We start from the raw sequence: 144,179 nt of genomic DNA, 5'->3' as shown, positions 1-144,179 counted from the left end.
CCAGTAGTGAGTAGTGTCATTTCCTCAGCCAAACTATGGATCATTCTTGTAAATGTTATTGTTTCAAAAAATGTTATGCAATTTCCAGTGGAGGCGTGGGAAAAAATTTGAACAAAGATAACTTTGTGATGATAGAAGGGAGGGAGGATAATTTTAGTGGGTTTTAATCAGAGGGATTACCTATACCATATCTAAAGTCTTTTCAACTTAAAGCTTTTCTGCAGGAAGAGAGAAGAAAGGGTGAACACAGCTTTGTTTACTGTGGGTATCAGTCCAAGTCTATTACCAGAACTAACTATGGTTGAAATAAATAAAACCATTTGTTGCTCTAAATTAGAAGTATCAAAGAGAAAGAAAGCTATTGTTCTGAGACATTGATGAATTTGTCTCAAGGGGTCATTGCCATCAGCAGACAAAAGCTGACACATACTGCATTGTGCTGCACTGCACATTGTGCTCCAATAGGCATGCAAACACAATGTTGTTCACTTTGCATGATATGCCATTGGTAAAACACCATAGTCCTGGAACATTGACTAGGGAGAACTATCTGCCCTTTATGTGCTTGTAAATGGAATTTAAAATTGTGTCATATGTGCCATTAAATGGAACTTTCAATTATGCCACCCCCACAGAGTGGCTGATAAAAAATACCAAGGTGGGAATGGTACTGGATTTTTTTTTAAATAAATCTTAATTAAACGTGAAAAAACTACGAGTTTGGAAAAGGAGTCTCCCTTCCAGTAATGTGTCAGGGAGAAAAACACAAGGTAGGTCAGGAAACACAAGTTTTTCTAAAAAATCTGTGCTGTGCTGGAGAGGCAAGTGAGAGACAGCAGTACTGAATGTGCTAAGAATTATATGCATTGTGTAGATTAGGTCCACAACAGAAAATTAATGAGCCACTATACAATTGGGCCAAGAATATGTCATGAATTTTCTAAAACTAGTTCAGCACAAGAGATGAATACTCAGCTCTCCTAGACCCAGCAACAAGACATTACAGCTAGAAGAGAACTCTTAAGATTATCTAGTTCATTCCCAACCTCAAGAACTCTTCCAGAAATTTTCCTGGCAAAAGGATTTTTCCTAGAAGATTCTATATTCTTTCTTGCATAATACATTATCTCTGTTAACCATCCATACCATCATAGACATCTTATCGGTATGCAATTTGGGATTATTGCTCTTGTCCTACATCCAGGAGACATAGGGAAATACTTATTAATTCTCTTGCTGAAATGTAGTGTCTCGACTAAATAAATATCCCCATCATTCCTGAATCCCCCAAGACCCTGAAGTTTTATTACCAGTTGTCATTGTTCTCCTCTGAAAGCCTTCCCTTAATAGAATAGTTCCTAAACTGTGGTGTTTAGAGCAGAGTGTTAGCAAGATTTTTACTCGTGTTTGTCCTTAGTCAGTTTGACTGCTGATAGTCCTGCTAATAACTCAGATGATGCCATATTGGAAAAGTATGAGTTGTTAAAGCCTCTTTGATCTATGAGTCATTCTATGCCCAGCTCCTTTCCTGCAAAGCTGCTTCACAGATGTTCTTCCAGTTGAACTTGCACAGTTCATTATTCCCAAAGAAACATAGCATTGTGCACAGATTATCTCCTTGACTTGTCAAGATAATTTTACATTACTTCTTTCTGCCAAAGTGGGTGCAATCTTTTCCACTTCGCACACACACAAACATATTAAGTGCACAGTCTACTCAAGGGTTCAGAATCATTAATGTAAAAACCCATCTGATAATTTTTTACCATTTGATGGCGAAGCAATAAGGACTACTCTATTATTTTTTAATCAATTCTATATTTGGTTTATGGTAGCTGCCACCTGAACTGTATTTCTGCAGTAAAATTATGGAAAGGTCATGAGAGATGGACAAAACCCTCCCTGAAATAAGAGATACTGCCTCTACTCTCTTTTGCCTATCTACAAAGCTTTCAAAGACTTTTTTGCCCTTGAGGAGGTTGTCTTAGAGGGCAATGTGTTTTCCCTCTACTTGTAGCTTTTAGGTTAGAGAAACTGGTGTCAGGAATTCCAGAAGGGAATTGCCTAAGAGAATTGAGTATATGATATCTTGAGGTCTATTTCATCCCAATTTTCTGAGACAGAAAGACATTGCTGGCTAGATTGTTCTTTGGCACTCTTCTAGCTTTATATAAGCCTGATGAATATAGCCTCCAGAGGCTTATCACATAAAACTCAATTATATCTGCTCCAAGAAAGAGATGGAACAAAGATATACTGGATAGTTAGGGAAAAATGTATTTTGGGAAGTGGAGACACGTTATTCAGTTATACATCTCATCCTTAATTAAGGATTGAGCCCACATTAAAATCTTAATCTTGGAGTCTCTGCTTACATATCTTCTTGGTAGTTGTATATTTTGTGCTTCACCAACAAAAATAATTTTTCAGTCTGCACTGGACTCCTCTCTGCTCTGCTGTCATTTTCTACTTGCAAAGCAATCAAGTTTCAAGCCTTTTGACTCTGATGTTTTGAAAACAGTGCAGTTTAGAGCAGAGTCCATGGAGTTGCAGGAGTCACCGGCACATCCTAATCTCAGACTCAAGCTTGTGTCTCCACCTGTCTCTGCAGAGCAGTGTTGTGACATAACTTTGCACCACCGTTTCAGAAGGAACAAAGGGTGGAAAGGGAGAATTGTGAACCATACTTTAAAGAGAAATGCTTCAAAATGCTTTGAAAAGAGACATAGTAACTGCTTTTCTTTGTGACTCTCAGTGTAAGGAGTACAGAAGGGATAAAAGTGTTTTGTTTTCCATTTTAACTGCATATGATTACTTTTTGTTTATGTCAGAGTTGTTTCCAGGTCCAATAAAGGTTTGTAGCCACCTAGCCTCGTTGTCGTTACTATCCTGGCAGCGCAAGAGCTTAATACTATTTAATGCACACAGTTTAAAACCTGGACTTTTGTCTTTACTGAAATTTATTTTTTGATCAAGCAGTAGTTATATAACAATGCATTTTTTGTTTTAATCCAACTCTTGCATTGTAGAGACAGTGAAGTTTGACACCTTGTTTCCATGCTTTCCACTGCACAAACACATTAAACAAGTGCACATAGGAACTACATGGCAGTTATCTGAATACTCCCAGGAGGTTTAGAGATACTGGATTGTACAGAAGATAGGCAGAGGAAGAAACTGTAGCTCAGTGTATGCCACTTCTGAAAACTGAGGATTTTCTAAACCATGTACCTGTCAAGTCCGATTTATTTTTTCGATAAGAAATATAATTTGTTGGTTTCTTCTGGGGGTAAAATGGCAATTTTTCTATTATTTCCAATGTTTCTTTATGGTCCAAATGGTCTGATAATTTTAATAATACCTCAGTGATTGGTCTTATGAGAAAAGCTGTCTATTATACTAAAATAGTTGGAGATTTGATTTGTAAAACAATTTGTAAGCTCTCATCCCTTCTTCTGTACATGCGAACACACATACTGAAAATATTTGGGCTACAGGTGTGAGCATTTGAATACTTGGGGTGTCAGCACAAGTACTGTGCTGTGCTATACAAGTAAGCAAGTAAGTGAAGTCATTGTGGATAACCTTATACTGATTTTTTATAAAAAGGTGCACATTTCTGCCTTTTTCTTCTTTTTTTTCTTCTCAAACAAAAGAGTGAGCAAACTCACTCTTCCCAAATATAGAAATGTGTTAAATTCGTTTGTAACTAAATGAAAATGTTTGTTTATGATGTAAGGGATAGCATGATCTTATTATTAATTTTTCAATAAATGAAAATGAAGCTTTTCACCCCTCTTGTGCAGACAGTAATTTACTCAGGAGCCATATAGGCTTGTTTGACTGCTGGGAAGATATAAGATAGTTTACTCCGAAAATGAATGATGCCTTTCTTGCTACTATTGAGAGATGTAGGCGATTATGCTTCTAGTTTGACCTGTTACTACAAGGAATGTAACTTGCAAGAGCAGCATAATATGTTAAAAATAAAAAGGGTTATACCCAGGCCTATAAAAATATTCAGTGTTATACCCAGGCCCAAATCTATTCTCACTTATGGCTGTATAAAACTCTTGCTCACTGATGTATTTCCACTGTGTTCCAGACTTGAGCTAGAGACACAGACTTTATTCCAGTCTTTTGCTCAGGATATTAGAGAATGCCACACACCTTTTGTTCACCATGTCAAGTCATTGTGAAAGCTAGGATCTGCTGTGAGTTACCACCCCTGGAAAGACTGCATTATCTGCATAAAACTACACATTTTAACTATGGACAAAACGTCACAGGGATTCACTTGGTTCCTAAAACATTTGTCAGCTACTGCAAAATTCTTGAAACTGAATAAGCACATTCAGGGATCTTGTGTGAAATGAGAAAAATTTTCTGTTATTTAACTTGCATAGAGTAGACAATCTCATAGAATATGCAGAAACATTTGAGACTAAATACATCATAGTAGACGTTTAGCTTACAGTTTTATGAATTTGAAATCAATCCAGGACTACATCAGATCCATTCTAAAAAATAATGCAAGTCTGAGGGTATCAGAATAGTGTCAGCTGGAATTACCTTGTTAAAAAGGAGCAGGAGAGTAAGGGGAAGGGTTTGTGTTTGGAGGGGGGTGAGTTTGTGCGGGTATGGGTGAGTGTGTGTGTAGGGCGGTGTGTAGACATAAATATTCAGTCTGGATCAATATTAAATAAAAACTCCAATCCACTTCTGCAGTCATAAGGTGGGAGACGTGACTATTCCTCCAGAATCTTACAGTAACAAGTGTGTAGTAGGTTGTCCTGTCTGGATGAGGGTCTCCAGTGTGATGCACTATGACAAACTTGACATATAATAGCTCTGTTCTGGGGGGCTTCTTTGGTGTTTTAATTTTTTGTTTTTGTTTTTGTTTTTGTTTTTGTTTTTGTTTTTGTTTTTGTTTTTGTTTTCTTTCTTTCTTTCTTTCTTTAGAAAGAAAGAAAGAAAGAAAGAAAGAAAGAAAAAGAAAGAATGAAAGAAAGAAAGAAAGAAAGATATATTACCTATTATACTTTTTTAAGTGCACCTATTTGAAGAAATTCTCAAAATATCATTGAAGGGCAGTACATGTATAATGATTTGAATCCTTCTCCTAGGATGGCTACCACACAGTCATATTGTAAAGCTGTTGGTTATGTTCATAGTCCCATTCCAGGGTAAATATTTATTTATCAACAGATAATACAAAGATTTTATTAGTTTCTTTCATGTGTACTTCCATGCAATGCTTTATATATCTAAATAGAAGGCTAAAGACTGTAGAGTAATAAATAATGAAATCTGAGATCTATGTAATATAAATGCAGAAGCAAGAGACATCTGAGAAAACAGAATGCTATGGCCAAAGAAATGAAGTCCTTAATTGTAAAAAATGCACCCAGCAACTCAGGGATGGTACGAAAGCTTTGTATGAGTCTATCTGCTTGCAGGAGGGAGCTTGCTAAATAAGGAAGTTATTCACCAGAGGAAACTCTGATGAATGAAGGACACTTTTCTTCTGATCAGAAACAGTCTGATTATGTACGAATGACGGTGATTGAGCCCTGTGTTTATCTGTTTATACAAATATTTATTCTTTACACTATGTCATCAAATTAAATTCCAAACTGGTTTAGTTTACTTTCAGTTCAGAAGAATTAACTGAGGGGAAAAAATGTTTCACTTTTATCACATTGTAATGGTTTAGGGTAACGGCTGAACACAATTATAATTCATAGCTTTAAATATTTATCTATCTTGTGCTCTACAGCTTGGATGATACTTAGTTTAATCTGTTTATGTTTAACTTTATTTTTAGGAGTAAATATCTCGGATAAAATCCAGCTTTATTCGTGAAAGGTACTGAACTCTATCATTTAAATCAATGAATAGTAGAAACACTAATTTTAACAAGATGTAATGAGTCATACATTCAAGTATTCAGCCCATCTCAAGGTTTATCTCATAATATGGTTAATCACATAGGCATGACAGGCAAGATTTGAACCATAGCATCTTTGCTAACATAGCAAAATATGCACTAATGGCAATGCAAAAAAAAACAAACAAAAAATAAAAACAAACCAAAAAAAAACCCAAACAAAAAAACACAAATAAAACCATGATCTGTTCAGGCTGAAAAGTGTCTTCCTGACCTCCAACCAATTTGCTGTTCTAGAGATCTTGCTATAGATGAAGAAGAGGGAGTGGACTGTTCACATTCTGGTGTAGCCAGACTTTGTTTTCTCATGTGCAAAGATGGTATATTGCTCTAGGGACAAGCCGCCCTGGTCTTGAGACAAGAACAATGCAACTGCACTGCTTTTGCAGTTTACAGACTGTAAACAATAATGTTATAGAAAGGTGAGATAGGGCTGGCTCACAGGCAGAAAAATGTCTAACTGTGCTAATGCAGCTAAAGGAAAAATTGAAATTACCCTATCCTTGCAGATGATGTAGGAACACGTATATTTTCATGAATTGAGGGGCAACATGGCTGAGAAGAAACTTGTATTTCTGTGTGAAATATCATGTCACAATCAGTGGTTAGGGACACCAAGCACAAATCTTGTGTTCTGGCTGTGTGCTGAGGCAACTTTTTCTGAGACTTGTCACAGAGAGGAGTGCTGAAATATCATAGGATAAAGAAGCATAAATTCACCTCATCAGTGTCTGTCCCAAAGTCTACCAAATTTCTCTAGTTGAATCACTTCAATGTTGTGCAAGTCTCTGCTCTAACAGCCATTTCCATGTACACTGAAAGTGTCTACATTTCTAGCCTTTGTTATGCAGCTCTATTAACTAGTACTGCAACTGGTTTCTTCCAAAGCACCACACAAATAAATTATTTAGATGAATGATGCTCTAACTTTTTACATACATCTCTCTGTTCATAAAGTTTCATTAAGTAAACATTTTCTTTGGCTTCCACATATTTATAGTTATTCGTATCTGCCTGCAGCAGTGGCACACCTGTGACTAAACATCAGAAGACATGAAATATTTATAGAAAAGGAAACAGGAAACATGCTTTATCAATTTGGTGATGATAATAAGGTTCAATTATTTTGCCAAAATGAAAAAGTAATTTATTGAGCTGACAATATAGTGTATATATATATATAGTCAATTTCAATAATTGCTAATATTCAAGCTAGTACTATTTATTTACTGAAAATTTAAAAGACATTTGCTGTAATTGTCTATTAGAAAAAGAAAAAAAAAGGTCAACAACACTGCCCTTTCCCTCCCCAAATTCTCAACTTTTTGTGGGTCCAGTAAGTTTTGTTTTCTTTACAAATTGTGGCCTACTTATTATGACTGGAAGACAATGCTTGACTGAGACAGAAGTCTTGGAGAGCAGTGTGAGTTTGAGCATTTTAGCACTAGTGGGGTAAGACAGCCTTGTTTTTTTTCTGCCACTCACCTTGAGACCATAATACAAGAAAAAAGATCATGGGATATTCTTGAACTAACTGGATTAAAAATTTGTTTTTCCTAGGTCAAAGTAATGTGCTCTCAACAATTTCACTTATTCAGTTTGTATCTTTCACATTAACAGATACACAACTCTAGTTGTGAGTGAGAAAAGTGAGAAAAAAGAAAGGCTGAATACACTCAAATACATATAATAATGAAAAATCAACCCAGGGAATATTGCATGAACAAAGACACAATCATTTTTACTGTTAGTCATCTCGCCTGAGTCCAATAAGCACATTTTACAAAACCCTAAAGCTTTTCTTAATGAATTACAGATAAGAGACCTCAAATGAACCATGGATATTTTGTGTTTTCTTTATTATTAGGGACCAATCACAAGGGCAATGTAGGCAGACTCTGAACACTAGAACAACGTGGGCATGCCAAAGAATGGTAACACAAGGGAGCTTAAGATTGCAGCTGTGCTTTGCCGCTGTGTTCATACACAGGATATGTAGGCATACAAGATGAGGGAGATTCTTATATCCCCTCTTCTCCTTCTCCACCTAAAAGCAATAATGAAAATATGATAAATATTTACAAACATTCACTTTCATCTGGGAGGCCTTCTGGGATCTGTTCAATTCTAATCTACAGGTCCAAATCCACAATTACTTCAGCTGACCCCTCTAAAAGTTTCCTGCATCAGAAAGCGCTGTTGTACCTTCGTTGCATAGTTAACTCATAACATCACTTTGACACAGAGATTAGATGTTACCACATCAGCCTCTTTGAGGCAGTGATCTGGCAAGCTTTCATACAGCACACATTATACAAAATCTGAGGACTACAGTTTTCATGAAGTGTAATAACCACAGGCATTGCTGTCTTACAAGCACAACTGGAAGACATAATGGAGGTGATGCTCTGGACTGGTATAGGACAAATATCAGTCTTGGACAGCAGGAATCCCTGTCCTACTGAATACTGAATAGGCTGCATACCTTTTTCTTTCTCAAAGACTTTATTCAATGCTTTGGCAGGAGAGACAGTAAAATATTATTCTGGAAGGGTTTCCAAAACGTAGAAGATGAATTTCTAATTCCAAGACTATGATGCAGGAGGGAAGATGCTGTTTCTGTTTCTGACTGTCTTCTATACTGACATGTCCAGGAGAGGTTCTGGGTTCTCAACTGGAGAGAAATATTTGCCTCTGCTTAATAAGCTGGGGAACACGGCACATACATTGTATATTTTTACACTTGTGTTTACCTATTAGATAGCTCTTATAGTTCCTCTTTTGGGAAACAGTATCTGCACAGGAAGCCTAAGTGCTTAAGGCTAATTGCCCTGCCGCAAATCAAAGTTTTTGCAATGCTCGTAACTGTGACGCCAGAGTGGCTTCATGATATTTGCATGCTAAATGCAACAGAGAGATGGAGCAGCTAATATCACTCTACACAGAGGTTTGATTCAGCATCTGTTGAAATTACTATCATTTTACTTACTCTTATTGGCATTTGATCCTACTGAATATTTGATTTTCAGGTGAAGAATTTGTCTTACCTGCTAGAAAACAGAGAACTGAAAAGAAGGCTCAAACACAGTTCTGATAAGGATTTTACACAGGGACTGGTATTTCTCCTTGCATCAGCACCAGTTGCACAGAAGCGGTGAAAGTCTTTCACAAGCCTGCAATGACTTTGGAAGTACTGCTTTTAGTGATTTCAAATATTTTCAAGGTGTGATACTTGAGACTGGATTTTCAGCAGTTTCTGAAGACCAAGACACTGTTTAAAATGTCAATTATATCTGTCAAGATTTAATAGAACCAACTTTTAAACTCATTTGTGAAAGAAATGCATTAATTGTTTCAGGGGATATAGAAAAAGCAGATTCTTTAGCAAAGCACTGATGAATTAAGCAAAGAAACATAAGGTATGCACATAGATATGATGGGATAAACCACCCGCCCTCCCCACCATACTGTGTCATCCAGATCCCAATTTAATTTATGAAGAGACTTAGAAGAATTATTCAGTTCTTTGATGCCTTGGTATTTTTCAACCACTTTCTCCTAAGTTAAAATCAAATCATTTGTAACTCATTTGCAAAGTACAAATATTGTGGGAAGCATTTTGAAGTAAAAAGACACTTTTTTCACAATACTGTATGCTGCAAAAGCTGTAACTAAATCTAAAAGAGATTTTTTCTCTCGCTTTAGATTAGTCATGTGAGGAAGTACAAAAAAACAAAGCGAGTACAAAACAATGTCCTGTATATTCATAGATTGGCTATATATAGTCCAGGTGCAAATGTTCAAGTTCAGTTTCTACAGTTCTTCTTTACTTTTCTTACATTTTGAAGAGTATGAGATAAGCAACATTATTTTTATGTAGATTGCTAATGCTACTCCTGTTACATGAAAGACAGAATTCAAAGGAGAAATAAATATACAAAGAAGATTTGACTTATTCTATTAACTGAATATCTTCTCTACAGAGGTGCTTCTCTTTTTGTAAGATCAGCATTTCTCAACACTGTTCCTTTTCTTTCAATAATCCTTCTGTATCTTTACCCTTCATATAACTGAAATCAACATTGTCAGTTAAAACAGCTTCCTAAATTCCATTCAATGAGGAGGAATGATAGAGTGCAATAGAATAGTAATTAAATCCTAAAATTTGAATTTTTTTTTCTTCACATGACAAAATAATGTTAGGCATAAAATTCCTTTTGGAAAGGTGAAGAAAAATGTTGCATAAAAATAATTGACCAGCTGTCAGTTAAAAAGTGATTCAAGGGCCCTAGTCACTCCACCTTCATTGCCTTGAGTTTTTTAAAAATTAAATTAGTCTGCAATTGCATATAGTTAGGAATAAAACTCAAGCTTCTGTTATAGCTTGAGTAAAATTTTATAAAGAAGAGAAACTTTTATGTCTCACCTTTCATGAAACTATAATTTTTGATTAAAAGCTAAATATGTTTCACTTTAAAATATAATTGCTCCATTATCCAGCTAATTCAGTCATGTGAAAAGTCTTCCTCTAAAATCCAAGCACAAAAATATTTTTCAGTATTTATTTACCTGAATAGTTTGCGGGAGGACTCCCTCTATTTGTGCACTGACTAGTGAAATAGCCACATTATCAGGGGTATTCCTGCCACATGACTCACACCCTCAAAACAGTAAAAAGAAAAATATGCTGTATTTGATTGCAACTTTTTTCATATTAAGCTGCCATTTTTCTTTGTTGTATTTATTTACAGTAGGGTCTTGATGGAACAGCAGTAAGATTGTCAGGGGTGCTATGCATCCTCTTAGAATTACAGATAAAATCTGAAAGTGTATATACAGAGGAAAAAACCCAACTGTTGAAATTGTTGGGTTTAAGATGCTTTGCTGAAATGACTTGGTATTTTACTTCACTAAATTATTAAGTAAATTATAGTTTTGTGCTTTTGTCACATGACAGCCTATTTTAACATTTAAGAAAAATCTTATGATTGGGTAAAAATGGTAATGATTGTTTACTGAAAAGACAACTTTATTTCAGAATCCTCTTCATATTTTGAAACTCCAAATGTATTAAATGGTTGTTCCTTTTTAACACAATTGTGTTGACTTCATCAAGGAAATTCATTGAATTTTTAGACAGGACATCTGCTGCAGAGAAGAAAAAAAGATTTGAATCTTTCCTAAACTTGTATCAATCCAAATATGTATTACTACTACCTTTTAATATAGTTCTTACTAATTTTTGCAGTTCTAATATCACGTTTATTGTTCTGTAGTGTCACTTATATTGCCAGGAACCTTCACACTGTATTAGCCATTTGCCAGTTGTCTGGTGTTGATGTAGTCTTTAGAAAGAGGTTATATACCTGCATTTAGTAATTTAGCTGCTTCATCTTGAAATACATTTATAAACACTGGCTGATATTTACGCCTTTATTTGCTTTTACTATACCCTCTTTTACTGCAAAAACAATGTAGGATATGTATTCAAACTGTCCAACTTTTTCTTTATGGGATACTTGGTGAAAGATGTAAGATCAGGAGTCAGGGCTTTGAGGACTTTATCACATCTACTATTTGATTATACAGATGTTTTCCCTTCTAATAGCCTAGTGAGTGCCTAGGGCTAAAATCTTTCATGCAATGATCAGATAAGCATCCAGCTCTTGTCTGTATCTGACTAGAATTTATTTTAAGTACTTTTTCTACCTCTATCTCACCATCATGGCCAACTCCACTGGACATTTTTGCAACTTGCTGTATAAATTCTCTCCTTCCCTCCCTGCTCTCTTCAAAACAGAGGTGTTGCTATCTGTTTCCACAAATTCACTTATTTAATAATCTTAGGAGACAGAAGTGTCTCCTAGCACGTGAGAGACAATGGTATAGATCTCTTCTGTGTGATAAAATTTTAAATCTCACTGATCAAGATCACTAATTGCCAGAATATAGGGTAAAGTTTTTTCAATTACTCTTACTGTTGAGCAGAATAATTAAATAGCCACTGCAAAGCTCTTTAGACTAATGGCTGAGGAAGTCATTTGGGACTTGGAAACCTGGATTCCAATCCCTGTACTAATGAGTGTTTAAAGTTCATTCTATTAAGTGTTTTATTTCAGAAAACCCTTTAGGTTAGTGGCTAAAGCATAGAGCTAGGAGGTGCACATTAAAACTCATCAAGCAGAAGGAGATATTGACCCTATTTGTTGCAACTTGGGCATATGCTGAGCAGGTGAAACATTGCACAGGCACTCCTGCATCTTGTTTGTCTTTTTTTCATCCCCTCTCCATTTTTGCAGGGATGAATTCTGTGCCCAGGAAACAGTTTGAATGTGGAATTTATCAGTACTCTATGGCAGTATCTCACTTCCCTGAAGTGTCATCATCCCTCACTAAGCAGTTGCCTGCTGCCTAGCTTAGGTTCAGGTGTTGCTTCTCTATTTTAGTTACGTGATTAATTCTTCAAGTATATTAGGTGAAGTTTCAAGGTAATCAGCTGGTAAAGGGTCTCTATTATGTTAGTAGCTAGATATCCAAGAACAGTTACAGTGTTGAGAAATACAGCATTTACAACTGCTGCTGATGTGGTGCTTTTGAATCTCTAATTCAGGTCACAGAGGTCAAGTGATGCTCTGTGGAGCAAGGTCTGTATTCACGAGTGAGGGGTTTCACTGATTAACAATTTTATGTACGCACCGTTTATGTTCTAGAATAATAGAGTTCCTAATTTTATGAAATTATTGTCAAGTTATATTTACGTGAAAGACAGTATCAACCATGATAGAGAAATCCATCTACTAGGAAACTTTCTGGAAGCAGAAATTACAGTATGCAAGCTACTAAGTAGTTATTCAAAAGAGGCAAAGCCTGAAATGAGAAAGGCCATCTAGTATACGTAATACCTGCCTACCTTAAATAAGCACCTTTTCAAATTAAATTCTAAAACTGAGAAAATACAGTTACCAAGATATGATTGCAAACTAATCCTAATTTGGATTATCTTCTAATAGTTTCTTCTTTTACCGGTGGTCTTGTGTGCTTCACTGACATTTTACCTTTTCTCAAGCATCTGGATTATTATTACATCTTTATCCCAGTGTGGTCATACATTATGCTCCTTTGGCTCACCGAAAAAAACTAAGAGGAGACAATTTAGTGGCTAAAAATCACTACTTAAACACTTTCCTCTCGAGATATTCCAGGCATGCAGGGATTCTGAGAAAATTAACATAATGCAAAAGGATTTTTTATCAAATTATAAAAATGCTGATATTCTCCTTGCCAAACAAGTATAATTTTACTTATATTATTGTAAAATGTGGATCTTTACATCCACAATCAACTGGAAATGCTATTGCACTAAATATTATACCTACATTCAGGAGCTGTGGAAAAAAACGCAAACAATTAATTTTTATTTATTAACTACTTATTTAGAGTTAAATTCCTATTGTTGTTTTTCATCTTGTGATCTCATTCCTTCATATTCTTTCAGTTTGTCAAAATGAGCAGCATTTTCTCTAATAAAATAGATTTAAAGGGATGACTTTAGGGAAACAAATTTCTAGAATTGCACAAAATTGTTATCGGGTAATTCTGTTCCTGGAGATTCCTAGAAAGCTATATTGTGTCAGGCAACTATACAAACCAAAACTAAGGATTTGCTTCCTGTAAGAAGTAGACATAGTCTTATGCTTTGAATCTCCTTGCCTGTTTCTTTCATTAACATGTTCAGGCACTACAATTCTGTTCTTTACACAAAAACACAAGAGTACTTGTGTTTATAGCAGCTGGACAAACTCAGTAATATTGTGCAGAGTTCTTAAAATTTCTCCTTGAAAGTTCTTCTCATCTAGCATGGCTTATTTGGCTCCACTGTGATATTGTTACTGAGAAATTACACTCCAGTTTTCCCAGGCATCTGATTTAATTTCTAAATGTCTGTTTTCATACATTTTCTTTCTTCCCAAATTAGCTGAATTCCAATAATCTACTTTTAATGTTGATATTATTTTAGAAAAAGTCTTTACACTCAAGGGAATCACCTGAGCTTGCATTGGCACTGTGGTACTATTTTCTTCAGGCCTGGAATACTTTTCTTCTTGTGTTGAAAAATACAGTCTTTACTATAAATAAGAAAGAATACCAAATCTGTTATCACAATAGAAATTGGCTTTGTTTTCAGAATTCCTAAGCACCTGATATTAGTCAATTAGACATTAGTCAGTTTGGCAAAATAGATCAGTCAAAAAGTTCCAAAAAATCTGTCACACGACCTCCACAAGTTTGACATAACTTGCAGATTGCCTGAGTCATATGCTTCACAAGTATTACAGAATCAAATCTGTCACTTTGACTGCAGTGCCCTGTGACAAGTACTTTTAGAAAAACATGAACATTCACAACCCTCCTGAAAAGCAAACTCGGTTAATCTTTGCTCATGCCTTAACAGGATAGGGGATGCTAAGAATGAGCTCATCATTACTAATCCTGTGTTCTTTGCATGGACTTTGGAGATAAGCTTGGTTTCAACAAATGACATAAAACTAGGAACCTTAGGAAACTACTTCTTTAAAGTAGCAATAAAAGAAGAATTTTTAACGTTCTTTGACAAAGTCACCTGAGTTAAGAGTATTAGACATCACTGTGGGTAACTCAGTGAACAGCTTCAGTATGCTGTTACAGACAAAGATGTACATAAAAATAATAGGATGAAGAATAACAAGAATAGCTTAATAACTTTGAAGATACTGCAATAGTGTTCTGCTCTGAAATGCTGTCCTGGACATTCCTTCTCAAGAAGGCTGTTTCAGTTCAAAAGGTGGCTAAGAAATTGATACTTTCCATTGGCTAGATACAAAAAACACCTTTGAAAGAAAAAACTACACGGACTTCTCACTTCTTAATTTTTTTCAGTGGCCTTCTCTTATAAAACAGAATGGTATAAAAATAGTGGATTTTTAAATAAAAAGGCCTAAAAATAAAATGCAACAATAACAAAATGAATAAGACCTGCATCTTCTTCCTTTTCTCGGAAGAGTTAGCAGCAAGTAGATGAAATATTAGAAACAGGTTTATTCAAAATTTATAACGGGATTCTTTTTTCTTTTTTTTCTAAAATAAGAATCTTTATAAATTACTATCTTGGTGAGTCTGACCCCTAAGTCAGAGAGAATAGAAGGTGGCTAGGGTTTCAATTTAATTTATAACTAGTGTTTAAAATAAGAGTTTGGAAGAGGGATCCAAGATATTATAGCAATCATTGCCAAAATTGCTACAGGGCACATCTGAGACCAGACAGGTCTGCTCACCCTGTCAGCCTGCTGCATACTGGAGATACACTGGAAAGAGGCTCCCACCAGAAGCAGAGCTGCTTCGTTGCTCCACATAGACTGATTCAGCCACACCAACCACCAGGCTTCTGTCACCCACGGCATTTAAAGTCAGGCCGAATACATTCCCTAGCAAGGGGAATAGATTGTCCCCTTACCTACTGCCAAGTCCTGAGCACCATCCACATACCAAATCTCTGATTAGCTCCCATAAGGGATAAGATACTATCTAAACTTGAAGTCTGGCACTGCCGTCTCCTCACAGAGTACAAAGACTGTTCTGGTGCTTACAGGCTTATCTGCTTTCTGTGGCTGAGAGGAAGGACATGTCAGCCATCTCAGCATCTGCTGAGGACCTGGATCAAGCTTGTAAAAATGACAAGATATTTTCACTAGTAGGACTATTCTTAAAAGAGCAAGTACTTTACATCAGTAAGTCAGTTTTCACTGCTCAGGATTTAGACTAAAATGGTATCTGTATTCTACATAGATAACACGTGTTCCCAGAATTTAACTAACATTTAATTATTGACATTCTTGCATTTCAAGAAATTCATATATGGAGACACTCAAATTGAGACAATTTTTTTATACATATTGTATACATCAACTCTCCTTTTTTTAAGCACACTTTTCAAACCCTGTGTCTCAGATATTTTTTTCAACATCTGCTGTCACATCCATTTAGAATTGAAGCTATTTTAACCCTTATTACCATTTATTTCCACCTCACATAGTTCATCTCTATAGTTCCACTATTCCTTCACAGTGACTGCTGTCTTGTTTTCATTTCTAGCTCTGCTGCCATGAGTCACATTCATGGTACAGATCAGAGACCAGTAAGCAATCCTGCTCTACTTGAATGGCTTTTACCTGCTTACAAAGAAACTGTTTATGAGCATACTAGGGGGCATTTTCATGCAAGTTCACACTTTGCATCATAATAAATAGAAATTACTCTTCCCTCCAGTGTGTGACTGTGCAATCCCTTCCAGTGCTTTAGCATCCAACTTTCCAGCCTGCCTGCAGCCCTATTTTTACATAACTACACATGTAGATACAAATATATTGGCAGAGTTTGTGCCTACCAAAAGCAGCCACCCTTCCGCAAATATAAATCACTACATTTCATTGGAAAATGACACCTATAATTGTATGTCTTTTTATTAATGTCTCCTATATTTCACTTGCTGTAGATCTATCATCCTCATCTAGAATTTGCAATTAGATTTTCTACTGTCTCCAAGGACAGTTTTTAAAAGTAAGCCTTTGGACTATGTCTACAAAATATATGTTTACTTGTGCAATGAGACACTTCTGTAGAAAGACATGAGCAAATGTTAGCTGACATATATATTTGATCTGTGCAAATACTTGCCTGTAGAAATGAAAGCATTGCACTCAAAACAGTTGAACTAGACTAGAAGAAGTAAAACTGAAATAGTTCATTTTTCATAGAGTAATTTAAGTTCACATCAAAATAGGTTTAGGAACTCTTTTTAATCCATGATGAAACCAGAAAGAGGTTTTGTGGTTGGAAATAAAATAGATAAACACATAATTTCACAGTAGGTGTCATTTTTCTCTTCGTTATTCAGTAAACCTACTGCCAGACTAAGTCAACCAGTACCTTGCAAACTTCTTAATTTGTTTGGGATATCCAGCCCCACAGGGCAGCACAAAGTGGTCTGATCAGAGACATTCTTGTACCACTCTTTCGGTATTTTTGTGCATTGGATAGATAGCTATTCATCAGTACAGGAGCAGAAACGACCATGTTCATCTGCAAGTCTTAGCTGCCAGGCCTCAAAGACCTGAATGCATTCTGTGATTTTTCCTGTTTAACGTTAGATTTAACAGTCTCATAAGGGAATATGCAAAATCTTCTGTTCTAACCCCCTCATGCACAAAAGGGAACGTGAAAAGGGCATGACATGGAAGCACTGCTTAACAGCTGATTGTTTGAGAAAGCAGAGATGGGCTTTATTTTTGTGAATAAACATAGACAAACTTTTTATAATATGGGGTTTTTTCATTAATGCTATGTTTCACATACAAAATAAAATTTGTGGATATTTGAGTCAAATATCTACGAAGTCAAAGTATGTTTCTCTTTTTCTGTTATGTAAAACATGCTCATAAAGTGGAATTTACAAAAATCCTGGTGAAGCTGGAACAGAAATTGCCAAAGCTGAAGTGGCTCTTCTGAGTAAGTAGAGTGCATACAGAGACTTAAAATTATTTTAAACTGGCAGTCATATAGCAGCTCCACTTTTTTTGAAAAAACTGTCCTGTCAGTTATGTAGCATGTGCGTGAGAAGGGCAGCAGGGCAAAAACTCATCCAAACTGACATTTGTATATTAGTTGAATGACAAATATTAGATGGCATTAGCTTGTAGTGAACCCTCCTTTTCCCACATACCTAACAGGAGAGATGAAATGCTGAATTTAACATGCAAGAATAACAGCAACTACAAGCTGGCATGTTTTAGAGTATAAGCAATCCTTGAATGTCAGATTAAACTCCCAGAGATTGTCAGAAATTTCTAGCAAATACTATACAAGCCTCAAAATTTTAGGGGAATTCTGAAAGTAGCTTTAGGATCTGGGGTTCAAAGTGTTGTGTGCTTTCCTGAGCATTCAAATGCTGATAACAGACTGGAGCAGACATAGAAGCTTGATCATAAGAAAGTCTGGAAAATCACAGCTGGTGGCTGTGGCTCCTCCAAAGGGACAGAAGCAGATGTTGCTGTGGCTTGGTGAGTATATGTACACTGTTTTTGGAGAGGGGTTAAAGGGCCTCTATGCATCTCCTGGGTGGGAGCAGGGGGATTCCTGGTCCCGTTCTAATGCGAGTGACTGATTTTTGTCTACACATATGTCTTGCATACTTTCTTGCTCAGTGACTCAATGAATCGTCTCAAATTGCATGAGTAGACAATTGTAAGGGGAAGAGATTGGTTGTTTCTTCCCTCAGCTACAATATAACTTGATTTTTAGGGCCTGCTTTCTGAAATGGAGTTCATTCAGCCTGGCAGAAAAGAAAATAACTTCTTTCCTACTGTATTTAAGCAAAGAACATCCAGATACATATATCTTACATTTAAGAGGCAAACACAATGGCTGATGGCATTTAAAGGAAAATGTTATGCTCCTACCCCATGTGGAGAGATTGGTTAAGTGTTGGGTTTGTGATTGTGTCTCTGTCTTCTGCTCACACTTCTGACTAGCTGAAGCTCTGCACACTGCATTGCTAAACTCTGTAATTCACATCCCCGAACTCCAGAGTGGAGATCAAGGGCCTAGAAACAAGGTATATGGAGATGCACGTAAATGTTGCCTCTCCTCCCATCAGAGAACATGACCTCCTGAATACTGGAATTCCATCTTGAAAAGACTTTTCATGGCCAAATACTGTGTAATGCTTCAATGACTTGTTGCTCGCAACACTGTCACTTGCACTGCTATTTCCTGAGACGGTACAGGATGATCTCTTATCTATGTGCCGTGATTGTTCTGCAGTAATGACCACAAAGGGGAAAATGGATTCCTATTATAAGGGCCTTTCTACTCCAGAGGATAAGCTTCTATGAGACAGAAAAAGCTAGTTTTATTCAGGTCAGCTTGAACACTGATATATTTTCAATATCAGTAAAATTCCCTGAGAAATAACTTTCAGGTCACGGTCTGTAATGGTAACAGCAGAAAGTTCATAATTAAAACAGGAAGATCTTTTCCACTTTGAACTTGGTTTTGATCTTCTGGAAAGATAAAGAATCTAAAATACTAGTCAGGGTGAAGAAACCACAACGTCCATATATTTTGTATGTTTGCATCAGACTACTCTAATGTAGAATATACTTTGAATGTCTGAAGATGTATAGAATAATAATTTTTAGAAAGTAGTTTTTCTATTGAGAAATTGTCTGGTTATCCAAACTTTTTAAAGCAGTCTCTTGTGTTTTACATATTTTTAAATGTCACTTTGCTAATACAAGAGCAATTAATCTCATTGGGTTGCAGAGATTTCTTTTACCCATCTGGAAGGAATTAATTTTAATTTTATAAAAATTCTGTTTTCTGAATAGGGTAGAATTTCATGTGAAAAGTTGCTATGGTTTAACTCCAGTCAGCCAACAAGCTCCAGGCAGCTGCTTGCTCAGTCCCTCACCAGAAAGATCAAGAAGAGAATGGGAAGGGTAAAAACTGTAAAACTCCTGGGTTGAGATACAGACAGTTTAATAGGGAAAATAAAATCCATGCACTCAAACAAAGCGAAACAAAGAATTTATTCACTGCTCCTCACAGGCAGGCAGGTGACCAGGAGAACAGAGCCTCATCATGTGCAGCATCTGCTTGAGAAGACAAATGCCATAACTCCAAATGTTTCCCCTTTTCCCTTTCTTCCCCTCAGCTTTATGTACAGAGCATGGTGTCACATGGTCTGGAATATCCCTTGGGTGGGTTGGAGTCACCTGTCCCAGCTGTGTCACCTCCCAGCCTCCCAGGCACCCCCAACTTCCTCACCAGTGTGGCAGCACAAACAGCAGAAAAGGCCTTGGCTCTGTGTAAGCCCTGCTCAGCAATAACAAAAACATCTCTGTATTACCAACCCTGTGTTCAGCACAAATACAAAACAGAGCCACTCTGAAGAAAATTAACTCTTCCCCAGCTGAAACCAACACAGAAGTCTTAAGCCCTTTCACTTTAAAAATAGTTTTGATAACTAAAACTGTCTAGGTCTTTTCCTCAAAAAGATAGTAAACTTTTGATTGAGTAATATTGAAATAAGGGACAAAGTAGAAAAGTGAGAAGAATTATACTTCAGAGAATGAAAATCTTATAAAACTTCCCATCAAGTTCTGGAATATCACTTCAAATAGTTGTTTAGTTGTACAGCTTATCCAGCCAGAGCCAGCTTGAAGCAGAGGCTGTTTGAGTAACTCCCTACTTTGATAAATGCTTCCCTGTCTTCTACCACCTCACCCAGAAGTGATCTTGAGTAACGTAAGTGTCCTGTTTCCTCTGCAGCAGGGAAGGGTGAGAAGGAGGGGAAATGTGAAAGCTAGAAGAGGGAAGAAAAGAAAGTGCTGCAGACCTAGCTAGCTAGGAAGGAAGGAAATGCTCTTCCCTCAGAAAATGTCTTGCTCTTCTTCCCAAACTCATTTCTCATACCAGCCATCTCATAAATTAGAAAAATAAGCCCACAAATAAAATCAAGTGCATATTGAGTAGGAAGTGTAACTGCAGGTAACATAAAATGGAACATTTGCTTTCATTTTTTCTCTCCTTCCATTTCTTTTGCAAGTGGATAAACTTCCCACACTTGTTAAAGAGATCATTTCTGCGAGCAGGACCACCACGTACATTGATATTTGTGTGTACTGTGAGCACATCCAAAAAACTTCAGGTTTGAAGATGACAGCAAAAACCAGACTTCTGTGACAAGAAATTTGAATGTGCTGCAGAAATTGCAGTCTTTCAGGGTATCGGGATTGCAGAAATAAACTTAAAATCTCCCAGTAAACACAAAGAAGCAATTACGTTTTATATGTGTTTTGAATTGTGAGGGCTACTGACTGGAAGAATCTACTGTTAAAAATTTGAAAGCATTCTTACACACCTGATAAAAGCAACATCCATCTTTCGCATTTTACAGCCTAATAAGGGAACCTGTTATTAAGTAACCTTGAAGGAACTTTCCAAATAGAACAAAGACAATACAAATCTATAGCAATTCTGTTCTTAAAATTAAATGGAGCACTGATGATAAAGTACTTATAAAAAAAAACAAAAACAAAAACAACCAACCCACTTTATTTTTAAAACATGGTCAAATTTAATTATTTAGAACCAATTGCTACATGAATTACAAATTACATACTTTATTGAGATAAAATCATGGCTAACATCCACCTCTGCAAGGTATAATATTATATTTAGATGTAGATGCTGTCTCACTGGATTTGACAGGTCAAAATGATACAAAAACTACATTCTGCACAGTTAAAAGTAAATTCTTACATTTGATAATCCCATACATACTAGAAGTCACTCTGTGTGCTTGCATAGGCTAAAGTAAACTGCATTAAGTTAGCATTTCAGTAATTGTACTGAGTTACCTGAGTTCTGTTATAAACTGCACCAATTTGTGAGAATAATAAAAGGCAGTCTGATTAAACATAATTTAAGAGTCATCTGCTGAGCACCTATATCAGCTGGCTAAAAGAGTATTAATGTTGATGCATTTATCTAACTAAGAAATTCTTTAAAGATGACAGTATCCCTTGATAATGACAAAAAAGCAGAGGCAAGAAAGGAAGTCATTAGGTTTGTGTGACCTTCAAGTACTATAAAAACATCCAGAAAAGATGGGAAAGTGAATTAAGTGAAGAAATACTTTTAGCAGGTATTTTTGGACGACATTCAATATTTTCAATATGTATAATAAAATTAAAAAACATTTTAATAAAAAGATATAAACCATTAATGCCTCTTAACTGTAGGAATGGCAAACAGCAATTCTAGATATTGCTTAAGTTACATCCCTATGAATGAAGATATCCCCACTCTTGAAAACTTCCATTACTGTTTTAGAGCTGTTGTCAATCCAGTGTCCTTTTGTGCCACATCCTACATATCCCAGATTACAAATGAAGGTTTTTAACTGGAGTGAACTTGCATTTTCATTGGTGGTGTTGCTGGAGAAGCAGAAGAAAGTGCAGATTAGTCTAATTGTACCAAATCAAGAGTAGAAACAGCAAAGTGTGCATCCTCCTAACACATAATTGTATTGTCTGTATTGAGTCATAGTATTTTCCTTGCCCCATTAATGTGGAACATTATCAAAAGGTCTTTAAAATAAGCATAGGTACAGCAGAGGTGGTATTCCAATTATGGTATGTAATTACATGTCACCAGACATTGCTGGAGTGAATGTTAGAGGTGTCTGGTGGGTAAAAGCCCTGTCAGATGGTATGGAAAAGGTAATTTACACACGTGGTTCATATGGCTAGTTTCCACGCCCATCATCTCAGCAGCTACACTGCAGTCATTTAGTATGGTCTCAAAAGCATTTTTATTGCTGTATAGATACCCTTGAATGATCTTATATTATCCTATTGCTGCTGGTGTTACCTCTGGTTTTTTTTAATGTGACTGCTTTCACTGAATGGCAACTTTCAGTGTAATACTGAGCTCTGAAATGCTTGTTTGTTGTTTTGTGGGTTTCTTTTTTAATTGGTCAATGCTTTTTCCTTTACTGCTTTCTAAAAAACCCTAGGTGCTGTGCAGAATATGCTTTGAGAATGGAATTTCCTAGGCTATTTTTCTCTATTTTGTTTCCTTCTTTTTACTGTCATTCTATATTTTTGATCTTGTTATGAGCACAGAATACTCAGTTATTTTAACAGGAGTTTGACATTAGTAGAGGCAATAGGGTAACAGCCAAAGTAGCTTTCTAATATCTTTTAATGTAGTCTGTAGGTATTTTATTTCCGTTGCATGTTGCCACCTGAGGTTTTCAAACGACCAGACAATACAAGTAATTTCAAATATTTCATAGTGGTTTTTATCCTCTCAAAAATCTAATTTTTCTTGTATCTGTTGCGTTTCCTGTCCTATTGTTAATACAGTTTTGCTCAATACTGCTTGGCAGTATTTATCTTCTTCTTGCAATTAAAGAGGTTAGGGAAAAAAAATCTGGTTTTTTTAGTATCTCCATTAATCACAATTATCGCAATAACTTCCTCTCTTACTTTATATTAAGGTGTGCATGCACATGCGTGTATACACACTTGTGTAACATCAACCTTTTTAGCACAGCAGAAACAGGCCCTATGACAGACAATCAGTAAGAGCAGTTCCTCCCAGTTTACAATGAAAAGGTAGGAAAAAGACCCGGAGCTTTATCCCAAACAAATAATGTTTCTTCCATAGGCATTCACTGTTACCATGTTAGCATGACTTAGCAGTTCTGAGATGCCACACCAATTAATGTGTGGTATGAAAGAATGTAACAATTCACTTTGCATGAAGAATAGATTTTTTTTTTCTGAAAACAAATACACTCATTCTTGAAAATGAACTTCAAAATTATACAGCAATGGAAGAGAGAAAAAATAGCTAATTTATGTTCTTTCTCATTAATCATGCCACCAAAGGGAAGGTTTACCTATTTAGCTCTGAAAATGCAAAGTCTCCACGATTTTGAGTTTATGCCTTGAAATTGTAATAAAATATCCCAGACTGCACAATAAAACTAAAGTGAAACCCTGGCCGATCAGTTTCCTTACAAGCTATGTGATGAGTATGACCTCTTGTGTTAGACATGGGAATATTCATTTTTTTATCCACAAAATGAAACAACCAAGCAAGTAGACTAGATACCTAAAGCCTTGAAATAGCAGTGTCCTTGCATTTCAACAAATAAACAGGATAGCAGGAGTAGAGGTAAAACATTTGGGACTTGTGACTTCTATATATCAGTTAGAAAAATAAATGCAATCATTTCCCCACACAGAACAAAAATAATGTGACTTCTATATATCAATTAGAAAAATAAATGCAATCATTTCCCCATACAGAACAAAAATATCAGATATTTTAGTACAACAAGACCTTAAAAAGATATTTTTTTCTTCTTCACAATTCTAGTATAAGCTTCCATGATCAGAATAGATGAAGTTACAGGACAGAGTCTTGGTGACTTCTAAATAAAACATGGAGATTTACAAATTTCTTAAAAGGCTTTTCAAGGTAAACTAGGTCATGAGAATTTATCTGCGGGTAAAATGAAAGCTTAAAAGAAAGTACCCTTAAGCAAAATTAAGGACACAGCCTGAACAGAAAAAGGAAAGATGAACCTTGCCTATCTAATCTTTAACTAGTTCACAAAACATGTATTTTGAAAGCATGCTTCAGCAAGAATTTTATTTACGAAACAGTAGAAGCCCAGGTTCCCTGGGATTTCAATTTTCAAAGATTCCTGAGATTCATGTGTGTTTCAAAACACAGGCAAAATGGGATCAGTAAAACAGAATTAGAGCACCGTGTTTTTTCAAAGAAAATGGATTATTTGAAGCTGTGTTAAACAGCCTGTTCATTCTTAAAAACAAAAGCACCCTTTATCTTGGCCATTGGTGTTCAGGGAAATTAGTACAATATTGAGTATCCAGATACACTTTTGTGTAACTTAAAAACGAAAGTATTTTATCATTCATACAATGGTAGTGTGTGCGGATTTTTATTCAAAATTTGGTTGTAAGCCAAATTTGTGTTTATCATAAGACATGATTTTGTGTATTGTATATTCCCATTTATGAGTGCTTTTCAAAATAACATGCTATATATTAAATTATATAATTATTATTAAATTTTGGTCTGTCTCTAAATAATTTATCTATATTGTAAACCATGATATTTACAACATTAGTGAGGGTTGTTTCATTGTGTGGGTGATATGTGTGCTTGCTTTAAAAGCTGTATCTTGATTAGGAATGAACTATTCGAAATTTTATAACAGAGCATATTTTCAAACTTCGTTAATGACACCACTTCACTCATCTTTCTAACCTACAACTCCTTTAAGGGTTTCAAAGGAAATTGAATGCCACAGGAGACACAGAAATTACAAGGATGAAGGCTTTTATCCTGGAAAAGCTTGGTGGATTTTGTCTTTAATATTGCTGAGAAAGTAAAGTTGCAAAAACGTAAAGAAATTTTTCACACTATCAAGTACTAACTGGGGGGGGAAAAAAAGAAGAAAAAGACTAAACCCCTTCTTATAGTCTTGCCTAGTTGACAGGAATGACACGGCTGCAACAAGGTAAATCACTTCTCATTTTCATCATTCTTTCCTTAAATAAATGCAGAAAGGAGACTTTACCTGGTGCAGACATTGCTCTGCCTAATGGAGCTGCCAGAGCGGAGTACTCAGTGGGGCTTGGGAGGCAAAGAAAGGGGAAAAGGCAAAATGGCAGCAGACAACCTACTTCAGTACCGTGCCAGCAGTGCGTGGCAGGCAGCCGGAGCCTGAGGGAAGCTACTCCCGTTCCAGGGTACAGCTCCTGCCGACCCGGCGGAGCGGGTCTCCAGCCCCCGAACCACCCCCGGCTGCCGCTGGCCTCACGCCCCGGCTGCGCCTCTCCCTGCTCCGGCTGAGGGAAGAAGCAGCAGCCGGCAGAAGCCGCGAGTCCCCCCACCCGTCCTTCGTGTCAGGCCCGGGATGTGCCGGGGAGGACTCCCCGCTCCGCGCCGCGGCCGCGGCCCCTTCCAGCTCCCCGCAGTCCGGGGCGGCGGGCGGGGAGCGAGTCCGACGCTGTGTTTTGCAGGGCGGCGGCGGCGGCGGCGCTGCTGGACAGCTCCGGAGCGCGACGCGGCGCCCATGTTCCGGAGACGGCGCAGATGTGAGTGGGGAGCCGGGGAGAGCCGCCGGGGAGCGCCGCGGCGGAGCCCCTTCGCCGACAGGCGGGGGCGATCCCGGGAGCGAGCACGCTCCCCGCCCCCGGGAAGCCCCGGGTTTCCGCGGCGCGGGCGGGGCGGGCGGGGGGCGAGGGCAGCCCCCACCTGCGGGGGGCGGGAGGCGGGAGGCGGGAGGCGGGATCCCCGCGGGCGGGGGCCCCGCGCCCCCCGCTGACGGCGCGGCCGCTCCGCCCCCGCCAGGTGACGTGATGCCCGTTGTTTTGGTGCGCCCGACCAATCGGACACGGCGGCTGGATTCTACGGGAGCCGGGATGGGCCCGTCGTGGCGGCAGCAGGACGCTCCCCTGCCGACCGTCACGCATTGCGCAGGGTGCACCACCGCCCGGTCCTCCTGCGGCTTTAACGGCCCCGGCATGGACCCACCGCGCCACTTCCCGGCGGGCTTCGGCCCCGAGCAGCAGCAGCAGCAGCAGCAGCAGCAACAACAACAACAGCAGCAGCAACAGCAGCAGCAACAGCAGCAGCAGCGCCCGCCGGCGCCGCCGCACTGCCAACAGCACGGCCAGGACAAGCAGAGCCTCCTCCAGCAGCAGCAGCAGCAGAGCCCGTGCCTCCAGTGCAACAACTGCGCCTACTACGGGGCTGCTGCGGCAGCCGCGGGGGATAACCTGCCCCTGCTGCTCCGCGCCTCCTCGCCGCTTTCGGGAGCCTTTCGGACGCACTCCTCGCCGCTGTCTTCCGCCGCCTCCTCCCGGCACGGCAGCCAGCTGAACGTCAGCGAGTTCACCCCGTCCAGCCATGCTGGCGCGTCCAGACAGCCTCACCAATATTCCCAGTACCACCAGTGCCATAGCCTGCAGCAGCAGCAGGCAGCCAGCCCCAGCAGCAGTGTCAGCAGCAGCAGCACTCACCATCATCATCACCATCACCACCACCATCACCAGCAGCAGCAGCGCCGGGAGAGCAACCCCTTCACCGAAATAGCCATGAGCAGCTGCAGGTACAACGGCGGCGTCATGCGGCCGCTCAGCAGCCTGAGCTCGTCCCGCAGGAACCTGCACGACCTGGACTCCGAGTCGCAGCCGCTCCAAGCGCCGCTCGCCAGCCCCGCCGCCGCCGCCGGCTCTGCCCCCGCCGCCGGCAGCCCCGCCGCCCCGGAGATCGTGGTCTCCAAGCCCGAACACAACAACTCCAACAACCTGGCTCTGTACAGCTCCGCCGGCCCCGGCCCCGGCCCCGGCACGGGCAGCACCAACAACGGCGGAGGCAAGTCCAGCAAGAAGAAGAACCAGAACATCGGCTACAAGCTGGGACACCGCCGTGCTCTCTTCGAGAAGCGCAAGCGCCTCAGCGACTACGCGCTCATCTTCGGCATGTTCGGCATCGTCGTCATGGTCATCGAGACCGAACTCTCCTGGGGCGCCTACACCAAGGTACCAGCTCGGACGGGCCCCTACCACGTCCCCGTCCCGCGGTGTCCCCACTGTCCGGTGGCGCGGTGCCGCGGGCCGCCTCCTCGGGCCGGGGTGGCGGTGGGGCGGAGCGGACCCCGCGCATGGGTCTCTGAGGAACGGCGGTGTCTTTCTCTTGCAGGAGTCTCTGTATTCCCTCGCTCTGAAATGCCTTATTAGCCTCTCCACGATTATCCTTCTCGGGCTCATCATCGTGTACCACGCAAGAGAAATCCAGGTAACGTTTCCTTCTGTGGGTCAGGGAGCATTGCTGGCTTAGGCGTGGGGGACGGGGTGCGAGGTGGTTTGTCCAGGAGAGCTGTAGTGGTAAGTACTGAGCACGTCCTGCCGCCTCAGAATGCAAACGTGGTCTCTGCAAGCCCGCCCAAGTTGGTGAATGGACTCAGCCCTGGAAACGGGCACCAAACGACGGGCAGAGAGGAGCCAGGAAGCTCTGCCTGCTAGGGACTGTTGCCTGCAGTTGTGCTGTAGGACTGCTTAGCCCTGAGGTTATAACATGCTTTCTAGGTGATGTGCCTATTGTGTCGTGTAGCAGATGTAGAGCAATAGTAATTTATTTCCCAATGACAAAATTTCATGCTGTGCATTTTCTCTTGACGGCAAGGTTAATGGTTTTCACTGTGCACGGTATGTAATCTTCAGTAATTCTCTGAAATAGGAGTATACACTAGGAGAGTGTTTAAAAGGAGAGGGGAGATTGACGTTTGACTTGTTTTATTTAATGCTACAGTGTCTAGGAATGTGAACAGAGAAAAGCGTCAAGAAGAATAGGGCTGACGGTAAGGGGAACATAATGGTCAAAGCTGTAGAATAAATCTCACAGGTACTGTCACTGGTTCTGTCCAGGTGACTTAGTCCTAATTGCAGTAATTTTTTGACAGAGAAATGAAAATGTAGCTTTTCAGCTCAACTAAACTGTACAACAGACAGAATTCAAAGTTTTGAAGGGAAAATTACTTTACTCATAGTTCTTTTGCTTTTTCAGATTAGAGACTCCTTGAGCTGGAGACTGAAATGTCAGGTTTCAAGGGCAACGAAGACTTTTCCAGGGGTACCAGACAGTTAAATAAAAAATAAGAAATTAGGAATTGTACAGTACAATTTTTCTTCTGTGCAAATGAATGCTGTAGTTTCAACATGAAATGGTACATAGTCTCCTGCTTAGGGTAGTGTTTGAAAAGTATTATGTCACTGAAGACTTTTTGCCAAATTGAATCCTGTTGTACAGTCTTTGCAGATGCAGAACTTCTTTTCCTGGCTCAGAACCCATTTTTTCTGTATTAATGTCAAAGATATTGAAAGCTCTTTAATGATATTGTATTGAATAAACAAGTGTTCTGGAGAGAGACCAAATTTATAAACTACCGGAGTACTGATGAACGGGTTTCTTTATCTGTATAAAAATACATAAGTAGCACTCCTGCAGTGTGGGAGCCTTCTCTGGTGTATCTTCCCACAAATGTTGCTTCAGGCATGAACAGTAAAGCTGAAAACAAGCCCCTCTAAATGTTTAAAATATTCTATGCATTTTTCAGAAACTTTAAATGGAAAATTTTATGGAAGATAATGAAATAATTGTAGGTCCATGAAGGTCCCCCAGCTTCTACTGAGTAGTTACACCAAGATTTGATTGGTTTCTGGGTCGTTTCAGGTAAAGACTTAAAAATTTTCATTGTCTTAGGAATCAGATCCCTTATGGATCAGAAAAAAAAGGAAAGAATTGTCATTCCATTTTGGTTGTTTCTTTAACTGATTGTTTTAAAGAACTTCCTCATGTATGCAACTACGTGGAAAGAGTTGTGCAATCACGTCTTAATCGCGGTTAATGTAGTTTTCAGTGCTGCTGGACAGAGCACAAGTATACCTGCATGTAAAACAGCAATATCCCATGTTTTAGAATGAGAGACACCAGAAACTGCAGTAGTCATGACACTTCCTCAGGGAACTGCAGCTTCAAGGGGTTCTGTTATTCACATCAAAAATGAAAAAAATTCTCTGTTTCAAGGAGTTTGTTAGAAGGAAAGGATGTAGTACCCTTTGTAGCTATTAGATATCTTCTCAGTTTTAAATTTAAGCATAGTATGTTTTTCTGCACATGCTTGACTTTTAAAAAATAAGTTGATGAGAGTGCAGGGCAAAGGCTATGTCAATTCTATGGTAGTAAAATTTATGTGGGACTAGACACCTGGAAAAAAAAGTATCTTTAAAATTCCTTGGCTAAGTACATAATGTACATGATGTTCTCCAGGCAAAAGAAGGTACTGTGTAACCTTGATAATGTAATGTTTTTAAAATAACCTTTAAAGAAGACTGTTTTCTGAAGGCAAATGTGTCATTAATTCAAGCAACCATTCTGCTCTGTGCAGAAGAATGAATAAGGTCTTGTCAAAGAGAGCCCACAGATGGTTGGTTGTGTCTTGGAGGACTTTTTGCATCAGTTATTTGTCAGTCCTGTTCCCGTCAGAACATTCTTTTCTGATTATTTTCTGAAACATACTTAAATATTAGTTATAGTTTAAATAAGCAGGGATTCATTGAGAGAGGAACATTTGTTCCGTAGAACAGAAGACGGTGGCTGTATTCAGCTTGTGGCTGTGGTGTCTTTCATACTCTGGTGGGAGCAAACCAACCTAAGCATAAGTAGATTTTTCTACAAAGCATGAGACACAAAAATATTGGGAAATAAGGAGCTGATTGCAGGATGAATACTGGTTGAGCAATTCCCAGTGACCTAAAATGCTGGCAAGGGGAAATCAGCTTTTTCATTCTTTTCAGTAGTTTTTGCCCTTGATTTATTGGTAGGAAGATCAAACAGCCATGGATGCAAGGATGTCCATGGGACAGTGCCTAGCAGCACAGCAGGTGGCTTTAGTCTTCTACTGAAGTGATATTGCTTGTACGTTTTGTTTTGAAAACAATCAGCCAGTTAAACCAGTCTCTAGATTTTGCCTGCCCCAGACTTGCTGCTCTTTTTAAGGGACTTGGAAGCGAAGTTTATAAAGGTTTGCCAAGATTTTTCCCAAGCCGAGAAGTGATGCAGCAACATAAGGCAGCAGAGTTTTCCTTCCATCTTTTCTCGCGGTCGGACGGTGGCGGATGTGCGGTGGGGAGCTGGGAGCGCGTCGGGCGCGGCCGGGGCGGTGTCGCGGCCGCCGGTTCAGCACCGCGGACAGCTCCGCGCGGAGCGCCCGGCTCCTCCCGGGCGCCGCATCCCGCCAGGCCATCGAAGCCCGGTACCTGCATGGCGTTGTCCGGGGCTTCCCAAGAACTTACACTTAGCTCTGCATCTGCTGGACCAAAGTCTCCAGAAGGGTGGTAGCTACAGTGTTTAGACAAGGCTAACTGTAGAGATGCTGAATAGTCTTTGTGAAATACTGGAACTGTTGAAATATTTTCCACGGGTATGTTTTCAGTGATGGCACTCTATTAGTTATTCTGTATAATTCTAGGAGTAAAAATGTGAGGTGTTATGAGTTTTAATAAATATGAGTTAGTGTTAAGAATACAATGAGAGTCAGTTGAAAACAGTTGGGTTCAAATGTTAGTTCATAGCTTACTTTATCATTTCCAAAAAAGACGAAAAAAACTGTGAGCAAGTTTGCTTCACATCCTTTCCCCTTCTAGAAAAAAGTCCTAATGAACAACAGTAACAGACTTGGAGCTGAGGCTAGTGACAACTCCATAATGTGTGTTCACTTTTTATTCCATTTTTGTCATGCCTATAATGCTGTTAAAAACATTTTACTTAGGAGATAATGAAATATGCATTGCTCTATCGCCAGACCTGTGTGGTTGTTGATTCAGTTCTTCAGAACAACTGCTTTGTTGCGGTCTTTGTGAAAGATCAATGGGAAAAATGTAATTCATCATTATCCCAGCCTAGAACAGGTCTGAGTGTTACTCCAGTTGAGAGTTTGAAGAGGTGAAGGAGGGAAGAGCTAAAAAGACAGCATTACCCAATTATCATAATAATTTTTGATGTATTAATTATCCACTTAATGCATAAACAGTTTGTTACTTAATACTATTTTACATAATTAAAGAGGAGGCAGTATGTAACATAATTAAAATTTTATTCTTTAGAACTTACTGTTCCATTCCATATTTCTCCAGTGGAATTCGATCCATAAATAAAATGGAATTTAAGAAGGTTTTGAATGGCAGTTTATATGGTGAAGCTGCAGGTTTTCTACTTTTATTAAATAATGGACCTCTCTGCCTATCTCTAGTACTGTTAGAGATAGAAATGCTTTTTAATTATGCACCTGAACTTCTGCTGACACTTTCTTATATTACTAAGACCAAAAGGATTAAAATCAAAAGTCTGTGAGACTGCCATTCAGAGGTATTTAATGTCTTTTGTTGGGCATTCCACCACAGCCTAGTGTTTCTTGAGAGATGGTGGTCAGTGGAAGAATATATCCACTGGTACACTTCTTTAATGCTGGATTGCTTAGTGTATCCTTTCTGTAAATAAACATTCTGCCTGTCTTGAATAATAGTAACCTGAGTATTGCTAACCTGTGCTGTCTTAGACAGCATCTGAGCCTCTTTTCTTTCTCCCTGTTACAGATGCTGTCACTCATGCAGAAACATGAAGGTTGCTGGTAGTTGTTTAAGTAAATAGAAATTGTGTGTGTGTATCAGCTGAGGTTTCTAACCACTTTTAAAATATATTGCTAGTTCATATTTTGATAGAGCACCCATGGAAAGGCTTGCAAACTCCAAGGTTAAGGTTAAGCTATTGCTTGCATAGCAGAGCCTCACAGGGCTGCAGGGAAATAGCACCATCAGTCCCAATGGTTCTGAAGTGGTGTGAAAATAACATGCTACTGATAGATTTGGAGTGAAACATTTTCAGTCTTCATTTCCTTTCTGTAAAACTGCCACAGCTGAGATTCCAAATGTCTTGTTGAAGAATCAAGGGTCTTGTTTTCCCTGAGCCTGAAAAGTTGAAAAAATGGAACAAGCAGTATCAGGTAACAGAAAAGAATGGTAGTAAATACATAATACCTGTTTATTGTGCAAATACATCCCATAATGCATTATGGTAATAAACACAGTTTATGGAAGTTTTCATTATCTCTTTGGCATCAGTGCAAAGTTTTGTGGTAAAAATTGTGCACTTGTGAACAGTTAGTCTCCCTCACAGTTTCTTGTCATAAGAAGTAATGCTTATTCTACAGACCAACTTATTTCTTTTTTATTTGTTATTTATTTATTTCTATCCATTGTTTCGCCTTTACTGGAGTGGTACATGTGCATTTCATTGTCTTGCTGACAATCTTTTGACTTCATGTGGAGTTCAACTTGTCTTTGCTTAGGTGTATTGAAGCATGAGGGATTGCTCACGCAGACTGTAAATCTTCATCTTAAGAAGTGAATGAGTTAGACTAAGAGCACAGAGAGGAAGTCTGATGAAGAACTGCTGCAAATCAAGAAATAAGCTTGAAGTGTTACTTAGCCTGATCTGTACCCTCTTGAAAATTAGTGATTTTTTTCTAATTATTCTAATAGATTTTGAGTCAAGTGACAACAAAATTCATTGTGTGGCCGTTGATCAAGGATACAGTAACTTCATGTGCAGATTAAAAAATTCCCCTCTACCAATTGAGTTTAATACACATTTCACTTCTGTAATGAGCAGCAGAAAATCACACAGGAATCCAAGGACACTGAATTTGACAAATTAACAGCATATCTGTCGAGTTAACACTGTAGACTATTTTTGTGAAAACACTTAGTTTCAGTTCTGTTCAGTACATTTTTGATAGTTTGTAAGTGCCGATCCTGGTGATGTAGGAAATACTGCATTGTCTCTGAAATGCAGTACTGCAATGCAAATGGCATGGGAGGCAGGCTCGAAAATCCTTTAATGGTGATCAGCCTTGGAAGTAGCAGTAAAGTTAAACGTATATTAGGCTTCTATTTCCAACAGACTTCATTAGATCAAAGAAGGAGGTGGTACCTGGTGGTCAGTACGCTGAGGGATTGGTCCTGCCATACCTAGAGTTACCTGTTTGTATCTGGTGTTGTTCTGACCATTTTTTAATGTGGCTGTTAGAAGCTTTTCAAGACATAACAGTGCGTTACGAGGTGTGAGAAGGCATGTCATTGCCCCTGTTGGAGGAGAGAGAGCGTAGACAACATTTGTAACCAGAGATCAGAATCTGGTTGTGTATAAATTGTGTAGCTTACCTGAAATGAACAGATACTCTTGTCTGCAGTGTTAGAGGTATTCTACATTCCCATATTACTGTAAAACTATAGTAAATGTCAGATCTTTCAACTGTGGGACCTGCAGATTAGGAAATTCTGTCAGATACTTGACTGCAGCTCATTTTTGCCTGACTTGAAGTGAAAGTGTGCCAGAACTGACAAGTGTACATTAATGCTTTTTTGGTTTTGGTTCTGGTTTGTATGTGATCTACTAAATGTAATGTCTTGGGTTTTGAGTTTGATTTCAGATGTAGTTGACATCTGTTTTGAGTGAAGATCAGAACAGGAATGGCTTCTGTTTAGGACTTTGGAGAATTAAAAGGTTTTCTTTCAATCAGCTGTTTTCACCGTTGATGATGAAAGTTGTCATCTTCCCTTAGAAGAGGACAAAATATTGCTCTGAGCTTGTGAAGCTCCTTTTAAGATGTAAATTGCCACTAAGAGAAGAGACTGTAATTGATCTTATAACTAGTGTTCAGGTAAGCTGGAAACAGTGATCATTGTAAAAAATTTCTTTTATGAACTGAGAATAAACTGTAACGTTTATTCTGGAATCATAAAGGAATTTTCTGAAGAAGTTTTCACAGCTTTGTACTATGGAAAAGAAAAAAGTTGCATATCATGGTAACATCCATGCATAAAAATAGAATTTTATTTTTCATTTGCCTTTTAATTTAATAACTTAAATGACATTACATTGAAAAACATGAATGGAAAAACTTCTGTTCAATAAATATGATATGAGAAATACACAGTGAAATATTTGAGGATTGAATCCTTAACACATGAGTGCTCTACATTGAAATGCTCTGAAGATCCAGTTAAGTTAGATATTCACAAATATAGATCCGTTGGTGTGATTATTCTTCATAGAGAAATATCATGATGTAATCTTGATTCAGTTGTGTAAATTGACCATGTCCTATTATTTTTATGAAAGCCACATTAAGAAATTTCTCCATGTGTCTAACAAAAGATCAGAATAAACTGTCATGAGAACATACTTTACAGCTTAGAAAGAATACTTTTGTAAAGGCAGCAGTCGAATGTGCACATTTTATACTTTAAACTGATGCGTCTGAACCCAGGCTTTTGCAAACAAAAGTGTTCCGTTATTATCATGAATAAATATTTTCATAGTTGGGAGAGTATCACACATTTGTAACTTGCTGATTAATTCCCTTCCTCCCTCTTGAACAGTCCCTGTAATTGTGCCCCTCATCTGTGTGAGAACAGTCGTTAATAAGCATAGTTTTATATTGACATTTTATAAAAGGACACGAGCATTACATATTCCATGAAAGAGTGAGATGAATGGGTTCTGAAGAGCAATGTTTCAATCTTCTGAGGTACTTCCTTATCTCTTTCATTTTGTTGGAGACAGACCAATCTTTTGGAATTAAACTCCTTTTGAGGAAATTCTAAACTTTTTCATGATGGATGGAAACACCTTTATGTGTTCCATATAAAGTAAAGCAAAAGGGTAAGCCTCAAGTAACTTTATATTTTATATTTTAAAGTCCTACTCTTAATCTTTTTAAGAGTAATGTGCTCTGGGTTTGTTTTTCTTTTCCCTACAGAAACATTAAAATCTTGTGTCAAAGTGGCAGCTTCTAAACTTTTATATATGCTAATACTATAGAGTTATCTTGATGTATAGGGGAGAGCTGGGTTCTCTGTTATATGACTGACCAACAGAACTGTTTATAGAATTCTAAATGGATACAATCACAAAGTTACTGAAGGCTGCAGGAGCCACGAGGGTCAAAAACAGAGTTAAAAGGCTGTATAGGTGTAACTTAATTATAGGTCTTCTTCAAAACCCCTGCTTGTTAAAGGGTATATTTGAAATCAAAAATAATTGGGAAATAAATATATGTGGGCTCATATCTATAGATTTTATTTCCACCTATGAATAAAGAGCTTCATGACCTTTCTTACCTGTATTCTGCAAAAAATGATACAACTCTGTATCCTCCATAAACAGTTACACATCAGTTCTGTGGTTCGATGAGTAGGTGTAAGATAGTCTGAAAAAAAGGAAAAGCTTTTATAGCAGGTATTTATAGTGTAAAATTATTTCATTGTAAAAGGCAATTATCTGGACAATTCACATTTTTTTTGTCACATAAAGGATGTTTTTATGAAAGGGAACACTGAGACTGACTTCAAGTGTTGTGGAAGTAATCTGGGGATAGCTTCATAGCTAGACTTGAAACTATCTTGTAGTCCTCTGATCAGATCAGTCATTTGTCATGTAAATAAGGCACTGTAATTGCCATCCATCTATGCCTATAATTTTGAAGAATTATATGCCTACTTTAGCAGATGTCCCAAAAACTGCAATATAAAATGAATGCAGTTCTCCACAATATGTTCTAATGAGATACTATTCTTTATTAAGCCTTTTATTCCCATTAAAAATTTTTATTCCATCTTTCATAGCTCTGCAAGTTCTGTAGCATTACTACAGGTATACACAGTCATTTGCACCTGTCCTATAACTGACCTCTTACAGGAGTGTCTTTCACTAGAGCAATGCATTATGAAGCAATGCTTCATTTTCAGTCACTTAACAAAACAAAAATTCATTCTAGTTGATGAATGTTATTTCTTGTTTTGTGACGGTTGTTACACTTTTAAGAATATGACCTGTTGCCAGAGAATAAGGCACATCTTTAATTAAAAATAAAAATGACACAGTAACTTTGATTCAGTCTGCACCATTGCATCCACAATGTAAATAAATAAATAAATAAAAATAAAATCCACATACATAAGAAATCTGAAGTCAGCCTGGGAAACTGGAGGAAGACTAAATGTCCAGATATGGCTTGAGAGCACAAAATAAATTAGCTCCTACCTAAAAAAATAAGAAAAAAAAATTAGAAATAATGATCCTGAGCATTCACTGATAGTATCTTAATGTAATGATATTTTAATCAAAATTATTCTCACTGCTCTTCTGATACAGTATTAGTTATAATTTTTATCCAGTCATGCACAAATGACTTCAGAAGAAGATCTGTATTTGAGAGTACCTAAATTAGTGGGATCTTTAAAGCATTTCAGTTTAGAGCATCCTTATTATGTGTTAATGATTTGATCCCAAACGCCTTTTTTATCATTAAAATATTTTTTCAGGAGGATTTGAAAACTCTTTAACAGACACTGATTTATGAATAAGCTAAACTTCTCTTAATGCACTTCGCCATGGCCATTTCTCTGCAGTGGCAATAAAATTCAGTTTTAACCATGCAGCTACTATAGCAAGATTGTAGTGGAGTTTTTTTGGTAAATTTCTTTGGAGTATACTACCCATGAATTTTTCCTGGGCTCTGAATAAGAAGTGGGCTGATACAGTAGAAATTCTCATCCATCCAAATTCAAGTATAACTGAAAAGGTACCCTATGGCAGCTGCTATAGAACATGATGCTTATCTGAATGGTGTCATGGGTAAATGGATTCACTCTAAGACCACCCCATTCTTTTGCCCTTATTCAGGATTAAGTTTCATGGCAAAAGCCAATAGTTTGCATTCTGTTGTATTTTTTGCAGTAGGATAGTTTAGGATAATTAAAACTTTTTGTGTTTTGATAGAGTGCTAGACCTGATGTATTGCTAGTTCAGTTTCAGTATAGTTTTAAGACAGTTTAATGGCTCAATGTTTTAAAAAGATATTGATATAAGACTACCCTAGGCGCCAGTCTGATTTTCAGATGCAGTTGTCAGATAGGAAAATGTTTGTTTCTCTTTATGAGCAGCTGTATATGAATAGATATTTGTCTATCTCCTAGGAGCAGAATGGGATGCAGCAGAGTCAGATGAGAAATTTAACAGTGTGGCTGTCAGCTGGCAAGCCATTCTTCTCCCCCACTATCGGGAAGGAAAAGAGGGAACAGGCGTTTTTTTTAATACACAGGTTGTGATCAGAGATGTCAGCTAATCCAAAATTAATAATCCTTTCATTTCACCTACGCCTTTTGTATATGTGTTGTGGCTGGGAACATCCTATGTTAAGTGCTGCTCTGTTATGTCCCATTGAGCATACGGGTTGTGAAAATAAAGCTTTCTGAAACATTTTGAACAGCAATTTTATGTTTAAATTGTGGATGATAAGAGGGTTGACTAGCAAACATGTTTGAAGTGTTTGGTTTCCAGAGATACTAAAAAACCAAGTTGCTTTGGGGACAGAGCATCTTTTACCCTGCTGTAAACCAGGCAGATTTGATGAAGCTGTAACATTCAAATAACTATTGGGCAGGAAAAAGAACTTTGGGTACTAAGACATAGGCTAAGACAATTTTTTTCCCTGAGGAAGCAGGTGCACTCATCATTAGTAGTGATCAAGTAAAACGGTATTATACCTTTTAAAAAATACAAGTAAATACCTGTAAAGAAACTGGTACCTATGTTTATTTAACCTGATGTTGAAAACTGCCCTACTTAAAGATATTTTATGTTGATCTTTGAAGCAGTTTGAAGACTCCATCTGCCATATGGTTTAGCCAGAAGCCTTCTTTAGGCCTTCAAGAGGAAAAGATATTAACTACATGCCTTCTTAATTGCTGTCCCCTCAAAATGTTACTTGCCAGGATGAAATACAGAGACATTTGAATAAGACCAAATGCCTCTAAACTCTTGGAGTTAGTGCATGACTATGTTTATTAGGATTTTTAAATATACTGATACTTTTAACTCCATTCTGCTTTTCCTTCTTCACAATATACTATCCCTTATTTTAGTAGTCATGCTTTAGGACAATACTTAGATTTTTTATCTAAGTGTTTGTAGTTGTTTTTGACATACACTTGAATGAAATTCTGGGTTTCCAAGACAGCAAAAACACTTACAGGGCCCTCATGATTCCTGAGGTGCTGATGTGTACTCACCCACTGTCATTTAAATGAAAATGTAATCAAACTTTCTCACATACCTGAAGTGTTTATGTAGTAACTAAACATTAGAGGAGGAACTGAGAAGACAGATTCTTGTGTATATGATGTTGGTACCCATCATTTCCTAAAAACAGTTTCCTATTTTAGAATCACTGTTGTTCTCCTTTGGCAGAATGAATGAGTTAGCTCGTCTTATCTAGCCTCAGATTCAGTGTTTCTTCCTTGACCTTTTGTCTCCCTTGCAAAAATACTGCCAGTTTCTTCAGAAAATATGTCCTTTTTTAAAATTGGTTCCAGTTTTCCTAGTAGTAATGAAGCTGATCATCCCTGAAGAGACTGAAGCTTCTCTTGCAGTGGGAGATGGCAGTCATTTTGGGAGATGGTGTTTTCTTCATGCAGTTATCCATAGAATAAATTCTTTTTAGTACTGGAGAAAAACAAATCCCAAATGAAAAATTGTAAAAGAATTATTTAAAATTAATAACATAAATATATTGAAATATAGATTTCTTCCCAATGGCTTTTGCATCTGCAAGAAGAATGTGGAATTAGAATTACATTATTTCTCAGATACTCGACATGGAGAAAAACATAGCACCAACTGCTTTGTTTCTTGACATATACATTCTGAAAGCTAGTTCTGCAAAATAGCTCAGTTATTTTGTAGGAAGATGTGCTGTGTTGTTCATATACAAGGTTTTGGAACTGCTGCTCCAGTGCAAAGATAAAATCATCTCTTACCTTGATATCAGTGTTTCCATCCTTGTACTACCAAGTTCAGTGTAGTCGTTGAAGCAGACTTAAAAGACCAGAAAAAATTATTGAAGAGTTTTGTTGTTGTTGTCGTTGTTAGAGGTTATTTCATTAGCATGGTTGTTTGTTTAGTGTGGTAATTTTTCTAAATTTGTGAAAGTAGACCTAAGCAATCCATTTATTTTGCAACTTTCTCTTTTAGATGTAACAAACTTGGCAGTTTTTGTGCACTCTTTTAGCAGGGAGAGTGCACCACAGTGGGCAAGCAAAAGCACAGGGCAGTGCAGGTTGGCAGCTGATGGAAGCAGAATGCAGAACAGGATGTGGTGTGGCTAGGTTAGGTTACTGGTAGGTTTCTTAAGGGCTAGCCACATCCAAATAACCTTGTTCAGTCCTTAGAGATGCTCCAGACCCCTCAGCACTTTGTGGCCTCTTCTAGACCTTGTCCAGTAGTAGCTGCTTGTCTCTGTAGTACTGAGGAGCCCAGAACTGACACAGCACTCCAGATGTGGCCTCCCTAGGACTGAATGAAGGAGCAGGACCACCTCCCTATGGACCTGTTAGCCGACTTTTCCTGATGCACCCCAGGACGCCAGTGGCCCTCCTGGCCACAAGGACACTGCTGGCTTGTGGTCAACTTGTGGTCCATAAAGACTCCCTGGTCCTTCTCCACAGAGCTGCTCTCCAGCAGGTCAGTCCCCAACCTCTGCTGGGACTTGGGGTTATTCCTTCCCAGGTGCAACACCCTGCACTTGCCTCATTAAGTTTCTCCCAACCCTCCAGCCTATCAAGGTGTCACTGAATGGCAGCACAGCCTTCAGGTGTATCAGCCATTCCCTCAGTTTTGTTCAGAGCTTTGTTAAACCATTCTGCTTTCTGTATCTGCCTGGAGGACATTATTGATTCTCAAAGCCAGGCACAAGAGTTTTCTGATGCTGGATAGAAGCCTTCTACATGTGGTTAACTTAGGGAGCTTATCTTGATTGTTTTAAGCAGCACGGGGGTGGGATCTGAAACCCTGCTATAATGAAATAGCTATTAAATTAAGAATATTGTTAAAATGAAAGGATGCTTTTCACAGACATTGGCAAGTAGAAACTCCTGTTTCAGTCAGTTCAATTGAGTCTCATAGTGATTATTCTGCTGAATATCTCAAGTGAATATAGTCACCCTGAGTGGTGGACTTTTATTTATGGAGCTCTGATTTGTTCAAAGGTTCATAAAAATTCATGTAACTAAATATCTCTCTGTTGATTACAGATCTGAGGAAGCTCAACTGTGATTGTTCAAGCAAGACTCCAAACAGAATTATACTAGGAAATTGTCTTGTGAAAGATCTCTTTAATAATGAAAGTGAAAAAGAATTGGTTTTGTATTAATTTTGTTTACAATCTATTATTAATAGTAGCCCATTATCCAATTACTTTGATTTTTAATATATTTATAAGCTTTTGATGACTTCTTAACTCAATCCATAATTATGCTTTTCTCTGTGAGTTCTTCTCTGTATAATTGGGGAAGAATCTCAATATCTTGGAATGTCTTTTCTATTTTTTTTCCTTTGTAGTCCTTGGATTTGAATTCATAATACTATTACCTGCATAGAAAGTAATGACATTATCAGGAGTGTCTCACCTTCTTTGGGTGCCTAGAGCATGTATATGTTTATGGAGAGACCTATATGAAAAGAAATTATGTACGTCCCAGCAGTTGCTAGTGCTATAATGGTCCTTTGGCATTGTAGGCTGTTGGGGGGGAGGAGGGGGCGTTAAGCTATTTCATAGTTTGGGATGAAGAGTACAGGGGAAAATCTGTACAGTACCATTTAAGAATATTGAGGAATGCTTCTGAATATCTTTAGAGAGAGAAAGCTAAAAAGAATGCTGTCAGCATGTGGATTAAACCAGAAGGGAAATATGGGTAGGTGGAATTTAACTTTGTGTGCTCATGCACAATTTAACCCTATGTTATTCATTGATTCTGAATTCATTTCTTTCTAAAAACCCTCCATTTTTAAAGAAATAATGGTCTGAGAGACAGATATTAAGGAAAGACACAGACGAACCTGGTAAGAGCATTGTTTAACACACATCTGTTTTTTGAAATGGTTGTGGTGATGTATCAGAGTAACCAAGAGGTACTGTTCAGATATATTTTAATGTGAAATTTTGGTACTCTGCTTCTGAAAATATAAAGACTATAAATGATCTGAGCCTCCTTTCTGCATCCCTTCCCGAGATGATAACATTTAAATGCAGTATTTGAGAGAAGTATTTGGCCCTGTTTGGCCCAGGACACATTAACATGAAATTTGCTTATACATGCAAAATATAATCATTATAAAAAACTAATTTTACACAGAGATGTCAAATTTAAATGTGCTATGCAAATAATATTTTTTTTCTGAAACTAAGTACCAGACTTTTAAAGTCTTCTGTTTAAATTGAGAGGTTTATAGTTGGGAGGGGAATATATGTGTGTATTCATGTGTACATGTATAAGAAATAGAGCAGTCTGGCTTCCTCATTTGAATGAACTAAGTGTATTTCATTTGATAAACAGCTAATTGTGGATCAATTTCTAGTGACATACTAGAAAGTTTGGTTTTAATTCTGGATGTGGGAAACATTAGGGCAAATATAAGATAGCCAATCCCTCATGTCATTTTGTGAAAACACATATTATTTGCCTTCCGTGCTTTCTATGTGCAGAAGGAGTTTGATGCCTCATGGCTTTACACATGTATTAAACCCACTAACATGCCTGATCTGGGGGATTGTACTTAGGATGAGGAGTACAGCAGATTCCGGGAGCTCTCTGTAGGCTCTCCAAGGTCAACAGGCATTTGGGTAACTTACAGACTATTTGATTACGTGCCTTCTGATGATGTAAGAAAGTAATTTCCATCTCCTAGTTAGAGGCAACTGTGCTAAAGGCTTAAGATGGCAATCTCCCGTCATGACTTGAAAACAGTTTTAAATAATTTTTACTTAATGAGGTGCTGTGGGACAGTAACTTGGCTTTTTGGAGTAGTGATACAAAAGAGTATCTTCTTCGTCTACCATAATGTTTTTCTTTTTTGATTGTGTAAATGATATTTTGTGTGGTACACACTATAGAAAAAGACTGGGTCAAAAATAAGCGATCAATCCCAGAGGCTGTATTTTGCTATTCTAAATCATAGTACTACCAGTTCTTTTGTAAGATTTAAGTGTCTCCAATATTTAACTATTTTTAATTTGGGTTCTTAAATTAAACAATTATAGCAATCTGCTTGTAAGTAAAGTTGATTTCCTTTCTCCTAGGAATGCTCCCAGCACTACAGCTGACGCCACTTTATCACTGTGCATTGCTTCCCTTTTACTCCTGTATTAATGTATCCCCACAGTATTACAGCAGGGTAGCGATAACAGTTCTCGGATTTGTTCTTTTGACTGTAAAGGCATTTTTAAAATATGACTAGCTTCCTTTTTCTTTGCATTCACCAACATTTAGAAAATTAGCTTCTCTCCTTTTGTTTCTCTCCTTCAGGGAGTCTCTGATCCAATTTTTCATTGCATTCAATCTTTCTGTTTAGAATGCCTTTCTGTTTTTTTTATCTGGTGTTGTATGAATGTAACAGTGTAAAACACAAGTGCTATGTAAGTATTCACATACCTATCTATATAAATATCTGTCATATTTATTTTTATGTTTTCAAAGTGGGACATTACAAATATCAAGTTTATTTGAAGTTAAAGATTGATTTTATGTCCTATGTTCATACAGCATGCTAGAAATACATCACATAATTCCAGATGAGAATAAATTCAGAATTTTTCACACAAAGTGGAGACGTAGTAAAAGTACATGAGAGTTCTGTATTTGGAGAACCTGCAGTACACTGATGAAGTACTTGCATTGGATTCTAACTCTGAATAATTACAAAAAAAATTTGAAAACTATGACTAGGCATGGCATATGTGACCTTGACTGAAGTTTATCCTCTGTGAAGTGCAGGACTCAAATCTACAGTAAGGTTTGATCATTCTTTTATTACATTCCCCTTTTATTCCTAGTGTCATTCTTCATTCAGATGAGGAATAGTATCTTGAAATTAATGCATGGTTATTACAGCCAATTGACTGAAATCAACCAAGAGTGTGCATACATACCCTTTGAATTGTGCTGTTCAGCTGTCCTTTCCCTTCTCCCTTCATTTATGTTCCTCACTTTCTGGAGTGGAAATATACATACCTCTCTATCTTCCAAATTAGAAGTGAAGTTTGCATTAACTAGACTGCATAATTGCAGGTATATAAAATGCACGTGAAATCCTGTACTAATTTCTGTGTCTTTTTTTAATGTCCAAACTTAATTGTTATTCACTATGTGTTGTCGAAGCTTGTTTATGTTCTGGAGTGTTTGATATCAGTCATGGTTTGAATCTTGGCAAAAAATTGTAACAAAGTCATCCTCATAAATATGATTTTCAAATGTTAATATTGTTATGAAATAGAAATGTTTTTACTGGATCTGTGTCTTTGTGACTTCCGGTGTTTTCTGCCTTTCATGTTTTTACGTCTTCATTAAATCTCATTATATAACAGCTTATGATATTATTACTTTAAAATATTAGTTTTCTTAGAAGAAATTACCACAGCTAAGTCCACGGGAGGTTGATAAGGATCTTCTGTGTCCATAAGCATAACCCATTCCACTGAGAACTGCAGAGAAATTTCCCTCTCTGTTGCATTTACCTCTCTTCTGCTGACAGGTGACTATGTTATGAAGTATGTATTCCATAATGATGTCTCAATGTTTTTTAAAAAATCAGTCATAAAATAACATTATCAGCTATAAAAATGGCAAGATCAAATTTTAATGCCCGAATTTAACTCAACATTCTTCTATTGTCATCTTTTAAATTGAATCAGTACTGAAGGTGTAATTTTTCTTGAATTGCCTTTGTGCTTATAGAATTATTTTTGAAATCTGTGAACAGCATATGTGAAAAAGGAGGGGAAAAGACCATTGCTTTTTTTCAGCAGATTTTGAAACTTCATAACACTGCCATTTTGGCATGTATTTGATGTGTATCTTACAATTGAAATATTTAAATTGGTTGTAAATTTATTCTTTTCTTTGTAAATGCACGCAGCATTTGAGAGATCTGATATTATCTATGTGGTTTTTTTCAGTCACGTTGGCTACTATTAATCTATATTCTGGATGTTCTAAATATCTAGATTTCTTCATGACTGATGTAACACATCTATGATCCGACTGACAGTATTTGCAGGCTAATCACAAGAATCAAATGCACTGGGGTTTTACAGTCCTTTGAAAGTTTGGCCCTTCATATCAAATAGTGCATTTTCTAAGTGCAAACCTGCACTGTTTTGGTAAGACAGACATAGAGACAGACATAAATTGGCCTCCCAGTATCAGTTCACATATCTAATATCTGTAGCTTGTAGAGTGACACAGATAAAAGAAGCTGTATGTGCTCATGGTGCATACATTGAATTCATGGACTGTTTCTTTAGCTTGTTCAACAGATGTATGACTTTGTCTTCAATAATATTGCAGTGGAGATAAGAACTATATGTAAATGTGGTGCATTGACCTTGGCCAGCTGTTGGACTCCCACCCAGCCATACTTTTGTTCTCCCTCTTCAACAGCACAAGGAGAGAAAATAAGATTAAGATGTTTGTGAGTTGAAATAAAGATGAGGAGATTCCTTGCAAGTTACTGGCACTGGTAAAACAGGCACAACTTGGGGAAAATTGGTTTACTTTATTGACATTTAAAACCAGAATAGGATGGCAAGAAATATGCTGCCCCACCGCCCTATCCTCGGGCTCAACGTCTTCGTTCCCAGCTCCTGCATCTTCTCCATGAGTGGTGCAGGGGACATGGAGAATGGCAGTCTGTTCACAGTGGTTCCTCCCTGCCACTCCTTTTTCGTCACACTTTTTCTGTGCAGCTGTGTGGGTCCTCTCCACGGTCTGCAGCCCCTCAGGATAAATCTGCTCCAGCATGGGACTAATGTGGGCATTAGTTATTCTAGCAAGAATCTGCTGTAGTGTGAACTCTCCAGAAGTGAGCATTTCTTCAACAAATATCCAGCTTGCTCTGGAGTGGTCATCTCCATGGGCTTCAGGGAGTTGCCTCCTTTATCATGGTCCTTCCTCTCTATGGGCTTTTCTCTGTTCCATGTTTGAAGCGCCTCCTTCCTATTCTTCTTCTCCAAATTCTCTTAGAATTTCCAGTGTTCTTTCTCACATTTTTTCCCTTCCTTAGCTATGCTTTTACAGAAGCACCATCTGCTTCACTGGTGAGCTCAGCTGTGTCCTGCAGTGGGTACATTGCAGAGTAACCCTGACTGCTTCTTGCTGACACCATCCCTGCAGCCATCCTCAAAGCCAAAACCTTGTCACCGACATGCAGTGTGATAAGATGGAGAGAAAGAACATCAGACATAAAAAACCAGATCCACAAAGACAGATTTGTTTTGGTTTGTTGTGTTCTGTACTGTAGTTAACTTCTTTATTTCTTTTAGTATCAGTTCAACTGCAATGAAGTTAATTTGTGATTATCACTTTTCTGAAGTGCTCTAGTTTCAGTTGAGTACTTCTATGAAAGACAAACTGAAGGTATTGTGGGGAGGAAGTAGAGTGGTTTTTTAATCACTGAAAAATACATAGAGGGAAATCAAGCTTGTATTTTTAAACTTTTGAAAGAAGTAAGGGGGTGAAGACCGGCACAGATGAATGAGTTTTTGTTGTGTATATAGTATTTCGTATGCTGAAAATACTTTTCTTACATTGAGGATGTACTTTGCCTTCTCACCCATTATTTTTGAATAATCTAATTTTAAAAATACTGCAAAAGTATTTTTTCCTTTTGCCTATTTACTGTACAGCCTTGTTTAGATTCAAACTGTAGTTGAAATGGTGGGGAGGTCTTCTGTCTGGAATTGTATCTTTTTTGTACCTACGGGTTATGTTACTCTAAAAAAAGTCTATTTGCAAGGTCTTGTGTATTTCTACTCTCAACTAGTGACAGGTACTGCTTGATTAGCTATTTATTTATTAAATCATCAGGCACATAATTTGCTGAACAGTGTGAAATGTTTTAGTGCCTTTGTTCTTGGGTGACACATTGAAGGCCTTGATTGTACAGCAGCCAACATGTACATTTAATTTTCAGCTACTAGTGGACATCACTTGGCTGCCTGGACTACTCTGATATTTGGTGGCTATTATTTTTCATATTTTCACCATGAGATATCTTCTTAAGTCTTTGTGCACTTTCTCATGTAGTTTTTTTGTATCTTACATTGATCAGTATTGGTGCCTTGAAGAATGCTTGGATACTTTTACAGAAGCTATATTATTACCTTGGTTGAAGATTAACAGGAATCTTAAGAAATATTTTTAATTTGTAATTTAGTTATCTACTCAGAAAGAGTGAGTTATCTAACTTAGAAACAGTTAAATAATTCTCAGTTTTATGAATTTAAACAATTGATTTTGAATGGACAAGGCTTAATGTGTCCAGAATTTTTTTATAGAAAATATTATCATTTTTAAAAATATGAGGAATTTTTAGTTAATAATGAATGAAAATTCAATTTCATGTGCAGTTTTAAAAATAGTGTATTAAAAAACTATTTTTGTCTTAACCAGAATTATGTTTCCTTTCATAGTGATGCAATAATGTCATTTTCTGAGATGGCTTTTTTTGTTGTTTTTTACTAGTCTTTGGCAGCATAGAAAACTGTGGTAATTTAAAATGGAATTATAACAATTTTTTAAATTATGTACTAAAGTTAACCTTGTATTTTATTATTTCAGTTGTTCATGGTGGACAATGGAGCAGATGACTGGAGAATAGCCATGACTTATGAGCGTATTTTCTTTATCTGCTTGGAAATACTGGTGTGTGCTATACATCCCATACCTGGGAATTACACATTCACATGGACAGCCCGGCTTGCCTTTTCTTACGCTCCATCCACAACAACAGCTGATGTGGATATTATTTTATCTATACCAATGTTCTTAAGACTGTATCTTATTGCCAGAGTTATGCTTTTGCATAGCAAACTTTTCACTGATGCCTCATCTAGAAGCATTGGAGCATTAAATAAGATAAACTTCAATACCCGTTTTGTTATGAAGACTCTAATGACAATATGTCCAGGAACTGTACTGTTGGTTTTTAGTATCTCATTATGGATAATTGCTGCATGGACTGTCCGAGCTTGTGAAAGGTAAGGTTCGTTTTTTTGTTCAGTTCTTTCTGTATGTTTCTATTTTTCGTGCCTGTTTTGTCTTTTAAATTTTGAATTCAGAGGACCTAAACATTTTTTAGAATGGAGCTCCCTAGTCCTTGGTAATTTGAGTGTTGTTTGGGTTGTATTCTGTGACAGACCTTGTCAGAAGTGATTTGCCTCTTAATCTGAAGGACTTCTGCAAAGATGTTTGTGCCCCACTGTGTACTGTTGCACTATATTTTGATTTCGGTGTGTTTATATATTCAACACAGTGGACAGATACCACAAAATGCCTTTAAGAGTAGTTGTTAATATTCTGCATTTATACCAATTTTCATTTATTTTCCTTGTAAGATAAATATGGTGAGAATAAGGTAGAAGAAATAGGCAGTGAAAATGCTTGGGGGGGGGATGAGTAAATTGAGTTTTATTGTGCTGAAAAAAAAATAGAGTGCAAAATGCAGTTGAGGAGTTGGCAAGATCCGTAAAGGGGAACAGGCAGAACAGTTACAGTAATATAACTCTTTCTTCCTTCTAGTGAAAATCAGAAGTTCATTTGAGAGTCAGACTTCCAGCTAGTTTTCCTCCTTTTACCAGACTTCAGTGTAGGTGCAGAATAAATGGCTATCAGTGCTGACAACTTGAAATTTAATTTCTCAAACATAGCTTTAACAAAAAAAGAAATGGGTTTCTTATTGGATAGGATTGCTTAGGAATATGAGATGGATTAGGAAGACAATTAGAATAATGTTCTATAAAGATCTAATGTTTCGGACAGCTCTTAGATCCTGGAATTGATTTCTCCTTCCTTGAGCTGGAAAATCGTCCACATATTTAAGGCATTTTTGCTGCTCTTTGTTGACCTTTTTTTCCCCCTATTCCTTTCCATGTCTGTCTGTTTTAGAATCAGTTTAGGAGAGTTACTTGTGACAGCTAGATGATTAAAGTCTAAGGTGGTCTGCAGACCACCCTTACGCTTTTTAAAGTTACTCCTTTCATTCCTTTTCAACTTGTTATAATAAAAAATATCTCTGATCTTATAAAATTACTGTAGAAATCATGTTTTTGTCGTTTTATTGTTAAAATTTCTTGGTAACAATATTGTCTCTTTATATTATAGCTAGACTAATAGTTAAAGAATATTCTGAAAGTACTGTCTTAGGAGTGACATATTACAGTTTCACAGTATTCCCCATAGTGGCAGTGGAGGAGTATCCTAGATTTTGACTCAATCTATAGTAGCTGTATTTTCATAAGCATGTTCTTATTTCAGATATAACTGACTTCTGCTAAGTCTCTCCTCTTTATCTCATATTCTTTGCTTCTCTTCCCACCAGTTTTCTTTCAATACAATTGCTACTCAGGAATTCTTAAGTATCTACTCAGGCATTTCCCAAGCTGTTGGTTGTGAAGTGGCCCTGAGTAACTTCAGCATCCATTGCTATCATCATTATGTATAACTGGTTGATGATGATGATGGTGGTGATGCTGGTGATGATGAAATAATAGTTTTTTATCAACTTTTTTATGCATGTGTATTCAAAACAAGTTAGTACGACTCAGTGAAAACTACTGAAAAATATTTACTACTGTCTGATAAATATCTGTAAAACATATTTGTTTGTTAGTATATAGATTGCAGGACAAGAATGTATAGTATATAATACTAAAAATAAAAGAAACAATTACCATCTTTCCCATTTTCCAGTCAGGGGAAGTGAGGACAACAGTCCCATGAAGTTTTGATTTTCTTAGTTTGCTTATTTATATTTAGAAAGTGACGCACTTCTGTATTACTGTTGTCCTGGGAAGAAGATTATTTATTTGGTTAGGTACATTGAAGTCAGGGTTGCAAAAAGCTGAATTTTCTTCAACTCTCTACAAAGTTGGTAATGGATTTTCTAAATTTTAATGTGCAGTTGCTGTCCTTGAATTAAGTGTAATAGTTTGGACAGTAGGCTGAATAGCCGCAGACTCCTCTAAAACTGAAATGCAGCACAATGCAACTAGAAGTACATTAAATATAGAAGTGAGTACTAGGTTAATATATCTCTAGCACTGTCACTGGATCCCAGTCCAAGATTCATATTTTTAAAAGGAAAAAAGTTAATTTTATGTTTCAGAAATATTAAAAGGAATATATTTTGACTTTCAGAATTAGATACGTCATTCATGCTAGTTGCGCAGCCAGTTTTGTGGGTTTTGCCTCCAGTTTTCCATTGATAGGGTGTGTAATTTTTTTGCCAAGCAAATGATACTGACTCTGGATTCCAGTTAGTAGCCAGCCCATCAAAGTCATTTAGATCCATAGCCCATATAGAAGTATGTGGTAAGAAAAAGTTCTCAGAAGAAAACCTCAAAACTCCACACATTGGAATCCTCTTAATAGTCTGCTATCTGAAGCTAAACATCCCTTTTTTGCCTAGCTGGAGGCAGATGCAATAGCCATTTATCATGAGAAAGGACGAACATGGCCACTGAATAATTTCTGTTCTGTGTAGAAATCACAATCCTCAGAGGATATCTCCCAAGGTCTTTATGGCTTTGAATTGCTTAGATATTAAAAATTTAGTTTACACAAATAAGGTACACTTTTTTCCTAACTGCTCTTGATTTTTTTCTTAGTTTAAACTCAAGGGAGCTTTTCTTTTTTTTTTTTTTTTAAAGTAGACTATTTTATGTATGTAAAATGATCCTGAAAGTAAATTCTATCATTAGTGTTTTCTATTCTGCTTGGCACTATATATGAAAACATAATGAATTTTGATACATCTAACAGAAATTAGGATTTAGGCAGCAGCCTGGTAGCTTTGGTTTGATAAGAGGTGATTTACATAAATAAAATTTGACTGTGATAACTGTTTCTTTGCACCATTCTAGCACCGTGCTCTAATTTCTGTTACATAGTAGCATTACATAAGATTTTGCATTAGCAGTATTTCTTTGGTGTATTAAATCGTTTAACTGACCATCTAAATTGGAACTAGATAATGGTGATAAAATATAATTGATTAAAATATTAAGATGGAGAGGAAAGATTCTCATTCTGTTCCACGTTCTCAGTGAGAAGCGAAGTCACAGTAGGCAGTGTCCTTTATCGTGGAGTTGTGTGTGCTCAGCAAAAGCTGTTGGTGCAGAATGACAGCCTGATACTCAGATTGTTCTTCTATGCAAAGTTAGGGTTTTATTATTGCATACGATCCTGGGAATAGGAAGGGAGATTTGAAGACCCACATTTCATAGTGAGGAAGGTAACATGAAAAAGTAACATTATCCATCTCCCAAAAGATAGCCTGTGGAGATAGGTCATGGGTTGAGCTAGGCAAGTTGACTGTCTGAGTGAAGGCTTCACTGCATTAGTGGTCATCTGACTGATCACTTGATATAGACTGAACTAAGACAGGACATGTGTCTTTCTCAGTGCCTTAATAACTGCATAGTTAGCTCTCAGGATGCTAATTATAGCAAGTGACACTGCGGGTTGGTGAGCAAGGTATTTTCCACTATTGCAGTTTAGTCATGTGTCAGGGCAGAACATGGTACAGATAATGATGGTGGACAGCCAGCTGAGTATAAATGGGTTGCTAGGGCTGTAGGGTAATCTAGATGGGGGAATTGGGAAGGTAAAGGTGGGGAAAGCATGAAGTGTTGCTGTGTACATAATGTCTGTTTTGAGGGGAAGATTGCATTACATAGGTTTAAACATCTGCCTTCTCATTGCCAGTAGCAGTGTATTGCAGTTTGTCATGTGTAGGCTTCATAATGAAAATCTAAAATTTTCATCAGGTCTAACTCAAAAGTTGTTTGTGTTTATAACATCCCTGAGGCACATTGTCTAGAACACTTATGCTACTTTTATATTTGGGTTATGAGCCCTACAAGCAGATTAATTTTTGCAATTTCTTATACATATGTTGTTACTGAAAATAAATGTGTGCATGGATATCAGTTGTTTATATCAGTTAAAACAGAAAAGTTTGGTTTCTCAAGAAAAAGGAAATTAATATGTTTAGCATTAAGTCATTGAAGGATCTGGCAAGTTTGCTTCTACTTTTCTGTAGATTGAGTGTCTCTTCTGGGAGAAGTGGGCTGCTTTTCTAGGTTGTGTGAAAAGTAGCTATTCTTTGTGATCTGTGGGGAGTTTTCTTTGTTTGTTTGTTTGTTTTTATGGAAAAGAAGAAACAATACTGTCTTAATACACACGTGGGTGTAATGTGCCTGTGTACCAAGCAGTATGAACCCCAAATGCCCACATTACACTGTTGTATGTCCAGAACAGATCACACAACGTGACTGGCATTTGCAGAGAACTGAGAACAGAACTGGATTTTCTTCTTCCGCAGAGAGCACACTTTTGGCACCATTTATTGTTCTCTTTGTTTGTCTCTTTAACTTCTGGCAATGAAGTCAGTTCAGCTTAAGCAGGTTGTTTTAGTCAGCATTTCTCCCTCCTGTCAGTTTCTGCTCTGTATTCTCTCCTTGTTTTAGTGAAGACCAACTCAAATGTAATACACACACACATATGTAAAATCCCATCTGCGTGTGATGGTGAAATCTTTTCCTGATTCCTGCTCATTCTTGTTTTCTACAAATATATGTCTGTCTTATTTCTGGGAAGTATGGTTCCATTACAAAGTTTCTGGTAAGCAGCTCACACGTGACAACTGGGAGGCAAATGTTAAGGAATCATTTGATACAAGCTATTGGATACACTGATACTTTCAGTTGTAATTCATGAAGGAAAAATGTTTCTTAGCTATCTCATTTCCTCTCAGTACGTATTTCAGTTCTCTGCTTGACTTGATGACCACATCTGACATTGTACATTGCATGCATATTCACAAGGCCACCTTCTAAAGGAAATTGCTTTTTCCATTCTCTTCAGTGCCAGTGTGAAGATTCTTAGTTTAAAAAAAAAAGCAACCAAAAAACTCCACAAAAACCCCAACAAATCAAGCCTGGCTGTTTTTAGGCTCAGAAGGTCAGAGGCAGTGGGATATTATTTTTATTTTTTAGGTCTCATGACTCTCAACATATCAAATAGTGTTTGTGTATGGACAGTGCTGGCTGTTTATCATGGTTCTTTACCTTCCCTTGGCTCACAGCTCACTGCAACTAGAATGTGCTACTGGCAGTCAGGTTTCCTCAGTGGTGGAAAACGTTAAAAGTTTAATATTCAGAACAGCAATAAGCAATGATGGACTTGCACCTGTGCTGTGAATGAATGGTTCTCGGCCTACTAGTCTTAATTCCTGGTTTTGCACACTGAGTGTAGCTTAACTTTAAATGTAACTATTTTATAATATTTACATCTCAAAGCAATTAATAACTAAACCCACATGTAACCAATTGCATTTTTGTTGCAAAAGGTAGAAATAGACCATCGGATCCATTATTTTATCATATAGTGAGGGCGACAAGGGAATCTATTCTCTGAAGTACATTGATGAATGTCTGACATGCATAACCCGGATCCAAAAAAAAAGCAACCGATCTAAATAAAATATTCCTTTTCTAGATGTATCCAGAAGGATTAATAGCTAGATAATGTGGTCTTTTGCTTTTGAAAACAAAATATTTATGTATATTTAAGGGAGGAAGCAGATGCACCTGTTCTAATGCATGTCGAGTTTGCCATTTTTTTAAATTCATACTTTCCTTCCCTTTAAAAATGCTGTTTGTGTATTCTCAGCAAAAGAACTTTTAGGCATATAAGTAAGAATACTCTTCAGTTTGTTTAAGTTATTAAAATTATCCTTATAAATATGGAAAGAAGCAATAACTGATGAAGTGTCACTGGATATAGTCATTCCTTTACAAAAATTCATCAGGCCAGAGGAGATCAGTATTTCTGTAGTCCAAAACTAGCAGACCCAACTTTGAGGGGTCAACAGACTTTTTGTCAACAGACAAAAAGTTAAAAAACAAGTTAAAAACAAAAATCTACTTGTTTAATGAAAGAAAAAGAATCTGTCTAGATTAACTAGAGCAAGAGAACTCTTCTTAGGTTAAATTCCCTTTTATTTACAAGGGACTTATATGTATATTAGTTGTAGAATAGAATGAAGTGGAAAAGCTCATGTATAGTTAAAAAATGGTGAGCAAAGTGAAACCTATTTCTCTAAACAAAAAAGTCTGAAAAGAATGAAAATACTTACAGGGCAGTAACTTACCTGTTTTCAAGGAACAAAATATTATTTTTTTAATTAATCTTGAATCTATAAAACATAATTAAGAGAACAGTCTTTGTTCTGGTCAGCAGGAATAGTTGTATCCTGTCCAAATTCTTTCAGATAAGAAAGCAATTTATGGAATTTTTTTATCGTTATTTCATTACTGGGTGCAAAGTTACCTATTCTGATCCTCATATTTTTAGATGTGACAGTTGAATTTTTCCTCCCTCTTTTGGCCAGAATTTTAAACTATTCAGAATATTTTGCCTCAAAATGAGTAAAAGCTATTTGCTGTTGTACATCAAAAGCAGTTCCTTATAAAACAGGGCCATACTGAAGCAAAAATCAATGTCTTGTCACTTCAAAACAGAATTTTTTGCTCCAATTTAACATCTCTGAAAAGTGCACCCTGAAGTGTGAATTTAAGCTTTTCTACTGGTTTTCTTTTGCTCCTTGGGCCCAGTGGGGATTATAGACCATGGTTATCACTTCACTGTGAATAAGTTTCCAAAATGCTGACTGAACTCTAGCCTTAGATATTGAAGAGTGGCTTCTATTGGAAATTTACAATTCAGTCCTCATCAAATTTATGAGAACAATATGAGGATATAGATAATGTTGTGGAATTGTGCAGTTCAAGGGAATTAATGATTTAAGGCAGGAAACATGAAGAGGTGCTTTTTCAATATTTTATTTGTTCTTTATTTTCCTTTTCTGTGATTTTAACCTTTTAACTTGATGTCTCAATAGGAGGCTTTTCTTGCTGGGGTATTTTTGTTTTCTTGAAAAGTTCAAAATCTGCTATACTTTTTACTGTTCTTGAGATAGTGATTTGCACCATCACTTGGAAGTAGTAAGTATTGGTGTGTGTCATCATTTACACTTGTGTTTCCCAAAACAGTGATACTTAGATCAGAGTTCACGCTCATCAGTCTAGAACATTTCTGATTGAGAAAATAGAACATGAGTCTACAGTTGTTTTTGCTCTAAACCAGATTGATAGCCAATATTTCTTTCTAAGACTTATTCTGTGATCAATGAAATCCACTGACAAAATTCCTGTGGCTTTCCACAAGAATGCTTCACTGAATTGAAGTATATTAATTGAGTATTTTAGGCATCAGTGCAATGTGAATTGGAAAGTATCTTGAATTATATAGGTTGCAAGCTTCTGGGTCAGGAGTTGTCTTTGAACTGTGTTTGCACACTACTCAGCACAGTGGTGTCCAGGAATAACACTTATATATATGATACTGCAGTACTAAGAAATGTAGTAATTTCTAGTGAGGAAAAGAGGGAGCTAAACACTTCTGAAGGCTAGTGGTGCTCAGATGAAGATGATGCCTTCATGTGTTGATAGAGCAGTTTAAGCTGAACTGTTCAGTTTTGATGGATGCTGACTGTGCTGACAGCTTGTGCTGAGAACACTGCCCAGGCATGGATTACACCCTGCTAGCTGGCTTGTTTTCCCTGTGTACTCCCTGCCTCAAGTGAAGAAACCTGAGGCAAGAGCCTCCATGGTCTCAGTTTAAGAGGGTTCATGTTGGTTTGGTGGTGGGACCTCCAAGTCCCCTCTCTGGTGAGGTCAGTGCAGCTGTGCTCCTGCCAGGTGTGTGCAAGCACCGTGCTCAGCACTGCAGTCTCACCTCAGGCTTGTTGGAACAGCCTGACACTGAACATAAGTCTCTGTACTGTACTTCGTGTACTGTGCTTGTGACACAAGGGGCTTAAGTGTATCTTGTGTTGCCAAGCTTGACAGCAAAAGGGACTAATCACTGGGAAGGCACAGTGAAGGTAAAAAGTACTCCAAATGTTCCAGGGTAGCAGGTACCTGAAGAGAATAAGAACACACAGAAATAGAGGGTGTTAGTGCTGTGGGGCTACAGCCTGGTTTGAAACCTGGTGCAGAATCTGTGGAGGCCAGTGGGCTTTCATTAAATTAAAATTCTTTGATGATGGGGCTAAAATGATTGCATCTGCCTGTGTAATCATGCAAATCATGCCAAGTTGTTGACACAATCCTTAAGTACAAACTTAAGTATCAGTATCAGGGATTGTATACAGGCCTGAAAATTGGTTTTGCAATATTTTGGGTTTTTGTTTTGGGGGGGTTGTTTTTAACAATTTTATTTATTCTATGAATTATCTAAATATTTAGAATAACTTTGACTGGCAAACATCTACTTAGAATGTGAAAATAGCAGTAAAAACCAGTGTATGCTCTCTTTAAAACGATAAAGTCTATTCTATTATGTAAACAATAATTATTAAATCTATAACTACAGAACAGAAGATTTTTATTAATATTGGTGTTAATGTAGTCTTCTATGACCAACGTGGTCAGCTGAAAGTGTAAAAAAAGTACTCACTTAATATGAAGTTGTGGATAGGACTCATATTCAGGTATGCCAGACTTCAAGATTGTGTGCAATGATACACTTTTCACCAGGGCTTATTTTGTTTGATGACTTATAGAGCAGGCCATTGGTCATGTTCAAGAATGTCTTAATACTTATTAACTTGAGTAGATACTAAGTAGTTCCATAGCATTTGTTTTGTCTCATTAGACTGGCTGAGTTAAAAATATCCTGGGTCGTAGGCAATTTTGGAGCATGAGGCAGAAAGACTTTTAAAACCTGGGACTTGAAGGTTATGTTTAGGACTGGATAGATGAACTTGATTTTTCAAAGATCGGGATTTTCTGTAAGGCTGAAATTCTAAAACTTGGCTTTTCCATGAGCACCTCTGCAATCCAAGGGCTTTCACTTACTACTCCTGTGCCTCAGTTTCCTTGCCTGTAGTGCTCTGATCCCTCTTTTGCAGCAGATTATTAATTCATCTCCAACAGGTGCAAAGAGAACCTAAAAGCAAGGTATTCACAGCTAGAAAGTTCAAAGCAATTTTTGCTTACTAAAATATGTAAAAGTTTAAGCTGGAATTTAGTGGACTACTGGACTGAACATTAGGAAATTCACTAGCCCATTAAGACACCGAAAGAGCTTTTGCTGGCCATGCAGGAGTGAGCAAGGCAGTACAGGTCTGTTCTGCACTGCTCCCTTTGTACTGCTGCATTCCTGCCTCTTGCCCTGCTGTTGTGGTATTTTGTCCAGATATGTTTTCTCCAGATGTGGATGGGTGATCCTCCCAATCTCCAGTGAGACCAACCAGCTTGACTGGTCGTCTGGTTTCAATTTTTTTCTTTTCTTTAGGACTTTACCTTTACACATTAGGACTTACCTTGAATCCTTGAGCTATAGACCATACTTCTCAAGAAGAGGGGATTCCTTTTAGTTAAAGTAAAAATTAGTGATTATTACCCAAGGCATTGTTAGCACATGCATATACATTTTAGAATATGATGAAACATTTGTATCTTGCTGCTTGGCTACAGCAGCTGAACTTTGATTTTATTTGTTTTATCTTTAAATCCTTTTATCTTTGGTTGCATGTTTCTTTCACGGGAAACACGCAACAGCAGACTAGGAAAGATACAAAAAGACAGGGTTTTAAAGTAGTGAGCTTCTGGTCATTGCACAGTAAACAGTTACACAGAAATGTGACTAAAAATCTTTCAAGCTTTGGGACTCAGCTGTCAATAACTATATGATTCAACCACTATCCTGGTGATCTCATAAGCTGTTAGCTTCTGACATGAAAAATCCATGTTCAGGAAGGGGTGCTGATTGAATAACTCTTGATAAATTATTTAGGAGTTAAGAGTTTTGTGATACGAAAGTGTCATTTTTTAAAATAAGACTTTAACCAGTGCCTAATTATTATTTGTAAAATCTATTCTATTTTTAATAAACACAAGAGACACCTAGCAGGAGTACCTTGTTTTAGTTTACAGAACGAAGCATGAGCCAGTCTGTGCTTTAGCTGTCCCATATAGTCTGGATACTTTTTTAGTGAAAAAAGCATTAGAGTCAAAATACATTGTTTCTTTAGCTGCTGTATAAAAGTTAAATTGAATAATTTTATGTAGAAAGGAGAAACAATATTTTAGTGCTATTGTGACTTAATGCTGCTTGAGGGGAGAAGAGGATTTTGGCTGACATGTTTTCCTTTTTTTGGCTGTCATCTCTCCAGTATGTACAGGATGGATGTAGGACTTGAGTTCTAAGAGAGAGAAGCTGCTCCCTTGGTCAGTTCTGGCAAAAAGTACAATAGAGCGTGGAAGGTATTTTGGTTATAATAAGTTGTGCCAGCAGGGTCAGTTGCTTTGTTTTGAATTCAGTGGTTGTCTGCAGTACACCTGAGCGAGAAGCTTGGCCTTGGGTTTGTAACACGGTGGGGTAGGAGAATGTGGAGCGTGCTCTGGTGCAGGTGCTGTTTGGAAGTGCAGCCATCAAGCTTCAGGCTTGCTTTTGGCAGCGACAGAAGGTTGACATTAATCTTTATTCTGTGTTCTTTGGTCACTGCATTCGTTGTTGTTATTGAATAACCTGAATTTACCAGTTTGTAGATGCTCTAGTTTAATTGGTTTGACCTGAAAATTGTCCAGAATATGTACATGACCTTAGTGTCAGTTCAGGAACTGGACTATGCATTTTTTGGGAAGACAGTAGTACACGTGGAAAACAAATTTGCAAAATACTTATATTAAGTAATAGCCTTCTAATAAAAAAGAAAAAATCTTTTCATTGCATTTCGGAAAGAAGATACTTGATGTTCTAATTCCTTGAGTTAAAGGTCACCTCTTATTATTTTGTACTAAAAAGAATGCAGTGGATGTAATTGGCAAAGCTTCTTGCAGTCTGAAATTAGAGATACAACATTCCCTAAAAGTGAACAGAGATTTGAAATCAAGTATTCATGCCCAAATGTCTTTTCTTTTTAACTCTGTTTTTAATCATTCATCTTTTCAGAAAATCATGATACACCTTCAGACTAATGAGCTTCTAAAATGGTAACCAACTGTTTAAACTTTGATGTTAAATTGCAGTCTTTTGCAGTAGATTCTTTCCAAGGTGTTCAAAGGCAAATTATATGTTACATTTAGTTAATTGAACACCTTGATACTTGCCAGCTCTCAGTAATATCTTCTGCATCAATTTTCTTCCTTTCCCAAGCCTACAAGGATTTAACAAAAAATGTGCATGATAATTCTTAATAATACTGCTTTTAGAGTGGTATTTTCTCCTTGCAAGCAGGTCACATCAGTTGCCTTCCTTGTTCCTTGTGTGCTGGGAGGCAGAAGACCAGCTGATGCCGTCAGTTTACCTCAGCAGGACGCCGTTGTCCTTCAGTGATTGTATTTCTGGTGATGTGGAGTATGATTTTGCTTGATTTTTAGAAAATCACATCTAGCACAGATAATAGGCCAAGAAGCAGATGCTGTGTCCTGATCTAGTATCTGCAGGACGCACAGCAATCTGTACCAGGAATTGCACACTCTATCAGTTTATTTTCTTTTTTTTTCAAAGGAAAATAAAAGTTTAGGCTACAATAATGTTAGCATGGTTTTAGTAGGATCAACCCTAGCATTCTTCTGTTATTGAATTTTTGGTAGTATAGAACACTGGTATGAAGGTTTTTGTGTACCAATAAAAGAATGCTAAATATATACGAATAATTTGTAAAGTCACAAAAGCAATAAGCAGTGCTTTTTTTTTAGTGGCAAGCGGCATTATTTGATGACAAAATAGTTGTTCTGTTCATTGAAAATAGCATGAGCTAGAGAATCCAACCTACAATTCTATTGTGACCTTGACTAAAGTCATTTAAGCTCTTTGTGTCTGTCATGCATAGAATTATGTTTATTTGCTATTGCTTGGTGTGATGTCTCTGTTCTGAATAACAAAATTTATTTGAGCATAGTGAGCAAAGGTTTCTACTAAAGTGTGATTGCAGTGCTGATGTTTTATATTGTTTCAAATTATTGTACAGGTAGAGACGAAATCTAGATATACTCATTCTGAGAAACCAGGTGAGAGGTATAAAATAGAGGAAATGTTATTAATTCTGCAGGCTTACATTTTTCTTTCTCATGCTTTTGGGAAAGGTATTCAGAATACATAAGCCATTCCCTGCTGAAGTCCTTGTGGCTGTACCTTAGCTCCACACATACTTCTCCAATCAGGACTCCAGAATCTGGAGGACAAGTTGACTGAAGCTGAACCTCATGGAAAAGAAAGACTATAGATCTCATGTATTTTCCAGGGATCTTTAATCCATATAGTTGGAATTATTTTCCTCTCCCCCTTTAAGGGAGTCACAACTGAATTTTTGGAACTCAGATGCAATCTAGAGAAAATCAAGGGTTTTTTTCTTTTAAATATGAAAGATAATTTTTATTTTAGTCACATCACTTTTTTGAGTTCTCTAAAAGGTAACACTGAAATGTAGTTGAATTCTTATAGGAAATTGTTCTGTGTATCTATCTCTCTGTCTAATCTATCTATATCTACAACATAGGCTTGTTTATACATTTTTAAAATAAAAGTTTTGTAGCTTCAGAGATACAGCTTAGGTATAACGTGGCCCATACTCTGCTCAAATGAGACAAGCATCTACAGTTCAGTGTCTAGTTTTCCTTTTCCAAACCAAATATGATGAGATCTCAGACTTGTTTATTCTTTAATGTCATGGACTTTTGCTAATGGAATAAAGTGTCTTTGACCTGCAAGAAAGTTTTCATTACCCATTTAAAACGAGGGGGGGAAATCCCAAATAAACAGTCTCTTTTTGTTATTTTTTGTGATACTTTCAAATTGTAATTTCAGATGCTTTTTATGAAGCAAACAGCTGAAATAGTTAAAATACCAGAAAAGTTGTAGCTCTCCAGTCATATTTGGAGTTCTTAAAAATGCTTGTGATTTTTTCTTTCAACTGGATTGAATTTTTCTTGTATTTGTAAAGTCTTGCAAGTCAAACAATTGAGTGGAGGAGGGTTAATAGCTCCCTCCTTAAGGACACCATTCTTGCTAGAACTAGACCTGCTTGTGCTTATTTCACTTTGTCTGTATTTGTCCCATCAGTGAACTCATCTCTAGGGTTAAGAGAGTGCTGTAAATGAGATTTAAAGTTTGTTTAACATTTCATCTTCCAGTCTGTTTTTGCAGTTTAATGCTAATTATGTTGACAGCCTTTATGAAGCATTCAACACTCTGAATAACGAATAATTAGTAACAGTTAAAATTAAATCGTTTTCCTAGCAAGCCACTATAGTTACAGGCAGCAGTTGAATGTTCCCATTGTGTACAACCTTAGTTAAGCATGAGCTCTGATTATGTGCTTGCCTGTCTAAATCTTGACCAAGGAACTGAGTTGAAGCCTGAAGGTCACATAGGTAACTCACCAATCTACTGTATGATTCACATAGAATTTGCCAGTAGTGTAAACAATAGACATTAGATAACTTTTGGTTTATTAAAGGACTCTTCCAACATGTTCTACATATAGACTCTTAGATACTTGATTCAACTATAGATAGTGCAAAAGGTAAGTTCTGTTGCCACACCATGCAGAGTACTCCCCTCCATTAAAAACAGAGTGAAAATATGTGTTGTTTTTTTTTCTAAAAATCTGCTCAAGTTCCTTCTGAGCGCAGAATTTCATTCCTTCTTCAGCGCTTCATTGAAGGCAGTTAAAATGCAATCAAAAAGTCTTGAATGAAGGCCAAGATATCAGGCAACAAAATGGTTTTGGTAAAAAAAGTATCAGTAGAAAGTATTCTGTCATGTTCATAGTCTTTTGAGAGAATAGTGCAAAATTCTTTGTTTTGAGTAAATGTTTGTCATTAAAATGAGGATGATCCCTACAAAAGTTGTTCTATCCTGAAAGCAAGTAGCAAACTGAAAATGCAAGTTTTTTCGCCTGACTAGCAAAAAGTCAAATTTTACTCTTTTTAATGACAAAAGGGGGTGAAAAGTACAAGGTTCAGACTTCATATGATCTCACACTGACAGTATAACAGAATTTGGTGGCAACATATCGAAGCCTAAGATAGAGCAAAGAAAACCATAATTGCATCTAGCATATTTAACATATTATGGTGAAGGTCTCCTAAGCCTTTTCTTTTTGGTTGCATTTAGGTGGGCAACACATCTGTCTTCAAATGTGACACTGCAGAGGTCTGTATAAGCAAATGAGGATTTATTACCATCGCCAGAGTAAAGTACTACATGTAGCTCTATTGCATTTTTTCCTAGCCTGTCTGGAATTATGATATTGTCTCAACTTGCATTTACCTTGAGGACCCTGTGGCAGAAGCCCATCCTGTAGCTGGTCTGTGTAAACTCACTGCTCTGTAAGACATACGGTAACAGAGTGACAAGAATCTCTTCTCTGTAGATAACCTTTCTCAATCCCTGTAAACAAACTTCTTTACATTAATCACAAAAATTTACTCCAAAGTAAACCTTGTGATCTGTTTGACAAAGAGAACAAAATTTCAAAAGGGAGAGCCCTGGGGTTTTTTTCTTAAATATTGACAATCTCATGCTGAAGTTTCATACATAAATAGTAAGTGGAAAATACTTGTTTAAAGTGCTTTCTTTGTTTCTTTTCCCATACAGCAATCCATGCTTATGTTTTTATGCTTTATATTTCAGAACATTAAATGTAGTCCCCAGTACTTCACTAATGAACTGTTAGTGAGATTTGGTGCAAACTTTCAGCCGACTCTCAAAAGTACACAGACTTTGGGTTCGGAATTGTCTTTAGAAATATTCACTAAAATCTGCTTAGTTTAAAGAAGTGACTTACAGAAGTTAAACTGTAAATACAGCCATTCCTTTTTATAAAATAAATGAAAATGTAATCAATAAGTTCAATTTGACTAATTTAAGTTGAGCATGTAGCTGCAGCAATGTTCCTGATACAGTGTTAAACTAGTCCCCAATTCTGAAGAACTCAATGAAACTTGTACTGACTGCTTCTGTTCTGATTCAAACGAAGTGAATTCTGTCTAGATTTTTTAGAATTTACTTGTAAGGTGCTGTCTGATTTAAACCAGTTTTATTATCTAATTTAAGTTTTATTCCCCAGTTTATCCAGAACATGCATTTTGATGAATCTAGTATTCTGTTTTTCAGTTCTAAAGGAAAGAGAATTGGCATAGGCATTTTATTTTATTTGTTTTATTTTATTTTATTTTATTTTATTTTATTTTATTTTATTTTATTTTATTTTATTTTATTTTATTTTATTTTATTTTATTTTAGTCATCTGTTCCCAATGTCCATTACATTACAGAACTAGCATATGTTGGTAAAATTGTTGATATACTAAAGAAATTGGGACAAAAAACCCCAAACCAGCAGGTATTATGACCATGAGCTTGTAATTCATTCCTCTTTGTAGAAGGTAATACATCAGCTACAGAACTAGTAAATTTTGTGATGATAAATTAGTTCCGTTAGAGAAAAATGCCTTCAAAATGCTCTGTTTGTCAGTCTTTTTTTAAGAATTCAGCATAATCTTGGCTATATAATTTCACCTCCTCCTGTTTTCTTCCCCTGAAAAAGGCAAACTTTTACTTAGTTCTGCTGGTTTATGCCAGAAAAAAAAGAAAAAAGCATGTTTCATTTAAAGTCTGTAGTGATTAATTCTATTTCTACTTTCTAAAACTTCTATTTCTAAAGTTTTTTTTCAGCAAACTAGTTCAGAATCTTGTATATCAGTTGATTCGTATAATCTCAGTTTTTAAAACAATCTTCCTTCTGAGAGAGGCTTAGGTATAAAATAGTAACAGGCTATCTCTAGAGAAAATTCAAAATGCAAGATAAGGGAAAATTTTAGAAGGGTTAGAATTAGTGAATATTATGACTGATTCACAGTTGAGCTCATTAAGAAACTCTTTGATTTTGAATGATTCATATTTCCATCATAGCACAGCTTTAGCCAGTGCTTTTGTGGACCTTGAAAAATTCAAGAAAACTTTCAAAATAAAATTCCTTCTTATTATATTGACAAATTTTAGTGATTAGACTGTGTAAAAAATATGGCTGTAAGGAAATATGAATGCATATCTCTTAAAATAAGATTAAAAAGTACTGACAAATAGATTTCCCTCAAGCTTGCTTCAGTTTCCTTCTTTCATTTTCATGTATTTTAATGTCACATTGACTGCATATTTATAGTAGCTTAGTTTACAGAACTTCTGATAAAGATAATATACAGAACTACAGAAGGAGCAGCTCTTAGATATTTCAGATTTTATTTCTTGTAGTCAGCATGTTTGCAGTCACTGTCCTTTCTGGATTACTTGTTGAATTTTGCTTTTGAAGCAGAGTTAATGTTTACTCAAAATGTGGCTTGTCAGGGGTTTTAACAGACATTTTCCAGCTTCTGTCTTAAGCTTTTCAGACAGTATTTCTTTCTACTGGATTAAAGAGCCATTTTAAATTTAATTTTAAATTCAAATACCTTCAAAAACATATTCTTAGATACTTAGACAGCCTGTATCCTAACAGGTAAAACAGTGAGATGAAGATGCTGATGTAAATCAGCTTTGTGCTTATGAAGAGCCTGACAACCAATTCATTCCCCATGGTCAGTGCTCTCCTCACTAAGCTGTTAAAGTAACAAAAGGGTATCAACTACTCATTTTTCCTGTGCTTTATGGAAAGCCTGATGTATTGCTTGTTCACTAAGAATTTTTTCCATGTTACTTCATGAAAGGATACTGATGCATATAAAGGCCATTTTGCTTCTTTGGGATGTGCCACTATTTTTGGCAAAATGAAGAATTTGGGCGTTATGTAATTTTTTAATGTCTAATTTAAGAGAATAATTTTTAAACATGCATGTCATTATAAAGGACTTTGAGTTCATTGGGCTTTAGCCAGGGCTTTGGGCATACAGGCTAATCAAACTGTGAAGCTGAGAGCTCAGAAGGTGAAGGCCACAAAAATGATCATCAGCTGTAACAAGAGTCTTCTTAACTCCAAAGAGTCTGTCAGAGAGCTTTGAAGAATTAAAATGTGATACTTCATTTCCAAAAAAATGAGGCCAAAAATGTGTGCCAATAAGGTACTTTATGCTGTGACCAGTTGTGTTTTGCATTGGAAAAGATGTTAGCGTGTTTTTTGTGAAGACCAAGAAGTGACGTGATCACAGAAATCAAAGTCATGAATAAGGGCACTTACTCATACCATACTGTTTTGGTGCTGATTGCTACTCCTGATTCAGCAACTAATACCGACCATTAGAGCCTGATTTTGCCTCTTAAAGCTTGAGCTATGTATGAAGCATGCTTAGTTGCTCTTCAATCTGGGTGTGTGTAACTGGGAAAGGTTAGGGAGTTTTTTTAAAATCTAAAGGCGCTCCTTTGAAACATGCCAACTCTTTTTATTGGTGACAGAATATTATCAAATGTAAAGAAATAGAGCTGAGAAAAGCTGAATTCTTGAGCCTGCTCTACAACATGAAGAAGATAGATCTTTCTGAAGGAAGATGGTCTGAACATAATAAAATGCTTTAGTCCAAATTCTTAAGATTAAACAGAATTTTGTACAAAGAATAATGAATGTAAGTTTTTTGAAGTCAGAAGAATCAGTCATGGAACCTTTGTGACAGCTGCTACTTTTAGTCCCAGCTTTCACCTCTGAAAGACACAAAGGTATTCCTACATACCTGACTCTGTTCTGTTATGCACATTTATGTTTATTAAATTGATCCATGTTTAGGCACAGTGAACCTGATTTTTTTCAAAACAGATTATATGTTTAAAGAACACTTCTGTAGGCAAATCTCATTCAGATCTCTAGGAGATAAGGGTTTATTTAGGACTTTTTGTAGAGTTTTCCAAGGGCTTCAGGAATATTCATTATACTGCTGAGTCACAACAAGTCACAACTTCAATTATGCCACTGCATGAACAAAATAGCTTGAAACTGCTGAAAAGAACACAGTGGGAGTAAGAATACACCTGTACTGGGGGATATGTACCAAAACTGGGACTTGAGGAGAAGTGGGTGTTTTTCTTAATTGAGGGAAGGAAAAGTTCTCCTTAAACTCTCTGAAATTTTTGATAAGACACATTACTATTTTCACATAGTCAAGACCTTCTGAAGCAGTAGATACCACTTTATTTGCAAGATTAGTTTTTTGATACATTGATACTGAGCTCTCCTATCTTTACTTCTATTCTTTTTAGTGGCTGTCTGTCTGTCATGAATTTAAAGCTTTCCCAATTTCCCAATCCTTACAAAATTGATTCAACAGATTCTCTTTAACATTTGTAACAGTATTATTGGAAGCACAAATTTAAAACAAAACAAAACGAAAAAAAACAAACAAAAAAATAAAAACAAAAAAAAACAAATTAAAAGAAAACCCAAAAAAACAAAAACAAAATAAAACAAGAAAAAACACACACAAAAAAAGGGGGGTCAGGTACTTTTAAGGAGTTTCAGCATTTTTTTTGCTTGTAACTGAACAGCTTCTCTTGGAAAGATGGAAAGTCTTCCCATCTACTGCAGCTGCAGACAGGTATACTGATTTAGCACAGCAACAGCTGTCTACAGCACCATTGAAGACAAGGCTTCCACCAGCCAAGGACAAATAAAAGCTTGGCACCCTTAATAAAAACGGCAATTAATCTTTATTTGTCTATGGCTGGGTTCTCTGTTGCTCAAGCATTGATGGGTGGGTATCTGACAGCAGCTAGGGGTAATTTTATGTTTTCACTCTTATATTTAAACCATAATTTATATTAAAAAAAAGATAATTTTTTAAAAAACATACTATCTCACCCATCTGATTTTGTGTTGATTTTTCTCTCCTATGTCCTTTCGTTTTCTTTTAGATCATATTTTTCATTCATCTTAGCTAGCATAATAACTTATGCTAATTACATAGAATACTTCACATTTCTTGGTTTAATGAGCTCTCTGTAAATAGCCTGAAAATGCTCTTAACAAAAAAACCGTTAACATTTTTGGCTGTGGTAGAATCAATCCGATCAGCTGACTCTTACCCATTACTTTTGATCAGGTTCACAACTGCTACTGTTGTGAGTCAGTCTGTTTGAAATGCAGGCATTTGTTGTGTTTCATACTTTCATTAAGCAGTTATTGTGACAAGAACATTTTTGCTGCTCTTCATAAATATTTTGGGGACTTCAGCAATGTCAGGAAAAGATGAGGGGCGGCAGTACATTTTTCCAAGCTGCCTTTCTGATCCTAAGCCCATCAAGGCAGGCAGCATTTATTCCATTGACTTCATCATTTTTGGAGTCAACCCCACTGTTCCTTCTATGTGCCATTATGGATTTCTTTTTTCCTTTCTTTTAAACAGGAGGAAGGGAGAAGGAATACAAAGACATCTCTGTTATTGTCACAGATAAAATGCTGCCTGTACTAACCATCTAACTAAGACTGAAAAGGCAGTTAGTAACAGAATGGTCTGATGCTGTGGGGGAGCTTTAATAGGTGGTTAGATCAATCAATTTCTCAACAGAGCCTTGACAAGTTTCTGTTTTAATGGGATAAGACTGTTTCCAGCTGTTAATAGCCTTAAAGATTTTAAGGTTTGACAAGAAAAAACTCAGCCTGAATTGCCATTGCCAGGATTTTCTTCATGATTATGGTAAAAGCAGGCCATTTTCTTCTACAGAAATAGTCATCTTTTCAATCATTTTTAGTTCTTTCCTTGACTTGTTCAAGAAGGCAAAACCAAAGGTAGCAAAGTTATCAGGGGCTGTTCATGGAGGCAAGAGTAACTGAATTGAAACTGCTGAGTGTGAATTAAGGCACCAGTGGTCAAGCTTAATATTATACTTGATTTCTTCTTATTAATCTCTTTTTAAGATGAATGTATCTTAGACGTCCAGATGTGAATGTGTGATAATTATGTGCTGCTAAAAAGCAGATGTTTTACCAATTAAATGAAACTTCATCACATACAAACAGGGAAGGGAAGCAGTACTGAAAATCCTGATACCAACAGTGAAAGCAGAAGGAGACTGCTGTTTGATAAAGACTTTGAAATATTTCTTTGGCAAACAAAGACACCGCAGTACTGTCGTCTGAGGAATATATTTATATTTTTCTGGGATGAGTTGTAAAACTCCCACTCAGTTTGACTTGAGAAGGAATTGAGCCATGCTATTTTTTCGCAAATATAATCATTCAGCTATTTTTGGTTTAAATTATAGTGGTGTCAAGACTTATATATGCTGATTAGTGAGAACTGGATAGTGGTGTTTCACAGGATGGTGATTGCCTGGTGAATAGTGTGTTCCAGCTGCAGCACTGCCTGCCTGCTGACATATCCCTTATATTAGAAAAGAAGTGTGATAAATATTTCTTAACGCATGTGTGACTTCAGCAAATGATTTTTGTACACTGCAGGAATACATAGCTTTTCTAAATGACCCTTTATTCTGCAGCTATGAGAGGCTGGGTGTAATCGAGAAAATCAAACTCTATATAAATGCAGTTTTAATAAAGTTAAATACTAGTTCTAATCGTCAAGTGATTCTTTATCTTTCTTGTGCAAGTTTTTATTGATTAAGAATAATGGGCTTTAAATATTTACATGAATATATTTGTTGTGATTAATTTTACAAATAAAAAATATAAAAAATAAAACTTCTTTTATAATTAAGAATTAATGACAACAAATCTTCACTGTTTGGAGTTTGGTTGGTAATGACAAGATTCTGCTTTGTGTGAAACTTGTCATAGAAAGGAAATCATTGTTCCTTTTTCTTTAACTCTGAGCTTTCAGGTTCTCTAGTTCTTCATGGTAAAGTGTTTTCCTGCTGGTTTTCAGAAGTATCAGATATGGATTGAACTGATACTTCAGGAAAACTACAATTGGTTATTGGAATGTGTTACATCCGAGCTGTCTTTCACAGTCCAGCTGGAATGAGGAGATGATTGTAGTGGCTTATGATGACTGACAGTGGGTGAGACAGCTCTGCTGCTGTCCTGGTGTGGTTGGCTTTTCTTTTTTCTGTTATGTCCACTGGAATTGGGTCTGCTGGGGATAATCTCCATCGTGAAGTGAAGTGAAGTGAAAGATACAGTTGTAGGAATGGCTTTTATGAGATCTTCTGGTGACTTCTGGTGCTACACATTAGAGCTGCACTTATAGAAAAACATGAGAAAGTTTCACTTCTGCTGTGTCCATTTCACTGTTCCCTGAATAAATGGAGAAGTTCAGTCTTTGGTAACTTTGAAAGCAAGTGTAAGGCAGTGGGTTGATTTCTTTCCCCCTCAAAACAAAGCAATTTAAATGCCTCTAGTCTTAATTTTTAGCCATTTCCATGACTGTACAAATAACATTCTTTCTTAAGATACTGCTTTTCGTGCTGTGATGCATATGTAACAATTTTTTGCCTGATTGTGGACACAAGGTAGCAGAAAACTGTCCTGGCTTTACTGGCTCAGGCTTGAGTCCCACGTGATAGTGGTGCCTAGTGGCTTAGTGAAGTACTTGGAAATCTGTGCTGACACAACTGTAATCTTATGAAAATCCAAAATGTGTGTAGACATGTACCAGAACTGCTAACCACAGAGATTCAAAAATCCTAAGTATGATACTAGATTAAACCATCTTCTTAAAAACATGGCAAAGAAATTAGAGAATTATCATGACTATGATACCCTTTTATATTGTCTCAATTTTACTTAGAGATTTTTAACTTGAGAAGTCAGCCCTTCAGCTTTCCTTGTACAGTTGCAAGACAAAAAGTTTTCTGGTTTTTTTTTGAAATATCAAATTAGGTAATTTGCATGCCTTACAGTGCTTGAGCAGTTGCAGCAATAGGGAGAACACAAAACAGCCTTTGTTTCTTAGTCACAGTAAATTCATTCATAAGTACTGGTGATGGTTTTTAAATTAAGTGTGCAATATTTGATTGCTGAACTATAGCCTTAAAATCGTAACTAGGTGAATTACTCCAAGCAGGAAATCCAGGAGACCTGAGCTAACAAGATGAAAATATTTAAACCTGTTCTTGAACTGTGCTAACAAATAGTGATGTAGATGGCTTTAGTGAATAGTTCATCTAATTGTCTCCATGTCCCCAATGAAACTTGGAAAATCTGATGTGCTTTTTAAAATGTATGTCACCTTTCTTAAAGAATCTATGTGTAAGTTGGCTTGTATGTTTTCTGACATGGGTAAAGGAGTAAATGGATAAAGACTCCTCTCTTCTCCATGTCATTCAAGGCTTAGGAAAGTAGTTTTGACATTCTTTATGGGTTATTTATTTCTGGAACTTAGTGAGTTGTCTTTGAATGTTCTGTTTTCAGTTATATGAAGCATGGAAAGAACCTGGTTCAAAATCCAAAGAGAGGCATTAAAGAAATGTATAATAAATATTTATGTGAGCATTTATTAATATTTACTTGAGTTGCTAACCTTAGAATGTATTGTGGCTTTAATATCCTTCTGTGAAGCTCATCCATGCCCTGTGGATCGTATCTCTTACTTGATACTCTGTAGGGATTAGCATGATACATACACAGGCTTTCTTCTTGCCTTCTGGATGGGACAACTCTGTTTCTCTCTTCACATCTGTATATTTCACAGCTGTTATTTGCAATATTTGTTAAGTGTGCAATATTTGTTAAGTGAAGACTAAAATCCATAACATTTAGTGCAACCTAGAAAAAAAACCAATGTCAGATTGTGTTTTGCTATATGCAAAGCTCTGTGGTCATGAGTTAAGTTTGCTGTTCTTTTTTTTAACTCCTTTTCCTGTTGTGGTTATCATTGTTTATGTCCTTAGGACCTTCAAATGTGGATTTTTACTACATTGTTTTAAGTTTTGTTCTAGGCAGAACAGAAAAACTTGTATAAAGTATGTGAGGGAACAACACTGACACGAGGAGAGAGGAAAATACAGGCCAAGTATGGAACAGGCTCGACTGGAGTGATTGCTGTGGTCTCTGCGGTCAAAGAGCTTTTATGTTGTTGTAAGCATCGGAGCATGTGTGGGACTTTGAAGACAATATTTTGCAGACATTTATGGTGAATATCTTACAAGTGTGAGAACAGGAAGTTTCCTGAGACTGCCTGCGTGCTTGCTCTGCATTCTTGGTCCGTCACGGAGACCGTGGTCCGGAAAGGACGGAAACAGAAGCAGTTATTTCAGTTGTGGGAAGCAGGTTGTTTACGGATTTGTAAACTAATTAAATAAATGGCCCTCTATGACCCCCTGTGAGACACGGATTTAGGGACTGGCTACAATAATACCCTTGGGGAATCTAACAGAATTTAGTTAACCTGAGGCTTCACAGCAGCTGCAGGGGTGATTGCAACCTTGAGTCTGCAGTGGCTGCTGCAGATAGTCTCTGTAGCAGAGCTGCTCTGTTCAGGGAAAAAAATTCCACCTACTTTTAGGCTATTAGGCATTTTTTTTCCCACCACAGAGTGAGTGGTGACAACAGGTTTTTAAATGCAAAACGTATCTTCACCTTCTATTAGGTGTATTTGTCATGTGAAGGCAAGCTTATTAATCTGAACTCGGTGGTTTTTGGAAGCGAAAAAAGAACATATTCTACTATAATATTGAAACTAAGCCAAGAAATGCACATCATGAAATTTCACAAAATAGCTGACTTACACTAAAGGGAGATTTGTTATATTTGAGGTAAACATCTTTTGATGGTGAGAAATAAAATACTTTTTAATTTACCTTAAACTTGTAGAAGGAGAGGCAAGACCATAGGTTGTCTAAGTCAGCATTTATGTGTTAGCTCACGATTGGATTTCTGATCATAGACTTGCATTTATGCCAAGGAGATGAAAATGTACTCTGCTGTCTGGTTGTGCACACAGCCTTTTTTGACTCCTATATTTGCCTCAGACTGCAGCAACTGTGGTAGATAGGTGTCTTATGCTACTGCTGAGTATTACCAGGACTTGTACCCCTGGTGAAGAGATTCTGTTGAAAACAGAGATTTCTGCTACTTTACAATAATAACCAAAAACTGAATTACAAATAATTTCTACTACTAGTGCTATCTTTATACCTTCTGATTCATTCCTGCTGATGTAACTGTATTTATTTAATTCCTTACAGATGCTTTAAAATGAGATTGTATGCAAAAATGATTGTATGACCAGTTAATGCAATTTTTTCTGAGAGCACAAATGTTTTCCTTATAAAGAAATTTTCTTCTTCTTTTCAGATACCATGACCAACAGGATGTTACTAGCAACTTCCTTGGAGCAATGTGGTTGATTTCAATAACTTTTCTATCCATTGGATATGGGGATATGGTACCAAATACATACTGTGGAAAAGGGGTCTGTTTACTTACTGGAATCATGGTGAGTGAATTTGTTAATTGGATATGATATTACATTTGCTGTTAATTAATTTGAAATTAAGCCCAAAACTTTCAGTAGTCGTAAAGAAATACTTATCTGCTGACTTGTAGAGCGTATACTTAATCAGTCCATTTCCACAGTCTTTCATTCCTGGTAATGAAATGGAGTTTTCTTCTTCTTTAGGCAAAATTTAGTAGCATCGTAATGAAATACAGAGAAACAAATTGCACCTTGACGTAATTCATAGCTTTAGAAATCTCAGTAAAGCCTTTCTTTAAATGTTAAGGTATCATATCATCTTGATCTTTTTTAGGCATGTGTAATTGGACCAGGGCTAATAATGGACCTTCAGTTCTGACTTTCGTTTCTTAAAATTAATCATGAAGAGACATAGTGGTGGCTAAACTTATAAAATTCTTTTTTGTGCATAGTTTCCTACTCTATTTCTTGCAAGTCTAATATATTATTCATAGCAATCCATTGCTCTAAGTGAAATTACGTTGTGCAATTTGTACAGTGAGGGCTTTTGCTACCATTAATACCCTGCAGTAATTGTTAGGTCGTGCATGCTCAATATATGTTTATTAAGTGTCTTTCATGTCTGGTTTTAATTTTTTGTACTGCACCATTTGGTCAAAGTTGGGCAGGGAGTAAGGCAATGTACTGTAATGCCAGGAAAAGTTACACATATCTTCAGTAAATTAGATGTAAACAAGTTCTGGACTCTGCCACTCTTATTTGTATCAACTTCTGTGAATGAGAAAGGCTGAATAATTTTCATATATGTACCGTGTATGACAAGGAGATATATACTTGCTTCTGAATTTTTGCCATTGATAAGTAATAAAGTTCCAGTATCTGCCTCTTTTAAAACAGCTGTATTGGGATTATGGCTGAAAGCAAATGGTGTCAAAGCATTGCCCCTTTTAAGCAGATAGTTGATAGAATATTCATTTATAATAAGTATATATTTTATGTCCAGAGAGTAAAAAAGGCCTTTTTTACAAATGCTTCCTTTTTTTTTTTTTTAATCCTGATAGGTTTCAGTTTATTGACCTTTATTGATAAAGGCTGATAAAAACTTGCAGTATATTTTGCAAAAAAAGTGGTAAATGTGTATCTCCTTAAATACAGAGTTTGCAGTGGAGTTGAAAGGTACGGGCTAAAAGCAGAGAAATGGCTCAGAGGGCTTTGTCAGGGCTGTTGGCTGAGCTCAAATCTGCCATCTTCTGGGGTAGTTACCTTTACTCCTTTCTGTGTTGGGTATTGATGCCAGAGCGAATGAAATGTGGTCATAAATTCAGTAGGAAAAGGGATGGAGGAGCTGTGTTTATTGCCACCTTGCAGGGATTGCAGAATGAGAAGACTCATAGAGTCACTTCCACTGCTTCCATGAAAATCTTGTATATGGATTTATACATACTATTTTTATACATACACATTGACATCTCAAATGTATGGATGATACCTTCATGTCTCTGATTGGGGTTTTTTTAGTGATTATAAGTTCTGCAGCTGCCTTGGAAGGACAAAGGTTCCAATCAGAATGTCATGGTAATGAATTTCAGATAAACATCTTGAGAGGCAGAAAGTATTCTTAACAAAAAATCAAGCCAAGTAGCTGCTGTGTTAGGATAGGTAAAACAATAATGAAAGCCTCACCACTAATTACATTAAAATTATCTTTGAGAAAAAAAAAATACATGGAACAATGGGAAAAAGTCAGATGCTGGCATTACTCTGCGTTTTTTGGGGCTTGTGTTTTGGTTTGGTTTGGTCTGTTTTTATGATGGACCTGAGGAATATGAAGTGTGGCACAGTAAATATAAAAATGAACTCTCTTCTAGCCTCTCCTACAATCCCAAAAGCTTACAGTCCTTGAATATAATTCTTTAAAACCAATTATTCTTCTGAAACTTTTACAGTAACTAATCAGTGTTTGTTGTGGAAAGTGTAAAATCCTGTAAGAAAAGAGCTAATGATTTTTATTTCAATAGAAGCAATTGATGATCTAATTAAAAGACACACAAGAGCAATTGTTGAATGGATGTAGAAAAATATGTGTATATTTGATTTTAAGAGATAAAGTGTAATTCTCTAGCATCTGAAGCTGCAAATGCGTTGGATTAGTGTGATCAATGCCAAATGCCACTGTGTTTGCTTTTGGGTGAGGTCCCTGTTTTAAAATAGGGTGGAAAGGGGAGTAAATTATAATATTTGTGCATACAGGAGTGGTTACACAGACCACAGAAGAGTTAATATTGGCTTTGTGTACCTGGTGGCCCCAGGAAGCGTTCTTTGGTGTCTTGATCCCTATGAAGGAAGAGCCCTGGTGCCATGTCTATCCTTCCTCTTCTGCCTCTGGAATTGCTTTGTGTGCAATGGAAATGGGAGTGCTCAGGCTGAACTCTGCCTTGTACTCCAGCCTGGGAAGTGGACTTTGTGCAGTTTGGTGGTGGCACCAATTTGTGTTGGCATTGAAATTGTAGCTACTGCTTTCCTTAGTCGCTGGTGTCAAGTGACATCTTTTAAACTCTACAGATGCACACTGCTGGAAATAGGAAAATCTTTACACATATTCAGATTATACCAGAAGGAGAAACGCCTTGAGAATTGTTGAGAGTAAGATAGCAAAGAAGTTCAGTTAATGTATTAGTGAAATTGGGGAAAGAAACCAAAAACAAAAAAACAAAAACAACAGCAACAACAACAACAACAACAACAAAAAACTGTGATCCAAAAAGACAAACAATGAAAAAATATGAACAATGTGCAAAGCACTTAAATATATGAAACTTTAATAAAAATACTGACACAGAGTGTTACAAAAAAGGGTCAGTGCAGAGATGTTTTACAGTGAAGCAAGTGGAAGTGAGCTGAATAACTCAACTCAATTACCAGTCAGTGTTTTTCCAGAGAGACTTTCCTAGACAGCAGTAGTAGGCTGTGGGCCAGGTGGACAATGAAGCGATGGCAGCTGTGTCTTCTGCCCCCTGTATACATTAGGTAGGTCTGCAAGATGGGTGGATACATGTACAGCTGCTGTCACTGTTCTCAAAACAGGAGAGGAGAGAAGGAGCCCTGTGGCATCTTTGCCATGCCGTGCAGCTTGTTGGTGTGCTGTACTTACTGACACACAAAACATGTGTTTTGTGCCTGCTGCAGATGCCATGCCTGGCTGTCAGTGCCCACCCAAGCAGATCTCTCAGATGCTCCTCAGCAAGGTGATCTCAGCTACAGGTGGAACACTTTCCTTGTATGGTTTCTAAGCAGAACTGCTTGTGTAGGCAGCACTTCCACTTTCTTAACAGCTTTTTGCAGCTAGGGCCTTAGGGTGGTTTGCAAAATTATTCTTGCTTTATAAGGAGAATAATGAAGTTAGCAAAAATTTAAAGCAGGTCAGTAGGAATTGGTAAGGAGGAGTGTGAGAAAATATGGAGAGGTGCGTGATTACAGACTGGGAGATGGATAACTTTTGCAGATCTTTGTAAGCTTTTGCAGTTTCCGAAGATGAAACCATGGCGATCAATTCTTCTGACTGCCAACACCTGTTACAATTTTTAAGAAGGACATTTTTCCTTTTAGATCCAGAATTATGTGGTGAGGCGGTGCACTTATTGTGTGATGCAGAGTTTATGATGCAGAATCTTCCTGCAAAGCCACCCATCAACAGCTAGAAGCAGACATGTAGGCCAAACCTGTGTTGCTACAAATAGAATGGATGAATCGCAATTGTCCTGTCACAGGATGCCGTTGGTTTGGTATAGCTTGATGAAGTTTGCTTTAAATGAAATAGATGTTATTTCAAAGTGTCTGCTTTGCTAATGTGGAAATTACACTTTAATTGCTTCTGTTGTTGAAATGAACTTTAAAGAGATTGTTAGGCCTGTGAAAGAACCAAATAAATAAGGAAAGTTTCTTAATTGTATACAATAGCTGTTGACCAAAGTAGAGTTTTTCCTAGCAAAAATTTTATGTGGCATCTGTTAGCTACAGTATTTGAAGACTGCTCATGCAGATGAAGTATTCTTATTAGAGTAGTTGCAATGCAGTCATTGTGTACATTGTGGCTTTAGGGACAATAGTTTTCTTTAGTTCCAAATGGTGAATCAAAAATTAATAAGCTCTCATTTTAAATCTTCTCATGCTGAAGGTTTTAATGTCCTTTGGAAGTCTCCATTTATTTCTGGACAGTCACCTCTTTTCTTTCCTATGAATCATGAAAAAAGTGATGAGGATGAGGTGTTTCTGCTGTAAGAACTGAGGACTCTTCATCTAAGGCTTAATATTAATGTTTGTGCAAATGGTAATTGTAGACAGCCTGGTCTTACCAACAAAAATAGAAAACTATCTAAAAGAGGAACATGACACCAAAAGTAGAAGTTTCTAACTGTCTTATCTTTTGTTGGTAGCAAAATCTGAACTGTATTTTTTTGAAATTTGTTAGTTGCTAGATTTTAAGAAAAAGAGGTGAAAAACAAGTAGATGCTAACTGCACAGTTAGCATTCTCTGCATGTCTTCTAGGATGAGTCCTGAAAAAGACAAAAATAAGGTAAACATGAGATTTGAGCAAATATGAAAATTATTTTAAGGAACTTTATGGATAATGTGCAAAAAGGTCAAAAATTATTGTGTATAATAATGTCTAAAATGTGTGATTTTATGAAAACTTTTATAAAGCATGGAAATGTATTTTCAATTACACACTATAAAAGCTGGAAAAGTATGATCAATTCTAGTTAGAGCACAGTAATGAATAGTTCTGTACATAAGAGAATATTTCAAACATCTAGAACTCTGCTCAGTTTTTGCTTCTCTGAGAGTACAGAAAATACAAAAAGCTTTTTGTGTGAATTGATAGCATCTTGGGTCCATGTCTCAGATATATGCTAGAAAATAATTTAGTTGTTTCTGATAGTTCAGTAATAAATATAAGTGACATCAGGATTTAGAAAAGAATATGTTTGTTCCTTCTAGCATAGTACAACCTAAGTAGACAATGCATTGAGCAGAAATTTTATATGGAGAAGACAGTTAATGATGCCTGCATTCTTAGGGCTAAAGCTATTAGAAGTTGGGCTGCTGAGAAATTTGTCAGCTCCTCTACTATTGTTGTTCCAGCACAAAAAAATTGCAAAAATGGAAACTTTTGTAGGGAATAAATATAGTTTGGGATTATTTTATGTCTGTGGCTTGTTAGAATGAAATTTCTAGCTGAAGTAAGAATCATAAATTATCAAAATTACGTTGAGAAGCTTCAAAACATGATCCCTGAAGTAGTGGTTGAGAAGGCAGTAATCTGAAAGGTGAGAGAATGGCAGAGGCTCTACTCCGTTTGAGTAAACATCTCTTGGAAGGTTTCACTATCTTTCAAAATTTTAGGGAAAAAAGCTTCTTCAGAAATTCTTTCTTTTGTACCAGTAGAGCAAGGAAGTTTTTGAAGTGTCAGAGGACGCAGGAGCTGTTTCCTACTTAGATTTAGTTATGGATGCATTTCAGAAAATTCAAAGGCAGTTAGTTCCTGGCTGGAAAGAGAAGTTGTCTCATGCTGTCGTTATTTATGCAGGTATGACTGGAGCTGATGACTGTTGCAGCAAAACTTCTTTGTTCTCAGAAAATGTAATTTCATTTGGAATAACTTTAGATTGAATACAGCAGTTTTCATATACTTTCACATATATTCTCATTAAACTTTTGTATTTACAACACAGGTGAAGAACGAGAACATCACTCGTAGCTTTCATCCTGAATTATTAAAGTGTTATTTCCTCTCAGCCTTATAGGGTGTTAAGCCTGTTCATGTAATGAAATTGGACTTCAGCCCTTGCTCAGCAAGAAGTTTTTTATGCGTTTTGGGATAAACTGTCCGGGAGAGTTTTAGCTGTGCTAACCACTGACCGTTTACCAGAAGCCCAGTCACCAGGGCCTAATCAATTTTCAGGCTTCTCTGAGTTAACACTACAGTAATTTATAGGATCCCCTGTAGAAGAGGTACTGTCTTCATATTATAAATCATTATGTCCTGTGCTGTCCCAGACATCTCTCCTAGTATCCAGCTTTCATTTCTCAAGAAGTGTACTTCATCTTCACTTATGACTACCCGTTCTTATGAGTGACAGTGTTTAATCAATTTCACATTTATACCTAAAATTTTATGGTCTTCATTATTTTTATTTTTGAAACATTGCTAAAAACCTTGTAGACTAATTACAAGTAAACAAATCTGCTTATCTACTCTTTTATAAATCAGAAGTTTAAATGTTGTAATCAAATTCTAGATGTGATGCAGACAAACTCCACTGAAAACAATAGTAGCCAGGCAAATATTGAATACATGGAGGTATAAATAATGCAAAGGTATTTTAGATCACCCTTTTGGCTGAGATAGCATAGTTGCTGTCCTATTACTCATTTTATTTCAGTCTTGCAAGGTTACGCATCTCTCCCAGTAAACAGTGACAAAAGCAAACCCACATTTATACAGCACCATTTCCCTAGCCTCTGTCTGTCTTGTTTTGGAGAGGTTTATTTTTTTCCTTCCAGCAACATTTTTAAAATTTTTTTTCCCCTTCCCTGGTGGTCATGTGTGTCCACCTTTGAGAGAGCCAAATGAACAAAATGCCTGTTTAAATTCTTACAGGATTTTCATTTTATGCAGAGCAGCAGGAGGAATGTTGTGCCTTTTCTGGTGCAGAGCTAAATTTCCCACCAGAACCATATGTCTGCAAAGCGCACCTTCTCTCTCCCTCAGTGGATCCCAAGGGAAGTGAGCAAGAAATGTGGCAACTGCCTTCTTTCAGCTACAGGCAAGTATAGCAGGACATTTTTGTGACACCTACACCACTAAAGATTGCACTTCACTTCCAGTACAGTAAACCAGAGATGCCAGGTGACTTTCAACAGAGACACTGATACACAGTGTTGCTTCTCTTCTCACCAATAGCACCCTCCAGGTTGTTGCAGGAGTGACTCAATTCACTGTCATCTTGTAAAGGTATTTTGAAACCTTTAAAAAAAAGAACCACACAACAATGCTAGAAGCATTTACCTAGAGGACTATAGGGTTTCTCTACTGACCAAGTGCTGAAAATGCAGCCAGTGCTAATCTTTATTTGCTTTAGAAAAACCCTCGGTTGGAGAGTTGAAACCACTTCTCTGGCTATCAGTAGCCCTGAGCATTGATGAGAACGTTAGACGTACATGCTAGACTGCACTTGAAGTCTGAGCCCTACAGTTTTGTAATCATTGTCTGGCAGCAGTGTGAACCTTCAGTCTAACCACTTGTGAGTGGTAGTAAAGGCATGTTCTTGATCCAGATTGCATAGCCACATTTTCATTGTGTGCTGTAGGAAACACCAGCTTTTTCCATCCAGCTGTCATGGCTGTGTCAGCTGTGGTTTACTGTAATGTAAAATTCTCTGTAGTAACTTTTAGTCAGTCAGCTTTGGTATGGTGATTCTGCTGTTACCAGCAGAAAGTTCATGGTAGGTTGCATAAATGAAGAAGACAGAGGACTGTAATATGACTACAAAAGGCATCTCAGCTGGTATGTAGTAAATGTATTGATGAATAACTTTGTTAAGGAAGAAAAAGGCAAAGTCAGACCTAGTATGATGTGCACACTATAACTGGGTAATACAGACCTACCACCTTTATTAATTCTTATTTATATTCCTGTAGCCCTTCAGGACTCCCGATCCTATTGATACCGGTACTGTATAAATAGAATAGAAATACATAGTCCAAATTTCTGAAGAGTTTACCATTCCCATAGAGCAAATAGAATGGGAAACAAGGAGGAATTATTTAGGATCAGATCAAGTCATACTGACATGCCAGCATCTGACTTACCTTCACTGGTTTTGCTAGGCTTCGTAGAAAGTAAAATCCTAAACAAAAAAAGGGGATGGTTTTAAAAGAAAACTATGTGTTAGATTTATATGTGTCTAGGGAGCTTTTATGAAGTAAATAGGTGATGCAGCAGATCTTGTCTGAAAGAGCTTATTAGAGCTGAAATCCACAAGGAGTCATAAAATATTGCAATTGAGGGCAAATGTTCTGTGTACGATGCCATAGAGGAGGGACTATATCAGCAGAGAGCAGAGTAACATTGCAAGAATGACAGGCAAAGAAAATAACCATTGCAGCAGTATCTGATGAGTCTAAGACATAGTTTGCTTTGTTAAAGCAGTTGAAAGGAGGCTTGCAATAATTCAGAACTAAGTGCCAAGAGGAGAAACTGTGCAGAAGATAGGGAAAGTTGCAATTTATGATGCCTGAAAGTAAAGTGAAAGACAACACCGAGTAATAATCATGCTTTTTTCCGAGGGTCATGTTTAAGCATTTTTTTCAGTTGCTAAATTTAAGTATAACTTAAAATACAATTAATTTCATCTTTCTTTTCTTTCCCTTTTCAAATAGCACAGGCTTGACATCAATGTCTGATGACATTATTTCCCCCCCTCAATTTAATCCATCCTTCCATTCATTCTTTTAAGGAGTATCAGTCATCATTTAGGCTTACATAACAGAGAGAATAATTGTCTTACCAGTGTCTAACACTGCCTAACTATATATGAGTAAAATACCAACATACAGTTCCACTTACATTTCTACCAGAGGAAATTGTTGCGTGTCTGCATAAGCATTTGAACTTTAGGTGTCATTCTTTGTCCTTAAGAGGAACAGCATATTTAGAATTAAAGATACAAAGAATGTCCTCAAGTTGCTTGCAGTCACATCAAATTGTTTTCATAAGAGACAGCAGGTAAATAGAGTAACAATCAAGGTGAATTCTGTCCTATGTAAATGCTAAAGGTTGTACTGCTCATAAAAGTAAATTCTACATTCCAATCAGAGATCTGATGCCAGTGTGAAGTCCAGAGTTGTTGACATGCTCAGCTGGCATGCTCAGTTTATTTTCAGAATTCTTGCTTTTACTGTAGACTAATATGCTACACTTCGTATCAAGCAAGAAATACAATGTGTTCAGGATGAAATTCATGTGCTTCATCTTCTGATCCTTGCAAACAGGAAATAGGGTTTGCTCAGCTCATCAGTGGAGTCCTAATCTTGCCTGTTCTTAAATCTGTGAACTTTAAGGGCTTCTCATGCTTTAGTAGATAATTTCATTCAGCTTGTACACACTTTCTGGAAAATAGAAGAATTCAGGTACATCAGCTTTTAAAACAGATGGTTGCTGGCAAATGCTTGATCATAGAGTACTTCAATACCATCAAATTAATGGATGGTTAATTCTGTTATTACCTGTTTCCACTAAGTGGAGCAAATGAACAATGTAGTCAAACCTTAGCCTTGGCTTGATCAATTTGCTTACTCTGCATGTGTTGTAATAATTTCTGTCCTAAGTGCCCTTAAAAATCAAGCTGCTTACCAAGCCAAAATACACTGCAATAACTCTGTAATGCAGGTAGGAGATGGTCAGGCAGCTTATTAAGGAGTGTGCATTCCGGATAGAATTGATTAGTGCTTTGATACCTGAAAATATATGCATTCCTGCCTTTTTCATTTTCTTCATCTTACATATAATTCTCCTGAACAAGAGCTTGAACCAATGATTTATTTTATTTTCACTTGAAAACTGGTACTTGAAAACTGGATAAAAAATAATGATGTTGAAAGTTATATATGCAGTATTCAAATATAAGATGTTGTAGAATTTTATTCTCCAGAAAACCTGTCCTGCAGTTGAAAAAATTATTAGTGCTTTTACTTAATTTGAGTAATTTTAATAAAGAAGTAGCTGATGTATTATAAAGTATTGATATAACAAACTGGGCGTATAAGCTGGTCTACTGATTTTCCTGTGAATCAGCATATTCAAAAAGCATCACAAGTGTCATGCACGCAATGCCACCATTTTTTAAAGTCACTATACCGCCTCCATTTAATTTCTGCAATTTAGAGTAATTCTCATTTTATTAGTATTTTTTATGATGTTGAGCTCTTTAGAGGAGCCACGTAATACTGCACGTTATTGTAAAATATTAATTAGCATCATGTATTTTAAGTGGAATTTTAGTCATTGCTGTAAGCTGCTATGAGTGGTATTTTTTTTTTTTCCTTCACAGTACTGTGATATGTAAACATGCAGGTAGTATAATACCTCCTACTTCTGGAAAAACACTAAAAGAGCTCATGTTCATGTCCTGAGATCCCCTCATATACCACAAAACCAAGAGGTTTAAGCTGAATCTAGAATACCTTGCCATCACAACAAGCTGTTCTGGAGATGAGGAAGATAGCAATGCAAGTTGTTGCAGCTTGCCATTGATAGTATTGTGATGCTGCAGGCAGTATGTTTTATGTGAGACATAAAACTCCTACTTTTGACAGCATTTGGGCTTTGCAGCTGCTGTGCCACACTGAGAAAGGCATGGGAATTAGTCTCAAATGCTGGAATGATTTTGCCTCAAACCAAACTCGTTTGCCTGCCTCCATTCCTCTAGCCTTTTTGAGTGGGATTTCCAAAAAACCAGTCTAGTATGTCTCTCCCCCAGTAAATTGTCTTAAACAGGTGCTTTGTGCCAGTGGGGTCTGTATCAATAAGCTCATTTCCATTCTAGCTTTCTTGCTGTGGGCAGGCAGAACTCTGGTTATGTCATTAAATCAACATCTGGCCCTGGTTTTCCTGACATACTGAACCAAAAGATGTCTGCTTTTATCTTCATTTCCTTGCTATTATGTGGGGTAATTCATTAATTTATTTGCCTACAGAGAAGTCTTCTGCATATTAGCATTTCCCTTGACAGGAAGAAGACCTAAAGAGTGCTTTCTGTTTTCTGAGGAGGTAGGACGTATTAGAGCATCTTCTGCCTTGTCCTCTTTTCAGAAGGCTCAGTGGATTTCTGAAGTGCTTAGCCTTAAGCTTTGTGGGCTGTATTCTTCCTTTTTAACTGTTAATGGAGTCTGGAGAAACAAAAGAACTTTTAGCACCATTTTGACTCACGGAGAGAGCAAAACTTCAAGTAAATTCCCATGAACTTCCGTCACCACAAGACTGGACAACAGAGAGAGAACAGCAAAGGCTTAGTATTGAGGACAGGAAAGAAGCAGGAAATGCATTAAAATTATGAGGGACTCTTTTGAAGGAATGCTGAGAGCTGTTGAGGATGGAAGATGAGAACTAATTGCAGAAAGTGAGGTGCTTGAGAGGAATTAGATGGATTTGTTGGAACAATCTACCAAGGAAATGGGGAAATTATTAATTGAAGGCTTTCACAGAATTCATTGTGCACCTCAGTAAGTACAAGAGAGACAAGATCCAATTTTCTAAGGACACTGTGGAAAAAGGGTTTCCAATTAGTTAATTTATTTTGCAGTCTCTATGTGTTTATTAATGGATTTTGTATCTTGAAAGCTAAATTCTGAGATTTCTTCTGGATTTTCTAGAGAGGATAAGGCAGTTATAGATGTGGAGGATAAAGAATAAATTTATGGGAGAAATACAGAATAACTAGAAGAAAGCTCTGTGAATGAAAATGTGTTAAGCTTCAATGAGGAGCAATGAGAGATTGTTTTATATTGGAGAGAACTGACTCAAGTGCAATAAGAACTAGATTGGAATGAACCTGCAAGTTAAATACAGCCTCATGTATTTAATGAGCTATTTTTACTTTTTTTTTAAGAGACTGTAAAATTTTGTTTATTTTAACAAAATATTAGGACAGCAGAATTTATAAATAATGTAAAGTAAATGATAGATGTCATCACTGACACTGTTTATTACCTGGCTCATTTTAGCCTCCTTTTTGTTTCACTTGCCCTGTAAAGAAGCATTTAATTTTGTAGTGCTGATAAAGGCACTGTCATTCCAAAGAGACAGGCACTGCCTGGAATTAGCCTGTTGTGCACATGCATTTATGTACATACAGCACAAATTAGAAAATTGGTATTTTTGCCATCCAAGTTTTGAAGACATCATCCTATGTATGTGTTCTATTTTATATGGTAATAAGATAAGCAGAAATAATATAGGAAAAGATCACTGAAGGACTCAGAACAAGAAAATATACTGAAGTGAGTAAATGCTAATTTTACTATTATTTTTAGGCCTTACAGAAAATACTAAGAAACTTTTCTTTTATGTGTGTGTGTTAAATACTAATCTAATCTTATTTCCTCTTTAGCAGTTTCTATAACCTTGAGAAAATTTTAAAGAGCAGGGTACAGGGTACTCTGTTACTAACATTCTGGGTTTAAAAAGTTGTTTTTATCACCCCTTTTGTTTTTGCATTTGAAATGGGGTATGTTCAAATTTTCAACCCCTGCAGGAAAAGAAAAAAAGCAGAACTTCTAAATTATGCTGCTCACTAATTATTTTGGTGCCTTGATAGTTTACCATCCTGTAAATATTGACTTTTCATAGTACTCTGAAATGAAATAGCTGTAGTGTGTTCACTGTATTTATCTGGGATGAATCACCTGATGCCTGCCATACTTTTACAGGAAAGGAGAAACTTCTTTAGAAACTCTGCAAAATGCAGTAGTAACATCTTGGGGGTTTGTTTTATTGTTTTCAGGGTGCTGGGTGCACTGCACTGGTGGTAGCTGTGGTGGCAAGGAAGTTAGAACTTACCAAAGCTGAAAAACATGTGCATAATTTCATGATGGACACCCAGCTAACTAAAAGAGTAAGTCACACTTTATATTCACAACTGAAAAGGAATACTGTGTATTAATTTATTTTTCTGCATTTGTTTTTAAGTAGTGTCCTGCTTGGTACCCTTGCTGAAATTTATCATGGATGTTATTTTGTAAGATTAGAAATTGAATGCCTAGAGTTTTTCTCTAAACTGAGGGCAACTGAAAGTTGTCAGCAAATGTTAAGGATTTGAATATTGTATAGAGGGTCCTTGTAACTGGAAGGTATTTGGTGTTAATTAGTTAATAGTCTAGTTTCACAGCAGTTAGGTGCTATGAAACTAGATTATTGTATTAAGCCAAAAGCTTTTGCATGGCATATGAAATTTTTTTTTTTTGTAGCTAAAATAGGTGAAATTACAGATAAAACCAAGAATTTCAAGCTAAGAGAGATTTTCTTAAGAAAACAACATATTCAGGGTTTGTGAGGGAGACAGTCTTTCCAACTGCTTTTTGTACACAACACATGGTTTATTTAGTGACACACAGTACTGACAGGACCCTGAAAGATGTCTGTATATATTATTTTTAGAAGTTACTATCTTTTACAAAATAGAAATCCTTGGTATTTATAGAAATATTTTAAATTAAAGAAATGCGGCAAACAAGGCAATATAAATTGTTTAGTCTAAATTATTGAGACGAGCCAATGTGGAGACAAAGGTCCTTACAATCACAAGGAGACTCATCAGAGTTTCTCTGTACTGCTGGGAGCAGAGGGATGCCAGTGCCCGAGGTGGAGGCAGTAATTCTGCTCCAGGCGAGGAGGAGGATGGCTGCCCTGGCACAGCACCATGCAGCACTGCACTGCCACGGGTCCTGTGCTGCAGACAGCCCTGTCCTATCCCCACATGCTGTGTTTCTCAGAACATTGCTCTGGCTCTGCTCACCACTAACAGCCTGTATCTCGTCTGAGGAGTCACAGCAGGGACAGACGAAGGATGACTGGGAGGACAGTTCTTATATAGGTATAAAGGTTGTCTGACAAGGTGTCTTTCTGAGCTTGTTGATTTACATTCCTATTGCAGTCAGTTAAGGTCTTGTTGATACTAGACCACAGAAAAAGAATTGTCCCTTCCTAACACAGTTGCTTTTCTAGTGTTATCTGACAACTGAGCCCAAAATGTGTCTCAGAGATTGGCCAGATTTTGAGTCTGGTGTTTATTTATGCCTTTCGAAGTTTATTTTGTTAATCTATTCTTCACATAAATCTCAATGTTAGTCTAATACTTTTTCCGAGTGGTGCTCTCATAGTTTCAAGCTCATGAAACTCAAAGCATGTGAAAAGTGAACCAAGCAACAAATCCAAGATGCACGTTGGATCACAAATCATGCAGATGCTGGGGAGCTTTTCTCACAGCCCAAAGATAGCCATACCTCGTGGAAATACAAGGGCTACTTCGGGGTGGTGAGGAGGTCTCTAAACCATGGTTGTGCTTTCAGTGAAGACAGGACAAGGTTTTCCAACACTTACAGGTGCAAGGTGGAGGGCCCTGTGGCTGAGCCAAGAAATTGCATGACATTCCTGCAATGTCTTAGCCATTGACTGAGCTCTGACACTGCAGTTATTGGCATGATGCAAAGCTGGAGGGAGAGAAAATAAAGATGAGTAATTAGGACAATTTTTCTTTCCAAGTAACCTAGTCATTCAGCCATTAATCAACATTACATTCAAATTATTTGTATGATTTTAAGCATTCTTGAAAATTTTGGACATCCTAAAAAGAGAACTATAGGTGCTCCTAACATTTTATGCAAAGCTTCATTAAAAAAAAAGCCAAAGCACTTTTAAATAGAACTCTGTCCACATTAATTGACAATATATTTTTTCATCTTCTTGGAGAATGTTAAAAAAGAAAGTATAAAAGTATAAAAACTAACTGCCAGCCCCCAAAAACAGTCAAACGGCTCTGGAAATTTAAAACTGTTAAATTGCTACGAGAATTAAAAAGTGCTAACCATAGAACAAGAAAGAAAGAAATGTTATGGTCCTATTGAATACACTTAATTTTAACTTGCAGATAATGCATTAGTATTTCCTCACTGTAATTTATATTTCCATAAACACCAAACAGTTCCAGCTCTTTGAAGAGGAAAAATTATTCCTGGATGCAGAAAGACTTGATCTGAATATCACATCTATATAAAAAGGAAACTGCTCAGCAGTCCCCTTAATCCAGTTGTTGCTTTCTTCCCTCAGGGCTGCAGCTTCCTGAGGTACCCACTTCCCTCAGCTAAGGCAGCATCTCAAAAGCTTTAGGAAGAGTTAATAACAGAAAAGTGAAAACATAACACAATGCTACTTTTGTCAGCCTGGTGTTTTTCTTTTATTTAACAGGTGAAAAATGCAGCGGCCAATGTACTCAGGGAAACATGGTTAATTTATAAAAACACAAAGCTGGTTAAAAAAATAGACCATGCAAAAGTAAGGAAACATCAACGCAAATTCTTGCAAGCTATTCATCAGTAAGTATTATTTTGCTTTGTTTTTCCTCTCAAGGTGTTTTCTCTGTCAGTTTCCTTGTCTCTCAGTCATTCTTAGTCCCATCCTGCCCCCTCCCTCCTCTCCCCCCCCATTCCCTTGCCTTCATAGAAGATTGTTCTGGAGGTTGATTTTCTTTCAGAGTAAGAGAAAGACAAGGTTTTACTGTATTATATGTTTACAATAAAATAAAAAGATACACTGGCAGTTTTTGTCCATATAAACTGGTTAATGTTTTTTAGAAGTTTCCCATGCTTCTGGAACGGTCTAAGACTCTTCTTGTTCTTTGTCACTAAGGCTATCCTTTGTTTTTATGCATTTGCTTCCAGGTAGGAAGATGCAAGCTACAATAGACAGAAGGAAAATTTTAAAAAAACATTTTCTTTATAGTAGATGTTTTAATATTTTAAAATCAGAATTATGTGATAGAAGAGAGTATGTCTGTAGAGTTTATTGAAAAGAATATTCATCAAGTATCATTTCATGGCCCACCAGCATTTAGTTGCCTCTCTCCACTGTATATTCTCAGTGCAGAAGATAAACTGTTGGGATGTCAGCTATGAACCCTGCCATCTGTTCTAGAAAATGGGAGTGTATGCCAGTAGTTGAGACCATTAAACACCTCTGGCATTATTCAAATGAGTCTTTCCCCTCCACTTGAGGGTCTGAAAACAAGCCTGAGGCTTTTAACCAGTTTGTTAAAACTGATAGTAGGATTAAGCTGTGCCATGGTATTGCCAAAGTACAATTATTTATCTAAAATTTGCAGTATGTATTTGTCATAAAACACATCCAAATGAGAACAATTAAACAGTGGTTACTATTCCTTGAACTACATGTGAGGAAAAAATCCCAGAGTTTTTTCCTCAGGAAGCAGAATTCTTTTGAGGAATGGTCAGGATCTATTTTTCTGTTCTGTTTGTTATCCCCGTCCAGCCTGAGGCAGCCATGGGAAGATAGTTTCCATCAGTTAAAGGGAAGAAGTAGATAAATTAAGTTTAATTTCAAACTGATGGTCTCCTGACTTTTGAATGTAGGTCTGTGCCTGAGACAGCTAATGAACAGACGTGAGGGAAGCATCCAGGATACCTATGTAACATCTTGCAGAAAAGACAGGAAGGAAAGGCCAGGTTTACTCATTTCCTATTAGTAAATTTAGTCTAACAACCATTCTCTCTTCCACAGCAATGTTTCAAAGCAGTAGGTAGCTAAGCTTACGTTATTAAGTATTCTGTAAACCTTGATTGCTGTATTGCATTTAGCAAATTTGCAGGATTAAATGTGTCATTGTGGAAATACTTTGAGGAAAGAAAGAACAACAGAATTTGAGGCATTTTTGTGTGAATATAAAAAGTATATTTTTATATAGGAGTTTGGCCGTCCTGCTTAGCTTAAAGGATTGGGAGGTGGAGGGGAGTGGCAGGGGTTCTGGGGAGAGGATGGCGTGTCATGTGCATCCTTGCTGGACTTGAATCCTTGATTGCAAAGGTTGTTCCTTAAAATTTTAACTCTACTATTTATTTTGTGTGTGTGTTTGTGTGTCTGCGTGTGTATGAGCACATATTTTCAGAAAAGAATCTAAAAAGCACAGCAGGCTCGATCTCCAGCTTTTTATATCACTCAAGCTCAGAAGAACTTTGCAGGATATAAAGTGGGTTCTGCACCTCCCTTAAAAATTATTAATCAATCACGTGGGGTGAAGAATGTGGCATCAGTAATTTTTTCGTAGCTGTGAGAGCTAGATTGCACAGCTATCTTAATAATTTCTCTCTGTCTTTTACCATTGCACACTACAGCCCCAAAACTTTTGTATTCAGGAAGACAAATGATAATTTTTTCAATATGCTGAAGAATGCGACATGGATGAAAACATTGCACTAGCAGTTTGGTTTCTTCCAGTAGCTGAGTAGATGGATACAAATTACTTTATCATCTCTTTTCATCTTTGCACTTTTTCTCAAGTGACATACAGTTTTCCATTTTTCTGGAGTCTTAAGTTTTGTTTGGTCCCCCTCCTTCACCTTCCAACCTTCCACTGGAGACAAAAATCAAAGGAGTGGCATTTCAGGGCCAATTTCATAAAAGAAACCAGACTAGATCATGATAACAGTCATGGTCACAGCTCAAAAATGCATTCAGCTGGTCTGGGTGTTCTGCATATTAGATAAGATGAAGGTGAATTAATAAAAAGGCATGTTATGTATTGTATGAATAAGAAAATCTACAGATGATAGCTAATGGGAAGGCTTGAAGATATTGCAGATTCCTTCATCATGAATGCAAGTGAGTTAGACTCCTGCTCAGGCAGCTACTGATCAAAAGTAGCAGCTCCCTAGGACTTTCCACCTGCTGAATCGAGCCCACTGTGCTCATTTGGTTGTTTTAGTATATTTTACACTTTGTTTTCTTTTGTTTTGTCTTTTTTTCAACAAAATGAAAATAGAGCTCGGAAGTAAGTTGTATAAGCTGTTCCTTTCTAAACTTGCAGAATTTACCACTGTCTGCATGCAAAAAATAGAATTTTTATTTGTGAACTCCAGTGGTCTGATTGCTGCCATGGAAACGCGATCCAGAGTCATGATCTTTTTCTGTGATAAGTGAAGTTCATAAAATCAAAATTTTATCTTAATGAATTATACTATGAAAGTCTGTTGGTTTTCTTTAAATCCGGCTGCTGCAGCTAAAGACTTGCCATATCTATACATTCTTACAGCCTGTGGTAGGTCTTGAGTTGGTTACCATGAAGAATTATCATGTTGGTGTCAACTGGTACTTGTACTACTACAATAAATAATGACTTTCCTGGAATTTTAAAATTAAAATTCTGATTGTCAAACAGATGAGTCAATGAATCTTAAGAAAAGCAGAAAACACATACTCTGCAAATTATCTGAGAGAACAGTCACCAAAACACTGGGGTTATCATTCTCCAGTGAAATAATTTCCTCTTAAAAATTATTCTGTACTGACACTGTGATGGTATAATTCTGTACCTTGGAGACTCCTCCATATTTTTTGTTTTAGAAAAACTCCAACTTGTAGCCTCTGAAAACACCACCCCTACAGTCTGCACTTATGTTGTGCTCTGAAAGAAGCTTCCAAGGGAAGAAGAGTGTATGACCTTCCAGTAACAAGCTCCTGGAATGCCAGTTTTCTGTGATCAGTTAATTTCTACCTTAACAGAGTTATTTCCGTTTTTATTTTAGAGATACTTTTAAATATTTCACTCTCCACAACTTATTTTCTCATACTGGTTAACCGAGATGTGAAAGGAAATGCTTGTAAACTAAAGACATGAAAGAAACTTTGTGGAATACCTTCAAGGAGGTTTTCTTTAAACTAGCTTTCTGAGTAATACCACCACTGAGAAATGGGCAGAGAATGCATTAGCAACCCACCTGTCACAAAATGCTGCCAAACTTACTTCCATTTGATATCTAACCAAATTGTTATTTTGGTCAGTCCTTGACACACTAGCAGACTGAAGTGGTATCTTATCAGACATTGTTTATAAATTGATACCTTGGTTTTGCAAAACCCTATTTCCTCCTTTAGAACTGCCAGAAAAGTAATTGGAAATCCAAGTATGCATCTGAGATGTTGAACAAATGAATCATACTTAAGGGAGAAATTGCCTATTTGTGAAAGTCAAATCTACAAACCACTCCCCTAGTAGTTTATCTGGAAAACACAGGGTTCATATCAGAGAATGTATAAGAAAGGTCATGTATCTTGCAAAAAATGTGTATAACCAACAATAATGCAGATAGGTACACATCAAAGAAAAGAAAACGTACCCTTGTTGCTTCTTTCATAGTTTTTCAATGCTATAGTTTAAATAGTGCTTTGAAAAAGAATTATGTAAACTTAAAATGTAATTATTTTTAGATTCACAAATTATCTGAGAAAACCTAATGTATTGGCAAGCATGTTGGTTATTTAGCTGCTGGTCAGATGGAAGTTCTGTTTTAAAGTAAGGAGAAACTCACTTATCACTGTATGTTCATCAGGTTCCAACACCTGCTAACCCAATCCATTTCCGACAGAACAGGGCTAATACCTGTATCTAGTCATGTAGGCATGGGAAGATTCTTGTTCACTACAACAATAATGACAAAAAACTGTTGTTCTATGTTTCTTCCTATATCTACTTGTCACGATACTGAGGCTTTGAGGAATGTTTTGGCTTTCTTTCATGTAGTCTGGATAAATTGTTATCTTCCTTTTTGAATTCAACTGTGACCATGGCCAATGGTATTCTCAAGGACATCACATTTCCTTGCTCTTTCCTTTTTTGCGGTGTTGAAGAAGCATGCTTCTCATTGTAGTAGGCACATGACCAATTCTGACTCTACACAAAGTAGTCAAGGCATTGTCCATGCAGTTATTTGCTCTTGTAAGTTTTGTGCATGCTCTATAGAAATCCTTGTATGACCTCATACAAAAAAACCCAAAAAAATCTGACTTAAAATTTCACTTTTTAGATTAAGAAGTGTAAAAATGGAACAAAGGAAACTAAATGATCAAGCCAACACTTTGGTGGACCTGGCAAAGGTTAGTAGGCAGTTACTGTTGTTTCAGCATTTATCCTTTCAAAATGAAGAGTTTTTAAGTGTAAATGTTATGCATTATATGTGCAAATATTGTTGTTAACGACACAACAATAGGAAACAAAAGTAGCAAACGAAAATACGTGTGTGTTTTGTGGTAGCACCTACTGAAAGAATCAACCTGATGAAAGTTTGAATGTGCCATATTTATCAATTTTTTTTGTACATTTGAAAAAGACTTCACAATTGAGAGGCTGATCCTGAGAGCTCCTGAGGTGACTGCAGTGCTCATGGTAAATGCTGAACTGTGAGTGGGCTGTAGTGGTGTAGTGCTGTGTAGTAAGAAGTTTTGCCATGTGGTGATAGTGACTGCCATGATGGACAGATTTACTATTTACATAGTAAATAGCCTCTAGTCTGGAGTTAGAGGTTCTGGCTGCCTGTTCCTGTTGTCGAATGCAGCAGTAACTTTGGACAAGTAAATTTACACCTGCATTTACTTAAGTTTTTATTATGAATAATAGCTGCCTACTTTGCCAATATATCATAAGGCTTTTAAAATCTTTTTTAAACCATTTGAGTTGAGGTAAAAGAGGCTATTCAGTTGTGAGCTGCTTTTTTATTGTTGCTAGAATTTTTCATAAATATATAATGACTAGAAAGCTAGAGGTCTGAGCTGATAGCATTTTGGATTTCTCATTAGGTCTTAATATTTAACAGCTACTGTGAGCTTAATTTGAGGCTACATTAAAAGCATTAATGGGTTCTTCCTAAGGGTTTCTTGTATACCTCTTCATTTACCTCAAAATCCTCCTCAATTTCAAGTGCATCAAGGCAAAGATTAAACTCTTCAGTGTTCATTCACCTCTTGCTTTATAGAGCCACCTGACAACTTCAGGTGAAAATACAATGCAGTCTAATGCATCTGGCAACTAACAAGACTTTTAATCTACTATTTTGTGTAAAACTACTTCACTTTCAAGAGTTATGCTAGCATCCTGAAACAGGAGGCAGAACAATGGGTTATAACACACCTGATACTGAAGTGGCTTATGCTTCAGGCAGTCATTCAAATAATTTTTCTTTCCTTTGGATGATTCATAAATTTCAGCCGGGTTTTCTACTGAATCACGTCCAGTTTTGACTTTGGTTTAAATAATCTGAAGCCTCAGTCCATAAGAAGCAGATATTCAGTCATTATTTTTAACCTAGTCTCAATGAAATAACACATTTCAGATTACATTTTTGCTGACCATTGTGTCATTTTAAAGTAGACTCTCTATAGTTGCAGTATCCAAGCAGTGTTTTGTAGAGGCCAGAGAGACTGGAGAGTGTAAAAGTAGAAAAGCATACAATTGAGTTTTTACTTCTTGCACTACTTTTCAAAAAAAAATCCACTCAACTCCTCTTACTATCAATTCAAGAAAATCTGCTCAGTTAAAGGAGCAAGCCAGTGAACAGCATTTGTGCTCTGCTTAGAAGAATGAAGGTATTTAAAACCAGAATCAAGAACAGCTAAGGATGGAGTACATCAGTGGAGCCTTGAATCCCCTGGTGGCTTACACTGTTCGAAAAGCTTAGCCTGATGCACTCCCAAGCACCAGAATTTTCTGAAAAGGTCTAATTGATTTCAACTTCAACATCTAAAAGGCATTACATTTTTTTCTTAAGAAATCTCATAGAAAGTTTAGTCTATGGTAATTTAATCTACAGGGAAATTATTTCAGAAGACTAGATATTGTTATAATACTCATACCCTCTTTTACAAAGTCTTGTAGAGTTGTGCTACTTGTTACATACAATACTTGTAAGGTCTCTCTAAACCTTTACTTACATCCTTCTACTTTCAGACTCAAAACATCATGTATGACATGATTTCTGACTTAAATGAAAGAAGTGAAGATTTTGAGAAGAGAATTGTTACTCTGGAAACTAAACTGGAAACTTTAATTGGTAGCATTCAAGCTCTTCCTGGACTGATTAGCCAGACAATCAGCCAGCAACAGAGGGAATTCCTCGAGGCTCAGATACAAAATTACGATAAGCATGTTGCCTACAGTGCTGAACGATCACGATCTTTGTCAAGAAGAAGGAGATCATCCTCCACAGCACCACCAACTTCATCAGAGAGTAGCTAGAAGAGAATAAGTTAACTGCAAAATAAAGACTTTTTGCCATCATATGGTCAATATTTTAGCTTTTATTGTAAAGCCCTATGGTTCTAGCCAGCGTTATCTGGGTTCTGATGTCAGAATCCTGGAAACCTGAACACATTTTAGGCCAAAATGAGTGAAAACTCTTCTTTTTTTCCCCCCTCCTCCTCTCAGATGCACAATGAATGCACCTATTACTGCTATATTAGATTGTTCTTCCTATAATTTCACTTTTTATTCATGCACTTCAAACAAGCTTTACTACTACAATACATAATCTAATATAATGAAAACATTAATTTCTGCACATAGTTAATTGATTACTTTGACCTAACAACCAAAAAAAAAATCACAATCAAAAGACCTAATTATGAACTTTTAAGAAACTAAATTGAAGCTTAATAATTATTTCTAAGTATGAAAGCTAACTGTCTAAACTTTGCTTGCAGTGGAGGGGGAAAAAAACCAATATTAATCTAACAGTGTGCTGTATATGTATAGTCATTTTAAAAGGTCATGGTGAATTTGATTTCTGAAGTGATTAGTTAAAAGTATAGTTTATCCTAGAAAATAAGTCTCAAAGTAAGCTATGGGTTTTTAAAATATTGTTAGGGCTTTTATTTGACATGCATTGGTACACACATAGATAATATATATATACATATGTATTTATGTATATAAAATTATTTATGCAATGCCCATAGCACTGATCTTTTAAACTGACTATTCGTAAAGCTACTGGCATGCAAAAAGCACAGGCAAAGTCCTGTTTACTTATTCAGAGTCTCAGAACAATGCCAGGTTTGTCCAGATCAAAAGCATCACTTTCACCCAGAAGTCTCCTAATAATACTGTTTGGGTTTTGAAAGTGTTAGGTTGCTACATTCTCCACTCCTTTCTTTGTGTTTCTGGAGTGAATGACTGACACACAGACTTACAGTATACACAGTTGTGTGATAGCAGCACAGTGTTCTGTGCTACTTTATGTTTGGGCAGTCCCCATGGTTCCTGCTATGCAGTCAAGCTTAGCAAAACACTTCTAGCAATATTTCCAAAATCTCCTGTAAAAAGCCAGCTGTAGACTGGAGTTACAACAGTAGGGTATCTATAATATTTTATTTTCATGCATAAAAATGAGATCTCCTACTTTATTAAAGAAAACGAAAAACAAATCACAAAGCATAGTCACCAGTAGGCACTGGTGAAAAGTTTTTGACTGATATTTCTCCTGGTTTATGCTCCAGAGTAGCAAAACTAGGTAAGTTTAAATGCTCAATACATGCAACTTGCATTCAGAATTCCTAGTAATAAACAGGAAATTATTTGACTTTATGAGACATTTTTAGTACTTACTATTCACAAAATATACCGGTCCAGTCTGCCTCTCCCCCAATATGCAGACAAGGGTGACATCTGTAGCTAAACAAGTTAGACATGGCTGACTGTTTCTAAGTAATACTATGTCTGCCTAGAAGTAACACATTTGCTCGTTGAAGGAAATGCACATAGCTCCATGAAACACTGTGACTTCTGGTCAGCAAGGACAGGCAGGAAAGAGTAATGCAGGAAGTCAGGACAGACCCTTCTGGGCAAGACAGAAGAGCTGTTCTTTCCAGCAACCAGAATTCCCCAAACCAAATATATTACCTGAAAAATACCAGACTCTTTAGGCCTATTCAAATTAAAGGATCTTCCTTTTCTGGTGTTACGAATGTATAAATAATGAATGTATAAGTGACATCCAGAGGTATTGCATGCTTATTAAAAGGTCAAGAATTTCTCCAACTTTTAATGTTCTTGAGAAAGATGATGACTTTGCAGTACTTTTCCCCCTAGAGCAGGACAGTTGCATGCCTTTGGCGTGCCTTATTTACAGGCTGTGGTATTTTGTGACTGGAAATAACAAGCAGTATGCATAGTATTTGCAGTTCTGCTTTTGTTTTTATGGAGTTCATTTCCAAAGGAAAAGGTGGATATTATATAGTCCTAATACTTTTCTAGTGCAGTCCTTAACTAGATGAGATTGTGAGTGGTCATAAGGCCAGTAGTGATTAATAATATTGGAATTTAATAGTCAAGTTTTAGAATTCTTTTTTTCTCCTTTTTTGCATTTAGTTTAGAATACTTTTCTTGACATTGAATGTGAAATACACTTTCTGTAGTTTGAATACATTCCTTTTTCTCCTGTCAGCTTGAACTAGCTCTTTCATTGTTTACATCTTTCTTATATATGTGTAACACCCATTTTTTGCACAACTGGTTTTTTAAAGAACTGTAGCTCCACTTTGAAAATTCTTGTCAATCTGTCAATTTTAATTAAGATCCAGCTATGAGTTTTGAGCTGGCTATTTCTGTTGTGAAAGAGCAGCTGTCAATCTTTGACCTCTCAATTTCTTTTACTCACTAGGACTCAGAAGCCTGAACTTAATATTGTTGCCACAGCTTTATGCAATGGTGAGATGCATCAGGATTATTTCCATCAGTAGCATTCTGTAATAACCTGCCAAATTATTTTCAATTCCTTTCTTTCTTTTTAAAGCAAAAAAAAAGATGTTATGATGTAATACTCCAGTTCTATGTCTTAATGCACCTTCAAGCTCACTACAGATATTTTATCTGCATTTTCAGCACATACTACTTTATTCTTGTAATACATGATTTCAGCACTAAGGTGCTGCATGGGGATATACTACATGAAAGGACAGATATAAACTTCTATTCAGGAGAGCACAAAGCACTCTTGGTTTGATTTTCTTACTCCTGACACGAAATTCCCTTTAGTCTTCCCTTGTCTGACTTTTGTAGTACCACAAATTCCATTACTGACTTTTTAGTTCCAAAACTTTAGCTCTATCATTGTCAATATATGTGATCACCAGAAGGAAAACATATCATTATGATAGATCGTGGAAACTGTATATTTAAATGTAGACTTTTCTTAGAAAGATTGTTTACAAATGACAAGGAGTCTTTCTCAAAGCATATGGCATATTTACCATATACAATTGTAAAGTTTCATGCACCTCTTGCCTTAGTTTCACCAGTAGGAAAATTCTGCTTTCAGTTGCTATTAAATTCCTCCTTTTCACTACATTCCAGACACTGATTCCATCTATCAGTTTCTTGGGAGTCTTGTTGCTAATCTGCTTTTTTAAAGACACCGAGCAAAGATGCCTTGCTTAGAAGGACTGAAATGTATGATTACAAATAGACGTGTTCACTATGCTTAAAATTAAGTGCATTGATTTAAATAGTAATTTTTACTTAAATTTAGGTTTTTTGCAGAATCAGAGTAATACATTCATATGTTTTATGCTTGCAAATGCTCTGCAATTCTTGATTCTGTAAAGCATTATGTACTTCAAGCCTGCAGATCTTTCCAGACAGACTTGGGCGACTCAGCTTTTCTTTACCTCCTGCGGCTTCATAAGGACATATCTAATGTGGAAAGAGATTTACCATCTAAAAGTTTGGCATCCAGCTTAGGAGCTCTAAATGCCTTCTAGAGGTTCATACCTTGTGAGCTATTTCAAAACTATGGCTCCCCAGACTGAGTTGGAATCACTGTCATCATTAGAGCAAAGATAAATGATAAGCATACTGTTTTACAAACTGTAAGACTCTTTCCATGTCAGGTCATATGTAAACATTCAAGTTGATATGCCACACATTAAGAGCATATCTAAGCATAAAAGAATAAAAGGTGTTCAATGTGTCTAAAATTCAGAATAAAATCTATAACCCTTATCAATGCTGAAAATTAAAATTGTTTGAAAACTCTTTTCCCCTAACTGAAAGTTATGAAAAATTCTTACTAAGTTTTATCCACAGAAGGTTTTCTGATTAATAAGTGTGTTCTCTCTATCTGCCAAACTTTTTGTTCATATCCATTCTTTTTTTAAATCAAAGTCCTTAAAGTCTTTTTGCCCTTTTATTAATAATTATTAAGGGATGACAAAATAATTATTAAGGGGTGGCAAGCAATGAAATTGAGGAGAAGGTAAGAAGGAGCTAACACTTACATGAGTCATTTTCAGAGTTCCACCTCTGCATCAGCATATCTAAATGCTTAGGTAGAAATGGACACGAATTTTATATTGCACTCCTGATTACCCAGGTGCGAGCCAGCCCTAGCCCGGGAAGAGCACTGCCATATCTGAACAGTTCTGAGGTGGAGCTTACACACATTCAAAGCCAACCATTTATGTATGTGGAAATTTATGTACACAGAACCTTCTATGTGCGTAATAAAATTAACCTACATCTGTCAATTAGGGCTTATGAGTGTGGTCCTATATCTGCTGCCACAGATTCACAGAAAACTAAGCTATAATGTATATTAGCCTTTTTATTCTGAACCTTTTAAGGGGTATCTGTAAGATCTTACCTCTCTCCATGACTGAGAGAATAAAGAGACGTTTATAAGAGGCTTTTCAGTCAGGTGTGCATAGGGTTAGCTCTGACTTGCCTGAGTGCCTCACTGCATATCAGCTTTGGTCCAGAAACCACAGGGTTTTATTCACTCCAGAAAGAATAGGTTTCTCTCACTATAAAAGGAGTTAGCACAGCACTGAGCAAATAAGTCCCGTCTCTCAAGAGTAGCCCGGTGTGCAAGATCATCATAATAAATAGGAGAGGAGGATTATGTTAATTTATGCAATGCAACTCTGCTCAAGACATGGCTTAGCACAGCATCAAGTCCAATGCAGACACTTGATTCCCTGCCAAGAATTGCTTGCAGCTGGACAATACAGCACATGGTTGGAGCAGGTGCAGCGTGGTCTGGACTAGGGTATGTAGACATGCTGAAATGGAGGCAGTTACCAGAATTAGAATCACCAAACTGCCATATATTAGACTTTGTTACGGTGAGGTAGCTGAAAATCTATTAGGTAAATAATTTTCAGGTCTTGATATGAAGAAGATTCCCCTGCAGAGGATTGCAAAGCTTTTCTGCACATTGAAGGATATGCAACATAGTGTCAGTGAAAGAAAAAACATAATCCACGATCTTGTACCTGTTGCGAATTAGCATGGCAAGTAACAAAATCAGATGAAGAACTGAAGCCTTGTGCTGACTTCCCTTTCATTCAGATTCACTTAAACCCATTAGTATCTTCAAATATTTAGGAGAATCTATACTGTTTTCAATTATACATGAAGCTAGCTACAAGCTTTTAGTTAGATTAAAAGGTTCTACTTTAAGACTATGTCTATTCTGACCTGCTGTTCCCTTTCTAACCTGAATTTCAAAGTACCTTGAGTCTAAAGAGGACATGCATATTCTCCTATGTGGATTACAGCAAAGTAGGTCTCTGAACAAAAAAGCATATCCAGTCCAGGTAAATGACCAACCATCATATAGCACCAGGAATAATAATGGAGTTAAAACATTTGAGTAGACAAATTGACCAGCTAAAGGCTTCAGAGCTTAGAACAGGTATAAGTGAAGCCTCACGCCAGATATGAAGTTCATGGGGATCAATGAAATGTAAGAGACTGTGCAATTATATTTCCTGACAGTGAATTATAGGAACACACTGTATGTGTTTAATACCAGTTTATCACCTTACATGAAGAAGTTCTCAAAATGTGAGTAGTTTGAAGGATGATCATCACAGAGAAATAAAGCAGGTGTTTTTAAACAAAGAACTCCAAACTCTAATAGAAATGTGGAGAAGTTCTGAAAGAGACAGTGCTAGACTAATCTCTCAAAAGACAGGTTCTTAGCCTCCATAGGCTAATATAAATTGGTGAGGTTTATAAATGGTTTTATAAATATAAAGAGGTGAGGTTTCAACTGGTTTCAAGCAAAAATCAAACAAACATATGTCAAGAATAGTTTGGAACCTACAAAACATCACTGTATTTGTGCTCAGTACCACAAATCTGCACAAAATAAAGTGTGGCAGATCAGTTTTCCTGATGGAGGAGTTAGAATGATAATCATGTGAATGTGACATGCATGTAAGAGAACAAGAACTCTATCTTGGAACCACTCTTTAACTTATCCTGCAGTTTCAGATAGTATGGCACCCTAGGTAATATAATAGTAACAATCAGAGCTCCAAATTTATCTTTTTATTTTGCAAACACCACTTAGCACAAATAAATGCAGTTTGTGTAAGAGGTCTCTGAAGGGTGCATGTCACTCCCTCCATTGTTCCAGCACAACCTCAGCCCTTTGCTCTGTGTTTATTCCTCCAGCAGCTGCTGAGCACTGGGAACTGTGGTTGAATCTATCAGCATCCCTGCTAGCATCTGAAAAGAGGTGGCCCTGGGGCACCTGAGAGGCCACTGGCCCAGTGCCTGTTTCTGGAGAGAACAGATAGCAGCGCCCAACCTGAAGGTGGCCATGGCCCGTCAGCGGGGCAGCAGTGTGGAACCTCTTGTTCTTCCTCTCACACCACTGTATCACTACATTCTTCTCTTTCTTAAATGGTCTAATAGACTGAAAAATGCTTTTCTTATCACATCTGAAACATGATAAGATGTCACTTGTGACAGGCTGTGCTACTCCGAAGAAAGCACAGGGTCTGCTGCTCCACTGTAGGCAAGGACAGTGCTGTGCCACTCTTTCAGACAATAACCCACTTTCAAGATAGAAACCGCAACAATTCACCAGCACCAGTTACCAGGATTCCAGGGGAATAAACCTTAGAAAAGTGTTCTGGCTTGGCCTTGAGATTTGGGATCTTGGCTTCTCAGTAGTTAAACATTAAATCTACTTTAAAAAAAATAAATATAAAAACAGAAAGGGGAAAAAATGGCACAAGAAGAGATGTCAGTTAGCCCAGACGTGTAGATTGACTCCTAACCACACAAATTCAGAAAACAGTCCCAAGGCATGTGCTAGCAAACCACCTAGTTTCACTGGCTTTCTTTGAAACAGAGCTTTCAGTCAGTGTGGGTTGTAATGGTGGATCAAACACATCACAGTTCTGGTGTTTTCAACATGTTTGAAAGCATTTCTTGCTGCAAAGCTCGGTACCCTTGCACTGACTTGAGGCTGCTCAGCTGGCACTGCTGCCCAGCCAGTTCCACAGACATGACAGAAAACATTTAATTCACCTGGTCAGCAGTACTGTAACACCTTCCACTGAGCTCAGGGCATCACCTCAGTCAGGTCTGCAGAGAAGCTTTTTCATGATTTCCCAAGATACTTTGGAAAATAATGGAAGAACAGCGGGAAGAGTTTCTTTCCTTTCAGACTTTTTGGTTGCAATCTACACACTGAGGAAGCTGTTCAGTTATTGAAAGCACAGTGGTAGGAATTTAGGTCATATTTTTTCAGTTATCAGGTGCATAAAAAAATGAACACAAAAATTGAACATAAGAAATAGATTGCTTTTCCAGAACTTATATATTCAGGGTTATATTTCCTGCCTTTCTACCCTGTTTTATCCAGCCTTTAAAATGCATTTAGTAATTCATCTGTACTTATTTTCAATTTGAAGCAATTACTGTAATACAGCAGTGTGAATATATGTATTTCCAGAATTGCAGATACTCTTTTCAGTTGAAGGGAAACAGAAGAAAGATGGGCAAAATGTAGGTAGGCTTTTCAAATAATTTTTGCAGTGAATTTCGGAGAGGCAAAAATAGGACAGAGAGGATTTGATCCTCAGCATCTCTGTTAGTGGACTGTGGGTACATCTGAGTTGTCCCTTGAAGGCTATGCCCGTATCTGCCGTGGAGAGGAAACAGGCCAAATCTGCAGACAGTGCAGCAGAGTCTGGTGTCTGGTAGCAGCACGATGGCATCTCTTTGTTGCCCATGCTTCACTCATGTGAGCCCCTACTTCCCCATCAGCTTTCCGCTCAAAGATCCACAGCTGTAGTACACAATGTTCAAAAAAGGACCACACACCCATTGGAGAAAATGTTTCTTATGTGTCTATGAAATGTCCAGAGACTAGCTGGTGGTATTTGAATGCACAATTCAGGATATTAAATTCTACCCCCGTCACTCATGCAGTTTGCCCTTCAAGGAGCTGCAGAGTAGCACACCTCACACTTCTCAAGTTTCAGTTTTTTGAACAGTTCTGGCTCAGTTCAGCTGAGGATATGACAAATGCAAAAGGCTGAGCAACGTGGCTGGGTACAAAGCAGCTGCACAAATGAGCCCAGCAAAGAATGGGGTGATTTGATTTTGTGAATGAAGAAACATTTTCCCACAACTCTGTTTAATTCACTTAAACAGAGCCAGAAGCTTCCCTGAATGTGTATTATTGTTCCAAATAAGTTCCAAGATGACTGTCAGAAAATCTTGGTAGAAATAAATTGTTTATGTTGTAAGCCCTGGCATTTCTTCTAGATAGCTCTCATATGGAATGGAAGTCTTTGAGAACAATGAAGTTATTTATCCAAAGTAATTTATAGGAAATTTCTCTTTTCTCACTCTTTTCACTGAGATTTGATTTCTTACCCATCAGGGATGGATGTACTTCACCCACACCTGTAAATAGACATTTCCTTTTATTTTCAGGCAGGTGAGAGGGGAGGAACATTTGAATTAACCCCAAAGCAGGGTAGCAATTACATTTGTAGGAAAAAGATACTTTTCATTTCTGGAAGGTTTAGCGGCCTAATTTTCTCTGTGTCTTCAGAGGATTGAAATATAAAGATACTTATAGCAAGCACCAGCAAGAAGATTTCTTCTCCTGCTCCTTTCCAGGTACATGCTGTAATAGCTACTCATTTATCAACTTCATTCTTTCAGTGACAGGATGCTCTCCCTGAGAAAGGAGAAAAACTGTGGATCCCTGTAGAAAGTAGTATGTACATACTGTCCTACAGCCTCTTTCTTGTCTTACTGTCTGGGAAGAACCCTGGATAGCTTGGTGCTGAGCTACTTCCTCTGTCAGAGTCAGAGACAGCCTGAACTTCTGCAATCAGGCAACACTGTACAAGTGTAACATTACCAAAAAAACATGAAGCTGTTTCTGGTGGGGTTTGAAAGCACACCAGAGAGAGAGCAGGTCAATGATACAAGTGCCAGACACAGTTTGAGAACTAATGCCATTGTTAAATACCTCATGTAAAGTTAGTCATGGGCTCTTCCTGTCCCCAGTCTGGATTTGTGGGAAAGAAAGAGGTGTTTAAAAAAAAGGCAACAACATTTTTAAAAGAGGAAGAAAAAAGATAATTATTAAAAGTTCTTCTATAACAGGAAGAATGAACAAAAAAAAAAAATCTTTCCAGAAATAAAGGATTCATTCTGCACTTTGGAGATTAATCCCATAAGGAGCCAGAATTAACGATGGGCAGTTTTACCAGTTGCCCTATCAAGTTCTGTGTTTTTGCTTTCTGATATTTAAGCACAAATACTTTTTCCCTTAATGTGCTTTTTTCTTTACTTAATGTAAGGTATTTATAAATTATTAATTCTTTTCCTTCATTTTAGTAAGAGAAGAGTACTTATCTGGATTTTCCTTGAGGCGTACAAAATCACATTTGTTTATAGAAACACGTTCATCTTTGCAGTTACCTTGGTCACTCTGCTTCAAACTATGTGACGACTACCAGAGAACTAAACAGAAAGCAGCGTAAGAAAGCAACAGGCTCTTGAAATCAATAGGTGCAATGCACTCTCCTCTGTTTTCTTTTCTTTATTACTAGTATTGTGGATGGTCTGTAATGACAATAAGGCAAAAAAAAAATGATTGGGGTTGGCTTGTGTTTAGGGTGTCGTGGAACACAGTGAGAAAAGTCCTACTCTCTCTCAAATGCATTTCAGTCTATACAAGTTTAAAAGCATGGGGGAAACTCATTCATCAAGTTTGCCACATGAAACTATCATGGAATTTCAAGGTTTCAATCTAGACTGGACCCCTAAGCTCATAGGCCACCTGCTGCTCTACCAGTATTTCTACCAGCGACCTCTTGGCAGCTCTCTCCTAAGCACGTGGAATCTGCATATCATATTTCAAAAAGACATAACCTTTCAGATAAATTGCCTGCAAATCCTTGACACATAACCTTGGCAGTCAGGGTCACACATGATAAACAAGGAAGTGCGCAATTCTCACATAACCAAAGCTTTGTCATGACAGTTCCTGCCTTCCTTTCTTTCTTGTTTGTTTTTCTGGAGGTTTTGTTGTTTTTTCTCATGGCGAGGGGGGGTGGGGGTTTTTTTTGTTTTTTTTTTTTTGTTTTGGTTTGTTTTTTTTTTTTGTTTGGTTTTTGGATTTTTTTAAATTAAAAAGGTCACTATGCCAATGTATTAATTTTATTAGTACAGTTTTTACATTAAAAAAGCTAAATAAAAAGCTAATACTATAGACTTGTTTGCAAGATTTAGGATAAAATAAGGCATTTCTAAAATTAATTTACCTGAATATTTAATCTTTATTATTCTTCTGTTTCTATATTCCTGAGAATTTCTGCAATTTCTCTATTTACTTTGGAACTCTCACCCAAGAACTTCAGTCCTCACAGTCTTGCACAGTTATTTCTCCCTGACGGAAGGCAGCCAGAGACCAAAAAAGTGGCAGACTTCCCTGGGGAATTCCATAGAGGCAAATACAAAAATGTTTGTAGTAAAGATGGAGCTGGAAAAGGAAAGAGAGGAGTCTATGTTGATTAAAAGTATGTTGCCAGTTAGACAAGAATAATATTGGGAAATCCTTTTGTGATATCTGGACCTTCCCTACAAATACTTGCAAGTTTTAGAATAGCTGTGAGACAAAAAAGAGGGGGATTTCTGGTCATGGCTGGGTCTTGCAGATGAATAGATGCTGAATGTCAGCTTAATCAAATGTGAGCTCTTACAGGTGTTTCTAAACCTCAGCACTCTTTCAGCTCATGCACAGCTGGATCTGCACAGCTATTAACTTTACCAAGCTTCAGAGAGTTGTTTTTAGCTTGGTTGTTACAAACTGGTCTAAAAGACTAAAATGTGTCTTCTGTTGCAAGAAAGTTGTTGTAATATTCCAACAGTCAGGATGATCTCACAACTTCTTAAAGAAAAAAAGAAAAAAAAAATTGAGAGAGAGAGAGAGAGAAATATCCCAAACCCAAACCCTCTACAAAGCCAATTAAAAACCAGACAACAAAACCTCAAACTCAAACCCATCCACCTTTCTCCAAACATATCACTCAACACCCTCCACATAATTCACAAATGCTGATAGATAAGTATTTCTTTGAGTGAAGGAACAACAAAATTGGTTGCCCAACAAAAACTGTCTGAGGATCCAGCGCTTGCAAGGGTGTTGCCAGTGCAACTGCTCTTTTACAAGAAGTGCAGTAATGGATCCTCTCTTTCTCCAGCTGCTAAGATCTTAGTTCTTTTAAAAATATTTATTTTTACTTTTCTACTACAATGTTAGGGTTTTTTCTGAAATTAGACAACACTTTTAGGAAGAAAGAAGGCATTGATTAATTTTATAACCTTTCATGGCTCCCTGCTTTAGGAACCCAGGTCAAAGCACTTTATAAACTGTACACAGTATATAAGTGTTTTGGTAGAGATTGATATCAAACTCTACCAAAACTAGCTATCTAGTTTGCTGTTGCAGTTATTGGTAGCTTCCTGGGTAACTAAATCTGGTTCCTCTACAACTGCAAAGAATCCTCAGATGGATGTCTCCGTAAGGCTCCTTCCATACACAGGCATTTGCTAATTAAATCTTCTGGCTGACCTGTGGTGAAGATATGCATGCTCACCTTTCAGAGGCAGCTGGTAGGTGGAGGTGAAAGAGTAATAAAAGGAAAACTTTTGCCTATAAATTTCTAACATATGCTTTATGTATTAACTGCAGGACTACTTAGAAAGTACTGTCAGTTCCTTGGGAGCTGAAGTCCACAGCATCTGGAATACATCCGACTCTGACTACCTTATAATATAGCTTTTCAGGCCAGAGTTACCTAACCACACAAATACAGAAGCAAACCAACATTTATTTGTTCATGTACACATAAAGCAGCATACTTTTTCCTCTCTGCCCTCATTAACCACTGATGTTTTGATTTCTTCTCCATATAATGTGGTGTTAGCTATCCATTCTGTTTTTTAGTGTGTGTATGTTCACTGGTATGGTACAACACCTCAACCCACCCTGCCTAGAGTTCACAGAATCACAGAAGACATGAAGACTAGTTAATGAAAGGGATATAAATTTTGCTGTTGTCTTTAGCCTGGCAACAACAAAGTCAAAGATTTTTTCTTCCTCCCTCATTTCAACTCTATCAGATACTCCAAATTTGTGCTTGTATAGAAGAGAGCCCATACCATAGTAATTCCCTCCTAGACACTTATATTCAATAAACATGTCTTCAATAACTATGTATTCAGATATTTTATTGCACACGTATAACTGAAAAAAAAAGTACGGGTATTGCTGCTAATTCTCAACATTTTGTGCACATCTTGGCAATCATACCTGTGGCTTACTATTTTGCAGAGTAAGTCCACAGTTCTTAGTCACTCATCATGTGTTACTCCAATCCACAGGAGGTACATTACATTCATACACACAAGAACTTAAACAGACTAAAATTCTTCTCCCAAAACACAGTTAGCATTATTTCTTCTTTTCTTATTCTGAAGATAAAAGTCTTGTAAATATTACTTTGGCACATCAGTTATGGAGTTTCCTCTATAGGACTTTCTTTCTGCAACAGCTTTTACTAAAAAGCCCAGTTCATTAAATCTGAACACCTGTCCAGCTTTTATTTGCCATGGATTGTAAAAAAAGTGACTGGATGATGTTATGTGAAAAATAATTGTAGAGAGATGCCAATATATAAACCAAATTCTTGGTGAATATATAGTACACTTTGATTTTCCTAAACACAGTAAATCAACTTCAAAGTTTTAATGCTGTTAGCAGGACTTAGTATTTGTCTTTGCATACAGTTACGTGGTCATACATTTCTTGGTGTAAGTTGGAGGAGAAACATTGACCTCTTTATGTTGGCCTTAAAAGATTCCAGATATAGCTCCTAAATCCATATGCCAGTAAAGAAACAGTCAGCTTAGTTTTAAAGCTTGGAGAATGTATTAGCTTCTATCAAATTTCCTGATACTTCACGTATTGTAATATTTGTAAAGTACTCTACTTCCCTAAACAACAGCACATCCCCCTGAATTATGAACATGCTGTCTGTTCTGTTTAATTATTATATGTGTTCTATCAAACAGGTGCCTGTGGTGTAAACAAAAGCACCATTGTCCAAAATGATCAGCTTCAACATAATTGACTGCACCCTCCAAAAAACTAGAACTGTAATTTCATCATCTGCTACTGTTTTTGCAGATACTGAGTCTCTATTCTCTCAAATATGTTACATTTTACTTGAGGCACTGTATGCATCTCATTTCTTAGAGATGTAGTAAAGAAAATAGGAAGGGATAGGGTGGATGGTGGTTTGTTGTTATTTTTTTTCTCCTAAACAAATCCAGGACATCCAGCACTGCAAGAGGGAGGGTTGCTTAGTACTACAACTCATAAGGAAGACAGACATCTTCTTGCATGACCAATGAGAGCTTTCTTCTGTCTCCTATCAAGATTAGTTGCAGGAAGAGGAAAGAACAGCTGTCTTTCTAGTCACTTCATTGAGTCTTGGAGGTAAACATCTGAGTGAAGAGTAACAGAAAACAAAAGGAAAAAATCAGACCTTAGTGATAAGGTGAAATTAGACATGAAAATAAATAGTCCTGAGGTAATTATTGTATTCTCTGACAGCAAAATGAAGGTTCTCTCAAATGTGGTTGAAAGCCAAGACGGTATATTTGAATCCACTTGAGTTGCAGAATTTTTTTTAAAATACATTAATGCTAAAAGGAAAATATGTAGTTCATATTAAGTACCTACAAAGTAAGACTGTTAAGCATCCTATTGCAAAGCAAATTAAGGATCATACTGCAAAATAAATATCAACTGTAGTCTCCCTTGCAGAGAGCAGCCCTCTACTTCTCATAGGAACCATTACTTTGGCAGCTGGAGAGTGAGAGGCAAGGCTGACTACAACCAAGAGTTAATGTGAAGATCCAGTAATGGCAAACAAAACATGGAACAACTGTGCTTGTTTCTCTTGTGGCCTCCTATCCCCTGGTATACAGGTGTCACAGGCAGCTTCAGCCAGTATCACATGTCTCTAGAGACACTCAGCTTGTGCTCTTTAGTACCTGACACCAGTATAGAATATGGTATCCTAGACTTATTTCTTTCAAAATTGTGTGAATTCAACCAGAAACTTCTTTTAAATTTAATAGAATCCCATTTGAAATTAAAAGCACTGTATTTTTAGTTCCTAAACTCTTTGCTGCAAGAAGAGATATGGAGCAAAATCTTTAAAGAGGTGTTCCTTTTCCTCTGTGCTTCCTATATGAGATAATGAAAAAAAAAAAGGCAGCTGAGTGCTTTCAGACATGAAACCTTAGAGAAGGAGCAGGGGGGGAAAGAAGGAGAGCAAAACCAAAGGAGATTCATCTTAGCACTACAATTGCACCTCAAAAAGTATGGGTCAGAAATATTGTATTTCTTACAAAGGTGCAAAAATCACGTATTTTAAAATACATACTTATTACTGAATGCCATTCTATCTTCCTAAACAAATAACTACCGTAGTCAAAACTTTTTTGAGCAATGGTATTTCTCACCATGATGACACTGGAATAAAAATTCATTTCTGGCTCCACTGGCACTGAGTTTCTTTGGGAACTCTCTTCTGGCATAAACTAGACATTTCCCCCCCGCCCCACTAAATAGTGGAGGATCCTTGTGAAGTGTTAAGCCTTTCACAGCTTCACAGCAGGCAGCTAGAGTAGGAAATACATGCTGAATCTATTCTTTCTTAGCACAAAGCAGAAATAAAATCTCAGCCCTTTGCAATTCTATCTTGCTGCTTTAAAGATCTGATCAGAGGCTGATGCAAGTAAGGGCTTTGGTTTAGACTTATTGCTGTCATAAAGACAATATTCAGCAGTCTGCAGGGATACTGTGTGCCCCTTACAGATATGTGCCCAACAACTGGGTGTGTGGGAGGGACACATGAAGTATGTAACTGGAGTTTGTTGTCTTGGGTGATAGCAGTATTTCTGGCATGATCTGCATCTTCACAGGAAGGTGCAGCAGTTCCCCACAGCTGCAGTAGGATTTCAGTGGACACCCCTGTTGAACAATAAAGATTCTGGTGCTGGGGTTACCTAATGAACATGGCATCCACACGAGTGAGCTGCCTTGTGCTGATGTAAGCTGCAGCCTTCACACCAACAGCAAAGAAGCCAACTAAATAACAGACCTCAGGAGTGAGAAATGTATCTTGATCCTTTACCTCTGGCCATGTCATGATGCTGAGACAAAACCTTCAAGTCTTGTTTTGGCTACAGCTCTCAGCAGCCTTTCCCTCAAAAGTCACAGAAGTAGAATTAAGAACCATCTAGCTGGGCAGCTAGTGAGGATTTTCTGGAGTATCAAGATTTTGCTGGCTACCATTGAACTACTGATAGCAGCCATGATTGCTGCTTTCAGTGAGAAAACTGAGGAGTTTAAAATATTTAATTTTTTTAATAAAATTATTTCTTTTTGCACACAAAATACTGAACAATCTGGAATTATTTTGTTTTACCATCTAAAAGGTATTTTATAGGTTTGTGAAGAGTCCACGAAAATCTCCTATTTTATGATTGAGGTCATCAAATGTCAGCATGATTTATTTTTCTGAAACTATGGTCACAGCTGGAAGGTAAAGGGCTGTTGAAAATACAAGGGAGATGAAGTGGCTCATTAACAAAATTCAGGTGATGGTATTGTGACCATCTTCTGAACTGTCTTCAATCTATGACAAATTGTTGACCAAGTATTGTTTTATCTTTTCTTTTACCTATAGGCAAGTGTTGTGTTGTGTACAATGTAAGACTTGAGAATACAAACATGGAATCTGAAAACACCTATACCAAGGAAGCTTAAACTCTTTTTTAATGAAATTTGGGGAGGGAAGAGGTGGACATGAATAGTGAGGGGATGTTCATAATCATAAAGTGCAAGAACTTTCCCTACTACTCCAAGCACAGCCACGAGAAGCACCTAAAAATAACTTTTAACTTCACAAATCCACAGTTCTGCAGCACACATTAATTTCTGCCAATAGATTGAAACACCATGAGCAGTCGAACATGAGCAAAGTTATTATTGAGACCACAAGGTTGTCTTCCAGCAGCTTCCTGAAAATCACTTGCAAGAGTCTTCTAGACTAGAAAACTGAGCCTGGTGGGATATCCAAGTACTTTTTTAAACTTAGCATTAACAGCATATCCATTTGGGGAAGGAAAACTTAAATTAGGTTGCTATAAATACTGTCAATCCCAGTGTCATAAGAGGAAGTTCAATTATCTTAGACTGGTCCCAAATTCATATTCTGAAAATGAAATGATGAAACACTATGTTGTGTTTTTTTATTTTTTAATTAGCCATTCTGTCAGTCGCTCTGAGGGAAAGCTCAGCAGCATAAGGAAGCAGGAGTCTTCTGTTAAAATGCAGCAGCTGTTTGTAAGGGCTTGTTGAAATCACCATGAAACTTGAACTGCATTGGAAGCAAGACTGTGAAACAAAATAGCCTGTAATGAGCAGCTGTGCCTGAGGAGTTCAGCTTCAGTGTTTTTAAACTACCAGCTCCTCGCAGAGAGCTTTTTCCAGGCTCAAGAGCGAATTCTCTTGATACAAGGGTCAGAGGAATTTTTAAAACTTTCTGGGTCACAGAACTCATTTATCTCTTGATTTCTTGCTCACCCACCAGACTTTCAAGCACTGATAGCATCCCTCTCCCTGGTAAGGGACTGAAGCAGCCAGCTCAGTAACTATCAGGGAGACAGTACTTGATCTATTCTTAAAAATCTAGGATTGCTTGCAATGAAAGTTAAACCATCTTGTATTCCATTCCCTTTGCTACAGGGGACAGCCAAGAAAGTCCCCAAATGTTGCTTTTCCCCCGTGAGTTGAAAATAGGCAACTGTAAACATCACAAAAGGATTACCATATTTTGAGCTTTTTTTTTTGGTTGCTGCCACAAAAGATTCACACAGAGTCACAGCACACTTTACTTTTCAGAAGTTGTCAGATATGTGATTAATACAAATAGGAAATTTTTACTCATAGACCATAATATTGGCTTTGTAATACTGGAAAGGAATTCAATTTTATAAAAGAGTGTTCAAAATTTAAACTGGAGGAATGAGGAAAGGAGGTGAGAACTCCTTAGTAAGGTATCTGCAGAGGCACAATGCACCCAGATCTCAAGAAGAGCCACTCAAGAGCAGCTGTTGCACTCTGAACAGTAGCTAGCTCATCTGACATGGCTTCTCTCTTCTGCAGCTACTGGCACATAGAGAGCAAGTGGAGCTGCCTAACCTATTTTGAAAAAACACCCGGAGAATATAAAGCCATCTATATCCCAAACAAAAAATTTTTGCACAGCAAAAAAAAAAATCACGTGAGCATAAAAGAGCTGCACAGATTTTGCTGTATTTGTAAAAGTGGGTTTAGCTGTGTTTGAGTAGGGAAAATTGGCAGTTTTGGGCCTAACCCCAATTTGGTGTGTTCAAGAGGATAGCACTTAAAAGGAATATGAATAAACTGCTGTAGGTCAGCACAGCCCCCATGACTCTAGAATTGATCCTTCCCCTACCCTTTTCCAGCTTGTAACTCATAACTGCAGCTCACAACTGGAGTGGAGAGCACAGAAACACTTTGAGGGTGCTTAGCTCTCTCCCTGCAGCTCTCATAAGCTCTCCGGCCTTTTTGTCCCTCCAGACAGAAGGAGGGCACCCAACCTGACCTGCAGAACTCCTCAGGGAAAGGTTGGCCTGCAGCCTGCACCCATGCTGGCAGTCTCGCACCTGTCATTTGTCACAAGACATGACAGGACATGGACTGGCTCACCAACGCTGCATCTGCTCCTGGGTGGATTTATGGGAGGATGTAACTTAAGCAGGTCTGTCAGAACCCAGACTTGTTTCACCATAGATCCCAAAGCTAAAAAAATCACAATCAAATAATAATAGGTAGCACATTTGTAAATGGAAGAGAGGGATATTTTTTCTTGACCAGTTCAAGTAAAATCTGAGTTCATCCCTACAAACTTAGAGCAGTCAGTGTAGCATGCTTCTAAACCCTGACTTTTCTAAGTTTTTGGTCATTTTGGTACTACATGAGGTCGAAAAGTGAGGGGAGGAGAGAGGAAAATGAAGATGGGAGTTCACTCTTGGGAACTGTCAAGAGCCTTTGAGTATAACTCAAGAGGTGTTTTCTCCATTACAAGATGTCTCATCCAAACAATTCACAGTATTTCACACTCAGTTCTCACAATATTGCACTTTTCTGCCAATGTGGGTGTCTCAAACTCACATGGTACGAAACTGAGTTAATATGATAGCACAGCATTATTGCCAAGGGAAAGCGTTGCCTCTTTCACATACCCCCATAAAGCCTCCACCCCCATCACTGCAGCTGCTCTGTTTCATCCCTTTCTGTTGTTTGGTTTGCTAGAATAAGTAGTGCCAGAAGGAGATATGAAAGGGAAGGTTTCAGAGGAAGGCTACGTGGCTGCCACATTCATTTTTGGAACTGGAGAAGAGACTCAACACGAATGGGGACAGGGAATCACAGATCTACACTGGTGCATGTTATACTGGGATCAAGGCAGTCAGCCAAGACAAGGTTAAGAGTTTTCCATTTCTAATACTCTCTGCAGTTGTAACATTCTATTGAGACTGTAATGTGTTTGTTTTGCTTAATTCTAACTGAACATTTAAAAGAAATGAGTCTTTATAGCCTGTCTGATACATTGCTATTTGCAGTATGTTTTCCTAGTCCATAATCTAAAATTCAGCTGATGGAAAGACGATTGTAAAAGAGAACCCATGAAATGTCATATTAAGAGTTCCATGAGCCTGGAGCTATTTAAATTTTAAAATTAACTGAGACAAATCTGGGGTTTTTAAAAAAATGCTGTAGGATGCCAGGGCCCCGTGTGGGGGGGCGAGAGGGGAGGAGACACTGTAATCTTCCATGCTGCTTCTCAGGGTTTAGTTGCCTGTGTCTATGGTTGGCTCTGCCACAGTGCAGTCTTGGGTGAAATTCCTGTGTTAACAATTTTCTGGTGAGAAAGGAGCTGTGTGATGACTCTTGAAGCACTGCTCACCCCTTGGCTCAGGAGATACATTGCTCAAAGCTCAGGGTGTTGCTCCTTGGTCATTACTTGAGCCGTTGTGCAGATACACATTTCCCTCTGCCTGCCTTTGTCAGCAGCTGGTCCTTGAAAATGAAACAGCTTTTGAACCAGAGGTGTATCAAGTATTAGCATCTCAAATTTATCTCGAGAATGCACTAGGCTACCCTTTCTGCAGTTGATTCTCTGCTTTCTTTCAAGGATGCCCACCCCAGAATGCCCTGAGCAGCTGTTCTCCTGTCCTCCCTGCCTATTTTCTTTTGCAAGGCTAAGCCAGGGTGCCAGCGACAAAAAGCATGAAAACATGATGGATTCCTTCAGAATTTGTTCATGTCTGAGTGGGGGTGGCAGGTGGGGAAATCCATGAAGAGCATATATATCTTCTCACTCACCCTGTAAAACTGTATGCCAATCATCCTGTGCAGTCTGCATGGGATTCCAGGGGTGCTCAAAAACAGAAATGAGGACATATTGGAGGATGTATAATTCACAAATTGTATCTGCTTCAGGGAAGGGGTACTCCTTCTTACATATTTGTTTGGCTCTGCTGCACTACAGCCCCTAGGCACCAAATTATTGTAATTTCAGTTCTGTTTTCAGAGCATGTCAGAAATCTCTGGAAACACTCACTGAGAAACACTTGTAATCATTCCAGTGAATTAAGTGCCCATTTGGGGGCTTTCATTTCTTCAGCTTCTGAGGTTTTTCTAGGAAGGAGGGGTAGGCTAATATGGGGCACTTTCCAAGTGCTGTTCATTTGGATCAGGCATTTGCTGCTTTGCCGTTCACTTTCATATAGCACAACAGTAAAATTGAATGCTATCTGGGACAAAGGTTCTTTGCCCTTTTGTTGTGATATGAAGAAATAGTTTTTTGCTGAATAGGGGGTATAGAAAACCCTCATTCCTCTTCTTTCACCCAACAGTTTATTAAGATACTGGGAATTATTTCTTTAAAAAATCCCCCCAAAAATCATTACAAATACAATATATCACTTAACATATTGGTGGGAGTTTCTTAAGCAAGTTACCATGTATCAATCTCGCATGTGAGCTATGTAGCAAAAAAACTTTCCATAGCAAGCATTTAGGTTTTTTCTTGTTAAAAATGTGGCACTGTATTTTATAATACACAAATTTCTGCAAGCTGCTGTCATAGAAATGCAGCTACTCTGAGCTATCTCATATTTCAAATTAAACCTTCTATTTTACTCTAATTTCCATCAGGAATAGAAATTTTTACCATGCAATGCTAAATTTTCAAACAATGCAGCTCTTTATGTATAAACAGCAAGTTGTCCATACACCACTCACACTTGCATTCCAGAAGAAAACAGCTGTTAGGATTATACTAGTTTAATAGTACACATGTTACAATCTGATTGTGTCATATATTTTAAATAATTCACATGTTTTGGGCAAAGTTCTCTTTGCAAAATCTGATGTATATAGACAGGAATCCAGCTGCCAGCAGTGCTGGAGTCTGAGGTCACTACTGCACCTTATCTAGTTATTAAAAACTGTCCTTAGTTTGATAGTTTCTGTATTCCCTCCCATATCATCATTTCCATTTTTCTCTAAAAAATCATCTCATCAACTCTCATACCATACTCTGTCCAAACTGACCTGCCTTCTCAGCAAATTGCTCTTAAAAGCATCCACCCCATTGTTGCAAAAATGAACCAAATCTGCTTTTCCTCACCACTGCCATCAACTCTTCCACATGCTGTACTGGCCACGACTGGCTACTAGTTATTAATTTTTCTTTGATAAGCAAGAGTTACTCTGCAGGTATTTTTAAAACATCACAGTGGTTACCGAGCAAGTGACTTTGGCATTGATCCTGGCTCAAACCTTTGTAGCTAAAAAATTAGCTTCTTGAATGTGTTTCCAAGTAGTCATGAGGATTTTTCGAGACTGCACATTTCAGCCTCATAGAAATTTAGAAACACGAAATCAGATCCACCAAAAAGATCTTCCAAAAGGCCAAGACAGCAACCAGAAGATCAGCATGATTTTTAATATTGCTGAGCACATTTGTTATATGGTCTTCTCAAACTCATTCGGAGAATCTTCGTTGCAATCCAAGGATAATTGAGTGGCTACAGAACTAAATCAAATATTTTCCCTTTACCACATTAAAGCATTGCCTTTCCTAACTTGAATTAGTCCCAAAACTTTCATTAAAAGGCAAGATAAATAACATTTAGAATTAAAACTACTGATGAAGTTTATTCAACGTGCAAATAAAGCAAAGTTGAATACAGCATGAAAAGTGTGAAGGAAACAAGCATTTAAGAAAGACTTCTCCCTCCCTCAACCTATGCTTTTCAAAAGAGGGAGACGAAGAAGTGACAGAGATTCTTTTTATTGTTGTTTTGATGTTGTTATTTGTGTATTTTTGTTTGGTTTGGTTTTGTTTGGTTTGGTTTGTTTTTTTCTTCAAGTGCCACATGTAGAATGTGGTTGCAGAGCGCAAACTACTGGGGCAATACTGGGGCATTTTTTCCATAACTTTCTACAGATTTAATGGATTCTGCAGAGCCTCAGAATCACTGAGAGTCTATTTTTCTGGTCAGATATAGAATACATGTGGAAATACATGCCAAAAGGAGTCAGACACCTGTAAGCTTGAAGGGAAAGAATTTCTATACACAAATAAGATAGGCATATATCTTTTTCCTTGTATCTCCTTTAACTTTGGATCTCCTTTAACTTGGATACCCTTCAACTTTGAAATGTGCCACAACCATCTTCCCCAGTAGAAAAAAAAAAAAATCGGAAACAAACCAGTAAAAAACAACAAAGGAAAAAGAAAAAGAATAAACAATTCAGATGCACTTTTTTCCACCCCTATATATTTAGTTTCTGCTTGTTTTTTGCCATACTCACGACTCTTCTCCTTTGTAACTGTAATTTACTACTGTTAGTTCTATCAGAAACTACTATTGCCTCTTAAGAATAAAATCCCCTGGGAGACAGGTAAAAGCAAGCCCCGTGCTGAGTTTTGTTAATTTAACAGGAAATAAGCCCAAGGCTTAGGTCATTACCATACGCCTCTATATAAACAGCTTCCTGGTCTGCACTGTCTGGTACAGATTCACCCTTTCCAGAGATTAGTGCTGATCTTTACCCAGTTCAGTGACTTATACCTTAAGCCTAGCAATTTAACATAGAGAAAACACTTAACTGATAGCCAAGTTAGCTTATAACTTAAACTTAATTTATAGCTTAACCTTAACAATCTAACAGAGGAATAACACTTAACAGCATTTAACCTAAGTTACTGTTACTTCAATGTCGAACATAGCAAATAACAGGATACTTAGCAATACTTATCTTAGTTTATAGCTTATGCTTAACAATTTAGAAAAAGAGCAACACTTAGCAGCATTTAAGTAAGTTTGTAACCATAACTTAACCTTACTTACAGGCCTAACTTTCTTAGATACCCAAGGTACTTAGCATCATATTTAAGAAAGCAGTGTTACTCTCAGATTTACTGTAGCATATGCACGGGGCATGTGCGCAGACAGAAATAGGCAGTGCAAAAAAGGTACCGTGAAAAATTCCCCTCAGAGGTCAATGAAATTCCCACTTTGGAAGCTTTTGCATCTCCCAACAGGAGAAGGATCAGGCCTCAGGGAGTGAGGGTATCAGCCCAGGACATGTCGAGTTTCAGCGATTCTCCAGGTACAGCAAACCCGAGGGATTGCTGCTCCGAGAGGCGTCCCCCTCAGAGGGAGATTGCTGGTCACAGGCTCACTGCGGTCTAGGAGAGCCCAAATGGCCCCATTTTGGACCTGTTTATAGGGTCACAAGAGAGTGGGCTTTAGTCACAACAACGTTTCACGGCAGCCACAGTTTGTTGGCACTTTCTTTGGAAGTATGAGAATAGGTATGTCATACCATTCAGGCCAGAGGATTATTTTCCAAGGCTCATCATAGGAAAAACAGGAGCTTTTTAGCAATTCCTGAGAGCAGACAGTGTTTCTGATAATCTTGGAAAGAGCTGAGCCCAGGTGCTGTTCTCAAGGCCAAGGCCTAATAAGAATTTCTCAGATCACACTGCAGCCCGGAAAGGGGCAGGGGAGAATGAACAACCACGGAGGCATAAATGCCGACATAGATGAACTTAGAACTGCAGGGTATTTCCTGCTCACTACCTTGAGGCATATGAAAATTATAACAGGTCTTTTCTGGGCCTGGACTTCTGCTGTGCTTGAAGACAATTTAGATTATGAGCACAGTTTTCCACTCCACTCTGAAAGGTGTCTTTAGTATTGCATGCTACATTGCTTGCAGCTTGCATAAAATGTGTAAGAGTAGCTCAAATATAAGGCATTTTACACACTGAGATTCAGTCATCATTGTAAAGACCAAATATGTTATGTTAGGTTCTTGGGATACAGCAGGAAGCATCCTGCATCATCCTTTTAGATTAAGGGTTCCAAAGATTTTTGCAATCTTACATAATGTAGAGAACATCTTAAAATAAAAATAAAGAATGAAAGCAATGCATTCTTAAATTCACACTAGTGAATTCGAGGCAGTCCACTTTATAACTCCATGAGAACTATTGTGGGTAGATCACATTCTTGCAAAAAGATCAGTTTTGCATAAGCAAGCTTTGGGCTGGTTTTATCCTGGCTAATAAATGAAAGACAAGTTATTGCCTGTTCTATTTACCTTACCACATCATTTGACAAGTTCTACAGAATTGTGGTCCCATGCCATGCCCAGTTCAGATTTTCCTCAATGACTAGCTTGAGTTCACACTGTGTTCACATCCTGTTTTATGATTGCAGAAGCAGCATTTGAAAATGGAAGAGATGTTTATAAGACAATGAACCTTACACTTAGAAGTAAATTTTGTTCCATGTGTAGCACATGCAAAGTTATTGGGAGATAAACAGCTCTAACTTTTAATCTTCAGTCAATATCTCTCCACTGCTTTTTGGTTTTTGTAATTGTACTAGCTCTTTTTTCTTGAGCCTTCTGCTTTAACATTAGTTAGCACAAGATTGTTATTTATACTGAGGAGAAGCTAACCACAGCCTCATGGCCTAGCACTGTTAAAGCCAATGTCTCAGATGCTGTCCCCTTCTGCCACAAGTGTTTATATGCCTGCAATCAAGGTCATCTCTGCCATGGTGCAACCTTGAATGGAGCTGGTGGGAAAACACAGTGTTTTCCCAGAGAGAAAGAAGAGTGAACCATGCAATGACTTGCTAACCACCTTTACCTTCCTGGTCTGGGAGCACATGACAGCTCAGGCAGACCCTGGCCATCTTTGCCCTACTAACTTGGGTTCCTGGCTGTGCCTGGAGCATTCTCCTCAGTGGTGCAGCTGTGATGGCCACAGATCCCTTAGCCACCCCTGATCACTCTGCCCAGCCCTATGCCATTCTTTTGTTGGGATGTGATGGGTCTGTATGTGGGCTGATACAGGCATAGTCCTGCCAACCTTCTTAACACCCTCTTTAACACTTGCTCCTGCTCTTAAAAGAGTGTTAGCTCCCTGATGATATCATACACTTTTCAATCTCCTCTTTTACCCCAGAGTTAAGCAGTGGTGCTCATTTTATTTCAGCTATTTTCAGCTTTGAGATTGTGTCCTTCTATTGCTCTTTTTAATCTACGTTCCTGAAGTCTCAGGGGAGATTATCTCATTTTATTAGAAGTTCTCAATAAATTAACATTTCACACTACTTACAACAGTAATAGTAGACTACGTAAAGTTAATTTTACTCTAGTTAGGGAGATAAAAAAATATTTTCGCATGAAAACTTTTTCCTCTCTAATTGGAAACAGACAGTCACTTAGAGACAAGACGTCCAGTTAATCTTTTTCATGGAGAACACTGAATTTCTGGATTTTTCCTACAGCATATTGATTATTTATGACAGTTTTTAACCTCTCTGATGACAATTTGCCTTTGGATGTCATGACAATCAACATATAGTAAATTCAGGTATCATGAAGGCAAATACTAACTTAAATATCTGAAATGGCTCTGGTTTTCTAGTGCTGTAGCCTGAAAATAAGCACCATTCAAATCCCACAGCATAATTCAGCTCTAAGTATTCTCTCTTCCCTTATAAGTGTTCATTTAGTGCTTCTAGCAATTTTCCCACAATGCTTAAATATTTTTTTCTGTTTTCCAATGTTTCATTATCATCTCTTACAGGGTTACTCTTCTTCCCATGGCAACCACATCACCAATATCACTGATCTTGTCTCATAAAATAGTCAGTAGCCTCAAGACTAGTCAGTGCTTGAAAAGAAAGCTAAGCATTGCAGAAAGTGATACTAACCAGCTTTTCCAAAGTATTCAGTACAGAATTGATTGCAAGTCTATGACTTCTATTCTGTTTTTTATCACAGTCAACAAGTCAATTGTGGAACAGTTCTGTGAGCCAACTTTTATTTTTGTTTATTCAGTTAGTTATTTATTATTGTGCATTATTTTGGGAGAAATGGCTATGATACAGTTGCATTTTGATACTTCAATGAATATGATATAAAGAAAACTACCTTTTCTATTTCTCCATTCAGGAAGGCAGGAGGCTAGGTGGGTGATGGAGAACTCGCCAGAGCAAAAGACATTTTTCCTTTTTCTTTTATTTATCTTGTACCACACTATTATTTTTATCCACATGGGAGTTGAATTTCCTTTAAAGCTCACCATAAGGCACAGGTTAGGAAACAGCAGCACTGAAATTTAGGACTCAGAATTTAAGTGCTGAAATTGTAGTGCTCATCCTCATGGCTCAACAGTCATGCAGGGGTTGTAGGAAGATCTGAGAAATGTCGTCTTGACCTTTGTGCATAACAATAAAATGAACATAACTGAAATATGCCAGCACCCAAAATGAAAAGATATTCCTTTTCCCATTCACATCTTCAAAGATGCAAAGGAAGCACAGAAGGAGATAGATGGTCCCAGAGACCCTGATGCTTATTTAAAAGGTATACTGATGCCTTCTCAACACCTACTCTTGTAACCTTATGGGTCTTCAGCTCATTCAGATTTTCACCTGTGCAAGCTGGCTCTGCAGCCATGAGTTAAGATCTTGAAAACTGTCCCTGTGTGTTCCTTAAGGGCATTGGCTATCCCTTTGCATCAGACACTTGCCTAAGAGGACTTGTATTGGCCATACGGTGCAGCCAACTGGAGATGACATCTCCTCAAGCTGCAGCTGATTCCAAGTCACTTTCCTCTTTGCTCAGCTTCCCTTTTGCCCCATATATTTCCTATCCCTGACACTGTCTAGCTGAATAACAGGCTAACTTAAATTTTACTTCACTTTAAATTTGCTATTTCATGGGGCATATGGGATGAAAACTGTTTTTCCATGCCCTGGCTGTGCCATCTGTTTTAACAGATTATTTTAAGGCCATATTTCTATTTACATATTATTCTTTCCACCCTATCCATGCCACCACTTTTTGTCATAAATTTCACAAATCTGGAAAGAAATTGTCTTGCTATTTAAAGTGCTCACATAAAGTCTAGCATGGTTTTTAGACAGTTCTTACAGCCTTTTTTTCTCATGTGTACACATAAACCCTTTCTTGGTGAGATGCTTAGAAACATCACCTTGATGATCTAGTGAGCCAATATTTCCTTTTCTTATTACATCAGCCCACAAACCATCACAAGGTTCTATAAACTCTATAACTCTATAACTCTTACCTTGTCTACTAACACAGCAGCTCATATACCGATCTTATTCAATATCATATCTCATAGCTTTGTGATAAAAACCTTATGTTGTTTTGTTCCTATCTGGAACTCCAGATCTGGATTCAAAAAGACTCCATATCTTGACCGATGTGTAGGACAACACTGTAGAGAAGCAAATTCCTGATGAAACAAAACAATTCAAATTTTTGGTATTATTGTAGAATAAGATTTCTTTAAGGTTTTGTTTAAATTCATAAGCAATAGCAAATGCTCATGAATATCCATTAAGATCTTCAGGATACTTACCTTTGGCTGCATAAAAAGAAGATTAAACTCTGAGAACATATGAACATCTAAGAAAGGGAAATGAACAAAATTACTGAGGTAAAAAATCTTCACCACTTAGAAACAAGGAGTACAAAGGAGGATGGGACATAAAAGTATTTTATTTACTTTGCAAAAACAATAGGACCATAGGGCCTTCATTCTCACATAAAGACTACCTGAAGTTCTAGAGTTGCATCCATGAAGAAAATGTTCTGACGTTTGTCTCAATTTTTTAATGTATTTAGTCAAATCACATATCTATATAAACTGGGAAGGCAGAAAATATGAATTTCAAAATAGTAATGCTATTTCTGGATAGTTCTGGAAGACTTAACTAAACTGGAGTCCAAGAAGTAGTGGAAAAAGAAGAAGAAATTCTTCAAATTAAAAGGACTATAGGCATGAAATTGTTTTCCTTACTACTCATAATAAGAACACTTTTCTTAACAAGGTACAAAAAAAAAAGATGTTGAAAAGTCAGGAGAACCTGAGCAGTTAAGCAGATAAAAGATTTATTTTGTCAGTAATGCTAAATTGCAAATGCATGCACGTGCAAGGCTATGGGTTATTATAAAAGGAACAGCACAGTTCCCATTCCTATACAGAGGAAAAGGAAGTCACAAATTCCAACTAAGCAGATTTATTATGGCTGCATGCAAAATAGAGCATTTATTTCTAGGATATTTCTTTATAGGGAAATAGAGCTAAACTGGAGCAAATAAGAAAGGAAAAAGGAAAGGACAGGTTTAACAAGAACTTTGGACAAATTTGAGCTAACAATAAAATAAGAAAGAGCTCCTGATCCTAAAATATCTATGTCTGTTAATGTAGATATTGAGACAGGGTGCAGGGTTCAGAACCAGCCACACTGCTAAAAAAAAAATTACATTTCTCTGCCATTTTCATTCCACTCTTATTTAAGGAGTACTATTGTAACAAAACTGAGAAGCACCCAGGTTTCTGTTCTGCACTGTCATTTCCTTGGCAGCTGCTACAGTGAAGAGTTCAGGATTCGGTGCAGAGACAGAGTGGCAGAAAAGAGAAGACACACAACCCTCATCTATCTTGTCCCACAGTTTAAGTCACATGCTCAGGCCTGAGGCACCTGTTCCTCTGCCCTCTCCTCCATATGCTCTCTCATTCATGCAGACTTCTCTTTCTCATAAATTTAGCTGCTGTCGGCATCTTCTTCAGCATTTCAGTTTTCAACCTTCTTCTCACATTGCAGGCAGTCCCATGTATGAAACACTCATACATAGAAAAGGTCTTGCAGCTACTTCTTTTGCTCCCCTTGTTTACTAGAAATGCTTAAGCTATCCACAGAGAAGTTTGTTTCTCTCTGTACCTTCATGCCAGCTGTGACCAATGTGAGCACAGCCAACAAACTGGGCCCTTCCAGTGGCTGCAGCCAGGCAGAGCTCAGGTCTGGCATGAGGAGAAACAAAAGCATCCAGATGCTTGGAGTAGGGAATATGTGGAAAGGCACATACAGATAACTCAAGGAAGGTCTGACATCTTCAGAGATTGCAAGATTCAGGATGGAGAAGAGTCCTGTGCTGCTCCAAGGCTCCAGCATCTCTGAAAGGATGGCCCCAACCACAGCCTACATCATTCAGTATTTTGCCTCTTCCTCAGGACATGCTGTACTACTACTACTAATTCTGAGAATCTGAGAAAACTGCAGCTGACTAGCACAAGGTGACTTATGTAAAAATTAGCATGCTTCTGCCTATCTTTGCTATGTAGAAGTTGCCCTTCAAATACAAGATTGCCTTATTTGTTATTTTTCTTTATGTGATGAAGCATTGGACCATAGGAGTGACAACTGATGGTGGGCATATCCCAAGTCATACAGCAGTAAAAGAGGAATGTGTTATCCTGTGCTTGGGATTTAAAATTAGGTTGCACGGAGCACTACTTAAACTACTTGAGCGCTACTACTAAAAAAAATGGTACTATTAGGTTAATAAATTAATGACTTCTAAAATCTTTCTCCTGAAGTTATTATTACCTTTGATCTGTTTTTTCCAGGACCTAGTCTTTGGTTTGCTCAACAGGAAATACAATAAATTGGAAAAAATAGAATAGGTTTAGGAAGTCTATTGCTACATAACTAGCACTCTATTGCTGGTTTGATGTCACCAGGGAATTCAAAGAAATGCTTAATACAAGAGGAAATCATTAGAGAAAAAGGCAAAGGTCATTATATTTCACATTTAAAATTACATGACAAAATAGCCAGAGGACCAATCTTTTTTTTTTTTTTAATGTAACAAACTGAAAGATGTAGGTGAATTTGAAGCTTTAGCTTTGTATGCTGGAAAGAAAATAAGTAGTGTATGACCAATTAAGCCCCAGGTAAAGCTGAGAGTAATGCCCCCAACATTTTTAAAGGAAAGACTGAGAAGAAATTGTTATCCTAGAAGTCGATGTGTGAGCTCACACCAACCTCAGAAAGACCCTCCTGGATACCCAACAAGACATCTTGCAAGACTTGCACTAAAATATTCCACATGCATTTTCCACAGCAGACTAAATGCTATAAGGAATCTTCCAGCGTTTTTTTTTTCTGAGGTCATTTCTACTAGGAAAACAACTGTGCCCCTTCTATGCTGAAAACCTCTGTGATAGGAGCTTTTTAGCAATCTGCCCTTCAAGCTTACCTTCATATCTAACAGAAGTTCACAGCACAGCTTTCTAATTTCCTCTTCAAGGCTACACCACATCTACAACTCTTTTTGTAAAGAAGACCCCAGAATCTTGTTTCTACTGCATTTAAGGACAATCTCTAGAACACAGCCATAGCTACTTGTTACTTGAAGGAAAGTATGTGCTCTGCTGCCTGTCAGCTGAGCTGTCTCCTGCAGTGACTTATCTCAGCAAGCCGAGGGGCACAGGTTCGTCCTGCACAACAATATGTGGCACTTGAACCACAGGCTCCACACATACAATCACAATCCCTCAAAATACTCAGGTGACTGTCTGTGGAGACTGTTTACTCCTGGTCCAATATTCTCTGCATTCAAATGAGAAACCCAAAGACCTCCAAAGTGTATTTAGATTACAAAGGATAGTTGTGTTCTTATAGCAGGTTCAAGGACAAGCATGGTAGTCTTGAAAAGTCTCAATTATCAAACATCCTCTTCAAAGATTTTTTTATGCAGACAAACCCCAAGCCTCTCCTATCCTTAAAGCACATGATATTTTGGTTATCCAATCTACCCTAGTAGATTATACTATTTACCTTAATAGGGTAAATAACTAAGAAAGAGCAAAAATATTTTTATGCTCTCTTAGGTCAAAATAATGCATTTTTCAAAAATCTTCATTTACACACTTATTTATGAAACAAATCATAACCTCGTACTCAGGCAACAGATTAAAAAATTAGGTATTTTTGTTCTTTTAAATTTGAAATAACAAGGGAATAAAAGGCATCTTTTTCTTAACTACTTTGTTCTCAGAAGTTATGACTGCAAATTAAGTTTCCATCTGTCAGACTTTTGCTGCTTAGGATGCAAACAATAATTCAATATATCAAGAAAGAAGTTTTATAAAGAAACTGTAGACTCAGAATAAAGTTCTTTTACCCACCTGAGGCAAAAGAACAAAAAAAATCCTGCTTGTTTGAGAAGTATCTCACTCATACACTGAAAATCTGAGAGCCGTGGAGCTTAACCATATTTAACCAGGTGCTTCTAGAACTGAGCACATTTACCACAACTACTAGAAGTTAAGAATTATTTTAAATAGATATAAGGCAGATTAGGTTCTGAATCTCAAATTTGCATAATTTCCATAAGAAAGTTAAAAAAAATCTCCACAGTATCATAGAAGAGGCTTAAATGTAATATAACTGAAGTACATGAGGTCATTTCCTCATCCAGAAGACTTTAGTGTGATGCAGCTGTACTGAACAATTCTATATCTCTAGATGTAAAAACATGCTTTATATTTACAGTGGTAAAATAAAGGGCATTAATTATAATTTTTAGCCATTCACTCAAACAGAAGTGTGTTTGTACTTTGATAGGACTCTAGATATTCAGGCATTGCTGAAAATTGCTGTCACAGACTAATCCTTGCATTTGCCCCTGATTTTTCCTCAGATAAGGAACAATGCAAAGTCTAGTCTCTGTGATTAGTTAGAGCTTACTCAGCATTGTTTTCACTCATGAGCAGCTGTATCCTGGCCCTTTCTGCCTTTTCTGATTGCAAGCAATTTCTTCAATATGTAGGTGCTTGACTGTCATCCCTTCTACCCAGAAATATACTTGCCATTAAGCCCACGGTGAGAGAGATATATATATTTATATATAAGTATATGGATATGGATAGATAAATAAATAGATAAGGTATAATAAGGTATAATGAGGTATATTGGAGTAATTTCTTGGTACACTATTTATCAGGGTAGAGTACAACAGGTGATATACTTCTGGTGATATTATAGGTATACAAAGCACTCACACAGAAGCTGATGAGGACTAATTTGAATTAACTGCAAAAAAACCATTAGTCAGATACCACAAAATAAATCCCAAGACTGTATTGTATATGCAGAAACTGAAATCAAACTGCACATTTTTTATTCAGAATTAGTTTCTAAGCTAATTTTTAGAATACTCTAACCATTAATTTATTGTGATTTAAAAAGAGGTCTTGAGATTGACCATATCTATTACTTTATGTTCAGAAAATCTAAAAAACAATACTGTGGATGATAAAAAATTCAGTTCTAAAGAAAGATTATCTGAAATTCTTCATAATAAAACTTTCTTTTAAAATTACCTGGAGGTTAAAAACATTTAGTGCAGAAAAAGCCCTGATGTCCTTCATTTTTCATTGAGAGGGGAGAAGAAATAAAAGATGAGCCAGATATTGACAAAGTCTTTTTGTCAAAGACTTTCTCTTATGTTATTAAAAACTGCTATTTCAACTTAGTTGTGTGCTTGATGAGAGGAAGTGCTGTAATGCATGTCTGTATCCTGCCAAGTCATAGCTGGTAGCAGCAGAGAGGCACGGGGCTCCACTCTGCCGAGCCAGGCAAACACTGCAGGGTGAGCAGGTAGCACTGTCCTTGTCTGAGTGAGAAGTGAGGAAGAGCCTGCAGTCCGTGCTACACCACCCTGGATGGTGTTACTGAATGATTTCTACTAGACAGACATGGTCTGACAGACATTTTGCACTGGTTTTGCTCTAATTCTCAAATGAGAATGGCTTCATGGTATTTAATTAATAAATCCTATTCAAAAGGTTATACTTATGCATGGGGATATATTCTACTGTTCTTCATAGAATTACTTTTCATTTCGGTGTACAAAGCTCAATTCAAGGAAGTTAAAAAACCAGAACTTTCATATGTGGACTGTTTCTTTGAGGGCGATAAGGTTCACAGTGTTTCACTTGTTCACTGATGTTTCACTTGGATTTTGGATACCCTAAATCTTACATCACTACTTTTCACTTCAAGGACAGTGAATTTTTTTGCTTGTAGTAACTATAAGACATCAGACTTTCATCTTTTTCCATTTCTTTCTCTCTTTCTCACCTGAGAAACCCTAATAAATCCTCTCTGTTACAAAATAAATCCATGTCGGTCTCCTGAGGCGCTTCAGCTAAGCCTACCTTTATAGGGGATACTAAAACCCACTGCTGGCATCAGTGGGATTCCCAGCCTCCTGATGGAGGCTGCGCTGCCAAGACAGGGCAGAATAGCAGTAGTTTCAGCAAGCCAGACCTGAGTTAAAAAGATGTCATATCTATACTTTGTACTGAACAGGGTACCAAAACCACGCAAAAAAAAATTGCCAAAAAAATCGGCAGAGATACGTATCACTTAATTTCTGTTAGAAGAAAGGAATTCCCTTTGTCTTTAACAGCTACAGACATAGCAAACTATGTTCTATGTATATCTAATAGTCCAGGTTGTCAGGTGGCAGGAGTGAACATCAGACACTTGTCACAGCAGAACAATATTGTTGGTCTAACAGGATCTGAGCTTTCTGATTCTTTCACCAGTTAGCCTCTTTCTTAGGCAAGTATTGTGGAAGGGGCATCTGGTTCCTTATCCATTTTGGTCTCAAGCACATTATGACTGAAAAGGATAGATTTGACAGGGAAGGGAACCTCTTTATATGATTAGGAAATCACACTTGAACTCGCTTTGTGTCCTCTTGGTCCTGGATGCCTCTGGTGCATTTCCACTGGTGTTTTGTCTTTTTTTGTAAGTGCTCAGGTATCATTTTAATTGTTACTCTATAACATCCTAAGGAGATACATGGAGGAACAGATTATCCATATGTTTTATCTTGTAATTCACCGTTTGATTCTGTCCAACTGATGCCAAACTGATTTTTGCCATTTTGTTTTTATATATATTTTTATATATATTTGTAGCTCGGTAACCTATTATTATATAACCACATAGATTCATAGCTAACATTTCACCTACTCTTTTAGACAGAAAGGCAAAACATATTCCTAAAGCCTCCAATATTAATCTCACTTCCTCTGGGAACCAAGGCTAAAACAGCTTCTCGAGACACTTTTTCATAAACAAAGTTTAGTCAGTATCTAAAGGGAGAGTTTTAGAGAAGAGTTGAACCAAAGGGGAATTACCTCATCACCTGTGTCTCTAATTGGGGATTCTTGTCAGTTATGCTAATTTGTTAAACATATGAAGTTGTGCCTGCTTTATGTTACGGTGTGCATCTTCGGCGCATTTTCGGTGTGTATTTCGGCGTGTTGTGCACCATAAAGGATCCTTTATAAAGATAACTGCATTTTATCACCTAACTGTGTCTGGCTCCTGATTTTAGGACCAGGAAAAGCCATCACTACCATGTTTACACTGAAACTGTAGAAGTTTTGCATTGTAATATGAATAGTTTGATGCTATTACATACTTTTCTGGATGTGACTAGAATTAAATGTGAAAAGAATTAAAAAAGAATAATTGTCTATAATTTTTCTCAGAGATCAGGTTATCAGAGATCAAGATAATGTTTCATTTTATCCAGAAATTATAAAGTGCAACATATTTATCCCCAACATATAGTTGTGGTTTGGTTTTTGTTTGGTTTTTTTCATACATTATAAAAATAGCACATTAAATATGCCTGATATATATGTTCATTATTGTTCCAAAGGAATCATTCAGCTGAATCACTGCTGAGTCAAAGTATAACTGTTAACTCTAAAAATATAGAGGTATTCAAGTTAGTTATATATAGGACAACCACTTATAACTATCAAGGTTTTACAAAAGATAACACATGAAAATAGTGAATTTATATTTACTAGCAAATTATAGAAATTACCACAGAACTGATAAAAGGTTTCTTTTAAAATAAAACTCTCTAGGTTTTGGGATTAAGAATTTAGAACTTTGGTAATTCTTCCTGACTACTTTTTGTTTCACCAATCAAACATCACTGAGTAGGCTTCTGTGCACTGCAGCTGAACAGCCAGGATAATAACACCAAGACACACACAGCGTGTGCTATAATTCTGTTATGCATACTGTAGGTTGAGCTCTGCTCACTAATATCAAACTTCCTCAGTGAAATGTAAAAATCATTCCAGTGGAAAATTCCTACCTTACGTAACATACCTATCCATTCTGAAAGCTCTTCTTACCCACTGCTACTTTTATTAAATAATTTTTAATTTGAACTGCAATATTACATAGGCACTCAGCTGTGGGTTAGATCCCACCACACTTGCCACTGATAACCATACATGCAAAGAGAGTCTGTGCCCCAAGGAATTTTAAAGATAAGGTTTTTTCACTATTCCCATGGGCAAAGTTGCCAGATTTCCTCTATCTGCTTACCTGAGAATTTCTTAGCTTGCAAAAATGGACATGAAATTAGAACAGTATGGGGAAATATAATTCCAAAATATTAGCTCAAATGACAAAGGGCTTAAGAGTATGAGACATACAAGGGAGAGCTCATGACAATTAATCACTGTGGAATGAGTCCCAAGAAAAAATTATAGATCCTCAAAACAAAAACAAACCCAGAATACTGGATAACAAACTGTGCAGAGCCAGCTACAGATGCAAAAGGTACTCTCTGCTTTTGTAGGTAATTTCATCTCTGGAGTCTTGCTTTTTCTATTTTTTATTTATGGTAATACTTATAGTAATATTTACAGTAATTTCAATTCATCAGCAAAAATAGACAGTGCACATAAGCCAGTAAATTCAAAGCCTTACTTCTACACACAGAAAGACTTCCATGGTCTCTTTCCAAAAGAAAGATGTTAATACTGAAGGAAAACTATAAACACTCATACACCTTACAATTGAGCAATGGCACAGAGAAAAATATGTACCAGCTCTAAACTGTGTATGCATCATACAGATGATATATTAGTGAAAGAAAACTAAGAATTTCAGAGGCATAGCTTGAAGCTCAGAGACCCTATTCAAACGTCTGGGCATGGTCGTTTCTTGGGTCTGTTAGATAATATTTCTCACAGAAGTACAAAGAGAACAAGGATTCTTGGTCAAAACCTTCCTGTTGAGTGATGAAAGGTATTTAAAGAAAAGGCTTACCTTATTTATTTTTGAAAAAAAATACTATTAACTCATTAATATTATATGTATTATCTTTGTCATGATTCTCAAAGGTTTTTCCACAGGCATTTCATACAATAGATAGAAGTACTTTTATAAACCCTTCTTTTTCAGCAACTGAAGGCATCCGGAAATTCAGTAAAAGCAAGGGATTGCTATTCCTGCACTTGTATGTGTCGAGTTAGGACTTATGTATGTTGCAGACAGAGATTACGAAGCAAAGCAAAGCAGAAAATCTACCTTTCACAGACCACAGGTCCTGCCTGAGTGCAGTTTTTTTGGTGACATTTATGGAGTTTGTGTGCCCCATATTTGCATGACAGAAGACCACAAACTTTAAAAAAACAAGCAACCTAACACCACAATGAGGTACAGCAAAACACACTATAAATACTTAAATACAGTTCTCTGAGAAATCTGATGCCTTAATGGCTACATATATACTTGCTATATGCTATGTTCATGTTCTGTGCATTTCAAAATCGCTAAAATTTTTTAGCCACTAGACGCACGTTAATTTCATACAATTTATTATGCAGACAAGATTAACTAAGAAAATCAGCAAAGCTGAGTTTTGTGTGGTGCCTCTGTAGCAGAGAAGAGGGTCATATTGAATTTTGCAGATTCTGTAATTAATTTAGTTATCTCTTTGAGGTGCATTCTTAAATTTAACCACATACTTATGTGATGGAAGGGTGTACTACTTCAGGCTGTCATTTTTGACGAGGCCTCCCCCAACACTGCATGCCATTAGCAATTTCATTAATGTTAGTAAGAATCATCAATTTGGAAATACCCCAACAGAGAGTAAATTAGTCCACTAAGACACATTTATTGTTGTAAATGAATGCAATATTTATTAGCATTAGCAGATGTAATACTCTACACAAGAAAGGAACAACAGTAAGCATCAAGTAATTAGATTGCATCAAAAATAGAAATGAGCTTGAACTGAAAATCTGTTATTTAACAACCTAAATATTAATAATGTCTAATTGCCAGACTTTGAGTTCATTTTTTTATGAGGGGTTGTTTTAACACATTTTGTTGTATTTTTTTGATTCAAAGAATTGATAATATTTTACACTATGGTGATGATCTGAAAAACACGTAAGTAAGGACAGAAATGTTCATGTCATAATATTTGAACTATAGTCTATATCTATTCCTGTGGATGTCATTGAGGTCATGCCCTACTAGAAAGGTCATGTCTGTGTTGTAACATATTTGTTGTTATCTTTCAGCCTCCACAAGATTTGGAACTGTTCTCCTAAGGCTTCAGACCGGTGAAATAACTTGGTAGCAGCTTACATTATGCCTATAGTTCCCAGTGAAAGTTTTGTTCCACATGTCATATTCATGAAGCATTGTGGTACAATCACAGATTTAAATTATTTCTAAATATTTTACTGAATTCTCAAAAAAGGATTGGAGGTAGAAATAATAGATAATATATTTAAGTTCTAGCTGAGATCTTTATCACTGAAGGTGTTGTCTGGGGATGCCCCAGGCCTACATATCATTTTGAGGTTTGCAGGGGACAAATTTCAGTCCTTAGGCATTGTCATATTCCCACAGCCTGGTCATCTAGCCTGATGCTTTTGAAAAGTTATGGCAGGACTATATAAGAGGAAAAAAAATGTATCAATCTACTAATATCTTCCTTAATTCTTTGGAAATTTTCTTTTCTAGTGTGTATTCAGAGTTAGTTTTGTATCCTTGTTAGAGCAAGGTAATTCAATACAAGGCAGAGAGCAGAATATGTGTTTTCCTTAATTAAATATTTACTACTAACATCTGTGACTATGGTATAACTCCTGTTGTATTTTTTTAAAGTCTACCTCACAAATCATATTTTCACATTGGCTCAGTAAATTGCAGTCAATTTCTACTGCAATAGAAATAGTTCTGTAACTAAAATCAAATGTTCACATATTTCCTCAAAGCTCCTTTGCATAGAGAAGATTTAGATTCAGAGTCAGACTGCTGAAGAACAAAGAAGATGTTCTTTGCAGTGGTAACCAGGTAATTGTTCTTTACTGGCTTTCCTCAAATGGAAATAGAAGCCAATCACAGATTAAAATGAAAAATGTGTGTCTTGTTTCCCAGGTATGCAAGAATGTTCGTAATCAATATAAAAAGAGTTACGAAACATGGGAAGTATAAAATTTTTCAAGGAAATTTTCAATAGAAAAGGATTTCACAACATGTATCTTCTGTTGTCCAAAAGGCATATGAAGTGCCTCAGAATACTCTTTTCTTTCTTTTCTTTTCTGTTTCAGACAGAAATTGTGAAGTAAAATCTTGCTGTACTTTATGTTCTAAATTCTTATAGCTACTTTGAAAAGTTTGTGACTTTCTACAAGTTTTTTTCTATTTCTTTTCCCTATAAGTGAATTTTTATTTACCTTTATTTTGAAGTACAAAATACAAATTTACACTTATAGGGTTTTTTCAAAGTAAAATAGGCCTTGCTTATTTATTATTCAGGACGATGTTCCCCTAAAACATTTGGCCAATGCAAAATTGAAAAATAAAGATTGTTTAACTTATTACCCAATGACTGCAAAACTATGGCTGTACACGGAAAAAGAGGAAAAAAAGACTACACTTTTCAGAATGTAAAAAGTCGGTGATTATTTTGTGCAGAGGCCTGCCAGTATTTCAATGGGAAGGCAATGAGGGCTGTGTATAAGAAGTGAACATGCATCTTTTTTGAGAATTCAGAGTACTGACTGTCCAACTCAACCAAACAATCTGTATAAAGAGAATTTTGGTTTTATAAATGATTTTTAAAACAGAAAACCATAATCTGTTCTTTCTAAAAAAGCAGTGACTGAAGACTGATGGGAAAATGCTGATTTCTAATGTTTAATGTAGTTGAAAAAATTTTGTCAGAAACAATGATTAACGTGTTCAGAATTTTCTCTGCAGGATGTATTCCACTTTAAATGAAAGCAGTCAGACCTGTCGAGAACTTGTCTCTATGGAATGCACACAAAGAAGGTTTCCTCCCTACTGCTGCACTAAATTACTGTAAATTGCCCTTCAGTTGATGGTGGCTTCAAGCTATTACAAAACATTTAGTAAGTATGGTCCACAATTCAGTGCAGCTATTACACACAGTTTGAATAGGTGTCTAGCAAGCAAAGAGAAAATAAAGAGGTGAAATTGGCAGCAATTATCACAGAATCACAGAACATGCTGAGTTGGAAGGGACCTGTCAGGATCACCAAGTCCAGCTCCTGGCCCTGCACAGCTCCACCCCCAAGAGTCACACCATGTGCCCAGAGCATTGATCAAATGTCCCTTGAGCTCTGTCAGGCTGGTGCTGTGACCACTGCCCTGCAGAGCCTGTTCAGTGCCCAGCCACCCTCTGGGTGAAAAACATTTTCCTGATATCAAATCTAAATCTTCCCTGATAGAGTTTCATGCCATTCTCGTGAGTCCTGTGCCTGGTCACCACAGAGCAGGGATCAGTGCCTGTCCCTCCTCTTCCCCTCCCAAGGAAGCTGTAACTGCAGTGAGGTCTCCCCTCAGGTGCCCCTTCTCCAGGCTGAACAGACCAAGTGCCCTCAGCCACTCCTCACACCTTTGGCTTCCCCTCCAAACCCTTCCCCATCCCCATGGCCCGGTGGTGGAGGTGGAAAGGGGTGTGAGGCAAAGCCCCACATGTGAGGCTGAGGGGGAGCTGCTGTGCCATTGAGAGAGACCCCAACGGTGTCACTGACAGGTATCAGAAGACTTCACTCTGAAATCAGGGAACCAGAATGATGGAGTGCTTCCTGCTTCCCATGAGCAGCCCTAGTGAACCCTGTCATGTGGAACACAGTGGTAGCCTTGCTGACTCTCCCAGCTCTGAAGAAATCTCTCCTACAAAATTTCCTGGATGGAATAGCACCCTTAAGCTTTTACCACTTCATGACTGCTTGCATGAGCTTCCAGGTATAGTATCTGATGATGAAAAGGAGGACGAGAAAAAGAAAGGAAAATTTAAGAATAAGGAAAAAAATAATGGGAGGTTATGGTGCACTTTAAGAGGACAATTTTAGTGAGGAAGCTGGAAGTTCTTCAAAGTTGAAGCAGTCCAAGGGAATACATGTCCTCAAGAAACCCAACTTAAAAAAAAAATATCTATATAAGGAATTTAAAATTAAAGAGAAACCCGAAAATGAAATGCACACAGAAGACAAACATAAGGAAGACAAGCATAAAGAGTTAAAAGATAACTACAGTAGACATTGTAAAACAGTGAGAAAAAAAAAGCAAGCAAAGAGCAACAAGTCAAGTTATTGCCAAGTAAAGAAAGGAAAGAAATTGCATTTTGATCAGGATTCTTGTCTATGCATAAAATCAACTGAACTGTGAAAATTACTGTAATTTGAATCAACTGCACAAATTATTGCTGGCTGTGTAGAGTCTGTAAAGAAATATTTCTTCTAAGCCTGGAGAGTTTAATATTTGTGTCTTCTACACATCAGACTCAGGGGAGTTTAGAGGGGCCAGAAGAATTTTCTAGTGACTTTCAGATTATTTCAAGACTGATTTTCTCCAGGTGATTTAAAATAATTTAGTAGCAGTTTTATTTCCAAACAAATTAATTATTTATATTATGATGGTTGCCTTGCTGTGAGTTTGTAGGAGGGGTTTTAAGTCACACTGAAAGCACCTGAATTTTAAAACCCTTTTGATGTATAATCTTTTTCTTCCAGTCTCTGACCATGACAAATTCCCTGACGGAGCCACTTTCTTAATTTCCAAAACATGGTTTCTATCACTGTTTCATTGTAAACTTCTGTTGGTTGGTCTTGCTTGTTAAATAAATTAATCAACAGTACAATGTACAAATTGCCTGAAAGTCACCATCCAATACAAAACAAAATTGTTTACTCTGTGCATGGCATGCTTTCAATCTTAAGCCAAGGCTACGTGGGAGAAAAGAGGGAAATAGGAGATTGTGTATCAGGCACTCTTTGTGTAAAGGCAGATTGACATCTAATTGTTTGTGTGGGCTTTTCTTGGTACAGCAACATACAGACCTTTAATTAATCACTTTTACACATACTATGTACAGCTGGGTTTTCATAATTGCACATAATTGTAACTTTTTGTGTTTTGTTTGAAGTAAGGAAAAAAAATTGTTTCTCTTTCTAGATTATTTACCTTCTGATTCCCTTTTCAGAGAGGAAAGTTTAAGAAGAAAAATAAGCAAAATTTCATGTTTATATGGTGAAAGTACTTTAAAACTGTATGAACTTGGCACCAATACTCACATATGATGATGAAGGTCAATACTTGATTTCATTTACTGAAAGTAGTAATCACATTTCATCAGACACCCATGAGGCTTGTAACATTTGCAGCCTTCCAAGTAGAAGACAACACCCAGGAGAACATTTGTTAAAGTGACTCTCATGGGCTGGAAAATCTCAACCTGCCTCTCCACTTACACACATTTCACAACTGCAGAGGCCTCCAGAAAGCAGGATTCTATGAGAGGATACAACAACCGATTTTAAGACAAATAAACATTTGTTTCTGGAGCTCATCTCTGCAGTTTCCAGCCATGCCCAAAACACGCCGGAGGAAGCAAACGGCAACAAATTAATTATGCAGGTAGCTGAGAAGGGTAGCACAATATTATAACTAGATAAATAGTTATTTAAGTTTATTCTATGATAACTAAATGCAAATAAGAAGATCTGCTGTAATAAGGAGTAGTTTGAAACTAGACAATTGTTTAGCTACTAAAAAATAATAGCCATTCATAAATAACATTTTGACAGCCAGTGATTATTATAATTTGAGTAGAACCCTAAATTTAAAAATATGAAAGACTGAGAAGCGTATTGAGCTGAAAATTGTATGCAGGTCAAGAAGTACACGTAGGTATGGCACAGCTGGAATAAGTATATATATTTTTAAAATATTACAATTTTCCGTGAATCTGCCATACATCCTATTTCTTCCATAGTTTCCACCTTAAATATCACATGGGTAGGAATGTCTTCAGACAGTCTGGGATTGGGGGGTATGTGGGGAGAGGAAAGCTGACATTTAAGAAAAAAATCAGAGCACCCCATGCTAGAAATTGCAGTTCCAGTAAAGATAGCATATGGCATACATGAATTATTCTAACTGAAGTCCCTTCTTGTTTCTGCAACTGTAGGATGCCCTGCTTGACAAGTTGGAGGGTAAGCCTAAATGATTACCTGGTTTTGGCAACAAGCAGGATGTCTTTCTGAGTCTAGATAACAAGCACATTTAAATAAGTTAATTAAATTCCTTATGGCTTTTTGTAAAAAGAAAAGTAGGCAGTACTTGAACACTAAAAAGTCAGAAAGTGGATACAAAAAACCAAAAACACTACAAGGCTGTCACGAGAAGTCTGGGGAAATCTAATGCTTATTTTATTGTACTGAAGGGAAGAAGATTAGAAACACAGTCTAGGAAATTACTTTGCCTAGGAAATCATAGACTTAAGTAATTTGTTTTAATAAGTCTAATTATAAGGATCTCTAGGCCTATTGTTATATTCTTGGTAGTTGAGTGATATCAGTTTAAAACATGGACTACTCAGAAGAGCACTTTAAATATGTTTAACTTTAAACACGTGAACCCTTTAATTGTAATCAGTGGGATTACTGAATGCTTACTACCAGGCAGATGTTCAAGCCCCATGTTGAATCAGTCCTCTCATTGCTGTTCCAAAGATTGCACAGACCAACATTTTTAAACGAAAATTCAATAAAACCCAATTGCATTGTTGAGTTATAAACAATGGAAGTTTCAGTTGCCAGTGACATGGCTGTCTTAAAACCAGAATACCATGGGACTGTTAATGCTTGCAAATAATTCCTAGGCAGCTCAGTATAACACTTGACAGTTTATTCAGATGACAGAAAATTCTGCTTAGTAATTGATTATAAAGAAAGGAATACATACATATTCGGAGTTTTGGATTAACCTTAGTTATGATGCTTGACCAAATTACAAGGAAAATTGAGGTAGCCAAATGAAAACTTAGAATCACAAAATTACAGAATCATTTATGTTGGAAGGAATATAATTTCACTGAGTCCAACTATACACCTGATAACGCCAAGTCTTCCACTAAATCATGTCCCTAAGCACAGGTCTTTTTAAATACCACTTCCTGGGCAGGAACTTTTAATCAGTTAAAAGTATAAAATGGGAAGCAGAGCTGTAAAACTGAGGAATGTGCCTCAGCATAAAGAGGGGCAATTTGTAAAGAAACACTTTAAAAATAATCTTTCTGTTCAATACTAATCCTAAAGAGATCTAATGAGCCCAGGAAGATAAGACAACTGATCTGAGTTAGCATTACTTTGAATCTAACAACCACAACACATTAAAGAGAAGTCTTCACCCTAAGTATAGCTCACAGTCTTCTACGTCAATACACTGTACAGCAAGATTTCAGCATTCCCTTGATTTATCAGTCATATGTTTAGCTTTGTGTGATGGCCAGCAGGTAACTGATAGCAATGATGGCCGTCAAGTCACAGTTTTATAATACATAGCCTCAGAATACAAAATACTTACTTTCCAGGATTTCTGTATAGACTATCTCAAGACAGAAATGAGGAAGAGTCGTTATGAAGAACATTACTTATAAAACAAAATATTATCCTTACTTGGTACTCATATGCTAATCTACTATTTCAAAAATCTTCCCTGCTGTTTCATATGCCTGTCAAGCAAACATTCGTATGATTATTTCTTGTTCCACAGCAGCTGGTGAGTAGAGAATCTACCTACAGCAACACTTCCTCTCAGCTGGAGACAAAGGAAGGAGGAAAAAACGTCAGGAAGTGCTTCCACTCACTATGCAAGGATTTGCATCTGCTAGCAAAAAGCAAAACAGAGAGAAGGAATAGATGACACCAAAGGAGAAAAAAGTGAGAACGAATCCACAGTTTTTTATGAGTTTTTGGACTCTCACTATTCTTCTGGAAGTACTATCAACTATAAGCTGCTAGTGTTGCTTCATAAATTCAGCTCGCACTGGTAAAATATCTACTGTGGTGTATATGGAACAAAAATCAAACCACTTAGAAAGATATCCACTTAGCTTAAATTAGGAGATCTACTCTAATGATCTGTACAATTGTATAATTTTTAATTTCTACAAAGAAAAACCATGATGACAGAGGTGTAAGTCTGAGTGTGAAAAAAATACTGTTATAAAAAATCTAGGCAATCAAGAAAATTACTTCTGAAATCTCCAGATTCCTAAAGTCCCAAATGAAAATGTGGGTTATCCGTAACAACTTGTCTAAACTGTACTCAAAGGTGTTACTATTTCCAATATGTGAATGGTAGCAAGTAATGCAATACCCTAACATATAAATAATGGTGATTAATTTCTGGGTTGCTCTGTGATATACAGAAATATAAAACTAAAAAGTGATATCGTAAAACAGCAGAGATGTTATCTCTATATCAAAATACTTAGCTACAGAGAGGTAGTAGAAAGAAATAGAATGAATAAGCAGCTTTTACCAAAGGATCAGTGATCAAACCTGATTGCATTTTCACTAATTTGTGATAATACAAATTTTATTGTACAAAACTTTTTTTACCAGTAATATCAAGTCTGAGTCTGATAGCATTGTGAGTCATGGTCTAGAACCTGTCTGGGGACCACTCGAACCTCCAAGATGCAGGAAAATATATCTCCTCAAAGTTGCTTCTTGGTCCTGATAGGAGATCATTGATTTCCAAGAAAAAACACTTTCACCAAGTAAATTCATAAAGAACCAAGCTGTTTGTCTCTTGGAAGACATCAGACAGTAATAGCTGAGCCATTTAAAGTTTGTGTGCAAATTGGTTTAGAAAAGCATTAAAAGTTCTCTCTAGCAAAAGAATATGGAAACTAAAGAACTGGAAAGCTCTGGTTACTTCTCCTGTTTTACAACGTACTTATATTTACTCTTATTTCCATTACTTAAGCCCTTTCAGAATTCTCTGTCTTCCATTTGTTATCTGCAGTTGTTTAGGAATAGGTCCTCTAGTAGTCAAGTGCAGGTGAAGCACCTTCTATTCCTTCTGCACTCAGGCTGGCCAGGCTGCATCCATCTCTTGTGCAGAGCCTGTGTAGCTACACTAGTGGCTGAACCTTTGCTGAGACACTGTGACCATGACAAACACTCTCCGCCAGAAAGCCAGGTGAGTTACCCAGTTTCCAGACAGGGCTGGGCATGCCCATCTGGCACAGGAATGGCAGCAGGTTAAATATTCTCTCACACACGTCCACGGGTGGCTCCTCTGCCTTTCTTCCAGGGGCAGCTCAGAAAAACTCTGATTTTTCAAGTGACAAGTGCTTCTGGACAAGTGCTTCTGCACACCTCTAATATAGCTCTGTAGAGATTTTCTTTAGGTAGACCTATAGATTTGGTATACCTGGCTTCTAATGAAAGAAATTAGTGTGAGTTTTAGCCATGGATAGATTTTCTTTTTTCTGCCTTAAGTCATCCTACATGTAAGGGAGAAATTACACTTAGACAGCCTATTGAATCTGTATTTTGCTATTTCACCCATAGATAAAATATCTTTTAAAAGAAGGAGAATAAGACAAAGTAAAATAAAGAGTTTGCATGACACTTTTCAGCTCCTTACCTATTCAGTGCTATTTCAGAATGAAATTAATTTTATATGTCCAGAGGAACATTTGATTTCAAGACCGATACAAAAAAATTGCTTGATCTCATCCAAAGGCTATTTACCTTCTAATCTCTCCCTACTTTGCCTCTAGCCTCAAGTATGTCAAAATTTCTCTTGTGCTTGGAAGAATGCTTTCACCAATCAAAATGATTGGCCTGCAGACTGTATTTCCACTGCTCCTTGGGGAAGGAATTCGATCACACTCTCTGGCTGTAGACATCCAGTTGCTACCTCTGTTGACCTCAGCTGTCATGATCTGCCTAATAAAGTCAAAACAATCTTTATGTGAGAAAGCTTTGCAGTTAGACAGAGATTAAACACAGCCTTATCAATGTCTCCAAATTAAATTTTCACATCATAATTTTTTAGTCCGAGACCATTCCCTAGTAAATGTACTGGGCCAAATTAAATTCCTGAATGCGCTGCTCTGAATTGGTTTTTTGCTATCATAAATATTAATTCTTTTATTCCTCATGCCAAGTCCATCACAGCTAAAAGTATAAAGTATGTTTCAGCTCATCAGTTGTCTATAACAGAAAATTATGTGAAAATGCAACAGAAAAGGTACAGGAAATCACATAGTAAATTATCTGTCGGACAAAAAGTCCTCATTATAACACAAGAGAATGGGGTGCACAACAAGTAAATATGTATTTCTGAAGTGAAATTATGTGAAGAAATCATGCTTAGAGAAGTCACATGGCAAAGAGTAAGCAGTTCTCTAATCAAAGCACATGCACTTTGCAGCCTGTGGTGGTGGTAAACTGATAACAAAAACCCATCCAAAATACCCAGCCACAGCTCTGTCGATCTTGTTTAAGAAGAATAAATCATGATGTAAGAAATATTGAAACCAGCAGCACAATACAGTAGAAATCGTCCAATGTAAAAAAAAAAAAAAAAAGAAAAAAGTTTAGGGAAAAAAGCAGCACATTTCAAATGAAAATTGGACGTTTGGAAAAAAAATAGTTTCTTAGAGACAAAAAGGAGCTGAAATGAAATATATGAGTTTATGAGTTTCTAGTATGGAAATATAAAGATGTGTATGAATCTTGAGAGAAAAATACAATTTGAAGGGCAGGAAAGGCTGGAATAACAGCCTTATGTTAACTAATATGGAATTAGCCCATATAGCTGGAATGAAAGCTCTAGTTACAGAAACTATGTAACAATTTCCTTTAATAAAGATTGGTACTGACCCAAGGTGTGTTTTGTACTTGTCTCCTTCGCCAATCACTCCTCCTCCATTTTCACCATCCGACCACACTTTAAACAAGAAGAAGCACAGTAAAGGGAGGGAAATTAAAAATGAATTATCTGGAATCTCTACAAGCACCTGTATGGCAGCTCCTGTCACTTTTCATTCATAGTTCAAGGACTGACATCAAAAGTGCTGAAAATCAAAAGGACTGATGGAAGATTTTCAGGTTCATATTCTCCTACTGAAATGAATCTATTAACAAAGATTGACGAGCATTTCAATTTGCCTTCTTATGCAGCAAGGACTGTAAAATATGTTTATGAGGTTCCTCAGATGTCATGAGCTTCTGAGTTCCCTGATGCACCACGATTACTAATACCTGGGAAAAGTGAGCTAATAACCGTAGCTGTAGTATCATCTCCTATCCGCAAACTCTCTTTCAAGGAAGGAAAAAAAAAAAAAGAAAAAGAGCAAGGTTTGGGCTGATACTTCCCTTCTTCTTGGAATTTCAAGCAGGTTCTCTGCTCCACTGCAGAAAGTGATGGACTGCCTGTGTGACAAGGCCAGGGGGAAGCTGGCTTGGTCCTAGTGACATCACTGCTCTCCATGACTGCAGTAGGCATGCTGTACTTTTCATGAATTGACAGCAGCTGTCAGGAGGACAAATAAGCCCAAGATTTTTGTTCTGGCTCTACAGTCTTTCTCTATATGTAAAAGTTCCCAGTTTTACTAATATCCACTTCTAAAGATAGAAATATTACCTTTGCAGCTCTTGAGAACTAGTTCTTCTCTGGCGTCACTCTTAAGCAGTATTGAATATGGAACAGAATATTAGAATATTAGGCTGGTTTTGGTGGGGGTGTAAGATCCAGTTTCCTACAAATACAAAATACTGAAAGTAATGAGAATGCACATTTGTGAATTTCAATGCATACTCCTCTGCAAAATGCTTATAAGCATGCCCATTAATTCACAAGAGTGAATTAATGCAAGAGCACAAGTTCTAACAACATCAAATTCAATATGTAAAATTACAGGGAAGTAACAAAACAGCACAGTAACAAAAGAAGTACAGAGATTTTTTCCATTTGGCACAAAAGAATCTCTACCTACATTGACCTAAGGAAACATTTATTTCCTTAACATCAGCATGTGTTCTACTTTATTTGGTTGTATTTTTGGCATATCTAATATGCCTTCTGACTTTCCTTCATAGTACTTTTGTGTGAGAGCTTAGAAATGTTTATTTCTTCACATAGCATTTTCAAAATGGGCCTTCTTTAACAGACGTTTTTTCTGTAAGTGTTCGTATTCTTTAAAAATATTTAGTTCTAAGACCTTCACATCAACAGATTATCATGCTTTAGGATATGCTGAAATAGAGCAGCAGTGCTAATCATCCTAATTTCTACTATGTCTTACTCTCACTTGTTGCTCTTTAACTCACTATTTAGATATTATCTGAAGAAAAACAGCTCCTTATCAGACTATATACAAAAACTGTTTACTGTATACAAAAAGAACTAAAGAGGAAGTGGAGAAAACAGTAATATAAATGTATTTAACACAATTCTAACTTTTTTAAAAAGTTTCTGCAGCAAATTATTTTTCTATGTACATATAACTAATTCATTATAAGATTCTCTTCCTTTTCTATTATATCTTTCTCCAGACAATCCCAGAACTGCAGCTTTGTTAATGTAAAGACATATTTAAAACTTTCTTACTACTTTCCCTCTGGAATTAAGTCCCATTTCAATATACACGAAGATTGCATAGTCATTAATTGTGTCTGCATAGTAGCGTTCTGTAGTTGGGATGCTAGTCTCTGCACAGTGTATGCATAACTCATACTCATGTTAGCTGTGTTAATTTACACTTAGAAAGCTCTCTAAGAAGGGAATATGTAACCCTTGGTTTCCTTCTACTTTCCTCTGTTATTGCAATTTCACAGTAGGCTCTTTCTAAATGCACACTTTCTCACCAATCCAAAGAGAACAACTATTTTTCCTTCGAAAGTACTTGCAATTGAAGAATGATAAACAGTAACACAGAGCTATTAGGTTTTTAGGAGGGGAAAAATAAGCATTTTCTGTACTGCAGTACATCGCTCCACAGGAATCCATGTCATTTCCTGCTCATCTCTCATTATCTGTGATTAGGGCCCTCACACTGAACACCTCCAGCAAGGAAACTTTGCAATGTTTGTAATAATAGTAATTAGTCAACATTTAGCACTTGCACAGCACTTCTCACCCATACGTTCCTAAGTGTTGTAAAAAAGATGCAGGTGCAAGTTTGGGGATAACACCAAGCTTAGCTGAAAATAAAGATGCTGGCTGCTCAGCTTTGGGCAGCTCTAAGTTTCTCACTGTGTCTATACCACCAGATGAAAGAGGAACAAGCGCTGCTCACTGGTGCTGAAGCCAAGTGATGCTAAAGCCAGTGTTGATGTTGCTTTAGCACTTGGAAGAGATTTTCTGTGACAGAGCCCATTTTAGTGGTTCAAAACAGAGCCAGGGGGTCAATTAACAATGAAATTCTGTGGATAATGACAGCACCAGTGTTGCAACTGGATTGCTTGTATTTCTTCATTAGTGGTGTTGATACATTGCCTTCTGATATTTTTCAGTTGGCATAGCTATTCTTACCAATAATGTCCAAGCCTACTTGTCCCTAGTGATAATCTCCAGACTCCAAAAGACAAAAACACTTATCCACTGATTATAATTTATTATAAAGATAGAAGAAAAATTTTTCTCACTTCCTAAGTGCCTTTCTTGAGATTCCTTTGTCTGGGAAAAACTCATCTCTACTGCTATATGAAAGAGAGCAAGAAATAACATAAAAAAATAAGCAGTAAAAAATTTCACCAAGGGGAAAGAAATAAAAATATTCCAAATTGTTGAAGAATTTTCAACACCTTAATGAATTCGCACTTGAACAAAATGCAGAGAATTCGGAGGTGCTCATGCTATATCACAGGATAAGAAGTTTTGTTAAGTGTATTATGTCAGTTATTTAGAAAAAAATTGCATTGTTAAATCTCAGGATCTCCTTCCAAGTGTGTCATGAGCCACATATGAGGTGCAGTTAGATGAATATATTGTTCATTATTATTTTGTTTACTTTCTTAGTAAAGCAATTAACTCCACCTCTAAATGCAGTAACAACCACGAAATTATTTCCTGACTTTTTCCTCTTATATACCATGTTTGTTTCTCTTTACCAGAACACTGTAGTTTTTTATATCAACCTTCATTTTTCTTGCCGAAATTACAGTAAGGAAATTATCAACAATAAATTCTTCTGATAAATACAGGTGCTGTTCTGATGATCCTACAGCTCATCTCTCATAGCAATAAGTCTTTCTTAGTTAGACTTGTAACTTTATCAATCAGATTCATTCATGAAGCAAAGCCAAAGGGAAACCCAAAGAAGGATTACAGTCACTGCTTGTGGCTGTCGTGAAACAGGTCAAATTTCCATTAGTGGTGTATACTTTGTAGCATACTGTGTAGTCTTGCACTTAGTAAACTCAGCCTGGTATTAGATTAAATCTACTCATAAAGCACTTCAAAAACATTTTATAAGCCATAGCTGTTAGTTCCCTTCCATAACAGGATAGATTCTGGAGCCTGACTGAGACAGTCTTCATTTGGGATATAGATATATATATATACACATACACACACACACACACACACACACAAAAGCATATATATTATACATAATATATAATAATACTATATATAACATAATTCAATTTTCACCATTTTTCTGGGGCCAGCTGGATGCCACTTCTGCATCTGTTACTCAGGTGGTGATCTAATGGGAGACCTGGCTCACAAATAGTTGAAGGTGTTCCAAAGATTTATGAAGCCTGATATTGCTTCACTGCATAGCATGGTGACAAGTCTTTAAAACTGACTTTGACTCACTTGG

General features: G+C 37.2%; 1 protein-coding gene and 1 long non-coding RNA gene across 3 annotated transcripts; both read left to right on the top strand.

Annotated features, from left to right (window-relative positions):
- The first annotated feature begins 25,953 nt into the window (after positions 1–25,953).
- Positions 25,954–97,337, top strand: KCNN2 (potassium calcium-activated channel subfamily N member 2). Its single transcript, XM_014874398.2, has 8 exons — positions 25,954–27,138; positions 27,299–27,394; positions 46,891–47,309; positions 71,581–71,722; positions 84,266–84,376; positions 86,725–86,852; positions 91,353–91,422; positions 93,269–97,337. The coding sequence occupies exons 1-8, from the start codon at positions 25,954–25,956 to the stop codon at positions 93,554–93,556; spliced, it is 2,439 nt and encodes an 812-aa protein (XP_014729884.1). The 3' UTR covers positions 93,557–97,337.
- Positions 97,338–115,650: 18,313 nt separating this feature from the next.
- Positions 115,651–140,236, top strand: LOC148219747 (uncharacterized). 2 transcript variants are annotated; one of them, XR_015799286.1, is made up of 2 exons: positions 115,651–132,432; positions 137,102–140,236. It is a non-coding gene; the product is annotated as an uncharacterized LOC148219747 (long non-coding RNA). The 2 variants fall into 2 exon arrangements; XR_015799285.1 differs by having other exon boundaries at positions 115,651–133,291.
- Positions 140,237–144,179: the final 3,943 nt, after the last annotated feature.

The sequence above is a fragment of the Sturnus vulgaris genome, chromosome Z, assembly GCF_052056855.1.
Source record: "Sturnus vulgaris isolate bStuVul1 chromosome Z, bStuVul1.hap1, whole genome shotgun sequence".
Lineage (NCBI taxonomy): Eukaryota > Metazoa > Chordata > Aves > Passeriformes > Sturnidae > Sturnus > Sturnus vulgaris.
Note: the sequence above shows the minus strand (reverse complement) of the source record. Positions and strands in the feature narration are given on the sequence as shown.

Coding starts and splice junctions, on each gene's coding strand:
- KCNN2 (XM_014874398.2), top strand. CDS start 25,954: ATGCCCGTTGTTTTGGTGCGCCCGACCAATCGGACACGGCGGCTGGAT. Junction 47,310..71,580: donor ACTGTCCGAGCTTGTGAAAG/GTAAGGTTCGTT, acceptor TCTTCTTTTCAG/ATACCATGACCAACAGGATG. Junction 71,723..84,265: donor GTTTACTTACTGGAATCATG/GTGAGTGAATTT, acceptor TATTGTTTTCAG/GGTGCTGGGTGCACTGCACT.